Source organism: Elaeis guineensis, chromosome 13 (assembly GCF_000442705.2).
Source record: "Elaeis guineensis isolate ETL-2024a chromosome 13, EG11, whole genome shotgun sequence".
NCBI classification, from domain to species: domain Eukaryota; kingdom Viridiplantae; phylum Streptophyta; class Magnoliopsida; order Arecales; family Arecaceae; genus Elaeis; species Elaeis guineensis.
This window is the reverse complement of record NC_026005.2, coordinates 49,369,684-49,513,862: the sequence shown is the minus strand read 5'-3', so window position 1 is coordinate 49,513,862 and position 144,179 is coordinate 49,369,684. Positions and strand designations below refer to the sequence as shown.

The 144,179-nt window shown below is 36.6% G+C and overlaps 2 protein-coding genes and 1 pseudogene across 2 annotated transcripts in view; 2 read left to right on the top strand and 1 right to left on the bottom strand.

The window, feature by feature from the left end:
* The window catches only part of LOC105033113 (uncharacterized), an 8,621-nt gene extending 6,077 nt beyond the window's left edge, over nt 1-2,544 (top strand). Inside the window, exon 3 of the mRNA XM_010907768.4 lies at nt 1,981-2,544. Coding sequence (XP_010906070.1) covers nt 1,981-2,280 — 300 coding nt within the window. The 3' untranslated portion in view covers nt 2,281-2,544. The remainder of the gene's footprint in view (nt 1-1,980) is intronic.
* An 8,521-nt stretch (nt 2,545-11,065) lies between these two features.
* Nucleotides 11,066-13,200, bottom strand: LOC105033112 (putative pentatricopeptide repeat-containing protein At5g52630). The gene has a single exon (XM_010907767.4). The coding sequence runs from the start codon at nt 13,174-13,176 to the stop codon at nt 11,383-11,385; it is 1,794 nt and encodes a 597-aa protein (XP_010906069.1). The 5' UTR covers nt 13,177-13,200; the 3' UTR covers nt 11,066-11,382.
* Nucleotides 13,201-22,850: 9,650 nt separating this feature from the next.
* LOC105033121 (cycloartenol synthase-like) lies at nt 22,851-138,298 on the top strand (annotated as a pseudogene).
* Nucleotides 138,299-144,179: the final 5,881 nt, after the last annotated feature.

Here is a 144,179-nt window from a genome sequence, read left to right as displayed (position 1 = left end):
TATTAATCTTACTGGATATATAAATCACTCCCCTCACTTTCTCACCCATGTTAACCACCATATTTCACATGCCTCTTTTAGATGGGACCTCTCCACGAGACTCTCTCACAGATTGGACTTTATCTTTTTTTTTTAATCTATTTTCGATTAGATTCTAGTTCAACTCCTGAACAAATTGGGCTTTATCACTCGCTCTCTTTTTTTTTTCTTTTAGGTGTGAATTTGCTAATATCATATAAAAAAATATAAGTTTTAAAATTTAAAAATATTTAAAAATATTATATATATTATATATATATATTTTTTCTTTTTAAAATGCCCTTAAAATTTTTTGCAACTATTACTCGCTCTCTAATTTCAAGCCAATTGAGCCATTCAAGACTAGTTAACATTCAATTTGAATTTTCGACAACTAAATAATTCTATTTAAACCTTATATCATTATATTCCTCTTTCGAATCTACTCTCATAACAATCTATTTGATAAAACATTATTTTTGTTCAAGTAATGGCAATTTCAATCAAATCTAATACAATTAAAGGAAATTACCGGACCAACTTTACCAAACATAAGAAATCCATTTGCCTAAATATGTCATCCATAATTTCTAGCAAGGTGTTAGGCCTACATTGTATACAAGATATTGTATATAAGAAATGGACAGATCCAATGCGAACATGCATATGCGTTTGAAAGTAATGTTTTCCGTTTCTTTAGACGGGAAAATTGGATTTTCCTGAAAGAAAAATTTGTGAGCGGTAACCAGACCTTAGCCTTGCCCGGGCCGGGACGGGACGGGATGGCTTCAGGTTGGGCCCAAACCCAGACCCGAGCTTGGCTCGGCCTGGTCTTGGGCCTAGAATACTACGCTAGAGCTCAGCACATCCAGGAAATCTGGGCCTTGGATTGACCCCTAAAATTTCTAAATCATAATTTGCATATGACATCAACTATCCGTTTGGTTCACTGGAATGAATGTTATAATGAAATGGACATAAAGGACCGGATCATATTTACTGGAGGAAGAGTGGTTTGCATGAAAATGGGAACAAATGATTTTTTTTTTTTTGAAGTAATTGAGAGTATTTACAATATAAAGAGTAACAAATAACATAGTTTGATATGATTAGCTATTGATGGTTGTGATGTCAAATAAAACTAGAAAATTTAATAAATATTTAATTTAAAATATTATTTCAATAAAAAATAGTAAAAATATCAAGTACCACTTCTTGTTATATTATATTAACCAGTACTTAAAGGTTTACTATTTATTATATACTAGCACAGGCATTTTGCTATGCATATTTAAAAAAATAAAGATATAAATATTTAAATAGTATTAAATTAAAAATGAAAATATTATAAATTATTTTAAATAAAATTTAAAGAATAAAAAAAGTAAAATATATAAAAACGTAAATAATTAAGATTAAAAATTAAAAACTAAAATATTAAATTTGAGATTAAAACATAATTAAAATAAAAACCAATTAATGAAAAAAGGTAATAAAATTAATGATATATTTATATATTAATTAAAATTGATTGCATTTCAATATATAACTAGTTAAATTAGACATCAGAATTCAACTACTATTATTTTTTTTTCCATGTATTCTTCTATTTCACGTTCAAATAATGGAATGGGAATTGTGATTTTAATACCCTATCTTCCATTTCCATTCCATTCTGATACCCATTCCAATTCCTTTTCATTCCTAAAAATTAAAATAGTGCAAGGGAAATGGCAGAGGTATGGTTTTTATTCTGTTTCTAATGCCAATCTTTTTCTAGAAATCTCAATATCTTGAACTCTTCGATGAAGGCTTCTTTCTTCTTCATTAGAGTTGTAAGTGATCAAGTTCAGTTTTGCATATTGGTTATTTAATTTTAGCTCCCATCAGTAACTCATAGTAATATCTGGAGGGCTTACTTCAAATATTTCTTTATTTTGTCCTTTCTTTTTTATGTTGTAGGGTGAGGAATCATATGTCGGCAGTGAAAGTTCTCTAACATCAAGGCAGTACGTAGGTGCGAAGAACAAGCCAATGTATGGAGCTGGCCGGAGCATGCAAGACTTGCTGGAGTCTGGTAGGGGCTTGCCTTTGGTGGTTAGAGTGAAGTCAAGATCTAGTTATCATGTAGTATGGAGCTTGGTTCGACCAAGGTATCATCACCATGCAGAGTGTCTCCTGATCCTCAAAGGTTCATATGATGAGAAACATCATACTCAGATATACAACAGTACTTGCATCTTCTCCACTTCTCATGCGTGAGAGGCATGACATACTCCAATTCCTTTTGTGCATAGAGGCTTTGCTTCAATTTTTTGGTTAAGTGGTTGATATATACTAAATTATCAGGTTTTGCAAGTAACAATATGTTTATCTATAATGAGGGGACTTTGTGCATTGCTTGTATCCATATGTTAGCAAAAATGAATGAGCATTGCCCCAGTGTCAGACCCCTTGCAAGTGGATGTTCCATGTTCCAGTCTTAGTGGTGCATTTGAAGGTATATGGATCTGGATACTTAAAATATTGGTTGAGTTTCCATTCTTTTGTTTTAAAGATGTGGTTAAAAATGGGCAGTATTTGGTTTGAGTTACATTGGAGCAGCATAGTTTGAATTCTGGACTTTATCCTACATTCTGGTTGTTGCTATCTCATTTCAAGGATTATGTTTTGCCATACTCGTATGTCATGCCGGCTTCTTGGCAATATTTCATTGTTGCTCCGAAAGTACGATTTGGACTATTGAGTCATCCAATGGGTCACTGTTTCTTCTCTTATTTTGTCCATCACCTTGTTTTACCAGCTGGTCGTCTGTATTTTTGAGCTTTGTTGTCATTTGTTCTCTCATGAAATGAATAAATGGAAAAACCCACCTCTCTCTCTCTCCCTCTCTGGTATGGTTAGCAATAAAGTGGAATATATATATATTTTTTTGATGAATATGGGAGGCAAGATCGCCACCTGGCTTTTATTAAAGATGGAAGATATTTACAGTAAAGAACAAGAAGTTGATAAACCAACCACTTCCCATTCGGAAAATCAGTAGAGATTATAGAGCCTAATAGATCGTAAGGCTATTGCCAATCTTGATGGCATATAAGGCAGAGTTAGAAGAGGAAAATGGAGCCCACACCATCTGAAGGTGAGGAAAAGAGTAAGCTCAAACATCCTCAAGTAGAGATGGTGCCATTTTGAATTTAAACCAGATTTTTGCATGCTCAGTTAGAGAACAACTGTCACAGAGACTGGATCATAGGTTGAGAGGAAAAGCAAGATCGCCTCCCTCCTTGGCATAATGCAGCTTCTTGCCGAAGTCAATCTTGGCACCTTCAAAGCTGAATAACAGATCAACCAGTAGCGACTGAGTAGGTTGGTGAAACCTCCACACTGCCAACAAACTCCAAGAAACATCCTGATTCTCATTCCTTTACCTCCATATGTCACAGCAAATGGCAGCCTACAGATCCTTACCAAGTCAACTTAACCCAAGGAAGGAGCTAAGCTTCCCAATTTGTTCTACAGCAATACATGATTGTCAAGCATCTTTGAAGAAAGGCATTTTCAGCTCCGAAAGTTGATAAGGATCCTTAGAAGAGTGGAGTGAATAGAGGATGATCTGTTTAAAAGTATTCTAAAATTTTGCTCTCTCCAAATTTCATTATAGACGGCTGCTAACAATGGATCCCCCATCAAATGCATCAGATGTTGTTTGTTTCTGAGCCTCCATTTTAACCAAAGTTCCACAAACTAGATAGCCATTGCTTCAGTCTAAGTTGAGTTTTAATTGAAAACTAGGTATTTTGTGATAATGGGCATTAATGAACAGGTGATTGGCAGTTTCCTAGGAGCTACCATATAGTGCACACCTCACATTTCCTTGCCAACCTTTCTTAGCTAGCACATCCTTAGTATGGAGCTTGTTGCGAAGTACTGACTACAAAAAGAAACGAGTCTTCTTCGGAATAGTAGCTCTCTAAATAATTTTATAGAAAAGACATCGAGTACCGTCATTTTTTAAGAAAGAGTAGAAAAAATCCACTAAAAGGAACCATAAAGATTGCAACTTCCAAATGGCATGTCACCCTGATCATATGGCTTAGTCAGAGATAGTATATAGATCACAAAGGTGAGCTATCTCATCCCTAGTCAAAGGATGTCTCAGAATAGGAATTCAGTTGTGGAAGAGAAGATCTTAGGAATCTTGAACAACTCTCTCATAGTGATGCTCGATGGCGGCAAGAAGAGAGGTTCATCGAAGTTTTGATAGCTCTACTAAGAGTTGAGGGAATCTATCTGGTCTGTCTCCTATGTTCACTGGTATTAATGCCGTGCCATGGGGTTCAAAGTAGCGAGCTCTAGCAAGAGTCTGCTCGACAAGGATCCTATATAGACAGCTTCCTCTGCCTCCTGTCAGCCTGCTCCTACTAAACGTTGGAGCAATCTTTTCAAGAGTGTTACTCCATCCAACCATCAGGGAGGAAGTCTTAACTCTTAGCATTTCTCTGTATTTAACTCCTTCACTGACCCTCCCATCTTTAAACAGCTAGCGAATCGATCTCATTTGAATCTAGGGTCACTCAAGGGCCTTCAGAGCTTCAAAGCCAATATATGCTTTCAGTGCGGGGATGATGGTAACTTCAAAAGAGATTGCCATAACCCTCTAACTTGTCTCGGATGTAGAGGGTTGGCCACCCGACGAAGAGATGTAGAGCAGACAGATCTAAGATGGATTGCTTTGCTATTTTATCCATCACCGATAGAGCCAAGTTTGTTGCGATCTTTATCCCTGTCAGTGATGGCCACCGTTAGCATTATGAGAACCTGGCTTGTGTTGGGGTGGTCTAAGTGGTATCCATCTGTGATGATTTTCGATCTCTCGGCCCACCTCAGATTGCCTAAGCTCTTCGTAGATTCATCTCTAGATTCGAATAGATCCTATCATCTTGGGCTCTAACCTCTTTTTGGTTTCATTCCCTTCTTGTTCTTATTTGCTACAAGCCTCCAGAAGAGGAACAAAGAGACACTTCTCCTTTACTTTTTCAGTCAAGCCTTTGTCTTATCGAAATCATGCTTCTCCCTCTTTGCTTTGGCACAGGGAAGAGATCGACCTTCATGGCATCCTCTGCATGTTTGGGACCCTAAGACCACTTAACGATTAATCTCTGATTTTGTCCATTTGGAGAAGATGTCTACTAGAACTTTGGTGGGCAGAGATCTCTCTATTTTTGAGATATTTGCTTTCTGTGAGAGCATTAAAGCTATTCCTTCCTTCATCCATGCAACCTTGGGCGGTGCCTCCTACCACACATTCAAGTGTCTATCCAAAGTGCCACCTTTGACCACTCTCAGATATTTATCTAAGATCATATTAGGAGGATGATTGGTCTTCCCCTGATGCTCTTGCTTCTCATGGACCATCCCACCTTGTTCTTCGATCAGGTGCCCTAGGGTAGGGCTCTGACTTCTATCACCAAGTTGGTGGTGAGAGCTCTGTTCCTAGAAGTTCAAGGGATGCTGAGGGCTCCAGCCTTGACAGAGAAGATGGCAATGAGCCTTCTTATTCTCCATTCCTTAAAGCCCATGTTACTCTCCCCCCTCTAGTTGCTGGATTGTTGATTGGTAAAGAGGCTTCTAGAGCATTGGGCTTAGGCGGCGGCCTGATACCATCGATGGCTCTTTAGCTGCTAAGATGTGGTATGTCGACCACCTTGTGTGCCATTGAATCAAATGAACCACATTCAATCCAAGGCAGGCCGATCGATTCATTTTCAAATTTGCTCTTTGAAAAGATTGCTACCATTATATCGAGTGTTGGGCTTGTGGTTCCTGCCAGTCTTTCTTCTTCGAGAGATCTCCTTAACTAGTATTTTTCTCTCTCAGTTGATCCTCCTAAAGATCCTTCCATTGTGTCTCCTCCCCTCTGAGAAAGGTGCTGGCCTATTAAATACTATCAATGATCTCTATTGCATTTATAAGGAGGAGGCTACTAGCCAAGTCTTTATTTCTTTACTGACCAAGGCTCCACCCACCTTGATATGGAGAACTCTGAGAAAGTAGTGGTTTCGATGGCATTTTTGACAAATTCCACTCCCTCTTTGGATATGCCATTAGGCATTCTTGTGGATCTCTTCTCTTCTTTGAATACTGCTATTGCTTATGGCCCAGTGGACATGGCTCTTTAAGATTCAGAATTCAAACACTCCATACTTCTGATCGAGTCCTCTCTCCCTCCTTCTGCTTTGTCTCGAAAATCTTCAAGATCAAAGGCTGTCGATATCAAGAAGGAAGCTACTACTAAGTTGATCCCTTTGAGAAGGAAAAAGAGACTCTAAGGTGGTTGAAGCAAACTTGGACCCTCATCTCCCTCTCTCTTCCCTTTCTCAGCATTTGCTTCTAGTTTAGGGTAGGGTATGTGGATTTACTTTTTCTGAAGAGATTGCAAAGGACATCGTTGACACTCTTTGGAGTTGGAGAAAGGGAAAGCAATTGCGATGTCTTCAGTTTAGTGATGATCCCTTCTTTTGTTGATTTTCTATTGGGTTGAAGTTTTCTCTATTTTTTCTGTGTTCACACTCTTTTATCTATTTGGAATCTTTCTTTTGGTTTCTATTTTCTTTGGATCTATAGTTTGTTTGATGCTTGTGGTTTGGTTTGTCTCATAGTTGCCAGGCTCTGGCTATTGAATAGATTTTAATTGATTCCTTATTTTTTTAATAAAAGGCTTTGATTTCAATTCTGCTTATTGGTATGTTATAAGTGGACTTGTTGCTCTGCTCATTATCTCATGAAATGTTAGAGGCACAGGGGATGCAATGAAGCGAAGAGCAATCAAGGACCTCATCTTTTCTTCTTCTTGTGACATCATTCTTATTCAAGAATATAAGGTGGCCAATCCTTCCTGTGGTTTTTTCTCTTCCTTAGGTGGGAATAACCTGGATTGTTGGACCAATTTGGATGCGTTGGGCTCAATTAGAGAGATTCTCATAGGGTAAAATTTTCATTTATTTGATCTCAAGTCTACTATTAAAAAAGAGTTCTCATTGTCTGTTTCACTGCACTATTACTCTTTAAACAAATTCATCTCTCTTACTTCTGTTTATGGTCCGAATGATTGGGCCTGTAGAGGAGATTTTTTCAATGAAATTGCTACTGTCCACTCTAATTTACCTTATCCTTGGCTACTAGGTGATGAGTTCAATATTGCTAAGTGTGATTTTGATAGAAGAGGCAATCCTCAAAGTTGGAAAGAATGCATTGAGTTCATGAACTTCAATTTCCTCTCTTAATCTTATTAACTTGGAGTTAAAGGAGGGAAGCTACACTTGGAGTGACCAGCGAGATCACCCCTCAATGATAAGGCTGGACAGGATTTTGCTTTCTTTGGAATAGGATGATTTATTTCCATCCTCCATTCAAAAAGGCCTTTCAAATTTCTTTTTGGATCATGCTCCTATTTTCTTGGAGAGTGAGGTCAATTTCAAAGTGCCAAGGTCATTTCATTTCAAGAGCTGGTGGAGGAAGATTATTTGGATATGGTCATTAGTAACTAGAGACCCATTAGAGCTTGTGCCAATCCTACTGCTGCTTGAGTAGATAATCTGAGAAGACTTAGGGTAGCTTTTAGAAGATGGTCCTTTGTTAAGAGTTTTTTTAACAAGGAGTTAAAGAGCAAAGTACTATGTGATTTGGAGATCCTGGATAAGGAGGAAAATTGTGATCTCTCATTTTTGGAGTTAGAAACAAAGAGGCTTCTATGGATTATGATATTATGTTAGAATTCTTATAATATAATAAAATGATATTATTATTTTAATATATTATGATAATATTATATTATAAATTTTATAATATAATAATATTATTTATACTACATCCAAATAACTAAGGATTATTGTACGTATAGCAATTCCAGAACAAGGTCTAAATAGGAATAACAAGTCAAGGGAGGTCTCAAACTAATTAAAACTAAAAGCTTCAATATTGTTTAGTCTTATCAAGGAGCTACTGAGAGAGACAAAGTACCTCATAGGCCAAGTTAGATGACCATCCGATCAAGCAACTGTTAGGAAGGCCAAATAAGGAATAAAGTTAAATTGGCCCGATCGTCCAGTTGAACAAAAGTCATTATTCATTGACCTAAAGGGATGATGATATAGCACGAAAGTTATGGAACTTGGTGGTTAATAAGGTATGGCGAGTGGAAAAGTAGTAATCTCGATAGTTAAAATTATCACAAGAAATGAGAGGTGGACGTGGACTATGATCACTGCAAATGAGCAGTTACTGCATCTTTTGTTATGTTCTATAAACAGAAACATGTAATATGAAAAGAGGACCTTTCTACCAATCAAACAACTTGTTGTGATGTTATAGCCCAAGCCCATCTAGCAAGACCCAAGCCCAGAAAAAAAAAATGAAAACAGGAGAAAAATCGGGAAGAAGACTCCCGATGGGAGTCTTCTTCTCCGACGAGACCTAGGGCTCTCTATAAAAAGACCCCCCTTCTTTAGAAATCGATCATCGGCCCTCTTCCCCTCTCCTTCTCCCTGACTTTTCGATTTGGAGCCGCGGACATCCGTTTTATTCTCGCCGTGATTGCTCACCGGTGGGGTTACCGGAGGCCGAAGTGAGTTCTTCTTCTCTTCCTCTCCTCCTTCCCCTTCTTCCCGTGCCTTTGTGCGTGACTGTCGGCGACGGGTGTCGCCGATTCTTGGTCGGAAAAGAGACCCCTGTTTTGACCTCTTTTTCCTTGGATTTTCCGACGCCGGCGATTGCAATCGACCGCCGGCCATGCCTCTCCGTAACCGGAGGAGTGGCCCAACTCTGCCGCCGGCCTCCACCGTGGCGGCCGCGGCCTGAACGGCCCGGCCAAGGAAGGGCCTTGCCGTCTCCTGTTCTGGCCTGGAAGGAGTCCGAGAAGAAAAAGAAGAAAAAGAAGAAAAAGAAGAAAAAGAAGAAAAGAAAAAAAAAAGAAGAAAAAGAAGAAAAAGAAGAAAAAAAAGAGAGAGAAAAAGAAAAGGGAGAGAGAAACTTTCTCTCTCTGCTTTCTCTCTCTTAGATTTTTTTAGGATTTATGAAATTAAAAAAAAAATAAATAATAATAATATAATAATAATAATAATTAAAAGAAATATAAGTAGGGTTTCCATGGATTAGTCCGAAAATCCTGGATGCTGTCGTCAAGTTGATCCATGTGGAGACATTAGATTTTAACAAATTTTAATCATTTTTAATTCGATAAAATTTTGATTAAAAATATGATATTTGACGTATCAGGTTCAGAGAAGGATTTTCGAGATTTCTAGAATTCTTAGTTTGAATTTTCTTTTGAGATAAGTAGTATTTATTTTTATTGAATTTATCTGGTAAATTATAAATTCTGAATTAAATAAATTTATGCATGCTTGTGATTGAAATTATTTATTGAAATAATTGTTGAAATTATTTATGATTAAAGTTAATTATAGAAATTATTTATGATTGAAGTTATTTGTTGAACAATTATTATGATGATGTATGATCACAAAGAATGATATGATTGATTTGACTCGAATATCATTTATTTATATTATTTTTAAAAATAATATATGAATTGGAAGACAATATGAAATTGACAACCTGACTGTATTAAGGACCCCGCCAATGGGGGCATATATGTTGGCAATTGACTGTCCTGAGGGTTTATGTCACCAGCGAGACTAGCGACATGTCGCCAGAGAGACCAGTGACAAACCGCCAGCGAGACCAGCAGTTCCAAAGGACTTGGCTGCCAGATGATTCGCAGCCCACCGCAAGCAGATACGCGGTATTATGATCCTGCCACAGGGATAATGTGGTCATAGTCATGGTTGGTAAGAAGAACTTAAGAAATTGATGAATTTAAGATGGAAAGCAAAATTTGAAATCATGATGAATTGAATTTTATATATGATTGGTAGTATGAATATGATTTCATGAAATTACATATTGATTTTGTTATTATTAGTAAATCGATATGCATAGTATTATTTGCCTGATTTATTCAGTTAAAGGTATACACTGTTTACTGGGCTATTTAGCTCATGATGAGTTTTATATTTTTCTTACAGATCCAGAAAATTAGCGTGATGCAGAATTTCGGTTGGGAGAACGATTAGAGATGGAGTTAGCTCATTGATTTAGGATTTTCTCAGAATTGATTCAAGACTTTTATTTTCTTTAGTGTTGATTTTGTCAGACAATCGTTTTTCTTTTGGACACTGAATTTTGATTTGTTATTTGAACTAAAGTTTGATTTGTTAAAAATTTAAAAAATGATTTAACTTTATGTGTAAGATATCATGATGAGATGCCTTGCATGCTTATGGAAAAAATTTTCTATGAGTATGCGGCGGTTGCCATGACCCTCGATTCAAATCTCGGATCGGAGGCATAACATGTGATTTTTATCTTTATCTTTAATTAATTATTGCATTTATCCTTTAAATTCTTTATGTTTAGTCATGTAATTCAACTCTAGTTTATCAATAACTGTAGCATAGAGTCATAGTCTTAACTATACTCTACATCCTCTTTTTTCAAACAAACGGTATTATGGTAGCGAAAGTTCATAAAGATCAAAACATCAAGATTTGCAATACTATTTTTTATTTTTTTTTTCGAGTATCTAATGCCGACAGCACACCCTTGCACATGTAGAAATTTGTTAGGGGAATAACCACACCGTCCATGTCCCCTCAACGGAGAAATTGTCGTTCAACAAATATTATCTGTTATGATATGATTATTATAATAGAATAATAATGATAATAATTATATCACACTATAATACTATATTATATAATATTATATCATATTATATTATACCATTAAAACCTGTTATTATAAAGCATAGCATTATTATCTTATAAATTATTTTAATCAATCTGAAAAAAAAAAAATTATTGCCAGGACACCAACTTAGTCTCTCAAGAAAAACAAATTACCAACACATCTCAATTTTGACGATGTATAACTTCGACAATGAGAAGCATCTCAGAGAATGAGTAATGAATACCAAAACGGATGGTTGGCAGTACAAATGAATCATGTATGTCATTTTCCAAAATCTTCTTAGAAATTCATAAAGAAGAAAGTACCGTGACATTCTCATCGGTGAAGCTCTAATAAATAAAATAAATAAGGAAGAAACAAAATGAGTAATGAACAATAAATAATAGGAGAATTAGGAGAAATTATACCCTACACAAAAGGTGCCCCACGTCATCCATACACCACACCAATCATATTTTCCGTTCCCATGACCCGATCGCAGAGGACTTCGGACTATTTGCCGTATGATTTCTAGATGGTCAGGGGTCAACAGCTAAAACGACCCCTTATATTTTACCAATAGTCCCCACAGGAGCACACCCCATCCTGAAACCGGTGAAACCGATTATTGTCCCTCAGCACCACCGTCCGTCCGGTGCACCTCGTCAGATACTTGATCGCCGTGTGACAATCCACGCACACCCTCAGATTCTTCATCACCCTGATCGGCCTCCCTTCCGGCACCATCAGCAACCCCAGCCCGATCGCCAGCCGCTCGCTGTGGTACCTGATCGCCCGCCGCTTCTCCTCCCCTCCCACGTCCCTCAGCACCTGGCTCGTGTCCGCCTCGTACCCCATCCTCTCCATCCTCTCCTCCACCTCCTCCAAAACCCCGTAGATCTCCTCGCTCCTCGGGTGCGACCGGTCGCCCGACACGAACGTGTGCACCCGCCCCCCCGCCTCCATCCAGCTCAGCCCCGTCTCCTTGCGCACTCCGCGGTCGCGCATCGCCTTCCGCGCTTGCGCCGCCTCCGCGTACCGCCCCGCCGCCGCGTACGCGTTGGAGAGCAGCATGTGAGCGCCCGAGCTCAAGGAGCCCGTCTCGAAGAGCTTTCCGGCCGCGTAGGCTGCCGTCTCCGTGTCCCCGTGGATGCGGCACCCTGTGATCAGTGCGCCCCACACCGACTCCGTCGGATCCAGCGGCATGGACTCGATGAACGATACCGCCTCTGGGATTCGTCCCGCCCGGCCGAGCATGTCCACCATGGCAGCGTAGTGCTGCGGCCCGGGCTGGACACCGCGCTCCGACATCAGTGCGAAGTACCGCTCGCCGTCGTCGACCAGCCCGGCGTGGCTGCACGCGGTGAGGAGGCAGAGGAAGGTGATGAAGTTGGGCTGGAAGCCGGCGGCTTCCATCTGTTTGAAGCGGTCGAAGGCGGCGCGGGTGTGGCCGTGCTGGGCGGAAGCGATGAGGATGGCATTCCAGGCGCCGAGGTTTCTCTCGCGCATTTCGTCGAACACCTGATATGCATTGTCGACGAGGCCGCATTTGGAATACAGAGATACGAGGGAGCTGCCGACGAAGGGGGAGGCGTCGAAGCTGGACTTGACGCAGCTGGCGTGGATCTGGCAGCCGAGGTCAAGAAGGGTGGCGGTGCTGCAGACGCGGACGACGCAAGAGTAGGTGAAGTCGTTGGGGTCGATGCCGGGTTCAGCAAGGGTGGCCTTGAAGAGGTTTAAGGCGTCGGCGTCGAGGCCAGCCTGGGCGTGGCCAAAGATGAGGGCGCTCCAGGAGACGACGTTGCGTTGGGGCATCTCGTCGAAGAGCTGGCGGGCGTCGGGGAGGAGCGCGCACTTGGAGTACATGTCAACGACGGCGGAGTTGACGAAGACGTCGGTATGGAAGGGGGTTTTGAGGGCGACGGCGTGGAGGGAGCGGGCGAGGGAGGGGAGTGCGACGGCGGCGCAGGCTTTGGCGGCGGAAGGGAGGGTACGGTCGGAGGGGGGGACGCCGGCGAGGAGCATGGAGCGGAAGGCGGTGAGGGCGTCGGTGGGGAGATCATTCTGGGCGAGAGCAGAGATGAGGGCGGACCAGGCAGGGGCGGAAGGACGGGGGGAGGCGGTGAGGTCGAGGAAGGCGCGGCGGGAGAGGAGGGGGAGGCCGCAGCGAGCGTAGAAGGTGATGAGGTGGTTGGAGAGGGGGGCGGCGGCGGAGGGGACCGCGCCGGACTTGAGGAGGTAGGCGTGAAGCTGCTGGCCCTGCGCGAGGGCGCGGGCGGCGGAAAGGGAGAGGAGGAGGTCGCACAGAGCGCTCGGGGTGGTCGGTGGTGGGATCGGCGTGGGTCTTCCGGAGAGGGGGAGGGGCATTTTGGGAATCCTCTAGGCCTTCGATTTTTAGGTACGTGAAGGGTCCAGGCCTTTATCCGACCGGTTTGCCCAACCAAGTCATAGCAGATGGTTTGCAGAAAAAGTTTTAATCTTGTAATATTAATGAGAAAATTATCTATTACTAGTATTTGGCACATCATCCCAATGGGAAAAAAAAAAAACAGACACGAGATAGATTTTTTATGACGTCTGCATACATGGATTGGTAGATTACACTGACAACACAATGAGGGGAGGAGAGAAAAAAGTACAAGTCTTTTATGGTTTAAAGGAGCTTCTTCTAATAAAAAGAAATGACACAAGATAGTAGATTAGTTAAAACTGATAAGCTGAGCAATTTGTTCTACTTGGCAAATGGAAGATATGTGACTGGAGGGTTTCAGCATTTCCATATTAAATAGATTATTGAGTTATTGTGTTGATAAGGTTTTTCTGATATATCTCATTCGAAATACTTCACAATTTTTATGTGCTTCTCTCGGCATTCCTTGGAGAAAAATGCACGAAGATGCCCGTTCAACATCTTCAGAAATAAAATGAAAATGTTTGAAAATGAGTAGAAGTCAACAAAAAATACATCAAAAGGTACTGTAACATGAGATTGAAAAATACAATTTAAATTGACTTGCATTCCTATTCTAGACTGTTGAATTGCCTATTTCAAGTTTCATGCATTTCTCTCCTCGATTTATAGATCTTGATGAACTATGGGTTTATTAGATAAACTGTATTCCTTATTGCTTATGTGCAAGTTTTGGAATTCCCCCATTATAATTTCACCCTTATTCACTATTATATATAATTCAGAATAACATGCAAAATACCATGCAATTAAACTAGGCTATCATACATATATTTCCGTATGGATGCCATTCCATCACCATAGCCCCATACTAGTAAACATAGACCAAAATACCATAACATCAAACATGCTGCTCTAGTTATGGTTATTTTGGGAGGCCTGATGGTTTTAAAAATTATTTTCTAACTATTTATTATATTTCTAATGACATATTGTTTGTTCTCCTTACTTTCTACTTACCATTTCACATATTAATGAAAACATTTGTCCCCTTTGCTCAAAGGAGTTATATTATATTTTAACTGTACTTTGACAATGCACATGATTAGAAGATCAATATGAATTATTTATATTACTTAAAAAAGAAGATACAAGTCAAGTGATGCTATAATTATGTCAAATTGAGTGTATGGCTGAAAATTTCTACCACAAATTAATGAATTTCTTCATCATGATAGCCAGAGATGGTCAGAATTTGGACTATGTTGGTCGACAAAATGAAAATGTGCATATTTTAGCCCTAAATAATCCTTTTTATAGTACAAACAATTTAAAAAGCCTGATGGTATGATTGTAACATATTACCAAATACAGAATAATATGGAAATAAAATTAGTCACGAATTTATAAGGGCAAAGCCAATGTTTTGTTAGAATAACTAAAAGTCAAAGTTATGCAATCAAACAATGAAAACTCAAAAGTGCATTAGATTTCATAGACTTGACCCAATAAAAATAACAAATATCACATTCTTAAATTGGATCAACAAAAAATAATTAAAAAAAAAGAGAGTCTATAAATACAATAAGAACAAAAAAAAGGATAAGAGAGAGATCACTTACCCACACATGAAGATATCTTCTATTAAAGAGTGCAAATATTAAAAGAAAGGGAGATATAGACTAAACAATTTTACATAAGAAGCACCTATGAATGATAGATATGTAATGATGTAGACAGTAAATTAATAGGTGGAGATGTGAGAATATTATAATTGCAGCAAATGGGATACCCAATCAGAATGTAGATTTTCATTGTCTAGATGGCCATGGTGGTAACAACTTTCCTCAAGGACAGAGATCATGAAATCAACTCTCTATGAGTTTTCTTTGGCACACTCATTGGTAATATAGCCTTTGACAATTCAAACAATCTAATATGATCTAGTTCAAAATATACATGGATTAACATAGTTTCATGTGGCCAATGCAATAGCCTATCAAGATTTGATGCACCATATAAGTGATTTGGCATAATTTCGAAAAAGATCATGACATGCTTCTATTACTTGACAAGTCTTAAGCAATTTCAGAGTACTAGCTATAACAAATTGAAGACAGCCATACTTACAAAGATGCACTTCTATATATTATTGTACTCATCCTAAATATTAGAAACTTGATGTGGCCCACTTGTAACTTAATTATTAAAGATAATTAAAGATAATTAAGATGATAATAAATAATTAAATTTTTTTGAGATAAAAATAGATTCAGATCAAAATAAGGACTTCACCACAGTTGTGCTTTCTTAATAGATGGAAGCAGTTATGTTAATCTAAAAGAGCTCCTAGTCTGGTCTATAAATATAGTCTGTGACTTTCCATCAAGTATTGGTATCGAGATCCTCTGGCATAGACTATAGAACTCTTTTATAACATTCTTTTACAGATAGAAGTAAGACAAATTCATCTATAAGCTTCATCTTCTGATATTATCGTAACTTTCTTCATCTCTGATTTATTTTGGACTTGAATAATAATAGCTGGAGGCATGCTTATTTCTGCATTCAAATTAAATTTCCTACATGCAATAGTATCAGAGCCCCCTCTATACTATTTTATTCAATCCATTGATTTTGTTGCTATATAAATTTTAATATATCATGTTTCTGTTTATTTTTGACATATTAGAGATTGTTTTACTAATTATTAATGAATAAAATGAAGAAGAAAATGATCTCTATTTTTCTTCTGACATCCAAGGGGAGGGGGCTGATGGTGAGTCCTAAAGCCACAACATTGCTTGAGATTGCAATTATCACGACTAGATCTGTTCCTAGATTCCATAAATAATTTATAATTTTTATTTATTTATTTTTTAAAAGATCTTGATCATATTTTTTATCGATGCTATGGTTGATAAAAATAAATAAATAAAAAGATAGAAAGGGAATAGGTGAGAGGGGAAGACCAGAGGTCCCTTTCCCAACCATCTTGCTGGAACAATAAAAAAAAATGAAAAGAAAGGTCAAAGGAGAGGCAGAATAGTGCAAACCATGGACACCATGGTGCCCTTCTCCTCTCATCTCCTTGATCGGACTCCGGTTGAACTCCGACTATCATTGGACGGGCCGACGACAAGTCCTATAGAGTCACAGCATCAGAGACCTCTCCTCCATTAAAGAAATAAAAAAAAAAGGATGGTGAGAAGGAGAATGGACTCATTGGATCATTTATCGATGGTCCTCCCTTGCTTGACAGGGGGAAAACCTTGCCAGACCCTTACGGAGATAGCGACATCCACCGATCCGATATTTTTTGATGGCCATCGATCGAAATTTTTGGGAATCCATGATTTTTTAGTCCCCTCCCATCGATCTCTCATCTAGAAAAATCACTTATCACTGGCATACTGGCGGTTGGAATGGCGGTCTCAAGCTGTCCGCCGGTGGTTGAAGATGGCCTATGGCTCACTGGCGATGTTAGGAAAAGAGGATTGCTGACAAAAGAAGGTTTTCAGGATTTTGATCGAAAAAAAATAAGAGAAAAAGTTAAGAGCCTAACAAATTTGGGTTTTGGGTTTCGATCCAAAATCCAAAACCTAATTACCATCTTCTTAAATAGGAAATTTTGCAATTTAACTCTTGATAAAGTATATATTCAGTAAAGGTCCTTTTTCAATAATTAACTGAACCAAACCAAATTAAACTGGTTTAATTTGGTTTAGGGATATTTTGCAATTAAGCCCCTAATAAAGTATATAAAGGTTCATTTACTTAGAAAGAGACTTTGCAATTTAGTCCCTAATAAAGTATTTATTATGTAAAGGTTCTTCTAAATTGTATTTTTTTTTGGATTATTGTTTATTTGCTGGAAACTTGTGATCATGATGAAGATGAAAAACTATAATAAGGTTTGATATGGTTATTCAGGATTATTCAATGCTATATTAAAGTAGTAAGATTATTATATTCAAGAGTAGCCACAGCATCCTAGATACAGTAAAAATCACATAAAGGCTATAAATTAAAGTACAATGGTACGTGAATAAAATTATAATTAAGTCATAGAAATAATTAACTTTACCCACAAAGAGTGGTTATTTTTGTTATTTAATTGGAATAAGATGATAATTTAGGTATTAAGAATAGAATTTTTTCTAGATCCACAAATATAAAAATTCACTATCTTTTGATATCTATGTTGCTGGCCTTATTAATAAAATATTAATGAATTCTATGCATGATGCAACTCTATGCACAAAAATATTAGAATTTACTACTGAAATTAATTATTTCAGATTACAGTTTATGTTTCATAACACTAAAGCTTTTTATGTTTATTGATTATTATGGCTAATCCTACTGCATATATTTATAATACTACTCTTCTTCCAATGTTAAGTGATGATAATTTTTTTAACTGAAAAGATAGTATTCTTCACACTCTTGGATATAAGAATTTTGACCAAATGCTTTGTGTGGATGAACTATCTATTTTCATAGATTGAACTATACCACAACAGATATCGGCATATGAGAATTAGGAGCGATCTAATCGCTTGAGTTTGATGCTCATCAAGTTTCAAATACCTAAAAGTATTAAAAGGTCAATCCCTTAAAGTGATAAAGTCAAGAATTTTATGAAGACTATTGAAGAATAGTTAGAAAGTTCTGATAAGACATTGGCTAGTACCCTAATGAAGAGGCTTTCAAGCATGAGGTTTGACAATACTAAAGGTGTATGTGATCATATTATGAAAATAAGAGATATTACTACTCAACTCAAGTCTTTCAAAGTTGAGATTTCTGATTCTTTTCTAGTTTATTTTATTTTGAATTCTCTACCTATAGAATATGATCCTTTCAAGATTTTTTATAATACACATAAGAAAAAATAGTCTCTTAATAAATTTTTGACCATGTGCATTCAAGAGGAAAAAAGATTGGAACAAGAGAAGCAAGATATAAAGCATGAAAATGCTAATCTTGCTACTCATGGCAAAGAAAAAAAGAAAAAAGATGTTTTCAAGAAAAAGAAGGATGCTGCAATGCCAATGAAGCGCTATGGCAATAAAAATGCATGCTTCTTTTGTGAAAAAAGAGGGGCACATGAAGAGGATTGCATAAAGTATAAGAAATGGCTTGAAAAGAAGGGTACTTTTATATCTCTAGTATGTCATAAATTTTTTTCTATTGATGCTCCTAATAATACTTGGTAGATTGATTCTGATACTATAATTCGTATTGTCAATACGATGTAGGGCTTTCTCAATCTAAGAGACTCGAAAGAAAGTGAACTAGGTATCTATTCAGATAATTAGATACATTCACATGTGAAAGCTATGGATACTTTTAGATTAATTTTAAATTTTGATTTTATTTTAGATTTTAAAAATACTTTTTATGTCCTTAGTTTCTCTAGGAATTTAATTTCTATTTTCAAGTTGACAAATATTGGTTTTGTTTTCATTTTGAGAATTCTATAGCTAACCTCTTTTAGAATAAAAGTATTATTGGCATTGATTTTTTGAAGGATGGTTTATATAAATTAGATTTGAATCTGAATTTTGAATGTAATCAATCATCTATGCATGGTGATAATATTGGCATAAAAAATAATATTATTAAAAAAAACTCTTCAAATTTATGGTATAAAAGATTGACACATATCTCTTTAGAGAGAATAAAAAGATTGATAAATGATGGTATTTTAAAAAAAGTTAATTTTATTGACTTTGGTACTTATTTGGATTGTATAAAGGAAAAGCAAACTAACAACTCTGCTAAAGGTGCCAAAAGGAGTTTTAATATTTTAAAAATCATACACACTGATATCTATAGACCATTTTCTACTTCTCATTTTAATGGTTAGCGATATTTTATCTCATTCATTAATGACCATACCTGGTACATGTATCTCTATCTTTTCTTTGAAAAGAATGAGGTACTAGATGTTTTTAAGATTTGTAAAGCAGAACTAGAGAAACAAATAAACAACAAAATAAAGATCATAAGATCTGACAGAGATAGGGAGTGCTATGGAAGGTACATTGAAAGAGATCAATTGATGGGCCCATTTGATAAGTTCCTCAAAGAAGAGGATATTATTACCTAATATACAATATATCAAACACCATAATAAAATAATGTGGGAGAAAGAAGGAACCATACACTGATGGATATAGTAAGGAGTATGATTAGTAATTCTGATCTTTCTTTATCTCTTTAGAGTGAAGTATTAAAAACTGCAGTATATATCTTAAATAGGGTTCTATCCAAAGCTATACCTAAAACTCTTAATGAATTGTAAAAAGGATGGAAACCAAGTTTAAGTCACTTGTACATTTGGAGATGTCCAGTTGAGGTATGGATTTATAATCCACACTTAAAGAAATTGGACTTTAGAATAGTTAGGAGCTATTTTACTGGTTATGCAGTAAATTCTAAGAGATATAGATTTTATTATCTAACTATGCACCCAAAATAGTTGAAGCTATAAATGCTAAGTTTCTTGAGGATTATGAACTTAATGGGAGTGATTTTTCTCATAATAATGAATTTGAGAAAATAAAAGATCAAAATGACCAACTCACAAAAGATATAGAATTGATTGTTATTTAAAGAGATCTATAAGATTGTGAACAACCAATTCAAGAACAACCACTCCTTGAAGAACAAGTTCATATGGAGCCTACTACTAAAAATACTTAAAATACAGATATAGTAGGATTAAGAAGATCCTTAAGAGAAAGAAGACTTATAATTTTTAGTGATTACATTGTCTATTTATAGGAATCCGACTTTGATGTTGGGCCTGATAATGATTCTAAATCATTTTTACAAGCCATGAGTGAAAACAAATCCATATACTAATATGATGCTATGAAGGATGAGATGAAATCCATAGCTAAAAATTAAGTCTGAAATCTCATTGAATTACCTAAAGATACTTCAATCATTGGCTGTAAATCGATCTATAAGACCAAAAGAGACTCCTCAGATAAAATTGAACGATATAAGATCAGACTTATAGCTAAGAGTTTCCCTAAAAAAAAGTATTGACTATCATGAAACCTTCTCTCTATTTTCAAAAACAAAATTATTAAGATTAATTATGGCTTTAATAGCTTATTTTGATTTAGAGTTACATTAAATAGGTGTGAAAATAATATTTTTGAATGAGAATATAGAAAAGATAGCGTACATGACTCAGTCTGAAGATTTTTATATAGATAAAGATAGTTACCTTATTTGCAAGTTAAAAAAGTCCATATATGGACTTAAACAAACCTCCCTCAAATGATATATGAAATTCTATGATATTCTTAGCTCTTTTGACTTTACAAAAAATATTATGGATTAATATATATACCTTAAGGTTAATAGGAGTAGGTACATATATCTGATCCTATATGTAGATGATATATTACTTGCAAATAGTGAACTTCAGTAGCAACCTTCCCGATCTTTTTTTTATACTACCTTGAAAGGCTGCTAAACCCTCATCGCAATCCTATCCATGGTGATTCCTACGAGTATAGATGGCTACTCTATGCAGTAACCTTCTTAAAAACTTCACCATCAATGATGATCAACAATGTTGATCACCATAATAGTAAAAACAGGAACCCTTTCTCTTAAGAAAGGCTATCATTTCCTAGACAGTAAACCCCCATTGCTCTGATAATAAAAAATATAAGAAAACAAACCTTAGATGTATCGAAATTATTTCTTTCTTAAATGATGCAACAAGGAGAATGGATGGCCACAGAACCTATAGCAACCACCCCAAATAGCCTTATGAGTTCAAAACAAAATGAGGATATAGAATACTATAGGTAAAGAAAAAAAATCTCATTAGAAAATTTTTTCTTCGACATACGATTGCTATCTACTATCTAAAGAAGGATATATATAAATCCTCTCTTAAAAGAAATCTAGTCTTCCTTTGCTTGACTAGTCCCCTTCATCAAATGGAACACAATCACTAGCATGCATGGCTCCTTGTTCAAATCATACTCTCTCAGACTGCCAAATCCATTAAAGATCTCTCCAATGACCTATTACCCAGCAGTCTAAATGTATGACTCAGAAAGAATTATCAAATACATCCAGGAATCACCACATCTAAAGCAATCTCATCTGAGAATCACTATATTTAAAGCAAGATCCTATCTCCTCTCCTCTTAAATGATGGTCTCTGTTATCCAACAAGTAGATTATGTCATCCAGCAAGTGGACTTAAAACACATGGATTTGATATTTTTTTATTCTTAAATGTAATGCATCTACATCTTAAATGTAAATATATCAGCTATTGGATGGATGATACATAGCAACTTAACTAAAGGACATGTGGGATGTTGGATGTATGACACTTATTGCATTGAAAGATCACTGACTTTCCCTTTAACTTAATTGTATAAATATACATTTTTAAAGTATATTTTTTCCTGATGTCCACATGATGGGGGTGGGATTGCATTGAATAAGTTTGATGAGTGGGGCATACTACCATCACATCAAGCTAGTCCATCAGTTTGGGCTTATCCACATGTCTTCTCAATGAGGTCTGAAAAGTTGGTTTGCCCACATCGCATCATGAATTATTCATGATGCGGTCGAGACAATGATTATCAAATCTCTCAATTCAGTCAGATCATTCGGATGCACAGATTGATGTTTCTTCGATGCCTCTATTTTTTGGTCCACCTCCGACCCTTAAATCAATCCTACGAATTCACCCTCTTCTTTGATGACTTTGCCTCCCTAGCCTCGCTCTGCTCCGTTTGTAGCAAAAGCTTGGCCCCTCTGCCACTGCAAGTGCCACCTTGCGATCATGTCTGCTATCTGAGTGCCACCTATTTTTTCTCTTTCCTCCTACATGCAGGCAGTTGAGCCAAGCCGATGGGTTTGGAGCTCCCATCGCGACACATCATGTTGGAAGAGGCCATAGCCATGCTAGAGTTGATCGCATCGTGATGTAAGATAAATCGCTTCTGGGTCCTCACTAGTCCCTTTTTAGTTTATCTTTTCATGAAAAAAATACAGTCCTTTTTAGATTTTGAAAATAAATACCCTACAGACCCAAGAGTCTCCTATTCACTCCCCCCCTTTAGTTGATGGTAATAGAGATTAGAGGAGAAGATAGAAGAGAGCACTTCACTATCACCACCTTTGCGTGTCATAGGAAGCTTCCAGATACATTAAAGAATGAAAAAACCCTAATCTGTACTTCTCTTTTTTTTTCAATCTTTCTATCTCGTCACCATCAAAATATCTTAATCTTGAAGGTACTACTATCTTCGTACATATCTTTTTCTTGATTTTCTCCTGCAAATCAAACTAGAAATATTTTACTTGGCCCCCTTCTTATTCTTATTACATTGCTCTCTATTTCTTGATTTTGCTTGATTATTGAAAGAATGGATGTTATGCGGTTTATATGTTTGTCGGCATTCTTTTCTTTTTCCTTATAGCATGATAGATTTATATATGGTTTTTGCCCTAATCTTGAACCTTTTTTCCTCACCGGATTTTATGTTAATCATTTTAATGGATAGATTCTTATAGTTCTACCTCTTGATTTGATAACATGGAGGCTTAAGATTGCATAGGGCAGTAGCCTATGGCTGAGGACCATGAACAACCATGTAGAAAATCGAATCTAGGCATAGCTGAGGAGATCGATGCAGTCGAGAAGGCCCGTGAGCTATTTCAAAAGCATCATTTTGAGATGAAGCACAGCACTGATCTTCTCATGTAGTTGCAAGTTTATTTCTTTCTTTTTTTTAAAAATATTTGTCTTATTAGGACAGATAGTAATATGTGCTAGTTGTCTCTGATTGTTGATAAAAGTAACTAGGAGACCCAAATATACTGTTATTCTTATTCAATATAGATAAACTTAGAATTCATCATTCAATGACTTGAGAATATTCATCACAAGCTAGTTAAAATTCATGGATTGAAGGTAGAAAATTATTTGGTCATGTGTGATGACATTTATAACTACATAGGAAAGCATCTGGCATGTCTAGTACCGTTATTTTAGAATTTAAATTGTTTCTAAAACTTTCAAAATTTATTTGAGATTTATGGATTTTCTCCTACTAAAATATTTAAATGATGTTGAGATCATGATGTCAGAATTAGCTTTGGGACTTAAAGGTTGATGATAGACAATATTGCTTTGATTATTACACAAATTACTATGCTGTAACTCGTTATGATGATAGAATTTGCTAACACTTACCTTCAAAAAAAAAAAAAATTTGCTAACACTCACTTCAAGTCATCTATACATGCTAGTTTTGTAGCTAAGACTCTCTAATTGCTCGGATGTCTTCCATAATTAAAAATGTCAAATGATAGTACATTAGCGTATGAGTTTGCTTGCTTTTGAATAGATAAAAATGGCTCTGGAACTCTATAGTTTGGACAGCAAAGTATGTTCTGATGGAAAATAGACCCCCCTTCCTTTTCCTATCATCTCTTTTATTTAAAGGTGGTGATATGATTCTTTTTTAACTTTGTTAATGCAGTTTGCAAAGGAGAATCCACTTGAAATAAACTTTCCCCACATCAAGCTAGAAGACCATGAAGATGTTATAAAAGTAGTTGTCTTGACCTCTTTAAGAAGGGCTATTAGCTGTTGTTTTGCTCTTCAAGCACATGATGGACACTAGCCTGGGAACTATGGTAGCTTGATGTTTCTTATGCCTGGCTTGGTACTTACTCCCATCTAGTACATATTCAATCTTTGTACTGATTTATGCTAAATTAGTATTGTATAGTTGGTGATAGTATTGATACTTAATACTGCAGAATGATGATTTTTGGATCATTTTTATCTCTAATGTGAACATATTGGTTTGACATTATTCCTAAGTTAAGGGCTCATGCCTCTCTATCAACTTGTCTAAAAAAATATAAGAATATGCATTTCATTCATTGATGGGGGCGGGGGGGTAAAGGCATCGTATCGCTACCTTTTTGTTGTACGATGATAATTATTTTATGTGTTTGATTCATTATATAATACAAATTATAGCTTTATCTATTATTGGAGTATTAAATACTATTTTATCATCAAAGCACAAGCAGGAGATTCACCATTACCTCTACAATCATCAGGTATCCATAATTAAAAACCTTCTCAATTTCATATAGCAGTTCTTTGTTACATAGAGGATCCAAAGCTTCATGTTGGCTGAAACTCGATTGATGTGTATGGTAAAACTCAAATATTTATGTAATATTGTGAGAGAAATCAGGTTAGAATATTTTTGAAGAAAACTAAATATTTTGAATAACTTTTTTTGACTCTCAAATCTGAATTTTTTTCACACAAACTCCAGATACATCTGAACTCTTTTATAGATAAGTTCTACATCTATTTTCAGCATACACCTTATCACTTATCTAAAGCTCTTTATTTAATACAACTTTGATTGACTTGACACATACACCAACAAGATTATAAAGACTAAAATAACTCAACACAAATTCCAACCATACAAATTTCAAACAATAGTTAATTTTCTAGCATATTAATCTCTACATGCTCCTCCTTAATGTGGTGGCTTTGAACTCCCACAGCTTTCCTTAATTTTTGAAACTTGATCTTTGATAACACCTCTATGAAAATATCAGCAAGTTGCTCCTCAGACCTACAAAACTTCAGCTCCATATATCCTTGTTGAATTGCTTCATGAATAAAATGATGCTTGATGGTAATGTGCTTTGTTTGGCTATGATAAATTAGATTCTTTACAGTTACAATGGCTGACTTATTGTCACAGAAAATTATTATGGCTTTTTCTTGCTTCTCTCCAATATCTTTCATGATTCTTCTTAGCCAAATAGTTTGTAGAGTTGACAAACCAACGGAAAAGTATATAGCTTTAGTAGAAAATTGAGCCACTATTTATTGCTTCTTCGAACACCATGCAAATATGCCTGAACCAAGAGAGAAAGCATAGCCTGAAGTACTTTTCATATCACCAATACATCCATCCTAATCACTATCACAAAAATCAATCAACCTCATTCCAACACTTTTTTCAAATTTGATTATGTAATCCATTGTCTTGGACGTACCTCAGCACCCTCTTTGCTACCCTAAAGTGAAAATGATTTAAAAAATATATAAATCTTGAAAGAATACTTGTAGCGTATATGATATCAAGTCTAGTAGCAATCAAATAAAGCAAATTATCTATCAAATTTTTATAGAAAGTCCCATCCACCTTATGCCCTCCATCATCCTTCATTATAAGCTTTTCATTCACAACCAAAAGAGTGTCAACCATCTTACAACCAAGCATTCTGAATTTCTTTAATACATTTTTAGCAAATTTTTTTTGATAAATAAACACACCAGCATCATCTTGATAAATTTCAATATCAAGAAAATGATGTAATAGCTCCATATCATTCATCTTATACCTCCTCATCATCCTACCCTTAAATCTTTTAATCAATTTTACATTACTTTCCGTAATTATCAAATCATCAACGTAAAAGAGCAACAACCAGAAAATCATCCTTACCTTCATTCTCCACATATAAAATAGGCTCACTTTTGCTTCTTCTAAAGCCTTGCTCAATAAAGTAGCTGTTAATTTGGCTATACCAAGCTTTTGGAGCTTACTTCAACCCATACAACATCTTCTTTAACAAATACACCTTATCTTCTTATCCTTCGACAACAAATTCTTTCGATTGCTCAACATAAACCTCTTCCTTCAACTCTTTATTTAAGAAGACCGACTTAATATTAAGTTGATACAACATCCATCCTTTTTGAGCAACAAGCGAAATGATGCTCTAACTATGTCCAAACATATAATAAGAGCAAAAATTTTATTAAAATTAACTCCAGACTACTGAGAATAGCCTTTAGCAACTAGTCTTATCTTGTTCTTGTTCATCAATCCATCTGGATTGTGCTTCACCCTGTAAATCTACTTCACCGATCATATCCTTCTCTTTTGGCCTCTTAACTAGCTGCCATATCTTGTTCTTCTTAATCATTTCAATTTTCTCTTGCATAGCTTCTTTTATGCTTCTTCTTTGATTGCATCATCAAAATTTTTTGCTTCAATAATACAAAAATTGTAGTTAGTATAAATATCACTCACGCTCATTTTTTTTGAAAAAAACTGTGAGCTTGATGATGCACCTTCTCTTGGATCTGGATAATCATCTTCATCCTTACTTTCAGCTACTACAACTGATTTTTGCTTTAAATCAACTTCTGGAATAGCTACACCTTCAATCTAGCCTTCCTTCCAATTTTATTTTGCCTTCTCATCAAAGATAATGTCTCTGCTTACAATGACTTTGATGGTTTTTAGATAGTACAATCTGTAACCTTTTGACATTATACTATAGACAAGAAAAATACAATTCTCCCTTGTTTCCTCCAACTTGTGCCTCTTCTCCCTTGGAACCTATGCATAACATAGACAACCAAACACTCTAAGATGTTTAACAACAGGCTTCCATCCGCTCCATGCTTCAAATGGTGTTTGATTCTTCAAGGCAGAAGTAGGACTCCTATTTATCAAATATATTGCTGTATAAATAGCCTCCACCTAAAAATTTGTTGGAATTTTCTTCATGAACAACATAGATTTGGCCATCTCCATCACGATTTGATTCTTCATCTCGAACACTCCATTTTGTTGTGGCGTGTAACCCATAGTTAACTGTCTTTCTACATCTTCTTCTTCACAAAATTTTAAAAATTCATTAGAAGTATACTCCTTTCTTTGATCACTCCTTAAGACTTTGATACTATGACCACTTTGCTTCTTCACAAATACTTTAAATTTTTTGAATATGTTGAAAACTTTAGATCTTTGCCTCATGAAATACACCCATATCATTCGACGATAATCCTCAATGAAAAGAATGAAATATAAATTTTGTGATGGTGTCTTCATGAATCCTCATACGTCCGTATGCACCAACTCAAGCATTTCCTTGGATCTCCATGCAACTCTTTTAGAAAATGGTTAATAATGATGCTTCTCAAGTGCACATCCTTCATAAACACCTCCTTTCTCTTGAAAACCTGATATTCCATATACCAAATTTTGCTATTGAAGTAATTTCAAAATTTGAAAATTCAAGTGCTCATACTTTTGATGCCATAACCAGCTCTTATCAACCAAATCAACTCTAAAACCAATCTCCTTTGCATATTAAAAGTCAATGGAAAGCTCCTTTGCTGGCCCATCTTGATCTCTGTCACTTTCTTGCTTGTTTTATCATAGATAGCACATCCATGACCTTAAAAAATGAGTGAATATCTATGCTTCAAAAGTTGTTCAAGACTCAGTAGGTTTTGATCCAATTCTGGCACGAACAAAAACATTATGAATCACGAACAAAACATTATGAATCACTTTTCTTTTCTTCCTCATTTGAACTCTAATGCTACCTTTTCTTTTCACTTCAACTACTACTCTATTGCCCATCTTCACCTTCAAAATGAAAGATTTGTCCATGTCCAGAAAGATCTTCTTCTCTAGTGTCATATGGTTGCTACAACCGCTGTCCAAGTACCACACATCATTCTTCACTTAATACTTTGGCAAGCAAAAACTAATTTTTTTGTACTTTCTTTCTCCTCTGTGAAGTTTACTTGCTGTTTTGTATTTACCTCATAATCTTTTTGCACATACCCAAACTTTTGCACTTAAAATATTGAAGTCTTCCTTTATTCTAGCAATCCTTCATAGCATGGTTTGGCTTGTCACAATAAAAGTACTTTGGTGAAAAGTTCTCTACACTTGGCTTGTTGTCGTTGCTTTCTCTTCCTCTATAGCTTCCTCTTCCTCTTTCTCTGAAGTTTTGACCTTTTCCTCTACCATGTCCACCAATATAGAAGTTCTACCTTAGCCACTCATAGATCCTTTTACTTCATTCATTGATGACAATGTAAGCTTGGATTAAAATGCACTCTCAATGGATTTTTTTGAGTGCTGATTCAACCTTTTCTTATGTGTTTTCAACAATCCTATCAACTCTTGGATACTCAACTTTGAGATGTCCTTAGTCTCTTCTATAATAACCACCATTTGATTGAATCTCTCCAGCAAACTATCCAAAATCTTCTCTACAATCTTCTTGTTGGAAATTTTTTCACCAAAACTCTTCATTTGATTCACCTTTTCAATAAATCTTCCAAAGTACTCATCAATAGTTTCAATCTCCTTCATCTTCATGTTTCAAACTCTCTTCTAAAATGCATACTTTTGACAAATCTTATCTTCTCATCTTTTTAATACTCTACTTGCAAAATCGCTAGTATTTCTTTTATTGTTTTTGCTCTCATAATCCTTGGAAAGATTGAGTCAGTTACTCTTCTCTGTATCAATCCAAGGGCTGCAGCATCCATACTCTTCTTCTCTTTGTAATCTTTTATCGGTGCTGCAGTCATGTTGTCATCTTCTTGCTCTTCAAACTTTGTCACCATCTTCCACAAATGAAATGAAGTAAATAAAATTTACATCTTAATAAACCAAGTCATAATTTTCTCCTTCAAATATTGGTAGCTAGATACTACTCCAATTGACAATTTGTCCTCCTCCCTTAGCCATCTCTTTCCTTGCACCAAATCAAGCTCCTTCCAATCGGAAACTTTGATACCACTTCTATTGATTGAAACTCAGCTGATATATATGGTAAAACTCAAGTGTTTGTTGAATTTAGTGAGAGAAATCATGTCAGAATATTTCTGAAGGAAACTAAGTATTTTGAACAACTTTTTTTGACTCTCAAATCTGAATTTTTTTTTCACATAGGCTCCATTACAACTGAACTCTTTTATAAATGAGTTCTATATTAATTTTTGACATACACCTTATCACTTCTCTAAAATTATTTATTTAAGACAACTTTGACTGATTTGACACATACACCAATAAGATAACAAAGACTAAAATAACTCAACATAAATTTCAACAATATAAATTCTAAACAATAGTTAATTTTTTAGCACATTAATCTCAACACTTCAATATATTAAACACTTAATGAATTATATTGCAAAACAAAGATGATGGCTTGGGTTTGCATACAGAAGACCATTGCACCATGTTTGGTTCAGCCTTGACATATATTACATTGAGGTTGCTGGGTGAAGAAACTGATGATGGAGATGAGACAATGCAAAAAGCATGAACTTGGATTCTAGACCATGGTGCAACAACCACAATATCATGAGAAAATTTTTGGCTCTCTGTAATAAATCTGATCCTTTCATCCATTTAAATGATAGCTTGTGGTTGTCAATTATAAGGAGTAATCTTTGATGTCCTTGTGCTGAAATAATTACAGATACTTGGAGTATTTCAATGGTCTGTCAACAACCCACTACCTCCAGAGATGTGGTTACTTTTATATTTTCTTCCTATCCATCCAGTAGTCTTTCTCTGTAATTTTCCTCCATCTATTGTTGGTAGTTTTTTCATCTTTTTTTTTTAAGTTTTGTTTGTGCTTTAATATTCATGCTGGGTATTACATCATTGCCACTAAATGTGTGTGATCGTCGGCGATCTGGGTTGCTACCAGAGCCATCGAGGTGGTGAAAGATGGTGAAGGAGATGCGAGACCATCTGAAGGGTGGTGATCGATCGGAGATGAGCCAGAAGGGGGCTGTACAGGGGCGAACAATATGGGTTTCATTGAACCGATCACTGGAGGTGGTGAAGGAGCTCATCTAGTGGTTTTCGAAGGTTGTGGAGGTTTCGAAGGCTGCCCTTCATGAGTGTTTGGTGTGGTGGGAGGCGACTACAGTGGTTGGCAGGAGTCTTGGGTGGCCTGGTGTTGCCGAAATTGATGGCCAGGGAGTTCCATCTCTACGGTGCGGTTAAAGACGATATCACAGCATATGGATTGGAGAGGGGGCTGCTCCTCTTCCAGTTTGGGAGGTAGCAGAGTGAGACCTGGTGCTCCGACAGCCATGGACAGTGGCATGGCAGGCCCTTACCCTCAAGCCATGGAGGTCGGGCTTCTTTCTGATGGAAGGGGTGATTTCAATGACTTTGGTGTGGGTGCACCTCCCTCATCTTTTACTGAAGTATTGGGATGTGGAAGCTATCCGAGAGATGTTGTGGCTCACCGACAAGCTGGTTTTCCTTGATGAGTGCACAATGGACATGCGATGGCTGGGGTTTGCCTGTGCATTCCTTTTGCAACCATTGCGATTGGGGGTTCTGGTTCTGGGACCGATCGGCCCTTTCTGACAATGGTTTGTCTTCGAGTGTCTTGACGGAGTTTGTCTCCATTATGGACATTTTCACTTATCGGAGGAGAGTTGCTGATCGAGAGATGGCGCAACTGTTGGATTGCGATCATACAATAGAATATAAATTTTTAAAATTTTTAATATGCATATCAAAAGCTTTAACAATTAAAATTAGCCAATTAAAACTCAAACCCTAGAATCACCTTATAGAAGTCGAACAAACCAAAACCAAGCATGCAAAGAGTTAGAAACTTATACTTTTTAAAATAAGCAATATGATAAAATAGTGATCTTCATGAGACTCCAAAGTAGTTCTCCAATGATGATCCATATGGAAGATGATCAAGATCCTCCCCAACCGGTGCAGCACTGCAACCTTTTCTTCACAAGTGAGCTACTGGCTTTCTTCTCGAAGAATAATCATACCAACATCTGTTTGCCTTTGATTCCTCTACTAGGACCACATCAAGAGAGTTCTCTCTAGAAATATCACAATCTAAGATTTGATTTTGTACTCCAACACATGAAAAAATCAAACCCTAAGACAAGTATACTACACTTGCCTTTCTTCTCACCTCTCTTCTTTCTATTTTTTTCCACTCAATTTTCTTATCTTTTTGCTCTAATTTTTTTGCTAAATTTTTCCTCTCTCATCACACACCTAAGAACTGATTTTTCTAAGATTTTAACCCATGTGGGACATCCCATATAAATATGGGATGAAGGAACGGCAGGGAGTCCCAAGAGGCGCCAACTCTTGGCGCTCCACCTTCCTACATGGAGAATTAAATCTTTGGTAAATTAATTGGTATAGAAGAGCCTTCATACAGAAGGACTCCTCTTCTTCTATGCCTCATAAATTCTCTAGATTAATTTAGCATGTGATAATTAAAGAGTGAGTGGATAAATAGGAGGTGATTATGTGCCTTAATGCAGAAGGACTCTTCCTTAGCTTAGGTGCCAAGAAATATGGGGCGGCAATAAATAAATGGCATGGACCTGGGGGCATGAGGACTCTTTTTTCATCTAAAACACTTTCAAGATAAGAAAATAAATCAAATAAATTAGACCTAATCTAATTAGATCAAAAGCAATTGTTAAGACTAGCTCAAATTCATTTGAACTAACCTAATTGGGAACTTGGACTAGTACAATATGCTAGCATATCAAATTAACCCCTAAAATTTATATTAAATCCTAGTTAAATTAGATCAAGATCAAATTTTAAAGTGTGTGACCCATTGGATTCCAAATCTAGCCAGCAGTGGACTCAGACTCTTGATCTAACCCTAATCTGATTAGACTAGGTCAGCCCAATTGCACCAATTAATTAGGACTCTTTCTAATTAATTTTTGAATTAAATTTTTTTAATTCTTGCTAGTCCACAAGTCAAGATTGACATCTAGCAATGTGTCATAACTATCTAGAAGAGATAAAATTTGATAAAAATATCAAAAATATCCTTCAATGGCAAGTTACCTTGCAATTCAATCCTTCAGTCATACAACACTCCAGATAAACTATGGACATGAAATCATGTCAAGCCCAATTACTTATCTAAATGTATCTCAATCAGAAGATGATGATTAAGTTGATGATATATTACAAATCTCTTTCTAATTATCATCCTACTTTGGTCAAAGACTTCCAGAATCATTAACCTATGAGATCACATAAGATGTTCGCTCCTCTTATTAAGAGTGACCGATCTCTTATTGACCACTCATGACCTTCATGCATACTTCACCATATCCAGAATACCCCACACAAAGATCAGAGAATCAAGTTAGGAAGTGAACCAAAATATGAATTTATGTACACAAGATACCATGGTGATCTCAGGTCAAAGGATCACTTGCACAACTCCTGCTAGAGAACAACCAACTGATATATAAATAAGACTCTATCAGATATTTTCTTATAGGTCAATTTAGTGAACTCATTCTCTAATGAGTATCTACATCCTTATATTAATATCGTCACATAAGTAGTTACGAGATCAACCACCCTCACCACTGAGCATACATAGGATGTGCCGGCCTTACTGGTATCATTGATCTCTGATTCAATGAACCAATGATTGAGAATATTTTAGATCAAGGCTATCAAGGATTGAGGTCTCACTAGCATGATCTCATCACTACCTTAAAATCATTACTCAAACCTATGAGGTTTATTATAATATTAAAATAATAATAAGATGAAGTATATAATGAATCAAAATATCTAATTTATTAATTAATAATGTCAGGTACATGAGTTTGAAAGATAAAATACAGAAAAATATCTCATCGCATCCCATATGTGATTGGCTTGTAGGACATAATTCTTTCAATCTCTCACTTGCACTAAAGCCAATCGCCCCTATACTTAATGCCCATGATATCTAGGTGGCGGTCAAACTGCTGTAATAATAAGACCTTAGTAAACGTATCCACTATATTATTCTTGGTGTTAACTCACTCTACAATCATATCGCATCTTTTGACTATCTCTCGAATGAGGTGGAACTGTCTTAGGATATGTTTGGATTTATGATAAGACCTCGATTTCTTAGCTTGAGCAATTGCCCCAATATTGTCACAATAAAGAGGCACTGATTATTCAATTTTTAAAATCACACCCAATTTTGAGATAAACTTCTTTATCCAGACGGTCTCCTTAGCAGCCTCACTAGCAGCAATGTACTAACCTCAGTGATTGAGTCAGCAATGGTTTGCTGTTTGAAACTCTTTCAATCTACTACTCCACCATACCGATTGAGCACATATCCAAATATGGATTTGCTATCATCAAGATCAGATTGAAAACTAAAATTAGTATAATCTTTCGATTTTCAATCAGATCCTCCATATATAAAAAAAAATATCTCTAGTCCTTCTCAAGTATTTGAGTATATTTTTCATTGCTTTTCAATAATCCTCTCTCGGATCTGCCTAAAATTTGCTTATAATGCCCAAGGCATAAACCACATCAGATTTGGCATACAGCATAGCATACATAATCGGTTCTACAGCCGAAGCATAAGGAATAGAACTCATTCTATTTCTCTCTTCAGGTGTCTTAGGAGATATCTTCTTAGAGAATTGTATGCCATGACTCATAGGCAAGTGATCTCTTTTACTTCCCTCGATATTGAACTTCTTCAACACAAGGTCTATATACCTTGATTGGGATAAACCAAGCATCCTTTTCGATCTATCTTTATAATTTTTTATACCAAGTATATAGGATGCTTCACCCAAGTCTTTCATAAAATTTTTTTGTGATAGCCATGTTTTGACCGATTGCAACATATGGATGTCATTCCCAATGAGTAGTATGTCATCCACATACAAGATTAAGAAGACAATAGCACTCCCACTAGTCTTCTTATACACATAAGGTTCATTCATATTTTTGATAAAGCCAAATGATTTAACTGTCTCAACAAATGGATATTCCAACTTCTCGATGCTTTCTTTAATCCATAAATAAATTTTTTTATCTTGCATACTTGATTTGTTCTCCCACTAGAGACAAATTTCTCTAGCTGAGTTATATAGACTTCTTCTTCAAGATTTTTATTGAGGAAGGTAGTCTTGACATCCATCTGTCAGATCTCATAATCATGGTATGCAGCAATAGTAAGCATGATCTAAATATATTTGAATATGGCTATGGGTGAAAAGGTTTCTTCATAATCAACACCTTGCCTTTGTTTGAAATCTTTTATCACCAGTCTAGCCTTATAGGTCTGTACCTGACCATCTACTCAAATCTTTTTCTTGAGGACCCATTTACAGTCTATTAGGGTCACACCCTCGAGCGCATCAACCAAAGTCCAAACTTGATTGATATACATAGAGTCCATTTCAGATTTCATGACTTCAAACCATTTATCAGAGTCACTACTCATGACAGCTTCTAAATAGATTGTTGGATCATCATTCTCAATGATGTGTGATGTGTTGCTATTCTCAGTGACAAACCCATACCTGAGTGGTACATTATGTACTCTACTTGACCTTTGGAGAGGAAGTGTGTATAGTGACTGTGCCTCAATAATGAGCACTTCTGGTTGAGCTTCAACTTATGAATTCTCCATATGCTAATTCTGGATAGACTGTAGGTCTAGAACTTTTTGAAGTTCAACTATCCTCCCACTGCCCCTTCTTGGATGAGCTCTTTCTTCGAGAAAATAGCATGCCTACCAACAAACACCTTTTATTGAGTAAGATGGTAGAAATAGTATCCTATACTCTCCTTGGGATAACCTACAAACTTATATTTTTTTGATCTAGTACTAAGTTTATATCCATCAATATTTTTTACATAAGCAGGGCAACTCTAAATCTTAAGATGTTTAAGACTGGACCTCTTCTCTTTCCATATCTCATATGGAGTGCTAGAGACAGACTTTGATGGTACTTTGTTCAAAACATATACTGCGCTCTTGAAAGCAAATTTCAAAATGAGATCAGAAGATCTGTGAAGCACATCATAGACCGCACCATATCTAATAAGGTGCAATTTCTCCTTTCTGCAATACCATTTAATTATGGAGTGTAAGGAGGCATCCATTGAGAGAGAATACTATTTTTTTTAAATGATCAAGAAACTCATTAGTTAAGTATTCTCCTCCTCGATTAGATCGAAGAGCTTTAATACTTTTACCAGTTTGTCTCTCAACCATTCTTTGATATTCTTTAAACTTATCAAAAGTTTCAAATTTATATTTCATTAAGTACACATATCCAAACCTTTACTTATCATCAGTAAATGTGATGAAATAAGAGTATCCTCCTCTGGCCTGAGTCGACATTGAATTACAAACATTAATATGTACGAAGTCCAAAATGTTACTCGCTCTTTCTCTATGTCCAGTAAATGAAGTCTTAATCATCTTACCCATGAGACAAGATTCACAAGTTCCATATGATTCAAAATCATAAGAATCAAAGAATTTATCTTTGTATAATTTGTTAATCTTGACTCATTTATATGATCAAGTCGATAGTGCCAGAGGTATGTGATATTTACATCTTCTCTCTTTCTTTTCTTTATATTATCAATATAAAGTACATTATCATTAAGTGATAAGAATAAAAGATCATTATCAATATAAGTATTTTCATAAAATTCATTAGAAAGATAAATAGAACAACCATTGCTTTTAACTTTTATTTCAAAATTTTTTTTGATAACAGAGGTATAAAAATAATATTTTTAATAATTTTAAGAATGTAATAACAGATCTTCAGTTTCAAAATTTGTTCAAAGGCAACTTCAACATCTTGATTCCTACGACTTCGACCTAGATAGACCCTCCACTAACGTCGAATAGTATGAAGTTATCTTTATTCAGACTCTTCATTTTCTACAGCTCTGCAACAATTTGCAAAGGTATGAGCCACAGACAGTATCCAATATCCATGAATCTGAAGTTGAAGTATTTAATGATAAGTTTGTTTGTATCATATACAAATCTTTAGCAATATTTGCTTCCTTATGCTTCAAAGTTGCAAGGTATTCTTTGCAATTCCTCTTCCAGTGCCCGTCCTTGCCTTATGATAGCAAGTACCCTTGGCGGAGACCTTCTTCACCTTCTTCTTTAAGATGCTAGTCTTAGAGTTTATTTTTTTCTTAGAACCCTTCTTGTCTTTTTTCTTGGCGATCTTATCTACAAGAAGAGCTGGAGCCTTTTTATTCTTGAAATGGCTCTCTATTGTTTTAAGCATATTCAGTAGTTCAGGCAGGCTAATATTCAGTTTGTTCATATGAAAGTTAATGACAAACTATAAGAAGAAATCGAGAAGTGACTGCAGGATCAAATTCTGATTGAGCTCACCATCCATGAAGAAACCCAATTATCCCAAATAAGTGATCAGATCAATCATCTTAAAGATATGAGTTTGCATGGACGTGCTTTCACTCATCCTGATACGGAACAACTGTTTAGATATCTCATATCTAGCAGTTCGGCTTTATTCTCTATATAACTCCTTTAAATTAAAGAGTATGGAAGGAACATCCATGCCTTCATACTGTCTCTGAAGCTCATTGTTCATAGAGACAAGGATGATACATTTGATAGTTACACTGTCATCCTGTTACATTTTATATGTGGCACTTCCCTCCTCGGATGCTCTTCTCCGATCGTATCGGGTGTAGGGGTATCCAGTATATAGGAAACTTTCTTCTGTGTGAAAACTATTATCAAATTTCTTAATCAGTCCACATAATTTAGTCTGATCAATTTGTTTACATCTAGTATGCCACATAATGATAGTGAGGATGCCATTATGTAGTTAGTCTACAATAATAAGAACACTGTATAAGCAGACAACTCATGATGACAGGAACAACTGGATTAGGTCTTTTATCTAATTGTTACTCTCACTATTTTATCAAATATCATAGCCCTCTAATATGATAAATGAAAAACTTCTTATCAATTTTCTAAGTGGGATTGAGATCTCTATTCCTCACAAACACTTTGTGGATAACACAACAAGTATTCATGAGTTCAAGAGTAGGTAACTCTTTATCAATTGTACTCCATACAATTTTTAATATTTTTTTTGCCTCTAGATCACTCATAATCTTATGGATAACACAACAAATTATAGTGTTCTAGTGAAGTTAACCCTTCATTCCTATATGGTCATACTCAAACAATGCTATTCTTGTAGATAGCACAATAAGGCAATACTATTCAAATATACCATAAGCATTAGTATGAACTTAGTCAGCATCATATCAATTTCTATAGTAAACCTTGTGGATAGCATAACAAGCTCACTAAGATCTTGACATACTCTATTGACTAAGCATGAAAGAAGGCCTTTGTAGTGTCTACATCACTAATCAATCTAAGTTTGAAACTCAATTAGACCAAATTGGCTAGGTAAGTAGGTGGGAGGCTCCCTGTAGCTTTTCTTAGACACCAACATAGTTGATCAAGTCAGCATATGGACCTAATTAGAGAACCACCTTTAGCACTTATCTAGATACCAATTGATTAAATAAATTCAATATTTGATTTGCAAGTGAATTCTGACACTACAACTTAATTTAATTTTTATAGAGGGTCTTAGACTGGTCTTAGTACATCCTAACATCTACATAATATATAACATACATATAATAATTCATGCTATACAACATGCTTTTTAAGTTATAATATCATTCATATTATCATGCCAAAAATGATTGCTAGAATCACAAAAGGTGTACAAATAATTTTGACTTAACATATAATAAGTTTAGTCAACTTACTAAACCCTAATCGAATTAGGCATGTATATACAATACACCCTTAATCAAAATGATTTAAGCATCAAACTATCATGAACTATACAATTTTAGATTATAACAAATTCTAAATTTAATAACTAAAAATTAAATTCATGCTTCAAATAAGGTCAAAAATATTTTTTAATTTTAAGATCGATGCTAGAAATCAACACAGCATATTGGCATTATATGATCAGATCAAATCTATATTACAACTTTGGTACTTGTTTGATCAAATCTAACAAGGATGGCTCTGATACCACTGTTGAGTTCTGATCACACAGTAGAATATGAATTTTTAAAAATTTTAACATGCATATCAGAAGCTTTAATAATTAAAACTAGCCAATCGAAACTCAAACCCTAGAATCACCTTGTAGATGTCGAACAAACCAAAACCAAGCATGCAAAGAGTTGGAAACTTATGCTTTCTAAAATAAGTAATATGATAAAATGATGATCTCTATAAGGCTCTAAAATAGAAGTCCTCCAATGGTGATCCACATGAAAGATGATCAAGATCCTTCCCAACCGGTGCAGTATTGTAGCCTTTTCTTCACAAGTGAGCTGCCGACTTCCTTTTCAAAGAACAATCGCACCAACATCCATTTGCCTTCGATTCCTCTACTAGGACCATGCCAAGAGAGATCTCTCTAGAAATCTCAAATCTAAGATTTGATTTTATACTCCAACACATGAAAAAAATCAAACCCTAGGATAAGCATACCACACTTGCCTTTTTTCTCACCTCTATTCTTTTTATTTTTTCCACTCAGTTTTCTTGTCTTCTTGCTTTGGTTTTTTTCTAACTTTTTTCTCTTTTATCACATGCCTAAGAACTGATTTTTTTAGGATTTTAACCCATGTGGGATGTCCCATATAAATATGGGATGAAGGAATTGCAGAAAGTTTCAAGGGGTGCCAACTCTTGGCGCTCCACCTTCCTGTGCAGAGAATTAATTTTTTAATAAATTAATTGGTGTAGAAGAGCCTTCATATAGAAGGACTCCTCCTCTTCTATGCTTCATAAATTTTTTGAATTAATTTAGCATGTGACAATTAAGGAATCAGTGGATAAATAGGAGGTGGTTATGTGCCTTAATGCAGAAGGACTCTTCCTTCTCTTAGGCACCAACAAATATGGGGCTGAAATAAATAAATGGTGTGGACCTGGTGGCATGGAGGACTCCTTTTCCATCTAAAACACTTCCAAGATAAAGAAATAAATCAAATAAATTGGATCTAATCTAATTAGATCAAAGGCAATAGGTTAAGACTAACTCAAATTTATTTGAACTAATCTAATTAGAAACTTGGGTTAATACAATGTGTTAGCATATCAAATTAACCCCTAAAATTTATATTAAATTCTAATTAAATTTGATCAAGATCAAATCTCAAAGTGTATGACTCATTGGATTTCAAATCTAGCCAGCAGTGGACTCAGACTCTTGACCTAGCCCTAATCTAATTAGACTAGGTCAGCCCAATTGCACCAATTAACTAAGACTCTTTCTAATTAATTCTCGAATTAAATTTTTTTAATTTTTATAAGTCTATAAGTCAATATTGACATCTATCAATGTGTCATGACTATCCGAAAGAGATGAAATTTGATAAAAATATCAAAAATATTCTTCAGTGGTAAGTTATCGTGCAATTCAATCCTTCAATCATACAACACCCCAGATGAGCTATGGGCATGGAATCATATCAAGCCCAATTACTTATCTAAATATATCTCAATCAGAAGGTAATGATTTAATTGATGATATATTAAAAATTCTTTCTAATTATCATCATGCTTTGACCAAAGACTTTCAGAATTATCAATCTATGAGATCACATAGGATGTTCGCTCTCCTTATTAGGAGTGATCGATCTCTTATTGACCACTCACAATCTCCATGCATATTTTACCATATTCAAAATACCCCACACAAGGATCAGAGAATCAGGTTAGAAAGTGAACCAAAATATGAATTTATGTACACAAGGTACCATAGTAATCTCAGATCAAAAGATCCCTTGCATAACTCCCATTGAAGAACAACCAGCTGACATGTAAATAAGACTCTATCAGATATTCTCTCATAGGTCAATTTAGTGAACTCATTCTCTAATGAGCACCCACATTCTTATATTAGTGTCACCACATAAATGGTTATGAGATCAACTACCCTCACCACTGAGCATATATAGGATGTGCCAGTCTTATCGGTATCATTGATCTCTAACTTAATGAATCAATGAGTGAGAATATTTTAGATCAGAGCTATCAAGGATTTAGATCTCACTGGCATGATCTCATCACGTCCCTAAAATTATTATCTAAACCTATGGAGTTCATTATAATCTTAAAATAATAATAAGATACAGTATATAATGAATCAAAATATCTATTTTATTAATTAACAATGTCAAGTACATGAGTTTGAAAGATAAAATACAGAAAAATATCCCATCGCATCCCATATGTGATTGGCTTGTATGGTATAATTCTTTCAGCTACGACTGTGAGGCTAGCTCTGGACAACCTTTTTCAATCGGAGGAGGTGGATGGTAACCAGAGGATGATAGGCCCCTTTTTGGACCTTGGTTGCTAGCCATCCACTGGTGGGAGCTGAGGTAAGGGGATAGGATGGATGGGAGAAGGATGATGAGTAGGTTGACTAGGCTCGAGTCGCTGGTGAGTCAACCCGAGCTAGAATGTGCGAAGACTCGCTCGAACAAGGCAAAGGTGATGGCTGGAGATGATGGTTAGGGTCAGTCGGTGAAGGTCGTGTGATAGAGATCACTCAGTTGGGAGCGTTCGGATCTAATGGTCGGACAATCGACGAGGGGCATGGCATTGTCAGTGGAAGGCCGGGGGTGGGTTTCAGGCCCAAATCTGTTCGCCCCATTGATCAATCAGGGGTCTGCAGGCGGGGTCGGGCGTGCATCTGCGAGGAGTGCCACAATGGATGGCCCAACCCAGCCAAAAATGGGCCAGGCAAGTGAGGAGATGTGGGCACAGGTGGTGGGCCAGCTCAAGCGAGCTTGGCCCCATGAACCAAATGTGGGGCCGGGCTCTAGTGAAGCCCATTAGCCATGATCTGGGTCTGGAGGGGCCCAAAAAGGTGGATCAAAGAAAAATAAAGGGAAAGGAAAGGCTGTGGCCCAGTCACCTATAGACTTAGAGGAGTTAGTGGGCTACTGGGGCCCTGGAGTCTTCATCTTTGCTGCCAGGGATATGATGGAGGTAGAGGTGGCCCCACTAGAGCATGGAGGAGTGAGTCGAGAGCCTGGTGGCCCAGTGGAGGCAAGGGTGTTGAAGCGGAGGGCTGAGCTTGTGATGGCAGGCACCCCACCTGAGGGGACGGCAACTGAGGACCTGGAGCACATGCATGCATCAGATACCAACCAGAGCCTCACTCATGAGGCTGCAATGGCTAGGCTTAAGCTGGCTATCTGTGATGAGGGGATGGCCATTGAGATGGAGGAGCCTTCGGATGTTGTGACTGTAGTGGACTCTCTTAGTGAGGGGGATACGAGTATAGACCCCCTTCCTGATGAGTCTTCTCCATGAGGATCCTACTTTGAAATTGTCAGAGGATGGAGAAGCTCTCCTTTCAGTCGACTTTTGATTAGTTGATCTAACAACATGGTCCTGATATTTGTGTGCTAAGCAAGACCCATCTCTCCAAAACTAGGCTGGCCTGGACCAGACAGAAGATCCATATAGCCTAGAGTTCTTATGCTGTGGAGTCTCAAGGACTATCGAGAGGCATTCTGATGATGTGGCATCGAGGCTTGATTCGAGTTGATGTATTTCATAGGTGTGAGCAGCAGGTGGTCCTTGTCATCACGGACCAGTCTGGGCAGTCCTGACTCCTCTTTGGTGTCTATGCGAGGACTAAGCACAGGAATCAGAGGGTGCTCTGGGTGGAGAACCCTAGACTCCTGATGTAGAACTTGCCTTCTCTGGTGGCTAGTGACTTCAATTACATTGTCGGCTCCTACGAGAAGCAAGGAGGTAGGTAGGAGAGGGACAGTGTGGAGTCTCAAAAGTTTAGAGAGTTCATCAGTAGTACTGGATTGATCGATCTCAAATTTATAGGTCTGAGGTTCACTTGGTGTAACAACCGACATAGGTCTGCTCGGATCTACGAGAGGATTGATCGGGCACTGGCTTCTGCTGATTGGATCCAGTGCTATTCGAGATACTCTATTCAGCATCTATCGAGAATTGTCTTGGATCATTATCCCATTCTTGTTTCGATTGATAAAAGTTCTAGATCTTTTATTCGAGATCTTGGGACTTGGTTCGGGAGGTGTAGAGGATGCCGATCCACAGGGATGCAAGGTACAAGGTGACTTGCAGGCTAGAGCTGGCTAGATGCAAACTCCTCACTTGGAACCTCTTGGTGGTGGATGATATCTTTCGATGGATTGAGCAGGTCGAGACTGATATTGAGGAGCTATAGTTAAGGGAGGATTAGGAAGGTTGCTTACCCGAGCCTGAGTTGGGGGCGCTGCGCAGTAAGCTTTCTGAGTACTACTCTCTTCTGAGATTGTAGGAGATCTTATGGAGGCAGAAGTCTAGGGTTCAGTGAATTCAGGAGAGGGATCGAAGCACCAGATTCTTCCATCAGTCCATCATGATTCAAAGATCTGTCAACTGCATCAGGCAGCTACGGAGGAGTGATGGTAGTGTCATGGATGATAGTGGAGCGATCCATGTGGAGATCCTTCATTTCTTCAAAGATCAATGGATGAGGTTGCTGGGTGAGGACTATAATATTCTGAATGCTCAGTCGGTTGTCCGTATCTCCATATAAGAGAATGAGATTTTGACTAGATCAGTATCTTCTAAGGAGGTGCGTGGGGTCTTTTGGTCTCTTGGAGAGGATAAGGCCTCCGAGCCTGATGGCTTTTCTCTGTTCTTCTTCCGATGATACTAGTTGATCATCTGGGAGGAGGTAGTGGAGGCGAAAAGGTGGCCTTTGAGTCTAGAGATATTCTGGTGGCGTGGAAGCGGACCCTTATTATCCTCATTTCGAAGCAGCCAGATGCTTCGATTCCCGAGCACTTCAAACCCATCAGCTTCTGCACAATCCTCTACAAGGTGTGTGCGAGGGTTCTAATTGGACGGCTGAAGGTGCTGATGCTTTATCTGATTAGTCCGAAGCAGGATGCTTTTGTTGGAGGTTAGTCTATCACCGATAATGTTTTACTTACCTAAGAGTTCATGCATGACCTCTAGAGAGCTCTATGTCTCCACAATCTTATGGCCGTCAAGCTAGATATAGAGCAGACGTATGATCGAATGAGTTGGGCTTTCCTCCGATGGATGCTTTAGGAACTGGTTTTCGAGGAGGGATGGATTTTTTGGATCATGGAGTGAACAAATGAGTTGGGCTTTCCTCCGATGGATGCTTTAGGAACTAGTTTTTGAAGAGGGATGGATTTTTTGGATCATGGACTGCATCGAGCGCTTGAGCTTCACCATTCTCATCAACGGCATCCCGACAGGATTCTTTCTCTCTTCTGTGGGCCTTCGCTAAGATTGTCCTCTCTCTCCCTACCCATTCATTTTATGTGCTGATGCCTTATCTAGGGTATTGAGAGCAATGATTCAGGGACAGGCCCTAGAGCCGTATTGGCCTATCCATGGTATGCTGCCACTCTCGCACCTTCTCTTTGTAAATGATTGCTTCCTCATCAGACATGCCTCCATCCGAAATATGGAGCATTGTCTCCATTGTCAAGGCCTACTATCGGACATCAGCGTAGTTGGTCAATATTCAAAAGTCTGTAGTCATCTTTAGCCCAAGGGCGAAAGCCTAGGTCAGACCAGCGATCAAGGAGATCCTAGGGATTTGGGAGTAGTTAGAGACACTGACCTATCTTGGGATTTTGATTACAGATCATTGTTTACAGTGGGATGAGTGCAGACCCTTGGAGCATGGATTCAAGAGTAGATTTAGGGCTGGCAGGCCAACACCTCTCTTTCATGGGCAGGACCACTCTGGTGAGATTAGTGCTAAGTTCTGTTCTAGTTTACCACTTGACCCATATGATTGTCCCCATTGCTTGTATCAGAGGGATGGAACAGTAGTTTCACAACTTCTTGTGGGGATTTGGCCATGATCATCATTGAGTCCATCTGCTCTCTTGGGAGGTGGTGTGTCAGCCTATACGGGATGATGGCTTGAAGATTCATTCCTTATTGACATGAAGGGAGGCTTTGATTGCCAGGCATGTGGTCAAATTTTTGATCCAACCAGACTACTTGTGGAGTAAGATGATGAGAGCTCGCTATGGTGGGTGGAGCTATAGGACTCCTATCCAGATTGCCCGAGGCTACTCTTTCATCTAAAGAAAGATTTGTGCTTGGAGGTCCGATGTGATGGACCAGATCAGGTGTTTGATCGATGATGGTCATTCGATGGAGGTGATCCAGAATGCTTGGGTTTTGAACACTCCTTTATCTCGCTGGTCGACCCTTGTTAGCAACAAGGTAGAGGATTACATGAGGGTGTCTAACCTCATCACTATTGATGCTTCTCACTGGAGAGTACAGGAGATCACCCAGCTCTTTAGGCAGCCACTTGTGGAGTGGATCCTTGCCATCCCGATTCTGGTGCACCCCACTCAGGATGCAAGGGTCTGGGGATGTTCCTACTGCCTGAGAGTTTTCTTGAGGAATCTCTCCCATTTGTACAAACCGATGCCTTCTAGATGGATTAAGACCGTCTGGATTTGGAGAGTTGTCGCTCATCCTAGGATGCTGATTTTTCTTTAAAAACTTACCTGAAACCGTCTTCCTACTCAAACACTTCTCAGGAAGAGAGGCATGGAGGTTCTAACTTTGTGTTCAGTCTATGGTATGGAGAACAAGTCTGCGGAGCATGCAGTCCTACAATTTTCTAAGGCGAGAATCATTTGGAGATAGACAGACGGTTACCCATGGGAGACGAGCACTGATCCATGGTTGGTGTCTTTCCTTGGCTTCATCTGTCAGAATGTGACTGACAGGACGACTATGGCTGGTGGGTGGATGGCTTAAATTGCTTACCAAATTTGGTTGTCAAGGAACAGCCTTATCTTCGATGATGAGGTGATTCCTAGTCGTCGGATATTAGAGAAAGTGGTTTGTTTAGCTCAGGAGTACTACCAGTTTGACACTATCATTTCATCCCTTGATATCATCGATCTCTAGAGCTCTCAGGCTACCCCAGCAGTGACCCATAGGGTTCTACCCATTTCTTGAGAGCCCCCACCATCGGGGTTTGTCAAGATTAACTTTGATGGCAGCATCAGGGATGGGAGGGATGGAGCGGGGTTTGTCATCTATGGCTCGAATGGGAGACTTTTGGTGGCTAGTAGGTCTCACCTTTTTAAGCCTTCGGTTCTGGTGATGGAGCTTCACACTGCTTGGATAGGTGTCACCTTTGCCAGACAACAGCTTCATGCAGGGAAGATTTTTCTAAAAGGTGACTCTGCTACTAATATTTCTTCGATTCAAGGAGATGCCGGGCAGTTCGAGGGTCATCCACTTATTTGGGATGTCTGGACCTCTCTTCATCAAGCTATTGCAATGCAAGTCTGGCATGTCTATCAGGAGGCAAACACTGCAGCAGATTGGGTAGCTGCTTTTGTTGCTGAGTATTTTAGTGATTGACTGTGGAGACAAGGTGATGATTGCCCACTAGCCTTGAGAGATTTTATGTACCTTGACTTTTTGGGTTGCTCTCGCACCAAATTGGTGTGACCGCCCATTTTTACCAAAAAAAAAAGAAAACTCCCATAGGGAGTCTTCTCCTTTTTTTCGATCGACTCTCAATCAAAGTCGAAATCCATCCTGGGAAAGAGTGAAACTCCTCCCCACCAGCCCTATTTAAAGAGAAGAAGCCTTCCCTCTCTTTCCTCATGAAAGAATCGAGAGCAATTGACAGGGATCGCTAGATTTTTTCATGAAAGCCTTTCGCTGTGTCTGCCTTAATTTCTCATCGCAGCCATTACTAGAGCTTGAGGTAAGCCCTAGATCCTCTTCCTTTCTTCCTCCCCTTCCTTCCTTTGCTTGTGTGCACGACGACCAGCAGTCGACTTCATCGAAATATCGAGATCAAAGAAACTCTTGTTCCGCCCCTTCTCTTTTAGCTATTTCTGATGCCAGAGGTCATCACCGATCGTTAGTTTGGCTTCCTCCAGGCTGCACCATTGCAACCCATATTGCCGTTGGCCATCGACCGACAGTCATGGCCCCTAGTCCGAGAAACAAGAAGGGACCTCACGATCTCCTATTCCGTCAAAGAAAACCCATAAAAAGAAGAAAAAAAAGAAAAAGAGAAAAGAAAAAGAAAAAGAGAGTTTCTCTCTCTTTCCTCTCTCTCCTTTGAGTTGAGTTTGAATCTCCACTTTCTCTTTCTAGAAGCTTCACTTTCTCTCTCTATTTTTTCTCTATAAAATTTTCTCTCTCTAAACTATTTCTCTCTTTCTGTAATTCTCTCTCCATGATTGATCTAATAAAGATATTTTTAATGATTCTAATCTGATCCTAGTAAAAAAAGTCCTAATCCACAGTCGTCGGGCAGTATGCTTGCACCCATCTTGACTAGATCCAGACACTGATTGATTTGATTACCTTTGATCTCAATTGGACTATCTATTTTCTATTCTAATCATGATCTGATAAAGTATCTTGATTCAATCGACCGACTTGGACTATAGAATGTGACTACCATTTATCATGTCTCACTTGATTATTCATATTCTTGCTGATTATTAGATTTAATTATATTTAGGAGTATAGTTGCTCGATAAGAAGATGCCTAGCAATGGATACTATAAATCTGATTTATAAATTGAAAATTTTGAAAAGAAATTTATGGAGTTATGTGGATTTGTTGAAATACATATGAGGTAAGTAATGAAACTCTTTGTCTAGATTTATTAGCAAATTATATCATATTTATAATTATTAAATTTTGAATCATACTATTTGTGATTTGTGAATATGAAGCATGATATTTATTGATTAAATCTATTATAGATACTATTGATGCGTTATCGAAAGCATAAATTTCATTATAGAGTTGTGATTGATTCATTTTAATTTTGGATGGTTTTATATATTGTTCGATTGAAATACAAAATTAAATTTATCGAAAAAAAATATTTACATCAAGATGGATTTTGACTCACAGCCTGACTATATATCGAAATCCTGCCAATGGAGGTTATATATTGACATATTGATACCCTGTCAGTGGGCGTCATGTGCCGGTATCGATATACCAGTAGGAGTTGTGTACTGGTATATCGATATCCTATTAGTGGAGGTTATGTATTGGTATATCAACACCCTGTCAGTAAAAATTATGCGGTAGTATATCGACATCCTATCAGTGGGTGTTATATGCTGGCATATCATCACCCTATCAATGGAGGTTATATGCTGGTACTGTGACTAGTTCATGACTGCCAAGATGAATAGGATATTTTGAAAGGAATCAATTTATGAATTTAAAAATAAATTTTAAAAAGATTGAATTTGTATGAATTTATTAGTGTTGTGTGTTTTGAATTGATGCACCTTCCATGCTTATTTTTAATATATTATTATTGCTGAATTTATTTTGCTAAAGTGTATATTGCTTATTGGGCTGTCTAACTCATCACTCTATATTTTACTATTTTTAGAGGATTAGCTTGATTCAAAGATTTGATATAGGAGAATGAATTAGAGGTAGATTTTGATATTTTATTTTAAATTAAGATTTATTGAAAGTTGATAAAAAATTATGAAATTTTATTTTGTAAGATATTGATTTAGTTATTTGAAATAAAATTGAATATTAATTATTTAAATTTTATTCCGTGATTGCTTTATGATATCATGATAAAATACCTTATATGTTTGTAGGGATAGTTCTTCATATGTATGCGGTGGTTGTCATGACCCTTGGCTCACGATCTCAGATCAGGGGCGTGACAAATGAACTCATTGATTTTACTTACTTTTGAACTTTGGGTGTTAAGGAAATTGCTAACCAACGTAGTAATATTTTAAGAGTTCTGACGCATTCCTAGAGAGAATGGGCACCTCTTCAAGTGTTCATTGTCTCAATGAAGTATAATTAAATTCATAAGTTTATTTCCTTTCTGCACAATAAAGCTTGCTATGATACTATGTCATCTTTTACTACTGGTAATCTTAAGATCATTCATCTTGTTTCAATATTTGCGAGGCAGCTTATTCATTATTGAATTCACAAATATTCCTCCTTATAAATTGAGCACCAAAGATGTTGATATTTACAAAATGTTCCCTTGTTTTTTTGTCTACTTATATCTTCTATTATTCCTCTGATGCACTATAGATCAAGATGAACTTTTTCTTAAGCATGATCCATAGGCTACAGGCCATGGATCTAACAAAGTGGTTGATGTGATAGCTGATATCTTATGTCAAAGAATAAGTAAATTAATTAATGTTTTCCCTACTATGATACTTAACAGATGTTGAAATAATTATACGATAGTTAGCTTTGGGATTTAACGATTGATGATAGGCAATGTTGCTATGATGATTAGACAAATTGTTGTGTTGTGGCTCATTATGATGATAAAATTTGCTAATAGTACTTTATTCAAAAAAAAGAATTTGCTAACACTCACTTCAAGTCATCTATATATGCTAGTTCGTAGCTAAGACTCTCTAAATACTAAGATGTTTTCCGTAATTAAAAATGCCAAATGATAGTGCACTAGCATGAGTTTGCTCACTTTTGAATAGATAAGAATGACTCTGAAACTCCATTGTTTGCATAGCAATTTATGTAATTTGGATGCCCTCAGCCTGAACCCAATACCCAAAGCCAACTCTATTTGCAATTTTGCATAATACAATGGGATCGGGGGGCTACTGAACTTCAGCAACAACCTTTTCAATCTTTTTTTTTACACCACCATGGAAGGTTGCCAAACCCTTGCAGCAACCCTATCCACAGTGATTTTTGAGAATATGGATGGCTGCTCTATGTAGCAACCTTCCCAAAAACTTCACCATCAATGATGATCAATAGTGCTGATCACCATAACAGTGACAACAGCAACCCTTTCTTTTGAGGTAGGCTGTCATTTCCTAGACAATAACCCCCATTGCTCTGATGATAAAAAATAAAAGAATACAAACCTTAGATACACTGAAATCCTTTCTCAAATGATGCAACAAGGGGAATGGATGGCCGCAGCACACCTGTAGCAACCACCCCAAATAGCCTTATGAGTTCAAAACAAAGGGAGGATATAGAATACTATAGGTAAAAAAAATTTATTAGAGAATTCCTTCTTTGAAACGCTGTTACTACCCACTATCTGGAGAAGGATATAGATAAATCCTCTCTTAGAAGAAATCTAGTCTTTCTTTGCTTGACCAATCTCTTCCATCAAATGGAACACATTCACCAGCATGCATGACTCCCTATTCAGACCATACTCTCTCAGGCCGCCAAATCCATTAAAGATCTCTCCAACGACCTATTATCTAGTAATCTAAACATATGACTCAAAAGGAACCATCATATACATCCAAGAATCACAGCATCTAAAGCAATCTCATATGAGAATCACTGCATTTAAACCATGACCCTATCTCCCCTCCTCTTAAATGATGGTCTCTGTCATCCAGCAAGTGATTTAAAACATAAGGATTTGATGATTTTTTTTATTCTTAAATGTAATGTATTTGCATCTTAAATATAAATATATCAACGGTTGGATAGAGGATACATGGCAACTCAACTAAACGACATGTGGGATGTTGGACGTGCGACACTTGTCGCATTGAAAGACCACTAGCTTTTCCTTTATTGTAATTGTATAGATATAGATTTTTTAAAGTATATTTTCCCCTAATGTCCACATGATGGGGGTGGGATCATGTTGAACAAGTCCGATGAGTGGGGCATACTACCATCACATCGAGCTAGCCCATCAATTTGGGCTAATCCACATGCCTTCCCATGAGGCCCAAAAAGCTGGTTTGCCCACATTGCATCATGAATTATTCATGATGCGGTCGGGGCGATGATTATCAAACCTCCTAATTCAGTCGGATTATTCGGGTGCATAGATCGATACTTTTTCGATGCCTCCACCCTTCGATCCACCCTCAGCCCTTTGGCAAATCAATCCTACGACTCTACCCTCCTCTTTGATGACTCCACCTCCCTGCCCTCACTCCTCTGCTCTGTCTACACCAAGGGCTTGGCCCCTCTGCTACTACAAGCACCATCTTGCGATCACATCTACTGCATGGGTGCCACCCATTTTTACTTTCCCTCCCATAAGTGGTTGAGCCAAGTCGATGGGTTTGGAGCTCCAACCATGATGCATTGCAAGGGGCCACAGCCACTATGGAGATGATCGCATCGTGATGCAGAGAAGCCACTTCTAGGTCCTCACCAGTCCATTTTTAGTTTACTTTTTTATGAAAAAAAATCACTATAGTCCTTTCTGCAGATTTTGAAAATAAATATCCCTACGAATTCAAGAGTCTCCCATTCACTCCTCTCCTTTAGTCGATGATAATAGAGATCGAAGAAGAAGATGCAAAAAAGAGCTCTTTACCATCACCACTTCTGCGTGGCATAAGGAGCTTCCAGATACATTCAAGAAAAGAAAAATCCTAATCTGCACTCCTCTCTTTTCCAATTTTTCATCTCATCGCCATCAAAATATCGCAATCTTGAAGGTACTATTATCTTCGTGCATATCTTTTTCTTGATTTTTTCTTGCAAATCGAACTGAAAATATTTAACTTGGCTCCCTTCTTATTCTTATTTCATTGCTCTATATTTCTTGATTTTACTTATTTATTAAAAGAATGGATGTTATGTGGTTTATATTCTTGCCAGTGTTCTTTTTTTTTCTTGCAATGCAATAGATTTATATACGATTTTTGCCCTAATCTTGGAACTTTTTTTCTCACTGAATTTTATTTTGATCATTTAAATGAATGGATTCCTGTAGTTCTTCTTCCTGATTCGGTAATGTGGAGGCTTAAGATTGCATAGGGTGGGAGCCCATTGATGAGGACCATGAACAACCATGTAGGGAGGCAGCTGTGGGAATTGGAACCGAATCTAGGCATGGTGAGGAGATCGCTGTGGTCGACAAGGCCCATGAGTTGTTTTAGGAGCATCATTTTGAGATAAAGCACAGTGCTAATCTCCTCATACTGTTGCAAGTATATTTCTTTCATTTTTTAAAAAATATTTATCTTACTAGGACAGATTAGTAATATGTGCTAGTTGCCTATGATTGTTGACAGAAGTAATTAGAGATCCCAATATGCTATTATTCTTATTCAATATAGGTAAACTTAGAATTCATCAATCAATGACTTGAGAATATCCGTCACAAGCTAGTTATAATTCATGGATTGAAGAAGGAAAATTGTTTGGTCATGTGTGCTAACACTTGTAATTATATGACCAGATTTGATTATCTTGCATAATTCATGTTTAGGCCATTAAAAATCATTGCATAGAAAAGCAACTAGCATGTCTGGTATAGTTTTGGGATTTAAATTTGTTGCTCCTAGATTGATTTTGATGATTACAAAGCAGATTGAAGGGATACAAATAATTTTAAATTGAAAAAGTCTTTATACTCTTCAAGGGCAAAATTGTAATTTTACTAAAATACTGATTTGATAGTATCAATTGATAGAACAAATGATTTGTAAACTATTGGTGAAAATTTTATTATTTTTGGACTTATATTTTTGAAGTTATGAAGGTTTGAAGTGCATGAGTCGACTCATGAGTCAACTCATGGCACTATGAGCTGACTGGCATGCAAAAAATTCCCATGGCATGCTGGATTTTTGGCTTGGCACGACCTGTGAGTCGACTCATGAGTCGACCCACAAGGCATGAGTCGACTCATGAGTCGACCTCTGCTGATTTGGGCCAAAAAAAATCCAGAAATCCATGTTTCTGATCTTTGCAACAGAAGTCGACTCATGAGTCGACTCCTGAAGCATGAGTCGACTCATGAGTCGACCCCTGCGACGGAAAATGTCAGCAACGGCTATTTTTTTGCCCATTTTAATTGCCTTTTATGCTTTTTAAAAATGCTCTAACGGCTCTTTTTCTGCCTAATATGTTTTCTCTTGCTTCTAATGCTATAAAATATTTCAAATAGTGAAAGAAATTGCAGAGGAAAGAAGATCAATCGGCAGATCAAACGAGAGATCAAATTCATTGAGAGGATCCAAAAATATACGAAAAAGTGATCAACGAGATATTTGAGAGAAAAAGAAAAGAGGATCCAAAATCCACACGAGAGATTGTGAAAGAGATTCAAGAGCATTCAAAGAGAGGATTTGTCACGCCTATTGTTTCAACCTTGATCTAGAGATCTTTCAAAGCCTTCAAGAGATCTTCAATCAACGATCATCCTCTTCTCAAGCATTCATTCAAGCGTTCATCCACCTTGAGAAAATTCAAAAAGGGTTTCTTCATTTGAGTAAAGTATTTTTATTGTTATATTCGCTCATTTAAGGAGCTGTTATTGTATTAATTTGTGCTCTAAATTTTTTTACTCTTGTAAGTAATTGTTCTTGTTTTTGAAGGATTTTTAAAACAAGGAAAGGTTGATCCGAACCTGAAATCGGAGTGTTTTGGGTTTACTTGTACCCGGGAAACAAGTAGACTAGCTTGGGATAGCTAGTGTCGGAGTTTCCAACGTTTTGTATTCGGGTTGAATACAAGTATAGTGGATTGAAATTCTCAAGTAGGAGCTTGAGGAGTGGATGTAGGTGCAAGGTTGGCACCGAACCACTATAAATCCTTGTGTTTGTGGTGTGCTTTATCGCTTCACTTTATTTCTTTATTATATTCTTGCATTCCTGCTTTAGGTAATTAATATTGAATTAAAATCTTTGTCTTGTTCATCATAAGTAATTAATTAAGTCTAAAATTTTTAGAAACCTAATTCACCCCCTCTCTTGGGTTGCACAGCTGGGCAACAAGTGGTATCAGAGCCCGGTGCTCTAGCCCTTCTTTGATCTAACAATCAAAGAGCCAAAGATCTATGGCAACCCATATCGGTACTTCTCTAGCCGAGGGGCAATCTACAAACCGACCTTCACTTTTCAATGGGTCTAATTACACCTATTGGAAAGCTCGGATGAAGATATTCATACAAGCACTCGACTATGATATGTGGAGTATCATAGTGAACGGTCCTCACACACCCATCAAGATTATAGATGGTGAGGAATCAACCAAATCCGAGAAAGAATGGGATGAGGTTGATAAGAAGTTGGCACAATTAAATGCCAAAGCTATGAATGTTCTTTATTGTGCACTAGATGCAAATGAATTTAATCGCATTTTTACTTGTGCATCTGCTAAAGAAATATGGGATAGGTTAGAAGTAACCCATGAGGGAACAAATCAAGTAAAAGAGACTAAAATAAACATGCTAGTGCATAAATATGAATTGTTCAAGATAGAACATGATGAGTCCATAACTGCTATGTTTACTCGTTTTACTGATATAATTAATGGTTTGAAGAGTCTTGGCAAATCTTATACTAACAGTGAACTTGTAAGGAAGATTCTCAGGTCACTGCCAAGAACTTGGGAAGCCAAGGTGACTGCCATCCAAGAAGCAAAGGACTTGAACACTCTACCTCTAGAAGAGCTTCTTGGATCCTTGATGACTCATGAACTTAGCATGAAGCAACATCAAGAGGATGAAGTCAAAAAGAAAAGAACCATTGTCCTCAAATCCATAACTTCGCCTGATTATGAAATGGATGACACTGAAGATGAAGAACAGGATGAAGAGATGGCACTCATCACCCAAAAATTTAAGAAGTTTCTAAGAAAAAGGAAACAGGGGATGAGAAAGAAGTTCACAAAAGGGGAACAAAGCAAAGAAAAAGAGAAAGATCAACCCCTTATATGCTACGAGTGCAAGAAGCCGGGACATTTCAGATCCGAATGTCCACAACTGAAGAAAGGTCCCAAAAAGTTCAAAAAGAAAGCAATGATGGCGACTTGGAGTGCGAGTGATGACTCAAGTTCCGACGAGGAAACCTCAACAGAACAAGCCAACCTGTGCCTGATGGCACACGAAAATGAGGTAACTTCTGAATCCACTAGTGAATTTACTTTTGAAAAATTGCATGAAGCATTCTATGATTCAATTGATGAATTAAAGAAACTAGGAAAGAAAAACAAAGAACTGAAATTAGAAAATCAGTCCTTAGTGAAACAAGCTGAAAACTTTTCAGTTGAAAAATCCACCTTAATTCAAGAGAATCAAAACCTAAAGAATGAAATTAACAAGCTGAAACCTATAGTAGATAAGTTCACCTTAAGTTCAAACAAATTAAATATGATCCTTGATAATCAGAAAGCTATATATGATAAGGCTGGACTTGGCTATAAACCTCTGAAGAAACAAAAATTTCTGAAGGATATGTATGTAAATTATTCAAGTAACAAGTCTACAAATATTACTTGTTTCAAATGTGGAAGAATAGGACATAAATCATACACATGTCTTATTAACAAATATGCAAACACAAAGAAAATATGGGTTCCAAAAGGAACCATTTTGACTAACCTAAAAGGATCCAAGAAAGCTTGGGTACCTAAGACAGAAACTTGACCTTTGCTTGCAGGTGTGTCTAGCATCCCAAGAAGGAAACAGGAAATGGTATCTTGACAGTAGATGCTCGAGACACATGACTGGTGATGAATCATAATTCATCACGCTTGATGCTAAGGATGGAGGGATGGTCACCTTTGGAGATAATGGCAAAGGAAAGATCATCGGGTTAGGTAACATTGGTATCACTCCCTCCAAATACATTGAGAATGTTTTATTAGTTAAAGGTTTAAAGCATAACTTACTTAGCATTAGTCAATTCTGTGATAAAGGGTATAAAGTAGTTTTTGAATCATCTGTTTGCATTGTGACTAGTCCTATTAACGATGGCATTAAAGTTATAGGACATAGGCATGGCAATGTTTATATGGTAGATTTGAATGACTTAGCCAAATTAGACATGCAATGCCTAGTATCCTTGAATGCTAAAATTAATGAGACTAGTTGGCTGTGGCATCGTAGACTTGCACATATTAGCATGCATTCTCTTTCAAAATTAATTAAAAAGGAATTAGTTCTCGGTTTGCCAAAATTAAATTTTGAAAAGGATAGAATTTGTAATGCATGCCAATTAGGTAAACAAACTAGAGTTTTATTTAAATCCAAAAATACTGTTTCAACTTTTAGACCTTTAGAGCTCTTACATATGGACTTATTTGGATCAACTAGAACCACTAGTCTAGGAGGAAAATGATATGGCTTTATAATTATAGATGATTACTCTCGTTTTACTTGGGTTTTCTTTTTGGCACACAAAAATGAAATTTTTCATATTTTTACTAAATTTCATCGAAAAGTCACTAATGAAAAAGAGTTTTCAATTCAAAATATTAGAAGTGATCATGGAACTGAATTTGAAAATCAAGATTTTGAAAATTTTTGTGATGAAAATGGAATTGGCCATAACTTCTCTGCTCCTAGAACACCCCAACAGAATGGGGTAGTTGAAAGGAAAAACAGAATCTTAGAAGAAATGGCCCGTACCATGCTTTGTGAAAGCAACCTTCCAAGATATTTTTGGGCGGAAGCAATTAACACAGCATGTTACATTTTAAATCGTGCTTTAATTAGACAATTTTTAAAGAAAACCCCCTATGAACTTTGGAATGGAAGAAAACCAAATATTGCATATTTTCATGTCTTTGGTTGCCGATGTTTTGTATTAAATAATGGCAAAGAAAAACTTGATAAATTTGATGCAAAATCAGATGAAGCAATCTTTCTAAGTTACTCCTCCACTAGTAAAACATTTAGAGTTTTCAACAAAAGAACTTTAATAGTTGAGGAGTCCATACATGTTGTCTTTGATGAATCTAACGATCTTCCTTCAAGGAAGAATGAGGGTGTTGATGATGCAGATCCACTAATAGAAGGTTTGAAGGAGATCACTCTGAAAGATTCAGCAACTCCAGAAGACAAGGATCAAGAAGACGAACAAAATAAGAGAGGTGAAGAAATTCAAGAACAACCTCAAGGTACAAATGACCTACCCAAGGAATGGAGGTATGTTCACAACCACCCTAAGGAGTTAATAATTGGTGATCCTAAGTATGGGGTAAAAACCCATTCTTCACTTAGAGATATAGTTAATCATTGTGCTTTTGTATCTCATCTTGAACCTAAAACTTTTGAAGAAGCTGAAAATGATCATAATTGGATTAATGCTATGCAAGAGGAACTTAATCAATTTGAAAGAAATAATGTTTGGACCTTAGTATCAAGACCTAAAGATTATTCAATAATTGACACAAAATGGGTCTTTAGAAACAAATTAGATGAGCATGAAAATATAATTAGAAATAAAGTAAGACTAGTTGCTAAGGGATATAATCAAGAAGAAGGAATTGATTTTGATGAAACCTTTGCACCTGTTGCTAGATTAGAAGCTATTAGACTTCTACTTGCATATGCTTGCTTTATGAAATTCAAATTATTTCAAATGGATGTTAAAAGTGTATTTTTAAATGGATATATCTCTGAAGAAGTATATGTAGACAACCCCCTGGATTTGAAAATCATGCTTTTCCTAATCATGTCTTTAGATTAAATAAAGCTTTATATGGATTAAAACAAGCACCTAGAGCATGGTATGAATGGCTAAGCAAATTTCTACTAAATAATGGTTTTACAAGAGGAAATGTAGATACAACCCTATTTATTAAAAGAAATCAAAATGATATGCTAATTATACAAATTTATGTTGATGACATAATTTTTGGGTCTACTAATGAATCCCTTTGTCAAGACTTTGCTGAGCTTATGCAGGGAAAGTTCGAGATGAGCATGATGGGAGAACTCACCTTCTTCCTCGGACTACAAATCAAACAATCAAAAGAGAGAATCTCTATCACCCAAAGCAAGTACACCAAGGAACTACTCAAAAGATTTGGAATGGAGAACTGCAAACCAATTGGCACACCAATAAGTCCCTCATGTAAGCTTGACAAGGATGATGAAGGTAAATGTGTAGACTTAAAATACTATAGAGGTATGATCGGCTCATTATTATATTTAACTGCAAGTAGGCCTGATATCATGTTCAGTGTTTGTTTATGTGCTAGATATCAATCTAATCCTAAAGAATCTCATTTGAATGCTGTTAAAAGAATCCTTAGATACTTAAATGGTACTCAAACTCTAGGGTTATGGTACTCTAAGGACTCACAAATTGATTTATTAGGATATTCAGATGCTGATTTTGCTGGATGTAAATTAGATAGAAAAAGCACAAGTGAAACTTGCCAATTTCTTAGAGTTAACCTAATCTCATGGTTTAGCAAGAAATAAAATTTGGTAGCACTGTCTACGGCTGAGGCCGAATACATTGCAGTCGAAAGTTGTTGTGCTCAAATCTTATGGATTAAGCAACAACTCAAAGACTTTGGAATCAAACTTAATGAAACACCAATAAGATGTGACAACACAAGTACCATAAATCTATCTAAAAATCCAATTCAACATTCAAGATCCAAACATATTGAAATAAGACATCATTTTATAAGAGAACATGTTCAAAACAAAAATGTAATTCTTGAATATGTTTGCACTGAAAATTAATTAGCTGATATCTTTACAAAGGCCCTTAGTGAGGATAGATTCTGTGAAATTAGGAGAAATCTAGGAATTCTAGATCCATATGCCTAAATTTCTCAATTTCCAAAGAATTGATGTCAAAAAATCTTAGAGCTCAATTTCTAACATCTATCCTGGTCCCAAAAGCTCAAATTTATCATTCTAAAAACTTATCATTGAGCAAAATTCCTTCTCCCAAAATTTCGAATTTTTTTGAAATTTATTCGCATTTTTTCTGAATTTCTGAACTTCATGAGTCGACCCCCATGAGTCGACTCAATGGCAAACTTGTAAATCCCACCAACTTCCATCGGGTTCATTGTTTTTATAAGGGACCCTGTTTGTGAGACGACTCATCTTCTCATCGTCTTCCTTCCAAAAGCCGTCTTCTCCAATTCTTTTTGTTCCAAATCCAAGGATCCAATTCGAAGCAATTCTCCCTCCTCCTCTCCACCAAAAATCACCACCTTAGAAAGGGATTTTTTGTGCTTTCTCGCATTGCTTGGCGCGGTTGGAACGTGCCCTAGCACTTTACCGAACTTCCAAAATCCACTTCTTCTCTCCTCCAAAATCCCTCTTTACTCTCTTGTGATCCCTCCTCCACTCAATTCAAGTCTTCTTGTCTGCTACTTTATTGAATATGGCTCCGAAGATGAAACTTCCCCAAAGAAGAAAGTCAATCCGTGAGCCTGAAGAAATTGTCCGAAAGAAAAGGCATGCTCAGTCTTCAACTGCTCCCACTCCAATTTTAGTACCTGCTCAAGATCCCTCTCAATCCCTCCAAAGCCCCAGTAAGAATCCTCTTTCCGATAGAAAAGTCGAAACCGGGAAAAATATAGATTTTTGGTTCTTTGAGAAAGAGGGCTTTACTTTTGCAAGTAAGATTAAAAATCAAGGATGGAAACTCTACTGCTCCCTTAAGGAAGTCACCTATGTTGACCTAGTCAGAGAATTCTACCAGAATCTACTTTATGGAAGTGGGTCAGTGACTTCAACAGTCAAGGGAATTGATATCTGCTTGGATTCTAGGATATTGGGAGAAATACTTCAGTTGCCTAGTGAAGGTTACTCTTATATGGAACTCCCAGTTAAAGAAGAGGGGATCAGAATTATTTTAGGAGAAACTTATTCAGGAAGTTTAAATAAATTGGAAGCAAATATTTTGTCTATTGAGATGAGGATCCTACATCAGATGGTAACGAAGCTCTTCTTTCCTAGGAGTGGTAGGCATGACTTACTTTCCAGCAGAGATATATGTATCATGTTTCATGTCATCACTCAGACCCCCCTGAACCTCCTGCACTTATGATAGAGGCCATGAGAGAAACTTTGAACATATCCAAGGCACACTTGCCTTATGGTATGGCCCTTACTAGAGTATTTAGGAGGTTTGGAGTTAGCTGTGAGGGGGAGGCTGCTACTAAGCTCTCTCATGTGGACACTTTCAACCAACACACCCTGCACCGAATGGGATTTATAAAGACTGATGGTGGTTGGATCAAGGGATCTGAGAAGAGAACTGAAGAGAGAACTGAAGAGAGAACTGAAGATAGAGCTGAAGTCAGAACTGAAGAGAGAGTAGAAGAAGAAGGTCCATCATCTCCTGTCCATGACTTCAGGGCAGCATCACCACATATCCAGTTCATTCCTGATACAGAGGCTGGCCCTTCAGAGTTTACTAGGATGTCCACACCAGTGTATCAGCCAGAGAGCAGAGCACCTCATTCAGAGTTCAGACTGGCTGACGATCAGATCGAGCTTATATCACAGCGTGTGGCTTCTTTGCTCTCTAGCCAGTGGAGTAGTACTTCTTTTGCACCTGGAGCCACCTCTTCTGATCAGACCATTACTCCCCACATCTCCACTGTATTTCAGATGATATCAGATCAGTCCATCCGGATCCAGCAGCTTGAGGACACAGTCTGGAGACTGACTGGCAGAGTTCTTGACTTGCAAGGGCAAGTCCTTACTTTGGCCCATCCTAAGCCACAGGAGTCAACTATTGAGGTCACAGACCTCACTGCAGAGGCTGGCAGGCTCAGAGGAGCTCTAGAAGGTGGATATGAATTACTGAGGAAAGAGATCCGAGGATCGAGTGAGCATGCTACCACTCAGTTCACTGCTCTACTTCAATCTGTTTCTAGAGCACTGAACGTACTTGATTCTATCAGACTCACCCTTTCTGTTCAGTCCTTAGCATCTCAGCATACTCAGCCTCCCAGTTCATCTCGTTCTCCTGCTCGTGCCAGAGGCAGACGGGGTAGAGGACGCACTTCTAATCCATCAGCTTCTCATACCATATCTGATGACTCCGATCCATGATTTGTCTTGATCATTACTAGGTCCTAGGAGTTAGTGTCTTGTTCTAGGATCTGAATTTTGGGGTCATGTATTGACAATTAGATAGTTGACTTTTATTTTAAGAACTATGTAATGAAACAATTATGGTATTAATGGAATTATCTTTTACTTATATTTCTACCTTTTGTAATGATGTTGATCATATTTTGGTTATATATATTCTCCTTGTTGAAATATTATCTTCTCTTTGTTGTTGTTTGCTGTTGATAATTGCTATATTAAGGGGGAGCAAACATCTGTGATAAACTCTAAAAGGGGAGAAATTAAAGAATGTTTCAGAAAAAGAAAGAGTTAACCATGTTTGATGATGTCAAAAAGGGGGAGAAATTAAACAAAAATTTGAGAAATTAAACAAAAATTGGAGAAATTAAACAAAAATTGGAGAAATTAAACAAAAATTTGAGAAATTAAACAAAAATTGGAGAAATTAAACAAAAATTGGAGAAATTAAACAAAAATTGGAGAAATTAAACAAAAATTTGAGAAATTAAACAAAAATTTGAGAAATTTGGTATCAGACAGAAATTAAACAAAAAGCCATCCAAAGCAAAACCATAAATTATGAGAAATTAAAGAAAAATTATGAGCAATTAAAGAAAAAGCAATCAAAACTATAAATTATGAAAAATTAATGAATGAATTGAAAATTTAAAGAACAATATCAAAAATACAATGCTAAGTACAATGCTTTACATATGCTCACCTTGATACATCTTTTGAAATTTTATTTACCTTGATACATCTTAAGAAATTTAACTTACTCTGATACATCCTAAATTTTTTTTTAACTTGCTCTGATACATTATAAAATTTGCTCTGATACAGTGTGAAATTTTCTCTGATACATTGTAAAATCTTTACTGATAACATTGTAAAAATTATTTTTCTTGCTCTGATACATTGCAAAATTTATTTCTTTTCTCTTGCTCTGATATATCTTAAACTCAAAATGAGCTAATACACTTTCAAAATCAACTCGTAAACATACTTTGGCACACATATTTTTTTAGCACATAAGTATTTTTTTTTTTTGCTCTGATGCTAAAACTAAAATCAAATGAGAATGGAATTTTCAAAATACAGCTCAATCTGATAACAAAAACAAGTTTTCCGCTCTAACACCAAAATCACATAATCAAATGAGCATATCTTCAAATTCTTAAGCAAATGGATAAATTATTTTTGTATATGACCATTTATATTACATGCCAAAAGAATCATACTCTTTTCAAGAATATACACCTATAATGCATTCTTTTGAAATTAGTGATTCACATAAATATTTTTGTTCAAATGTTTTATCATCATCAAAAAGGGGGAGATTGTTGCTCCTAGATTGATTTTGATGATTACAAAGCAGATTGAAGGGATACAAATAATTTTAAATTGAAAAAGTCTTTATGCTCTTCAAGGGCAAAATCATAATTTTACTAAAATACTGATTTGATAGTATCAATTGATAGAACAAATGATTTATAAACTATTGGTGAAAATTTCATTATTTTTAGACTTATATTTTTGAAGTTATGAAGGTTTGAAGTGCATGAGTCGACTCATGAGTCAACTCATAGCACTATGAGCTGACTGGCATGCAAAAAATTCCCATGGCACGCTGGATTTTTGGCTTGGCACGACCTGTGAGTCGACTCATGAGTCGACTCACAAGGCATGAGTCGACTCATGAGTCGACCTCTGCTGATTTGGGCCAAAAAAAATCCAGAAATCCATGTTTCTGGTCTTTGCAACAGAAGTCGACTCATGAGTCGACTCCTGAAGCATGAGTCGACTCATGAGTCGACCCCTGCGACGAAAAATATCAGCAATGACTATTTTTTTGCCCGTTTTAATTGCCTTTTATGCTTCCTAAAAATGCTCTAACGGCTCTTTTTCTGCCTAATATGTTTTCTCTTGCTTCTAATGCTATAAAATGTTTCAAATGGTGAAAGAAATTGCAGAGGAAAGCAGATCAAACGAGAGATCAAATTCATTGAGAGGATCCAAAAATATACGAAAAAGTGATCAACGAGATATTTGAGAGAAAAAGAAAAGAGGATCCAAAATCCACACGAGAGATTGTGAAAGAGATTCAAGAGCATTCAAAGAGAGGATTTGTCACGCCTATTGTTTCAACCTTGATCTAGAGATCTTTCAAAGCCTTCAAGAGATCTTCAATCAACGATCATCCTCTTCTCAAGCATTCATTCAAGCGTTCATCCATCTTGAGAAAATTCAAAAAGGATTTCTTCATTTGAGTAAAGTATTTTTATTGTTATATTCGCTCATTTAAGGAGCTGTTATTGTATTAATTTGTGCTCTAAATTTTCTTACTCTTGTAAGTAATTGTTCTTGTTTTTGGAGGATTTCCAAAACAAGGAAAGGTTGATCCGAACCTGAAATCGGAGTGTTTTGGGTTTACTTGTATCCGGGAAACAAGTAGACTAGCTTGGGATAGCTAGTGTCGGAGTTTCTGACATTTTGTATTCGGGTTGAATACAAGTATAGTGGATTGAAATTCTCAAGTAGGAGCTTGGGGAGTGGATGTAGGTGCAAGGTTGGCACCGAACCACTATAAATCCTTGTGTTTGTGGTGTGCTTTATCGCTTCACTTTATTTCTTTATTATATTCTTGCATTCCTGCTTTAGGTAATTAATATTGAATTAAAATCTTTGTCTTGTTCATCATAAGTAATTAATTAAGTCTAAAATTTTTAAAAACCCAATTCACCCCCCCTCTTGGGTTGCATAGCTGGGCAACAAAATTGTTTCTGAAACTTTAGAAATTAATTTGAGATTTATGGGTTTTCTTCTACTATGATATTTAACTGATATTGAGATCATTATGTCAGAGTTAGCTTTGAGGCTTAAGGGTTGATGATAGGCAATGTTGCTATGATGATTACACAAATTACTATATTGTGACTCATTATGATGATAGAATTTGCTAACACTTACCTTCAAAAAAAAAATTACTAACACTCACTTCAAGTCATCTATATATGCTAGTTTTGTAGTTAAGACTCTCAAACTACTAAGATATCTTCCATAATTAAAAATACCAAATGATAGTGCATTAGCATATGAGTTTGCTCGCTTTTGAATAGATAAAAATGACTCTAAAACTCCACAGTTTGGATAACAAAGTGTGTTCTGATGGAAAATGGAACCCCCCTTGTTTTTCTATCATCTCCCTTATTTGAAGATGGTGATATGATTCTTTTTTATCTTTCTTAAAGCAATTTGCAAAGAAGAATCCACTTGAAATAAACTTCCCCAACATCAAGCTAGAAGACCATGAAGATGTTATATAAGAAGTTGTCTTGACCTCTTTGGCAGAATCTGATGCAGCGACATACTCCGCCTCGCAAACTGAATCAGCCACTGTGTGCTGCTTGGAACTTTTTCAGTAGATAGCCCCACCATTAAGGGTAAAAATAAATCCCGACACACTTTTGCTGTCATCGTGATCAGACTGAAAACTAGAGTCTGTAAACCCTATAAGTCTCAAGTCTGATTCACCATAAACAAGCCACTGGTCCTTAGTATTTCTTAAATACTTCAGGATGGTTTTAACAACCTTCCAGTGATTCTCTCCTGGATCAGATTGGCATCCATTCATTATCCCTAGTGAGTATGCCACATCGGGTCGTGTACATATCATGGCGTACATGATAGATCCCACTACCGAAGCATATGGAATCCTACCCATACGCTCTCTCTCTTGAGGTGTTGTCGGACAATCCCTCTTCGAGAGAGAAATTCCATGACCTATCGGAAGATAGCCTTTCTTGAAATTCTTCATGCTGAACTTCTTCAGCATAGTATCAATGTACGTGGACTGAGATAAATCAAGCAACCTTTTAGATCTATCCCTATAGATCCTCATCCCTAGGATGTAGGAAGCTTCTCCCAGATCCTTCATGGAGAACTGTGACGACAGCCAAATCTTTATTCCCTGTAATGCAGGAACATCATTCCCGATTAAGAGAATGTCATCCACATACAATACAAGAAATACTACTACTAGACCATTAGCCCACTTATAAATGCAGGGCTCTTCTCCGTTCTTAACGAAGCCATATATCTTGATCGTCTTATCAAAACATATGTTCCAACTCCTTGATGCCTGCTTAAGTCCATAAATGGATCTATGTAGTCTGCACACCTTAGACTCATCTATAGATGTGAATCCTTCAGGTTGTATCATATACACCTCTTCATCCAGCTCTCCATTTAGGAAAGCTGTCTTCACATCCATCTGTCAGATTTTATAGTCCAGATGGACAGCTATCGCAAGCATAATCTGAATAGATTTGAGCATTGTCATAGGAGAAAATATCTCGTCATAGTCTATACCATAACGTTGACGATATCCCTTGGCAACCAGACGGGCTTTATAGGTTTCCACCTTTCCGTCTGTGCCTCTCTTCCTCTTGAAGACCCACTTACACCCTATGGGTTTTACTCCTTCGGGTGGGTCAACCAATGTTCACACATCGTTGACCTTCATGGATGCCATTTCGAATTTCATGACCTCCAGCCATTTCTCAGAGTCGGATCTCTGCATTGCATCCATGTAGGTGATCGGATCCTCATCATTTTCATCAAGTTCGATAGGATCGCCGTCCCGGATCAAGAAACCATAGTATCTTTTCGGTTGACGTGGTACTCTACCGGATCGCCTTAAGGGTGCTTGAACAATGGGCTCCGGATCTGATCTAACCAAATCTGGTTCAGGTTCAGCAACTTGTGTCGGTTTTTTCACCTGCCGAACTTCGTCAAGTTCGACCTTAGAGGCAACAGTCCCTTCACCAAGTAACTCCTTTTCCAAAAAGATTGTCTTAAGGCTGACAAACACTTTTTGCTCATCAGCTAGATCGAAATAATACCCTTTGGTCTCTTTTGGGTACCCTATAAAATTACACTTGTCAGACCTAGGTCCAAGCTTGTCCATAATTAAACGTTTAACATAAGCCGGATACCCTCAAACTCTAAGGTGCGAGAGTACTGGCTTACGTCCTATCCATATCTCATATGGTATTTTTTTTACAGACTTACTCGGAACTCTATTTAGAAGGTAACAAGCCGATTCGAGCGCATATCCCCAAAGAAAGATCGGCAGACCAGCAAACCCCATCATGGATCGAATCATGTCCAACAAAGTCCGATTTCTCCTTTCAGACACACCATTATGCTGTGGTATTTCAGGAGGTGTCCACTGAGAGAGAATCCCATTCTCTCCAAGATATGTCAGAAAATTATTGGAAAGGTATTCATCTCCTCGATCAGATCGAAGAGTTTTAATATATTTTTCAGTTTGTTTTTCTACCTCATTTCGGAATAGTTTGAACATTTCAAATGACTCCGACTTATGCTTCATTAAATAGACATACCCATACCTCGATAGGTCGTCTGTGAAGGTTATGAAGTAGAAATATCCACCTCTTGCACTTGAGCTCATGGGTCCACATACATTAGAATGTACCAAACCCAAGAGTTCACTGACTCGCTCATCTTTTTCAGTAAAAGATGATTTGGTCATTTTACCAAGAAGACAGGACTCACAGGTTGGAAGTGATTCACAATCACCTACTTCAAGAATTTCTTCTTGAGCGAACCTGTTTATCCTGTTCTTATTGATATGACCTAGCCTACAGTGTCAAAGGTAAACCTCTGACACATTATCTATTCTAGGACGTTTACCGAAGGTTTGAACCACATTAACAGGTTGTGATAGAAAATAAATTCCATTATTAAGTTGTCCAACAAATATTGTAACACCATTCAAAATGATATTGCAAACGTTTCCTTTTATTAAAAATTGATAACCGTTCATGGCCAAAAGGCCTACAAAAATAATATTTAATAAAAGCTTGGACAATAGTGGCATTCACTCAGAATTACGTTTCGAGAATTGATTACAAGGTTCATAATTTCTAATGCTAGAACTGAAACTTTGCTTCCATCTCCAACGTTCAGGAATCTCTCGCCTTCATCAAATCTCCTACTGACCTACAAACCCTGCATCGAATTGCAAATATGATAAGAGCTTTCGGTATCCAATACCCAGGCAGTAGTATCACAAATTGAAAAGTTGCAAGGTATTATCATATAAGTACTTGCTTCTTCTTCGGCCTGTTCGGATCCAGGGAGGCAATGTATAGAGGACAGTTCCTCTTTCAGTGCCCCTGCTTCTTGCAAAAGAAGCACTCCGTCTGGCTCTGGTCGGGCTTGCGCTTCTTGGTCTGACCCTGTGCAGACGTTCCAGCATGCAGCTGCACCTTCTTATTTTTCTTCTTCTTGTTCTTCTTCTTCCCTTTCTTAAAGGGTCGACGATCAGAAGAAGACCCTCCCACAACATTCACCGACTCCTTATGGAGCTGGTGATCTTTCTCAAAGTTCTGCAGCAACCCCTACAAGCCATGGTAGTTCACTGCAGGCTTTGTCATCCGAAAATGAGTAAGGAAGGGGAGGAAGGACTTGGGCAATGAATTAAGGATCGCATCCTTACCGAGCTGCTCATGCAAGGGAAAGCCTAGTTTACTAAGGCGCTCAATCATTTCGATCATGTACAGTACATGATCAGTGACTGAGGCTCCATCCCTCATCCAAGCATTGAAAATGGCACAACTAGTTTTGTGCCTTTCAACGTCATCAGGCATGCCAAAAGAGTCGTTCTACATTTGAAGCATCTCCTGTGGCTAGGCATTCTCGAACCTACGGCTGAACTCATCATTCATTATTGCCAGCATAATGCATCGAATGGTGGTGCAGTCATTGAGCCACTTTTGATAAGTGTCTCGGACCGTCCCTCTAACGTTCGAGGCTGGCTCCTCAGGTGCCAGATCCATTACTACATAAAGGATCCGCTCATGCTCAAGGATGATTTTTAATTTTTGATACCAGCTATCGAAATTAGGTCCCATGAGCTTGTCATTATCTAATAATGATCGGAGGGATAGGGTAGTGGCCATAGCTGCATAAAAGAAAACCAGACCTCTATTAGTACATAAATTATAAATACTAAAGACTTGAACTTTAGTCTAAAATTTCTTCCAGTATTTTTACGAACTGGTAGCCTCAACCTCCAATTTGAGAAATTACTTTAATTTCTTAGTGGGTACTAGAATCCACACAGACTACACACGAGCCCAACTTTGGTTGGTAAACCCATGTGCATCTATGGGTAGGTTCATAATCAGTTGTTTCTCTAAACAACTTCTAGTAATTGATTTTACCCCAAAACCTAATCAGTAGGCTTTGGCCTCCACTGAAAAGATCTGGTTAGGTCCAACCATTAACATGATTTGATTTGGTGAATCAGACCAATAAATGATCAAGCCCGACTTTGGCCGGCCAACCTGACCACCATCAGAAAGACTCAAACCAAATTATCATATTATGAATGATAATTCCATTAGTCAATAAGCATCAGGCCTTTGGGCCTCCAATGATTATTAAACTAATTGACTCATTATCACTCACTTAATAGGAGGCAATAACTTAGTTATCAATATAACTTAATCATTTTTAGAATCTAATAATTTTTGAGAATTTTATTAAAGGATAGATGAGAAGAAAATATCCAGCCAATTTCAATCCTCCCACTGACTTCACCAAGTCAGATTAAAAAAGATTTAATTAAAGCTAGCATTAGGAGCACCTAAATCAGTCAAGCTGATTTACCTAATGACATGGGTGAGCCCTAATCACCAAGTGATCTAATCAAAACCTAATTCACCAGGTTAGCCAGGTAAGTAAGATCAATGGTGGGGATAAGCCATTAACTCGTCAGAGATCGAATCACTGCGAGTAGCTCCCGCTTAAAAACCACTGGTCAAAATGCCAAACTTACCTTAGACACCAACCGGTTCATTAGTTTTAATTTGATCAACTTATTAAATAGGGTTCCACCGCATAGCCATGAATTAAGTCCATCTTGGTCTAGTTAAAGACATGGACCCATTCAACTACAACTATTGGAGTTGAGTCCAGAGTATCCTTGACCTAATCTAATTCAACTTTTGATTAGATTTGATCAATTACTCTAATTTAGTCTATTTCTTTAAGCTAACCTTAGGTCTAACCCAATTATGGACCTAATCTATCTAACCCATTGACCCACAAGTTTATGCAATTGTCTTAGGTCTTAATTCACAATTCTAGATCTACTAGACAACACTTAATTCTTTTAATTAAGTATTTGGGCTGATAGGTCAGGATTTGGCATTTCAAAAATAATTTTCAAATTTGAAAGATTTTATTTTCTATTCACCAAATATGTTGACTCATTTCATAAATAGATCAGCATATTTCATAAATAGCAATCCTATTGCTAATTACATAACAGAAAATAACTCAATCAAAATAAATCATGAATATTTCTTTAGATCTAATCTAATACATTCATGATAAATTTCATAATTGTATCTTTACAATTAATTTCTTTCGCTGCTTCATCTACATGGGATATAATTGCAGCGGCACCCCTACCGCCATAGGAGACCCCATCGAATGGGAGGAGAGGGCCTTTAAACCCTGCTATTCTCTTATGACCGGACGGCCATGGCAACCAACCCAATTTAATTACTTACTACTTGGATCAAGTATATCTAAATATACCAATTTCAAAATTTAAATTTCAAATTTTAAATTTTAAATTTTAAATTTTAAATTTTAAATTTCAAATTTCAAATAAATTTCAAATTTCAAATTTTTGAATTTCAAATTTTGAATTTCAAATTTTGAATTTCAAATTTTGAATTTTAAATTTTGAATTTTAAATTTAAAATTTTCACCAAATTTCAAATTTTAAATTTTGAATTTTAATTTTTTAAATTTTGAATTTTGAATTTCAAAATTTAAAATTTAAATTTTAAATTTTGAATTTCAAACTTTTGAATTTTGAACAACTTTCAAAATTCAAAATTTAAATTTTAAATTTAAACTTTTAGATTACAACTTAATCTACGCATGCAAATATATATATCATATCTAAGAACCCGCTCTGATACCATTTGTGGGAAAATTCAATGCAGGGGTAAAATGAAAATTTTAAAACTTTTTCAAGATCATAATTTTATAGTGAAAAAATATTAATTAATCTAATTAATTAACATAAATTTATCCTACACTAAGATCTAAATATGATATATAGCATGCATACATTTAAATTTGAAATTCAAATTTGAACAATAAACACTTTATTGTATGTGTTCAAAACACAATACCTTTGTGCGGGTAGTAGATCGCTGCAATCTGATCACCATCGAAAGAGTCTGATCATCGTGATGCAGCCACACAGCGTGTCTAGCCTCTGTAGATCATCCACACGAAGCTTCCGGTCTGATCGACTCCTCACGAGTGCTAGCTCGTTGTAGAGCCCTTTTGACGGCCGATGCTGATCGAACTCCTTCGATCGATGTCTATCGATTCTTCAAATACTCCAGATCGTCAACAGACATGCTTGAGAAGATGTTGAAGATCTCTCTAAGATTTTGTGGGCTCACGACACTCGTAGCTCACTTTCTCACTTTTCGAACCCCAGGCTAAAACTCTAGGGAACTCATCGAAAACCTTGCACCCACTTTTCTTTCTTTTCTTTCTTTTTCTCTTGGAAGGATATGGACTTTCTTCTCACGCACAAGACTTCCTCACGCCCCAGAATTTTTTTCCAAAAATCTTCTTCTTGCACGCCCCACTCTTATCCTCCTTTTATAACAACGTCAAATGTCTTATCCAAAAAAAAGGATAAAGATGAGTAATTGCACATTTGAATTCAAATCAAATTTTGAATTCAAATGGACACCAACTCATCCCTTATCCACTAAAGGCGTGAGGCGTGGCTTAAATTGTGTATGGAGTAATTTTATGAGAAACTTTTTCTTATATAATAAATAGGACGTAAAAAAAGGGATAAGGTGCAAAGATTGATTGCCCATTCAAATTCAAACTTTATTTTGAATTTGAATGGCCAACCAATCATCCTTATCCATTCATTTGGCACATTAAAGTGGGGCGTGGAGAAGGATTTGGCGTGAGAAAAAATTCATGAGAAGTTCCTTCTCATGAATTCAAATGGGTGCAATGGAAGTGAGGTGGCGCATGGAGATTGGGTCAAGGTGGTTTAATTATTTAAACCAACCTAATTGAACCAAATAAGTTAGGTCCAATTAGACTAATTTAAACTCAACTTAATTAGACTTAATTAGGCTCAATAAAATTTTAGTCAAATCAAAAATTGATTAAGTCCAACCTCTGATCAAATCAGGAACCAAACCATCTCGATGATTAGGTCAACTCTCAACCTAATCGGGTCAAACCCAACTGAATCCAATTCAATTGGACTTGATCCAAAAATAATTACTCAATCAAATTGAGTTAATTAGCGATCAAATCACTAATTAAATCTCTTATAAATATTGAGTCCAAATTTGATGGGCAATCGGGCATCAGAATTCATCGATATGTAACCCTGATCGAAAAGTCCCAACCAGTGGGACTCTTGACCCCGGTATCCATAATGTATGGAACTCATGATCAGAGAATCCTGATTCTCGATCACTGAGTTTCAAACATTTAGGATTCTACATCAGCCATCAAATCAGATAGGAACCTCTAATATGTGTGACCCCGCAGGTTCGAACTTAAGCCGGTAGCACAGGAACCAATTCCTGTACTAATCGAAGTGACCATCTAGCAATGGTACCCAACATCAGGATAGGTCGAAGAGTCACAATCACAACACTCAGAACCTACATGAATATGGTTACTGTATAATTCATCCTTTTGACCCCTGTGTTTAGGACGACTCAGGGTTAAACTGTCAATCCTGATCAGATCATCCGAATCGTGCTCAACTCAAATAGTCCTGTGATTCCTCACAAGGACTACCCTGGCCAAGGTTTTGCTAAATTGAAACATGACTGTACACAGCTCCTAAACTAGAGTGGTCAATCCTATCTTGACACACGCACCGACAAGTCAAGTACTTGACTACACCCAGCAGCCTTCCGTCACTGAATTAAAAATTCAAGTAGTCCAGTGCCTAAGTGCAGTGAGTTGCTTGCAAGTCATCGTGGTGGTCTCAGGTCGGAGGGATATTTATATCCATATTCCATCGGAGCAAATTTTGACAGCAGAAATAGCTCCAGAGTCGGTCACGTTCAGTGCAGATGTACCCTTACATCTCACCTGTATGCCATACCAGTGTCTCCACACTCATTGGTTAAGAGGACAACCAACCTATATGGCACACAATGACCTATGCTTGATAAACGTTGTCGTCTTTGGTAACAACGTATCATTTGGTCACGAACAGATTTAAGGACTAAATGACAAATCTTTTTTTGTCGAGTCTAAATAGTCCTAAAGACTTCATCACAACATAGGAGTTCATTAGAAGATGAAATATTTTATGATGAAAAATATCAAAATAATTTTTATTAATTCATAATTCATGTACATATATAAAAATGAGCACAACCGTCAACAAGCTGACGATTGGCTTTGGGACACTATTCCCAATAATCTCCCACTTGGCCTAAAACCAATCGGTGCAATATCTAATACCCATCTTCGACTTGTAGTCGTCGAACTCTTTCACCGCAATGGCTTTAGTGAATGGGTCGGCCAGGTTCTCCTTTCCGTCGATCTTCTGAAGATCGACGTCACCTCGATCCATAATTTTTCGAATGAGATGGTAGCAGTGCAGAATATGCTTCGTCCGTTGGTGTGCCTTTGATTCCTTCACCTGAGCAATGGCTCCAGAGATGTCACAGTAGAGAAGAACTGGACCAACAAGGGAGGGTGCTACTTCGAGCTCGGTGATGAATTTCCTCAGCCACACAGCTTCTTTGGCAGAATCTGATGCGACGACATACTCCACCTCACAAACTGAATCAGCCACTGTGTGCTGCTTGAAATTTTTCCAGCAGATAGCCCCACCATTAAGGGTAAAAATAAATCCCGACACACTTTGGCTGTCATCGTGATCAGACAGAAAACTAGAGTCTGTAAACCCTATAAGTCTCAAGTCCGATTCACCATAAACAAGCCACTGGTCTTTAGTATTTCTTAAATACTTCAGGATGGTTTTAACAACCTTTCAGTGATTCTCCCTTGGATCAGATTGGTATCTACTCACTACCCCTAGTGAGTATGCCACATCTGGTCGTGTACATGTCATGGCGTATATGATAGATTTCATTGCCGAAGCATATGGAATCCTACCCATACGCTCTCTCTCTTGAGGTGTTGTCGGACAATCCCTCTTCGAGAGAGAAATTTCATGACCTATCGAAGATAGTCTTTCTTGAAATTCTTCATGCTGAACCTCTTCAGCATAGTATCAATGTACGTGGACTGAGATAAACCAAGCAACTTTTTAGATCTATCCCTATAGATCTTCATCCCTAGGATTTAGAAAGCTTCCCCCAGATCCTTCATGGAGAACTGTGATGACAGTCAAATCTTTATTCTCTGTAATACAGGGACATCATTTTCGATTAAGAGAATGTCATCCACATACAATACCAAAAATACTACTACTAGACCATTAGCCCACTTATAAATGCAGAGCTCTTCTCCATTCTTAACGAAGCCATACATCTTGATCGTCTTATCAAAACATATGTTCCAACTCCTTGATGCCTGCTTAAGTCCATAAATGGACCTTTGTAGTTTGCACACCTTAGACTCATCTGTGGATGTGAATCCTTCAGGTTGTATCATATACACCTCTTCATCCAGCTCTCCATTTAGGAAAGTTGTCTTCACATCCATCTGCTAGATTTCATAGTCCAGATGGGCAGCTATCGCAAGCATAATCCGAATGGATTTGAGCATTGCCACAGGAGAAAACATCTCGTCATAGTCTATACCATAACGTTGATGATATCCCTTGGCAACCAGACGGGCTTTATAGGTGTTCACCTTTCCGTCTGTGCCTCTCTTCCTTTTGAAGACCCACTTACACCCTATGGATTTTACTCCTTCGGGTGGGTCAACCAATGTCCACACATCGTTGACCTTCATAGACTCCATTTCGGATTTCATGGCCTCCAGCCATTTCTCAGAGTCGGATCTCTGCATTGCATCCATGTAGGTGATCGGATCCTCATCGTTTTCATCAAGTTCGATAGGATCGCCGTCCCGGATCAAGAAATCATAGTATCTGTCTGGTTGATGTGGTACTCTACCAGATCACCTTAAGGGTGCTTGAACAATGGGCTCCGGATCTGATCTAACCAAATCCGGTTCAGGTTCAGCAACTTGTGTCGATTTTTTCACCTGTCGAACTTCGTCAAGTTTGACCTTAGAGGCAACAGTCCTTTCACCAAGAAACTCTTTTTTCAAAAAGATTGCCTTAAGGCTGACAAACACTTTTTGCTCATCAGCTAGATTGAAATAATATCCTTTGGTCTCTTTTGGGTACCCTATAAAATTATACTTGTCAGACCTAGGTCCAAGCTCGTCCGTAATTAAACATTTAACATAAGCCGGACACCCTCAAACTCTAAGGTGCGAGAGTACTGGCTTACGTCCTATCCATATCTTATATGACGTTTTGGTTACAGACTTACTCGAAACTCTATTTAGAAGGTAACAAGCCGATTCGAGTGCATATCCCCAAAGGGAGATCGACAGACCAGCAAACCCCATCATAGATTGAACCATATCCAACAAAGTCCGATTTCTCCTTTCAGACACACCATTATGCTGTGGTGTTCCAGGAGGTGTCCACTGAGAGAGAATCCCATTCTCCCCAAGATATGTCAGAAAATTATTGGAAAGGTATTCACCTCCTCGATCAGATCGAAGAGTTTTAATACACTTTTCAGTTTATTTTTCTACCTCATTTCGAAATAGTTTGAACATTTCAAATGACTCCGACTTATGCTTCATTAAATAGACATACCCATACCTCGATAGGTTGTTTGTGAAGGTTATGAAGTAAAAATATCCATCTCTTGCACTTGAGCTCATGGGTCCACATACATCAGAATGTACCAAACCCAAGAGTTCACTGGCTCGCTCACCTTTTTCAGTAAAAGGTGATTTGGTCATTTTACCAAGAAGATAGGACTCACAGGTTGAAAGTGATTCACAATCACCTACTTCAAGAATTCCTTCTTGAGCCAACCTGTTTATCCTGTTCTTATTGATATGACCTAGCCTACAGTGCCAAAGGTAGACCTCTGACACATTATCTATTCTAGGGCGTTTACCGAAGATTTGAACCACATTAACAGGTTGTGATAGAAAGTAAATTCTATTATTAAGTTATCTAACAAATATTGTAACACCATTCAAAATGATATTGCAAATATTTTTTTTTATTAAAAATTGATAACCGTTCATGGCCAAAAGGCCTACAGAAATAATATTTAATAAAAAGCTTGGACAATAGTGACATTCACTCAGAATTACGTTTCGAGAAATGATTACAAGGTTCATGATTCCTAATGCTAGAACTGGAACTTTGCTTCCATCTCCAACGTTCAGGAATCTCTCGCCTTCATTAAATCTCTTACTAACCTGTAGACCCTACATCGAATTACAAATATGATAAGGGCTTCCAGTATCTAATACCCAGGCAGTAGTATCACAAATTGAAAAGTTACAAGGTGTTATCATATAAGTACCTTGCTTCTTCTTCGGCCTGTTCGGGTCCAGGGAGGCAATGTATAGAGGACAGTTCCTCTTCCAGTGCCCCTGCTTCTTGCAAAAGAAGCACTTCGCCTGGCTCTGATCGGGCTTGCGCTTCTTGGTCTGACCCTATGCAGACATCCCAGCATGTAGCTGCACCTTCTTATTCTTCTTCTTCTTGTTCTTTTTCTTCCCTTTCTTAAAAGGTCGACGACTAGAAGAAGATCCTCCCACAACATTCACCAACTCCTTATGGAGCTGGTGATTCTTCTCAAAGTTCTGCAGCAACCCCAACAAGCCGTGGTAGTTCACTGCAGGCTTTGTCATCCGAAAATGAGTAAGGAAGGGGAGGAAGGACTTGGGCAATGAATTAAGGATCGCATCCAGCCAATTTTAATCCTCCCACTGACTTCACCAAGTCAGATTAAAAAAGATTTAATTAAAGCTGGCATTAGGAGTACCTAAATCAGTCAAACTGATTTACCTAATGACATGGGTGAGCTCTAATCACCAAGTGATCTAATCAAAACCTAATTCACCAGGTTGGCCAGGTAAGTGAGATCAGTGGTGGGGATAAGCCATTAACTCGTCAGAGATCGAATCACTGCGAGTAGCTCCCGCTTAAAAACCACTGATCAAAATGCCAAACTTACCTTAGACACCAATCGGTTCATTAGTTTTAATTTGATCAACTTATTAAATAAGGTTCCACTGCGTAGCCATGAATTAAGTCCATCTTGATCTAGTTAAAGACATGGACCCATTCAACTACAACTATTGGAGTTGAGTCTAAAGTATCCTTGACCTAATCTAATTCAACTTTTGATTAGATTTGACCAATTACTCTAATTTAGTCTATTTCTTTAAGCTAACCTTAGGTCTAACCCAATTATGGACCTAATCCATCGAACCCATTGACCCACAAGTTTATGCAATTTTCTTAGATCTTAATTCGCAATTCTAGACCTACTAGACAACACTTAATTCTTTTAATTAAGTATTTGGGCTGATGGGTCAGGGTTTGACATTTCAAAAATAATTTTCAAATTTGAAAGGTTTTATTTTCTGTTCACCAAATATGTTGACTCATTTCACAAATATATCAGCATATTTCATAAATAGCAATCCTATTGCTAATTACATAACAGAAAATAACTCAATCAAAATAAATCATGAATATTCTTTTAGATCTAATCTAATACATTCTGATAAATTTCACAATTGTACCTTTACAATTAATTTTTTTCGCTGCTTCATCTGTATGGGATATAATTACAGCGGCACCCCTACAGCCATAGGAGACCCCATCGAATGGGAGGAGAGGGCCTTTAAACCCTGCTTTTCTCCTATGGCCGGATGGTCATGGCAACCAACCCAATTCGATTACTTGCTACTTGGATCAAGTATATCTAAATATATCAATTTTAAAATTTAAATTTTAAATTTCAAATTTTAAATTTTAAATTTTGAATTTCAAATTTCAAACAAATTTCAAACAAATTTCAAATTTCAAATTTTTGAATTTCAAATTTTGAATTTTAAATTTTGAATTTTAAATTTTGAATTTTAAATTTTGAATTTTAAATTTTGAATTTTAAAATTGAAATTTTAACCAAATTTTAAATTTTAAATTTTGAATTTCAAATTTTTAAATTTTTAATTTCGAATTTCAAATTTCAAAATTCAAATTTCAAATTTTTAAATTTTAAATTTCGAACAACTTTCAAAATTCAAATTTTAAATTTTAAATTTTAAATTTAAACTTTTAGTTTACAACTTAATCTACGCATGCAAATATATATATCATATCTAAGAACCCACTCTGATACCATTTGTGGAGAAATTCAGTGTAGGAGTAAAATAGTAATTTTAAAACTTTTTCAAGATCATGATTTTACAGTGAAAAAATATTAATTAATCTAATTAATTAATATAAATTTATTCTACTCTAGGATCTAAATATGATATATAGCATGCTTGCATTTAAATTTGAAATTCGAATTTGAACGATAAACACTTTATTGTAATGTGTTCAGAACATAATACCTTTGTGCGGATAGTAGATCGCCGCAATCTGATCACCGTCAGGAGATTCTGATCATCGCAATACAGCCACACAGTGTGTCTGGTCTCTGCAGATCGTCCACACAAAGCTCCCGATCTGATCGTCTCCTCACGAGTGCTAGCTCGTTGTAGAGCCCTTTTGATGACCGATGCTGATCGAACTCCTTCGATCGATGTCTGTCGATTCTTTGGATGCTCTGGATTGTCAACAGACATACTTGAGAGGATGTTGAAGATCTTCTTAAGATTTTATGGACTCACAACACTCGTAGTTCACTTTCTCACTTCCTGAACCCCAGGCTAAAACTCTAGGAAACTCACCGGAAACCTTGCACCCACTTTTCTTTCTTTTCTTTCTTTTTCTCTTGGAAGGATATGGACTTCCTTCTCACGCACAAGGCTTCCTCACGTCCCAAAATTTTTCTCCTAAAATATTCTTCTTGCACGCCCCCTTCTTATCCTCCTTTTATAACAACGTCAAACATCTTATCCAAAAGAAAGGATAAAGATGAGTATTTGCACATTTGAATTCAATTCAAATTTTGAATTCAAATGGACACCAACTCATCCCTTATCCACTAAAGGTGAGAGGCATGGCTTAAATTGTGCATGGAGTGATTTCATGAGAAACCTTTTCTCTTGTAATAAATAGGGCGTAAAAAAAGGGATAAGGTGCAAAGATTGATTGCCCATTCAAATTCAAACTTTATTTTGAATTTGAATGGCCAACCAATCATCCTTATCCATTCATTTGGCACATTAAAGTGGGGCGTGGAGAAGAACTTGGCGTGAGAAAAAAATTTATGAGAAGTTCCTTCTCATGAATTCAAATAGGTGCAATGGAAGTGAGGTGGCGCATGGAGATTGGGTCAAGGTGGTTTAATTATTTAAACCAACCTAATTGAACCAAATAAGTTAGGTCTAATTAGACTAATTGAAATCTAACTTAATTAGGCTTAATTAGGCTCAATAAAATCCTAATCAAATCAGAAATTGACTAAGCCCAACCTCTGATCAAATCAGGAACCAAACCATCTCGACGATTAGGTCAACTCTCAACCTAATCGGGTCAAACCCAACTGAATCCAATTCAATTGGACTTGATCCAAAAATAATTACTCAATCAAATTAAGTTAATTAGTGATCAAATCACTAATTAAATCTCTCATAAATACTGAGTCCAAATCCGATGGGCAATCGGGCATCAGAATTCATCGATATGTAACCCTGATCGAAAAGTCCCAACCAGTGGGACTCTTGACCCCGGTACCCATAATGTGTGAAACTCATGATCAGAGAATCCTGATTCTCGATCACTGAGTTTCAAACATAAAGAATTCTATATCAGCCATCAGATCTAATAGGAACCTCTAATGTGTGTGACCTCGCAGGTTCGAACCTAAGTCGGTAGCACAGGAACCAATTCCTGTACTAATCGAAGTGACCATCTAGCAATGGTACCTGATGTCTGGATAGGTCGAAGAGTCGCAATCATAACACTCAGAATCTACATGAATATGGTTACTGTATAATTCATCCTTTTGACCCCTGTGTTTAGGATGACTCTGGGTTAAACTGTCAACCCTAATCAGATCATCCGAATCGTGCTCAACTCAAACAGTCCTGTGACTCCTCACAAGGACTATCCTGGCCAAGGTTTTACTAAATTGAAATATGGTTGTACACAGCTCCTAAACTGGAGTGGTCAATCCCATCTTGACACACGCACCGACAAGTCAAGTACTTGACTACACCCAACAGCCTTCCGTCACTGAATTAAAAATTCTGGTAGTCCAGTGCCTAAGTGCAGTGAGTTGCTTGCAAGTCACCATGGTAGTCTCAGGTCGGAGGGATATTTATATCCATATTCCATCGGAGCAAATCTTGACAGCAGAAATAGCTCCGGAGTCGGTCACGTTCAGTGCAGATGTACCCTTACATCTCACCTGTATGCCATACCAGTATCTCCACACTCATTGGTTAAGAGGACAACCAACTTATATGGCACACAATGACCTATGCTTGATAAACGTTGTCGTCCTTGGTAACAACGTATCATTTGGTCGCGAACAGATTTAAGGACTAAACGACAAATCCTCCTTTGTCGAGTCTAAATAGTCTTAAGGACTTCACCACAACATAGAAGTTCATTAGAAGATGAAAAATTTTATGATAAAAAATACTAAAATAATTTTTATTAATTCATAATTCATGTACATATACAAAAATGAGCACAACCGTCAACAGGCTGACGATTGACTTTAGGACACTATTCCCAACACTAAATGCTCTCGATCATAGTATCATTATGAGGATGGTGATTGATTCCAATAGATCGATACATAAATCGCTTCTTTCAGGATAGATGAATCTCTGATCTACAGTATAGAGATACTGAACGATGTGTGCGAATAGTTGTAAGGGAATAACTAGTACTAAGTGTGACCATACGAGAGATCACTTGAATTTCTATTCGATCATCAGTGATTGTCTCGATACTATAGTTGTGTGAAAAATCTTTTGACCTGAGATGGTATGACTGCTCACAGTGAGGCTACTGGAGTTTGACTGACACATAAATATGGGTCTCAATGAGCCCTTGTAGTGGATGTTGGTGATAGTTGGTCCACTGTAGGAGTAGGATATGTATCAAGATAGAATCTATCGATCTTGATAGAAAGGAGTAGTCCTATAAAATTTGACAGACTAAGTCCGAGAGTCTGTGGCCACAGCAGTGTGATTGATGAAAAAGAGTTTTCATAAAAATCACAATTGGACTTGAGCTGATCGAATCTATCATATAACTGATGTTGAGGTTTGACGATTTATCTATAACCTGCCATCTAGTCGGGACTCACGATAGAGGGACTGAATCACACATTAACTACACCTTGAGGTTCATTTTTGATTCTACTGGATTGCCACTACATGCTGCTAGGTGTCATTGGTGGATTGTGAAAGCTCACTAGGGTTGTTCTGGATTGACAATCCTTGATGAGTTAGAGTAAAAATTATTTCAATCTATTGAAAAGAGTTTCAATGATACTTTGATAGAGATTATTGTATGTTTTACTATCAGATAGAATTGAATCTATGGGATCACACAACAAAGAGATTAGATCTGAAATAAGCAATTAAACTCATGAAGTATCAATTGAGTTTAGAAAAACCCTATTGGGTTCAGGATAACCGTGCTAGCACATGGTTGGATCCAATTTTTTCTTTATGTTTGATTTTTTTATTTGATAATATAGTTCAAACTAAATTATCTGTTAATAATCTAAATAAATTAAATTCATTGGTCTCTAATTATTGGGTGCCTAAGATTTTAGATTAAATAAATTAAGGATGCAGGTCCTTAATTTATTTCCTTGATAGTTTTGATGGGGCGCCATTTGATTTGATCAAGTTGGATGTGTCCCATCTTAAGAGGGCGTGTGGATCCTTTATGGGAAGTCCCTTGGGTGCAAAAGGGGATATGATTTTGTGGGTACAAAGGTTCTAAGAGTTGGTGCCTATTAGGTTTCCTAAAGGAAGTTGAATAACTTAAGTTATTAGAAAACCTAATGTAAGTAGGACTTGTATTAAGAGCTTGTTTGGTTTTGAATAAGACTCAAATTTTATGTCTATTTAAAGAGACCTCCCCTAAGGTCTCTAGGCAATCAAACCATCAACCCCCACGCCCCTTTAGAGTGCCCCACGCCCTCTCTTCCTCTCTCCTTCTCTTCTCCCTTGGATGTCCACACGCCCCCTCCCTTTGGGCGTCCCTCCTTCTTCCACATCCAAGGCTGTTGGGCGTCACCTTTTGTATTGGTTTCTACTCTATAGTAGTAGTATAATCTAAGGAAGAAAAGTAAGAGAAGAAGAAGATCAAGAAAAGGATTAAAGAGTTTATCGTGATCCAAACTTTGTTCAGATTCGCAAGTTGATTTTTCTTAGAGAAGAAAAATTAATTTTAAGAGGACTATTCTAGGCTAATCCTGAGTGGATACCCATAGAGGTTGAATACTTGCACGGCTAAGAAAGAGACTCTTCTCTTTCAGATCCAGATTTGAAGAAAAAAATTACGAAATATGTATGTGATTCGATCACATATTAAATTTCAGTATATGTACAATTTCAGCATATAAAGTAGGTCCTTGTGGTTTATATTTTATGCATGCATGATATAGATTAAAAGTATTTTAATTTACTATTTTACTATAATATTTAGAAAATAAAATTTTTAAAACATACATGCATGCCCCGACATGAAAATTACAACAGTAGTATCAGAGCCATAGATTTCATATGCATGAAATTGACATACATATTTTGAAAAAAAATTTAAAATCTGATTTTTTTTTGATACATAAGATGTATAGATTAATATTTTGAATCTAAATTTTATTTTAGATTTGATTTTAAAATATATAGTTAATATATCTAAGCATGCATAGATCTAAATTTTGATCTAGAATGATTTCTAGTTCATGTGATATGTAAATGCATGTATAAATCTAAAATTTTATTTAACTTAATTCATGATTCATATATGAGATATATGATTGCATGTTTAGATTATAAAATTTATTTTTGATATAATTTATGATTTGTATATGAGATATATGATATCATGTATTAATCTGAATTTTATTTAAATCTAAAATTTACATGCATATATGAGATATATGTTTGTATATTAAATTTAAAAATTATTTCAAGATTTAAAGCTTATCTTTAATGTGAAGAATTTAGATCTAAAATTTAGTTTTAGAATTTGAAATTTGTGTTTGTGCATGAGGATTTTGGTATTGAAAAAATCAAAAATTAGATCATGTAATTAGATTACATCTAAAATTTTTGATTTGAACGTTATGGGTCTAATTTGATTAAGTAATTAATCAAATCGAGTCAAGTATTGATTAAGATTAGATCAATTAAGTTAAATGATCATACAATTATTGTTGATCAAATCGATTGAATCTCATATGTAGAATCGATTAACCTAAAGACATAGTTTGGCTTAATGGCTTGAGTCTAATTCACTTGAGTTAACCTATTTAGATCAATTGACCTATTGGTGTCTAAGGCAAGTAATTGAGATGTGATTATTTAATTAATTCTGTTTACTGATCTGATCAATTTATTGGTGTCTAAAAAAAGTAACAGGGGGACCCCCACTGATCTCGACTTACCTAGCCAATTTGAAAGATTGAGTCTTCAATAAGGTTGCTTGGCATTTTGATTTAGCCCATACCAATTAAATCAATCATATGATAACTGATTAGATGAGAGCTAAATCTAAATATCTTCACAAATATTAAGTCCATAGGTCTTCCATCATTGTAGATGTGCAGGCGTTCTACTGGTATTGATTGTTCTCGACTGGTTACAGTGGTTTAATTACATCGAAAACACGCAACTACTCTATTAGTAGAGTATTGCTATAGGATAAGGATGGGATTAGGCTCAATAACTGTTAGATGAGAGATCCAATAACGGTCTTGCACCTGCTTGTGAACGGTGGGTCGAGATTAACTAGGGAGTGTGGTCAATAACTGTTAGGTGAGTCCACATGACTTAGAGATCAAGTCGCTGCAACATGCTTAGAAAAGTATCTGGGCAAAGAGTTATCCATGCATCGGTGTGTATGTTATCAATAACTGTTAGAAGAGGTGCATGACATCAGTGGGACCATAGCACCAATTAGGAATCTTTTTATCGCATTAGGGTTTTTATTTTTCACTCAAAGAGTGGAGGAATCCGAAAAATTAGTGAGAGTCATTGTTTGTATCTTAAAGTCTCTAGAAGCAAATATAACATTAAAGTATAAAAGTCTAACTTGAATCTCTACTCTCACAGTTAAACAATATCAGTCTCAAATTCTGTAGCCCGCATCCTTGAAACCAATCGTTTAATCAGAACTAATTACAAAGACAGGCTCAAAAATCTCAGGATCATCCTGACCTCAGAAAATTTAGGTCATATACTCGATCAAAAACTCATAGTATTATCAAACCATCCTACTGCTGAGCAAAGAGCTACTTTTGAAAAGTGGACAGATGAAGACAGTCGGGTCAAGTGCTATGTGCTAGCATCTATGTCAAATGAATTGCAAAGCCAATATGAGCATATGCCCACTATCAGGGCTATGATAACTCATCTGCAAGAGTTGTATGGCGAATAGAGCCGTACTGCGTACTTCAAAGTATCCAAGAGATTTTTCAATTTGAAGATGTGCAAAGGGCAGTCAGTCCATGAGCATTGTATGACAGTGATCAAGGATATTGAGAAGCTTGAAAAGCTCGAGCTTGATATACAAAAAGAATTACAGATAGATTTGATCCTTCAATCTCTTACGAGTTCATATAGTCAATTTATTATAAATTTTTATATGAACAATCTCTATTGCACTATACCTAAATTGGTCAATATGTTGGTCACTACGAAAAAAATCTTGAAGAGTTCAAGGGGCATTGTTCTTGCTGTGGAGCGAACTTCTTTCGAGAGAAAGTCTACTAAGAAGAAGAAGACTAAATTCACTAAGAAGCAGAAAAAAAAGAACAAGCCAAAGAAGGATGTTCCAAAGAAGACCGAAGCAAAGGGAAAGTATTTCCATGGTGATGCTGAAGGCCACTGGAGGCAAAACTGTCCACTCTATCTGGAGAGCCTAAAGACCGAAAAAGATGATAAACCTTCAGAAGATATGCTCGTAATTGAATCCAACCTTACAGTTTCTTCTACTTCTAATTGGGTATTAGACTCTGGTTCGAGTGCTCATATATGTACCTCAATGTAGAATCTAATAGAAAGTAAGAGGTTGAGAAAAAGTGACATGATCTTTCAGGTCGGCAATAGAGTAAAAATTGCTGCAGAAGTCGTTGGTACTTATCCTCTTCGATTACCATCTGATTTTAGATTAGATTTAAAGAATTATTATTTTATTTCTGTAGCAAGTCAGAATTTGATTTTCATGTCTGTGCTAGCACAAGAAGGTTTTGAAATTAATTTCAATAAAGACTTTTGTTCCATTTATTTATGAAATAAATTGATTGCATGAGATCTTTTAATTGATAGTCTGTATCACCTGCATGTTGATGCAAATGTAAATTTAAACGAGTAAATAGTGAGTGCCGTATATCAAAAGAGATCCAGAGATGAAATTAACCAGAAGTACTTGTGGCATCATAGATTAGGCCATATTAGAGAGGACAGGATAAATAAATTAGAAAGGGATGGGATCCTTGACTCTCTTAATCCAGAGTCGTATCCAGCTTACGAATCTTGTCTTCGAGAAAAAATGGCCAAGTTACCCTTTGTAGGACATGGAGAAAGGGCCACTGAGTTACTTGCTCTGGTACACATCGATGTGTGTGGGTCATTTAATGTGCAGGTCAGGGATAGTTATAGCTACTTCATTACCTTTATCGATGATCTGTTTAGGTATGGGTATGTATATCATATGAAACACAAGTCTGAAGCCTTTAAAAGGTTCAAGAAATTCAGAAATAAAGTAGAAAAACAAACAGGCAAACCCATTAAGATTCTTCAATCTGATCAAGGAGGTGAATACCTTAGTTAAAAATTTTTGAGATATTTTAAGGACAACGACATAGTCTCTCAATGGACTCCTCTTGGAATACCTCAGCTCAACAGGATATCCGAAAGAAGGAATAGGACCCTATTAGATATTGTCAGGTCCATGATGAGCTTCACTAATTTATCCTTATATCTTTAGGGACATACCTCATTAACTACCATTCACCTGTTGAATAGGTTCCATCAAAGTCTGTTCCTACCACACCATATGAGATATGGTATGGTAAGAAGCCGAGTCTAGGTTATCTTAAGATTTAGAAATATCCGACCTATGTCAAGAGACAGATGGCTGATAAATTGAAGGATTGATCTATAATAACCTATTTTATAGGGTATCCAAAAAAATCTATGGGATACTACTTCTACTTTCCACAAGATCACAATGTGATTGTGAGTCAGAATATCATATTCTTAAAAAAATAGTTTATCCAGAATAATGGCAGTGGGAGGTTACTTAAGCTCGAAGAGAAGATCTCTGAAGAGCAAAGAGCTATAGATCCTCAGGAACTCATTATTCATGAGTCAGTAGTTGATGTTCCTTTACTACCTTATAGATCTAGCAGGGTCTCCCGACCTCCTGAAAGATATATGGGTATGCTTACGAAGAAAGTAAAGAAAATATTCCTTATGGGAGATAAGGGTTATGGTGATGATCCTAATATCTTTGATGAGGCGATGTCTGACATCAATTTCGAGAAATAGTTAGATGCAATAAAATCAGAAATTGACTCGATGTACTTGAACCAAGTATGAATTTTAGTGGATCCACCTAAGGGTATAGTACCCATTAGGTATAAATGGATCTACAAAAGAAAAATAGGTGTCGATAGTAAAGTAGAGATCTATAAAACTAGGCTTGTGGCAAAAGATTATAGTCAGCATGAGGATATTGACTATGAAGAAATCTTCTCGTCCGTAGCCACGTTGAAATCTATCTGCACTCTGCTTGTTGTTGCAGCTTATTATGATTATGAAATCTGATAGATGAATGTGAAAACTGCTTTTCTAAATAGATATCTTGAGTAAGATATCTATATGAAGTAGCCTTTGAATTTCACATCTGGTGATGGTGATCACAGAGTCTGTAAGCTGCAAAGATCTATATATAGATTAAAGCAAGCTTCTTAGAGTTTGAATCATCATTTTGATGATGCGATCAAATTGTTTGATTTTATTAAAAATAAAGAGGAACTATGTGTATACAAAAAAGTCAGTGGGAGTGCAATAACATTCCTCGTACTGTACGTGGATGATATTCTCCTCATTGGAAATGATATTCCCATGCTGACCATGGTCAAAAGATGGTTGTCCAAAGAATTCTCCATGAAAGATCAAAGGAAAGCATCCTATATTCTTAGAATAAAAGTCTATAAGAATAGATCTAAAAGGATGCTAGGCCTGTCACAAAAGCTGTACATAGAGAAGGTGTACATAGAGAAGGTGCTGAAGAGATTCAGCATGAAAAACTCAAAAAGAAGACTTTTACCTCTTAGGCATGGTATTAATCTTTTCAAGATGATGTGTCCGACCACATCTAAGAAAATTTAGCGCATGAGTAGGATTCTTTATGCCTTAGCCATAGGGAGCCTCATGTATGCCATGCTATGTACTTGACCTAATATTGCTCTTACTGTGAGTGTCACGAGTAGGTATCAGTCGAATCCAGATGAGGAGCACTGGATAGCTGTGAAAAATATCCTTAAGTACTTGAGAAGGACTAAAGATTTGTGCTTGATCTTTGGAGGAGGTTTTGAGTTGCGAGTCGAAGGGTATACTGATTCAGACTTCATGTTTGATCCTGATGATAGAAAGTCTACGTCAGGATATGTGTTCGTTTGCAATGGTGGTGCAGTCAGCTAGAAGAGTTTCAAGCAACCCATCATAGCAGATTCGGTCACAAAGACTGAATATGTCACTGCTTCAGATGCTGCAAAAGAAAACTTCTGGTTCAAAAAATTTATCGCAAAACTTGGGGTTATGACATCGGATGCCATACCACTTTACTACGATAATAATGGAGCCATAGCACTTACTAAGGAGCCGAGATCTCATCAGAAATCAAACCACATTAAGCAGTGGTATCATATCATATGTGACTACCTCGAAAAAAAATATGTGGAGGTGCGAAGAGCAGACTCCACAGACAACATGACAGACCCACTAACAAAGTAATTGAGCCAACTGAAAATGAAAGTCCACCTTGAGAAGATGGGACTTAGATTAGTGGTCAATTGGCTTTAGTCCAAGTGGGAGGTTGTTAGATGTATGTCTTAGAAGTCAATATGGCTGACACATTGTAATAAAGTTGGAACATAATTTTATATTTTATACATTGATTTGATCAATAAAAGGTCAAGTTTATTTTTTATTCAAGTGTGATGTATCCATAAATCATCCATAAAATTAATTTTTCGATACATATTCTTAATGTGTTAAGAATTATAGACATATTTTTAATTCCTAAATGCTCCCGATCATAGTATCATCATGAGGACGGTGATTAATCCAGATAAATCGATGCACAGATTACTTTCTTCGAGGTAGATGAGTCTCTGATTTATAGTATAGAGATACTGAGCGACGAGTACGGATAGTTGTTAGAAAATAACTAGTACAGAGCATAATCATATGAGAAATCACTTGAATTTCTATTTGATCGTCAGTAATTATCTCGATACTATAGTTGTGTGAATGGTTCTTGACCTGAGATGGTACGATTGCTCGTAGTGAGGCTACTAGAGTTTAACTGACACATAAACATGAGTCTCAATGAGCCCTTATAGTGGATGTTGGTGACAGTTAATCCACTATAGGAGTAGAGTATGCATCAAGATGGATCTGTCGATTTTGATAGAAAGGAGTAGTCCTATGAAATTTGAGAGACTAAGTCCGAGAGTCTGTGGGCACAACAGTGTGATTGATGGAAAAAAAAATTTATAAGAATCATAATTGGACTTGAGCTGATCAAATCTATTATATGACTGATGTTGAGATTTGATGATTTATCCATGACCTGCCATCTAGTCAGAACTCACGAAAGAGGGACTGAATCGCACGTTAACTACACCTTGAGGTTCATTTTTAATTCTACTGGATTGCCACTACATACTGCTAGATGTCACTGATGGATTGTGAGAGCTCAGTAGGATTGTTCTGAATCAACAATCCTTGATGAGTTAGAGTAAAAATTATTTCGATCTATTGAAAAAAGTTTCAATGATAATTTGATAGAGATCATTGTATATCTCACTACCAGATAGAATTGAACCTATAGAGTCACACAACAAAGAAATTAGACCTGGAATAAGCAATTGGACTTATGAAGTGTCAATTGGATTTAGAGAAACCCTATTGGGTTCAAGATAATCTTGCTACTGTATAGTTCACCCAATTTTCTTTTTATGTTTGATTTTTTTATTTGATAAGATAATTCAAATAAAATTATCTGCTAATAACCTAAATGAATTAGATTCATTGGGATCCAATTATTGGATGCCTAAGATTTTGAATCAAATGAATGAAGGGTGCAAGTCCTTAATTTATTTTCTTGATAGTTTTGATCGGGCGCCACTTGATTTGATCAAGTTGGGCATGTGCCACCTTAAGAGGGCATGTGGATCCTTTATGGGGCATCCCTTAGGTTCAAAAGGGGGTATGATTTTATGGGTGCAAGGGCTCCAAGAGTTGGCACCTAATAAGTTTCCTAAAGGAAATTGAATAACTTAAGTTATTAGAAAATCTAATGCAAGTAGAACTTGTATTAAGAGCTTGTTCAATTTTGAATAGGATTCAAACCTTATGTCTATTTAAAGGAACCTCCTCTAAGGTCCTTAGGCAATCAAACCAGCAACCCTCATGCCCCTTTAAAGTACCCCACGCCCTCTCTTCCTCTCCCCTTCTCTTCTCCCTTGGACGTCCACATGCCCCCTCCCTTTGGGCATCCCTCCTTCTTCCACGTCCAAGGTTGTTGGGCATCACCTCTCGTGCTGGTTTCTACTCCGTAGTAGCAGCATAATCTAAGGAAGAAAAGCAAGAGAAGAAGAGAAGAAGAAGATCAAGAAAAAGATCAAAGAGTTGATCGTGATCCAGGCTTCGTTCAAATTCACAGATTGATTTTTCTTGGAGAAGAAAAATTAATTTTAAGAGGATAATTCTAGGCTGATCCTGAGTGGATACTCATAGAGATCGGATACTTGCATGGCTAAGAGAGAGCTTCTTTTCTTTCAGATCCAGATTTGAAGAAAGAAATTACGAAACAGGTATGTGATTCGATCACATATTAAATTTCAGTATATGTACAATTTCAGCATATGAAGTAGATCCTTGTGGTTTATGTTTTATGCATGCATGATATAGATTAAAAGTGTTTTAATTTACTATTCCACTGTGATGTTTAGAAAATAAAATTTTTGAAACATACATGTATGTCCCGATATAGAAATTCCAACACTCTGATGATCTTAATCATGGTTGCCTCTTCTGAAGGATATGAAGATTCTCTCTCTATTTTCTCTCTCTACTTTCTCTCTCATGATCGACTTTTTTTTTAAGAAGATCTATGAATTTTATACTGAGTCATGCCTTCATCTTCTAGGGACTCAGGTTTGCTCCAATAAGATGATCCGAAGCCGCATTGATATCCGTGCTGTATGTCAACCTCATTTGACCATATCAAGTATCTTTCAAATCCATTATTAATGAATTCTATTGATTGATCTTGACCTTGATCCAATCTGTGCTTCATGATTTCTTGATCAAGTTGCTTAAATCTGACCCTCAGCTCGAAGACCCTGAATTGCCCTGGTGTCTGGATGGTCCGACACATCTGGTCAACAATCTTCTTTCCTTATGATTTAATCTTATTATATTCATCGAATAAAAATTGATAATGATTTGATATTTTAAATAGGATTAATCGATTCTTCTAACGAAGTCTGAAAATCTAAAACGAATGAGATAAGTGGATCTTACGCTCCTTATATAATTTTAAATAACCATATTTTCTATGCAAAGAATTATTGTTGATGAAATCATATTTTTCATAAAATAAGAATCAATATATGTGATATAAAAAAATATATTTTATTATGAGCATTAATTTCATGAATATATTTTATGAAAATAGCATGATTATGAAGTATGAATTTTATGATTTTTCCACCTATGTATATGTATGTTTTAAGAAAAAGATGTAAAGATTTCAAAGGCTCTCAGATAGCTATGAATAAATTTTTTCAGAAAGGTCGACATCCGAAACTAGCATCCACACAAAATATAGCTCCATCAATAGGTATAAAGTTGGCACACAAAATAAGAAATCTGTCGATTAAGAAACATGACCCTATTGCAGATATAATAGTGGTCTTAACACGAATATCTGTGAGCAATATTTTAAAATATGATATGAATATCTGACAAGAATGATTTATGATTCATGTTTACAAAATAATCATGATTTATGCAAGCATGATTTGGTTTATAATTTATTTTATTTTATGCTCTATAAAATATTTTTTTAAATATTACATTATCATGAAAAAAACTTATGCTTGATCCGATAAGAAAGCATCGGTTCTACTTACTGGACTAATTTAGCTCATATTTTTTTTATTTTTTTAATAAAAAAAATATTAGGATCGATGAAAGATTTAAACTTATAGATCTGCATAGCAAACTTGAAAATTTGATAATGAAAGTTTAGCGTATTTTATGATCATGGATTTATAGTTATTTATTTATGAATATTGAGATTTGGGTTGGTACTTGCTTTTAGATTTAGATACTCTGAACTAATTTTGGATTAATTATTTGATGAATAATATAATTGAATCTTTTATTTGATGAATTTTAGCTGATTATGATTGATTGACTTCATGTTATTGTGTGTCCCATTTCTCGATAGCATGACCGTATTATATCCTAGATTTGGGATGTGACATTTTATGATATCAGAGCCTGGGTTATGATTACTTGAGACTATAAATTAAGTGACTAGGACATGATATAAGTAATATCAGAGCTTAGGTTATGATCAATAGGGACTATGACTTAAGTGGGATTTAAGTATAAAGGTTATGATCACAAGAAACATGATACAAGTAACAAAAAGAATTCAAGGTCTAGATTTCAGATAATAGGCATTATAATAAATTTTTTTGGCAAAAAGTGGTATATGGTGTGTATTAAAGAATTGGTTGAATTATATCTTGGATTTCAATAAATAAGTCTTGACTTAAGTATGAGAAATGTTGACTCTAAAATAAAATAGGATATATTGATATGTTATATTAAGTATACTTGTTTAATTGTTATTTAGATAATTTTGAAGTTCTAAACTTGATATGGGTGAACATCATGATGGCTTTTCAAATTTTGATATTAATTATTTTATCATTATAATTTTTGATTTATTAGAATAAATTTGTTTAGGATATTACTTAACAAAGAATTAGATCATACAAGAAATAAATATTTTTCAAGTATTGAACCTATAAAAGGATCATGTATAAAATTTGTAGGTAAATGAAAAAAAAAAATATATATATATATATATATATATATATATATATATATATATATTATTTGTGGATTGGATAACATGCGCATATTAGTAGAATCTTTAATAATTTGTATTGCCATCTTTTATATTAGATTACTTGATCTTTCTTAAGTTTGTTGAAGATAATGGAGTACATTGATTATTTCAAGTCAAAATTTAAGTTTTGGAGCTTATCTAAGGTATCTTATTATTATCAAATTTTTGAAAGACTTATTGAGTTTTTAATAAATAAGCGATAAGATTTCATGTTGATTTATTTATTGATATAAGAGTCACGATGAAAGAAGCTGTCCATAAGAGATAACCAAACTATTTTTACTTATAATGGTATTGACTCGAGACCTTCTAATTTGTTGGAGGTTTGGGTTAATCATTTTATAAAGAAATGTTAGTTTGGAATTGTCTCAATTGTTAGAAAATCTAGAGTTAACTTACTCCAAATTAATTCTAGATAGATTGAATTCTAGATGAGCGGTGAAAGCTTATGCAATGATTTCAAATACAGAAAATAGATCAAAATTTAATTTTAATGTGGCATGCTTGAGAAATAGTAAAGATAAAGAAAATTAAAACATTGTTCTAGTTCTATCTAAAAAAAAAATTGGAAGGTTGGATCTTTTGCTAGAATTCATCTGATAGTCTTGGAGAATTCGAGGGGTTCATATCAAGGTGCATAATAGAAGTATGGTCGTTGAATTATACTAAAACTAGTTAAGAATAATAATGCAGTAAGTGATATGAACGGAGATTTGATTTTTGTAAAAGAGACCACCATTAATAAATGAAAGGATAAGATTATTGATTCTTGGGCTTGTTTAGATATTGCAATACTATTTTCGATAATTGGTTCTTTTATTATAGCAATGGTTAGAAAAATTTTGAGCATTTAATGCTCTAGATTTTTCTATGTTTATGAAGAATAGATAAGGTTGATTATGATTCTCATGTAAAATTAATCAAAAACAAATAATTTCATAGATAAAGAATTATAAAATTTTAATCTAAGATTAAAAGATCAAATAAATTCATTATCTTGCAAATAGAAATAATCTAGTTTCGAAATACTGTATAATTATTTATGTTGAAAACTCATAAAACAAGCACTTTGAGATGTAAATAATTTGGAAGCTTAAGGACAATAGGAGGATTATGTATTTTAATATTTGAAACCTCAAGTATGTCAAGTTTCGAAGACGAAATTTTTTTTAAGGAGGGTAGAATTGTTGGGAATAGTATCCCAAAGCCACTCGTTAGCCTGTTGACAGTTGTGCTCATTTTTGTATATATACATGAATTATGAATTAATAAAAATTATTTTGATATTTTTTATCACAAAATATTTCATCTTCTAATGAACTCCTATGTTGTGGTGAAGTCCTTAGGACTATTTAGACTCGACAAAGGAGGATTTGTCGTTGAGTCCTTAAATTTGTTTGCGACCAAATGATACGTTGTTACCAAGGATGACAACGTTTATCAAGCATAGGTCGTTGTGTGCCATATAGGTTGGTTGTCCACTTAACCAATGAGTGTGGAGATACTGGTATGGCATACAGGTGATATGTAAGGGTACATCTGCACTGAACGTGACCGACTCCGGAGCTATTTCTACTGTCAAGATTTGCTCCGATGGAATATAGATATAAATATCCCTCCGATCTGAGACCGCCACGGTGACTTGTAAGCAACTCACTGCACTTAGGCACTGGACTACCTGAATTTTTAATTCAGTGACGGAAGGTTGCTGGGTGTAGTCAAGTACTTGACTTGTCGGTGCGTGTGTCAAGATGGGATTGATCACTTCAGTTTAGGAGCTATGTATAGTCGTGTTTCAATTTAGCAAAACCTTGACCAGGGTAGTCCTTGTGAGGAGTCACAGGACTGTTTGAGTTGAGCACGATTCGGATGATCTGATCAGGGTTGACAGTTTAACCCTGAGCCGTCCTAAACACAAGGGTCAAAAGGATGAATTATACAGTAACCATATTCATGTAGGTTCTGAGTGTTGCGATTGTGACTCTTCGACCTATCCGAACATCGGATACCATTGCTAGATGGTCACTTCGATTAGTACAGGAATTGGTTCCTGTGCTACCGGCTTAGGTTCGAACCTGCGGGGTCACACACATTAGAGGTTCCTATCTGATCTGATGGTTGATGTAGAATCCTACATGTTTGAGACTCAGTGATCAAGAATCAAGATTCTCTGATCATGAGCTCCACACATTATGGGTACCGGGGTCAAGAGTCTCACTGGTTGGGACTTTTCGATCAGGGTTACATATTAATGAATTCTGATGCCCGATTGCCCATCGGATTTGGACTCAGTATTTATGAGAGATTTAATTAATAATTTGATCACTAATTAACTCAATTTGATGGAGTAATTATTTTTGGATCAAGTCTAATTGAATTGGATTCAGTTGGGTTTGATCCGATTAGGTTGAGAGTTGACCTAATCGTCGAGATGGTTTGGTCCCTGATTTGATCAGGAGTTGGGCTTAGTCAATTTTTGATTTGATTAGAATTTTATTGAGCCTAATTAAGCCTAATTAAGTTGAGTTTAAATTAGTCTAATTGGACCTAACTTATTTGGTTCAATTAGGTTGGTTTAAATAATGAAACCACCTTGACCCAATCTCCATGCGCCACCTCACTTCCATTGCACCCATTTGAATTCATGAGAAAGAACTTCTCATGAATTATTTTCTCACGCCAAGCCCTCTCCACGTCCCACTTTAATGTGCCAAATGAATGGATAAGGATGATTGGTTGGCTATTCAAATTCAAAATAAAGTTTGAATTTGAATGGGCAATCAATCTTTGTACCTTATCCCTTTTTTTACGTCTCATTTATTATATGAGAAAAGGTTTCTCATGAAATCACTCCATACACAATTTAAGCCATGCCTGACACCTTTAGTGGATAAGAGATGAGTTGGTGTCTATTTGAATTCAAAATTTGATTTGAATTCAAATGTGCAATTACTCATCTTTATCCTTTTTTTTGGATAAGATGTTTGACGTTGTTATAAAAGGAGGAGAAGAGTGGGGCGTGCAAGAAGAAGATTTTTGAAGAAAAATTATGGGGCGTGAGAAGTCTTGTGCGTGAGAAGGAAGTCCATATCTTTTCAAGAGAAAAAGAAAGAAAAGAAAGAAAAGTGGGTGCAAGATTTTCGGTGAGTTCCCTAGAGTTTTAGCCTGGAGTTCGAGAAGTGAGAAAGTGAGCTACGAGTATCGTGAGCCCACAAAATCTTAGGAAGATCTTCAACATTCTCTCAAGCATGTCTGTTGACGATCTAGAGCATCTCAAGAATCGACAGATATCGATCGAAGGAGTTCGATCAGCATCGACCGTCAAAAGGGCTCTACAATGAGCTAGACTCATGAGGAGTCGATCAGACCGGAAGCTTCATGTGGACGATCCGCAGAGGCCAGACACACTGTGTGGCTATATCGTGATGATCAGACTCTCCCAACGGTGATCAGATTGCGGCGATCTACTACCTGTACAAAGGTATTGTGTTCTGAATACATTACAGTAAAGTGTTTACTGTTCGAATTTGAATTTCAAATTTAAATGCATGCATGCTATATATCATATTTAGATTCTAGTGTAGAAAAAATTTATGTTAATTAATTAAATTAATTAATATTTTTTTACTGTAAAATTATAATTTTGAAAAAGTTTTAAAATTACCATTTTACCCCTGCACTGAATTTCTCACAAGTCGTATCAGAGCGGGTTCTTAGATATGATATATATATTTGCATGCATAGATTAAGTTGTAATCTAAAAGTTTAAATTTAAAATTTAAAATTCAAAATTTAAAATTTAAATTTTGAAAATTATTCAAAATTTAAAATTCAAAAATTTAAAATTCAAAATTCAAAATTTGAAATTTGAATTTTGAAATTTAAAATTCAAAATTCAAAATTCAAAATTTTGAATTCAAAATTTGAAATTTAAAATTTGATTGAAATTTTAAATTTAAAATTCAAAATTTAAAATTCAAAATTTGAAATTCAAAAATTTGAAATTTGTTTGAAATTTGAAATTCAAAATTTAAAATTTAAAATTTGAAATTTAAATTTTGAAATTGATATATTTAGATATACTTGATCCAAGTAGCAAGTAATCGAATTAGGTTGGTTGCCATGGCCGTCCGATCATAGGAGAAAAGCAGGGTTTAAAGGCCCTCTCCTCCTATTCGATGGGGTCTCCTATGGCGGTAGGGGTGCCGCTGCAATTATATCCCATGCAGATGAAGCAGCGAAAGAAATTAATTGTAAAGGTTCAATTATGAAATTTATCATGAATGTGTTAGATTAAATCTAAAGGAATATTCATGATTTATTTTGATTGAGTTATTTTCTGTTATGTAATTAGCAATAGGATTGCTATTTATGAAATATGCTGATCTATTTGTAAAATGAGTCAACATATTTGGTGAATAGAAAATAAAATCTTTCAAATTTAAAAATTATTTTCGAAATATCAAATCCTGATCCATCAGCCCAAGTACTTAATTAAAAGAATTAAGTGTTGTCTAGTAGGTCTAGAATTGTGAATTAAGACCTAAGATAATTGCATAAACTTGTGGGTCAATGGGTTAGATGGATTAGGTCCATAATTGGGTTAGACCTAAGGTTAGCTTAAAGAAATGGACTAAATTAGAGTAATTGGTCAAATCTAATCAAAAGTTGAATTAGATTAGGTCAAGGATACTCTAGACTCAACTCCAATAGTTGTATTTGAATGGGTCCATGTCTTTAACTAGATCAAGATGGACTTAATTCATGGCTACGTGGTGGAACCCAATTTACTAAGTTGATCAAATTAAAACTAATAAACCGGTGGGTGTCTAAGGTAAGTTTGGCATTTTGACCAGTGATTTTTAAGCGGGAGCTACTCGCAGTGATTCGATCTCTGACGAGTTAATGGCTTATCCCCACCACTGATCTTACTTACCTGGCCAACCTGATGAATTAGGTTTTGATTAGATCACTTGGTGATTAGGGCTCACCCATGTCATTAGGTAAATCAGTTTGACTGATTTAGGTGCTCCTAATGCCAGCTTTTATTAAATCCTTTTTTAATCTGACTTGGTGAAGTCAGTGGGAGGATTGAAATTGGCTGGATATTTTCTTCTCATTTATCCTTTAATAAAATCTTCAAAAATTATTAGGTCTCTAAAAATGATTAAGTTATATTGATAACTAAGTCATTGCCTCCCATTAAGTGAGTGATAATGAGTCCATTAGTTTAATAATCATTTGAGGCCCAAAGGCCTGGTGCTTATTGACTAATAGAATTATCATTCATAATATGATAATTTAGTTTGAGTCTTTCTGATGGTGGTCAGGTTGGCCAGCCAAAGTTGGACCTGATCATTTATTTGTCCGATTCACCAAATCAAATCATGTTAATGGTTGGACCTAACCAGATCTTTTCAGTGGAGGCCAAAGCCTACTGATTAGGTTTTGGGGCAAAATCAATTACTAAAAGTTGTTTAGAGAAACAACTGATTATGAACCTACCCATAGATGCACATAGGTTGACTAACCAAAGTTGGGCTCGTGTGTAGTCTATGTGGATTCTAGTACCCACTAAGGAATTAAAGTAATTCCTCGAATTGGAGGTTGAGGCTACCAGTTCGTAAAAATACTGAGAGAACTTTAGACTAAAGTCCAAGTCTTTAGTATTTATAATTTATGTACTAATAGAAGTCTGATTTTTCTTTATGCAGCTATGGCCACTACCCTGTCCCTTCGATCATTATTAGATAATGACAAGCTCATGGGACCTAATTTCGATAGCTGGTATCAAAAATTAAAAATTATCCTTGAGCATGAGCAGATCCTTTATGTAGTAACGGATCTGACACCTGAGGAACCAGCCCCGAACGTTAGAGGGACGGTCCGAGACACTTATCAGAAGTGGCTCAACGACCGCACCATCGTTCGGTGCATTATGCTGGCGGCAATGAATGATGAGTTCAGCCGCAGGTTCGAGAACACCCAGCCACAGGAGATGCTTCAAATGTTGAACGACTCCTTTGGCATGCCTGATGATGTTGAAAGGCACAAAACCAGTTGTGCCATTTTCAATGGTCGGATGAGGGATGGAGCATCAGTCACTGATCATGTACTGTACATGATCGAAATGATTGAGCACCTAACTAAACTGGGCTTTCCCCTACACGAGCAGCTCAGTAAGGATGCGATCCTTAATTCATTGCCCAAGTCCTTCCTCCCCTTTCTTACTCATTTTCGAATGACAAAGCCTGTAGTGAACTACCACGGTTTGTTGGGGTTGCTGCAGAACTTTGAGAAGGATCACCAGCTCCATAAGGAGTTGGTGAATGTTGTGGGAGGGTCTTTTTCTGATCGTCGACCCTTTAAGAAAGGAAAGAAGAAGAACAAGAAGAAGAAGAATAAGAAGGTGCAGCTGCATGCTGGGACGTCTGCACAGGGTCAGACCAAGAAGCGCAAGCCCGACCAGAGTCAGGTGGAGTGCTTCTTTTGCAAGAAGCAGGGGCACTGGAAGAGGAACTGTCCTCTATACATTGCTTCCTTGGACCCGAACAGGTCGAAGAAAAAGCAAGGTACTTATATGATAACACTTTGCAACTTTTCTGTTTGTGATACTACTGCCTGGGTATTGGATACCGAAAGCCCTTATCATATTTGCAATTCGATGCAGGGTCTGCAGGTCAGTAGGAGATTTGATGAAGGCGAGAGATTCCTGAATGTTGGAGATGGAAGTAAAGTTTCAGTTCTAGCATTAGGAATCATGAACCTTGTAATCAATTCTCAAAATGTAATTCTGAGTGAATGTCACTATTGTCCAAGCTTTTTATTAAATATTATTTCTGTAGGCCTTTTGGCCATGAACGGTTATCAATTTTTAATAAAAGAAAGCGTTTGCAATATCATTTTGAATGGTGTTACAATGTTTGTTGGACAACTTAATAATAGAATTTACTTTCTATCACAACCTGTTAATATGGTTCAAACCTCCGGTAAACACCCTAGAATAGATAATGTGTCAGAAGTCTACCTTTGGCGCTGTAGGCTAGGTCATATCAATAAGAACAAGATAAACAGGTTGGCTCAAGAAGAAATTCTTGAAGTAGGTGATTGTGAATCACTTCCAACCTGTGAGTCCTATCTTCTTGATAAAATGATCAAATCATCTTTTACTGAAAAAGGTGAGTGAGCCAGTGAACTCTTGGGTTTGGTACATTCTGATGTATGTGGACCCATGAGCTCAAGTGCAAGAGATGGATATTTCTACTCCATAACCTTCACAGACAACCTATCGAGGTATGGGTATGTCTATTTAATGAAGCATAAGTCGGAGTCATTTGAAATATTCAACCTATTCCGAAATGAGGTAGAAAAATAAACTGGAAAGTATATTAAAACTCTTCGATCTGATCGAGGAGGTGAATACCTTTCCAATGATTTTTTGACATATCTTGGGGAGAATGGAATTCTCTCTCAGTGGACACCTCCTGGAACACCACAGCATAATGGTGTGTCTGAAAGAAGGAATCGGACCTTGTTGGACATGGTTCGATCCATGATGGGGTTTGCTGGTCTGCCGATCTTCTTTTGGGGATATGCGCTCGAATCGACTTGTTACCTTCTAAATAGAGTTCCGAGTAAGTCTGTAACCAAAATGCCATATGAGATATGGATAGGACGTAAGCCAGTACTCTTGCACCTTAGGATTTGGGGGTGTCCGGCTTATGTTAAACGTTTAATTACGGACAAGCTTGGACCTAGGTCTGACAAGTGTAATTTTATAGGGTACCCAAAAGAGATCAAAGGGTATTACTTCTACCTAGCTGATGAGCAAAAAGTGTTGCCTCTAAGGTCAAACTTGACGAAGTTCGGTAGGTAGAAAAATCGACACAAGTTGCTGAACCTGAACCGGATTTGGTTAGATCAGATCCGGAGCTCATTGTTCAAGCACCCTTAAGGCGATCTGGTAGAGTACCACGTCAACCGGACAGATACTATGGTTTCTTGGTCCGGGACGGCGATCCTATCAAACTTGATGAAAATGATGAAGATTCGATCACCTACATGGATGCAATGCAGAGACCCGACTCCGAGAAATGGCTGGAGGCCATGAAATCCAAAATGAAGTCCATGAAGGTCAACGATGTGTGGACATTGGTTGACCCACCTGAAGGAGTAAAATCCATAGGGTGTAAGTGGGTCTTCAAGAGGAAGAGAGGCATAGACAGAAAGGTAGAAATCTATAAAGTCCGTCTGGTTGCTAAGGAATATCATCAATGTTATGGTATAGACTATGATGAGATGTTTTCTCCTGTGGCAATGCTCAAATCCATTCGGATTATGCTTGCGATAGCTGCCCATCTGGACTATGAAATCTGGCAGATGAATGTGAAGACAGCTTTCCTAAATGGAGAGCTAGATGAAGAGGTGTATATGATACAACCTGAAGGATTCACATCCACAGATGAGTCTAAGGTGTGCAGACTACAGAGGTCCATTTATGGACTTAAGCAGGCATCACGGAGTTGGAACATACATTTTGATAAGATGATCAAGACATATGGCTTCGTTAAGAACGGAGAAGAGCCATGCATTTATAAGTGGGCTAATGATCCAGTAGTAGTATTTTTTGTATTGTATGTGGATGACATTCTCTTAATCGGGAATGATGTCCCTGCATTACAGGGAATAAAGATTTGGCTGTCGTCACAGTTCTCCATGAAAGATCTGGGAGAAGCTTCCTACATCCTAGGGATGAGGATCTATAGGGATAGATCTAAAAGGTTGCTTGGTTTATCTCAGTCCACGTACATTGATACTATGCTGAAGAGGTTCAGCATGGAGAATTCCAAGAAAAGCTATCTTCCGATAGGCCATAGAATTTCTCTCTCGAAGAGGGATTATCCGACAACATCTCAAGAGAGAGAATGTATGGGTAGGATTCCATATGCTTCGGTAGTGGGATCTATTATGTACGCCATGACATGTACACGACCAGATATGGCATACACACTAGGGGTAGTGAGTAGATACCAATCTGATCCAGGGAAGAATCACTGGAAGGTTGTTAAAACCATCCTGAAGTATTATGAAATACTAAGGACTAGTGGCTTGTTTATGGTGAATCGAACTTGAGACTTATAGGGTTTACAGACTCTAGTTTCTAATCTGATCACGATGACAGCAAAAGTGTGTCAGGATTTATTTTTACCCTTAATGGTGGAGCTATCTACTGGAAAAATTTCAAGCAGCACACAGTGGCTGATTCAGTTTGCGAGACGGAGTATGTCGCTGCATCAGATGCTGCCAAAGAAGCGGTGTGGCTGAGAAAATTCATCACCGAGCTCGAAGTAGCACCCTCCCTTGTTGGTCCAGTTTTGCTCTACTGTGACAGCTCTAGAGCCATTGCTCAAGCGAAGGAACCAAAGGCACACCAGCAGACGAAGCATATTCTGCGCCGCTACCATCTCATCTGAAAAATTATGGATCGAGGTGACGTCGATCTTCAGAAGATCGACGGAAAGGAGAACCTGACCGACCCATTCACTAAAGCCATTGCGGTGAAGGAGTTCGATGACTACAAGTCGAAGATGGGTATTAGATACTGCACTGATTGGCTTTAGGCCAAGTGGGAGATTGTTGGGAATAGTGTCCCAAAGTCAATCGTCAGCCTGTTGATGGTTGTGCTTATTTTTCTATATGTATATGAATTATGAATTAATAAAAATTATTTTGATATTTTTCATCACAAAATATTTAGACTCGACAAAGGAGGATTTATCGTTTAGTCCTTAAATTTGTTTGCGACCAAATGATACATTGTTACCAAGGACGATAATATTTATCAAGCATAGGTCGTTGTGTGCCATATAAGTTGGTTGTCCTCTTAACCAATGAGTGTGGAGACACTAGTATGGCATATAGGTGAGATGTAAAGGTACATCTGCACTGAATGTGACCGACTTCGGAGCTATTTCTGCAGTCAAAATTTACTCTGATGGAATATGAGTATAAATATCCCTCCGACCTGAGACCGCCACGGTGACTTGCAAGCAACTCACTGCACTTAGGCACTGGACTACCTGAATTTTTAATTCAGTGATGGAAGGCTGCTGGGTGTAGTCAAGTACTTGACTTGTCGGTGTGTGTGTCAAGATGGGATTAACCACTCCAGTTTAGGAGCTATGTACAGTCATATTTCAATTTAGCAAAATCTTGACCAGGGTAGTCCTTGTGAGGAGTCACAAGATTGTTTGAGTTGAGCACGATTTGGATGATCTGATCAGGGTTGACAGTTTAACCCTGAGTCATCCTAAGCACAGGGGTCAAAAGGATGAATTATACAGTAACCATATTCATGTAGGTTCTGAGTGTTGCGATTGCGACTCTTCGACCTATCTGAATATCGGGTACCATTGCTAGATGGTCACTTCGATTAGTACAGGAATTGGTTCCTGTGCTACCAGCTTAGGTTCGAACCTACGGGGTCACACACATTAGAGGTTCCTATCTGATCTAATGGCTGATGTAGAATCCTACATGTTTGGGACTCAGTGATCGAGAATCAAGATTCTCTGATCATGAGTTCCACACATTATGGATACCGAGGTCAAGAGTCCCACTGGTTGCGACTTTTCGATCAAGGTTACATATCGATGAATTCTGATGCCCGATTGCCCATCAAATTTGGACTCAGTATTTATGAGAGATTTAATTAGTGATTTGATCGCTAATTAACTCAATTTGATTGAGTAATTATTTTTGGATCAAGTCCAATTGAATTGAATTCAGTTGGGTTTGACCCGATTAGGTTGAGAGTTGACCTAATCGTCGAGATGGTTTGGTCTCTGATTTGATCAGAGGTTGGGCTTAGTCAATTTTTGATTTGATTAGGATTTTATTGAGCCTAATTAAGCCTAATTAAGTTGGATTTAAATTAGTCTAATTGGACCTAACTTATTTGGTTCAATTAGGTTGGTTTAAATAATGAAACCACCTTGACCCAATCTCCATGCGCCACCTCACTTCCATTGCACCCATTTGAATTCATGAGAAGGAACTTCTCATGAATTATTTCTTCATACCAAGCCATCTCCATGCCCCACTTTAATGTGCCAAATGAATGGATAAGGATGATTGGTTGGCTATTCAAATTCAAAATAAAGTTTGAATTTGAATGGGCAATCAATCTTTGCACCTTATCCTTTTTTTTACGCCTCATTTATTACATAAGAAAAGGTTTCTCATGAAATTACTCCATGCACAATTTAAGCCACGCCTCACACCTTTAGTGGATAAGGGATGAGTTGGTGTCCATTTAAATTCAAAATTTAATTTGAATTCAAATGTGCAATTACTCATCTTTATCCTTTCTTTTGGATAAGACGTTTGACGTTGTTATAAAAGGAGGAGAAGAGTGGGGCGTGCAAGAAGAAGATTTTTGAAGAAAAATTCTAGGACGTGAAAAGTCTTGTGCATGAGAAGGAAGTCCATATCTTTCCAAGAGAAAAAAAAAGAAAAGAAAGAAAAGTGGATGCAAGGTTTTCGGTGAGTTCCCTAGAGTTTTAGCCTGAAGTTCGGAAAGTGAGAAAGTGAGCTACGAGTGTCGTGAGCCCACAAAATCTCAGAAAGATCTTCAACATCCTCTCAAGCATGTCTGTTGATGATCCAGAGTATCCGAAGAATCGACAGATATCGATTGAAGGAGTTTGATTAGCATCGACCATCAAAAGGGCTCTACAACGAGCTAGCACTCGTAAGGAGTCGATCAGATCGAAAGCTTCGTGTGGATGATCTGCAGAGGTCAGACACGCTGTGTGGCTATGTCGCGATGATCAGACTCTCCCAACGGTGATCAAATTACGACGATCTACTATCCGCACAAAGGTATTGTGTTCTGAACACATTACAGTAAAGTATTTACTGTTCGAATTTGAATTTCAAATTTAAATGCATGCATGCTATATATCATATTTAGATCCTAGTGTAGGAAAAATTTATGTTAATTAATTAGATTAATTAATATTTTTTCACTGTAAAATCATAATTTTGAAAAAGTTTTAAAATTATCATTTTACCCCTGCACTGAATTTCTCACGAGAATGTGATATCCTGCTCTAAATAAAATAAAATAAAAAGAAAAAAAATGTTGAAGACTCCTGCTGGAAGTCTTCTTTCGTGCGACCTCATCGGAGACAAAGTCGAATCCAAGAAGGATTCGACCTCCCCTCCACTCTGTAAAATCTCCCCTCCCTCCTCCAAAGCCACCTACGATGACCACTGGCCTTCCTACCTCTCCTTTCTCCTTGATTTCTCCCGTTGACACCATGGCCTCCTATACACATGCTCGTCGGAAATTAGAGCCGACAAGCTACTGAAGCCCAAGGTAAATACCGACCCTTCTTCCTCTTCTTCTTCCCCTTCTTCCCGTGGCCTTGGGTGCCGCCATCAGCCATCAGATTTTTCAAAAATCAACCATAAAGAAAAACCCCTATTTTCATACATTCTTTAATAGAGTTTTTTCAAACTTTCGAGCCATCTCTACCACCGACATCCCTTGTCAAGGGTTTCAGCCTCCCCTTTGTACCTATCCATGGCCAACGCTGGGGCTCCAACCACCGATGAGTAGGTTAGGACCCAAGAATAACCAAGAAAAGGGCCACGGCTTGGTCCTATTTTTCTGGTGATTTTGCCTGGTCGGTCTTTGCCGTCGGTCATCCCTTGCTTTGCTGCTGTCGGCCTCCTACTACCATGCTCTGTCGTCGGTCTTTCGATCCCCAGCCACCACGAACAACCAGCCCCAATGCCCTCCCCTGTTCAGCCAAGAAAAGAATAAAAGAAAAAACAAAGAGGAAGAAGAAGAAAAAGAAAAAAAAAGAAAGAAAGAGAGAGAAGGATTTTCTCTCTCCTATTTCTCTCTTGTGTCTCTCTTCTCTCTCTCTTTCTCTCTCTAAGATCTTTCTACTCTCTCTTTTTCTCTCTCTAACTGCATCATGGATCCTAAGACAAACTTGAGATGAAAATAAGATGATCTGAAATTGCTTCAAAATTCGTACAGTAGGTTGGATCCCAATCCAACCTTTATTCGAAATTTATAGTATCTGATCATAGTTAATCCATATTGAGTTATCTTGATATGATCTCTGATGATCTCAATCATGATTGTCTCTTCTGAAGGATACAAAGATTCTCTCTCCACTTTCTTTCTCTACTTTCTCTCTCATGACTGACTTTCTCTCTTTAAGAAGATCTATGAATCCTGTACTGAGTCATGCCTTCATCTTCTAGGGACTCATGTTGACTCCAACAAGATGACCTAAAGTTGCTTTGATATTTGTGCTGTATGTCAATCTTATTTGGCCATATCAAGTATCTTTCAAATCTATTATTAATGAATCCTATTGATTGATCTTGATCTTGATCCGATCTATGCTTCATAATTCCTTAGTCAAGTCGCTTAAATCTAACCCTCAGCTCGGGGACCCTAAATTATCCTGGTGTCTGGATGGTCCGACACGTCCGATCAACAATCTTCTTTTCTTATGATTTAATCTTATTATATTTATCGAATAAAAATTGATGATGATTTGATATTTTAAATAGGATTAGTTGATTCTTTTAAAAAAATCTGAAAATCTAAGATGAACGAGATAAGTGGATCTTATGCTCTTTATATATTTCTAAATAATCATATTTTCTATGTCAAAAATTATTGTTGATGAAATCATATTTTTTATAAAATAAGGATCAACATATGTAATATGAAAAGTATATTTTATTATGAGCATTGATTCTATGAATATGTTTTATAAAAATAGCATGGTTATGAAGTATAAATTTTATGATTTTTTCATCTATGTATATGTTTGTTTTTAAAAAAAAGATGTAAAGATTTCAAAGGCTCTCAGATAGCTATGAACGAATCTCTTCAGAAAGATCGATATCTAGAGCTAGCATCCACATGAAATATGACCCCACCAATAGGTATAAAGTTGGCACATGAAATAAGAACTCTGTCGATTAAGAAATATAACCCTATCATGGGTATAATAATGACCTTAGCATTAATATCTGTGAGTAATATTTTGAAACATGATACGAATATCTGATAAGAATAATTTATAATTCATGTTTACGAAATAATCATGATTTATACAAGCATGATTTGATTTATAACTTATTTTATTATATGCTCTATGAAATATTTATTTTTATAATATCTGTTACTTTCTAAATATTATATTATCATAAAAAAAAATTATGCCTGATTCGATAAGAAAGCATCGGTTCTACTTACTGGACTAGTTTAGCTCATATTTTTTTTATAGAGAAAAAAAATTAGGACCGTTGAAGGATTTAAACTTATGGATCTGTATAATAAGCTTGAAAATTTGGTAGCAAAAGTTTAGTTTATTTTATGATCATGGATTTATAGTTATTTATTTATGAATATTGAGATTTGGGTTGGTACTTGCCTTTGGATTTAGATAATTTGAACCAATTTTGGATTAATTATTTGATGAATAATGAAATTGAATCTTTTATTTGATGAATTTTAGCTGATTATGATTGATTCACTTTGTGTTATTGTGTGCCCCATCCTTCGGTAGCATGGTCGTGTTATATCCTAGATTTGGGCCGTGACATGGAGAATGCATAAATCTTGAAAGAATACTTGTAGCATATATGATATCAAGTTTACTAGCAGTCAAATAAAGCAAATTATTCGCCAAACTTTTATAGAAAGTTTTATCCACCTTAGTTTCTCCATCATCCTTTATAAGCTTCTCATTCCAATCAAAGGAGTGTCAACTACCATACAACTAAGCATTCTGAATTTCTTCAATATATTTTCAGCAAGCTTCTTTTGATAAATAAACATACCAGTATCATCTTGATAAATTTTAATACTAAAAAAATAGTGTAATAACCCCATATCATTTATCTCATATCTCCTTATCATCTCATCCTTAAATCTTTCAATCAACTTCACATTACTTTCTGTAATCACCAAATCATTAATATAAAGAGCAACAACAAGAAAATCACCCTTTTCTTCATTCTTCACATACAAAATAGGCTCACTTTTGCTTTTTTCAAAATCTTACTCAACGAAGTAGCTATCAATTTGGCTATACCTAGCTCTTAGAGCTTGCTTCAGCCCATATAATATCTTCTTCAACAAATACACCTTGTCTTCTTGCCCTTCAATAATAAATCTCTATGATTGCTCAACATAACCCTCTTTTTTCAACTCTTCATTTAGGAAGGTTGACTTAACATCAAGTTGATACAACATTCATCTTTTTTTAGCTACAAGTGAAATGAGTGCTCTAACTATGTCCAAGCATACAACAAGAGCAAAAGTTTTATTAAAATCAACTCTGGACTGCTGAAAATAGCCTTTAGTAACCAGCCTTGCTTTGTTCTTGTTCACCGATCCATCTAGATGGTGCTTCATCTTGTAAATCTATTTCACACTTATTACATTCTTCTCTTTTGGCCTCTTAACCAGCTGCCATATCTTGTTCTTTTCAATCATTTTAATTTCCTCTTGTATAGCTCTCTTCCATGCTTCTTCTTCGATTGCTTTATCAAAATTTTTAGATTCAATAATATAAAAATTGCAACTAGTATAAATATTACTCACACTCCTCATTTTCTTTGAAGAAGATAGTGGGCTTGATGATGCACCTTCTCTTGGATCTGGATAATCATCTTCATCATCACTCTCAACTACTATAATTGATTTTTACTTCAAATCAACTATTGGAATAGTTGTACCTTAAATCTTGACTTCCTCCCAGTTTCATTTCGCCTTCTCATCAAAGATAACATCTTTGCTCATAATGACTTTGCTGATTTTCAAATTATACAGCCTTTAGCCTTTTGATACTATGCTATAACCAAGAAAAATATACTTCTTGCTTGTTTCCTCCTGTAGAAACCAGATCTAGGGTTTCAGGATTAGATCTTGAAACTTTTTCAAGATCATACAGCGGAAGACTAAAATAAATCAAAATTTATTTTCTAAAATCAGAGAATCTCTAGATCTAAGATTCTATTACATGATTATTACATAGTATTAAATTAAAAATTAAAATATATAAATATAGCATAAACTACATGTTGATCATATCAACATGTTTCTATACCACATCTAATGTATGTATTAAACAATAGATCAGATCTATTACCTTGCAAGTTAGACGTCTAACCTCGCTGATCTGGGCTTAAGGATGATGTTGCAAGCCGCACACGCATCCGGCCTCTAGGAGTCATCCACACGAGCTCACGAATCTCGATCAGAATCCTGCTTCAGGAAATCAGCACAGTATGCTAGTACTGCGCTGATCCTTCTTTGATGGTTGATCAGGTGCCTCCTTCTTCTTGATTTGGACTCTTTCAAAGATGGAAAGTAAAAGAAGGAGATTCAAATCTGAGATGCTCTCAGGAAACTCAAGATGGAGGGAGAAAAGATATGAAAACAAAAAATTCTAGAAGAAGACCCTCTTCTTCTTCACGTTTTTCTCTCTAGACACCCTAACTTTCATCTTTTATATCTCTACGACCCAAAAGTATTTCTCTCTAATTTTTGGATGGCATAAAGGTCTCTCAAATATCTATCTTCTCTTAAAATTTTAATTTGAAACTCATTTTATACAGAGAGATATGATAGAGTCCTTGTCTAGATCAAATACCTAGTCAAGGCTTATCCAAACATGGCAAGTTAAGGGGCGCCCAACTCTTGAGCACCTCCTCCATATTTTCATGCATAGATCACCAGAAAAGGGTACATAATGTGTATCCTAAAATCCATAAAAATTCCAAAAAAAAATTGGATAAATTCGGTGCAAAATTCAAAGAGTTTTGGATTTCTAAAACTCTATCTCATAGAATTCGAAATCCAAACTTATTCCTTTTTGATTTGATCCAAACCACCTTCCATGTAAGAAAGAAGAGAGGAAACCTTTTGTGAACATGGGAGAGACCTGGGAGAGGGCTTTTGTCGCACAAAATAAGTGGAGATTGGCGTTGAATAAGAGAGAGGGCGTGGGGAAGGCTTATGTGGCGCAAGGTGGAATCCTAGTCTTACTAGGATTCTATCTTATGACTTGTTTTAATTTGGTTTCCCAAACCAAATCAAACCAAAATTAGATCAACCTAATTAAAATAGGTCTTAACCCAATTAAAAATCTAATTTAATCAGATTAAACTAGATTTAAATCTGATTTAATTTTCTAATCAAATTAAAAATTAGATTGACCCAAGTCCTAGTTGAACTAGGACTAGTTTTTCCTTGCACTTGGCTTATCCAATAAACCAATTGGACTTGATCCAATCAAGTCCAAAATAAATTTAATTAAATCATATTTAATTAGACTTAATCTCAGCCCATTGGCTTAATCAAATTAAGCTAATTAGCAATCGAATTGCTAATCGATCCTCCTACAATACTTGCACTGGGTTAAATGTCAATCGTATTGATCATTTAACCCTAGAACGATTCTTAATCGTTGATCAACCATCCGATCGGATCATGAACTCTAATGTGTGTGACCTCATAGGTTCGAACCTAAGCCGGTAGCACAGAAATAAATTTCTGTACCAATCGAAGTGACCATCTAGCAATGGTACCCGATGATCGGATAGGTCGAATATGTAGAACAACATCCTTAGAACCCATGTGGATATAGTTTTCATATAATTCATCCCCTTGACCAAAATGATCATAGGACACCCCAGAGTTCAACTGTCAACTTTGATCAGGTTGTCCATATTGTATTTCAAAATATCAAATCCATCTGATGGATTATCCTGGCCAAGATTTTGCTAAATTGAAATACAGTGACTCATTCTTCTCCAACTCTTGGAGTGGTCAATCCCATCTCGATCACACTCTGACTTCGTAAGTACATGACTGTGTCCAGAAGCCTTTCGTCCCTAAATTAGAAATTCAGTTAGTCCAGTACCAAAGCACAGTGAGTTGCTTGCAAGTCACTGAGGCGATCTCAAGTCTAAGGGACACTTATACCTATATCCCATCAGAGACATTCTCAACAGCAGAATACTCTGGAGTTGGTCACGTTCAATGATGATATATCCTTACATCTCACCTGTATGCCATACCAGTGTCTCCACACTCTTTGGTTAAGAGGACAACCAACCCATATGGCCTATAGCGACCTATGCTCGATAGAAGCTGTCGTCCTTATTAACAGCTTATCATTTGGTCGTGAACAGTTTTAAGGACTAATCGATAAATCCTCTCTTTATCGAACTTAAATAGTCCTAAGGACTTCATCATAACAACAGAGTTCATTAGAAGATGAAAGCTTATGATGAAGATGCCAAATATATTTTATTTATTAACAAATCAATTACAATACTTGGTTGCTCAACCGTCAATAGCTTGACGATTAGCTTTTTGGGACACATTTGCCAACAACTCCCACTTGTCCTAAAGCCACTCGGCACAGTATCTAATACCCATCTTCGACTTGTGGTTGTCGAACTCCTTTATCGCCAGGGCTTTAGTGAAGGGGTCGGCTAGGTTCTCCTTTTCGTCGATCTTCTGAAGGTCGACGTCACCTCGATCCACGATCTTTCGGACCAGGTGGAAGCGGCACAAGATGTGCTTCGTCCGTTGATGTGCTTTGGGTTCCTTCGCCTGAGCTATGGCACCAATGCTGTCGCAGTAGAGCAGGACCAGACCAACGAGGGAGGGTGCTACTCCGAGCTCGTTGATGAATTTTCTCAGCCACACAGCTTCCTTCGCGGCATCCGATGCTGCGATGTACTCCACTTCACAAACAGAGTCTGCCACAGTATGCTGCTTGGAACTCTTCCAGCAGATGGCTCCACCATTCAGAGTAAAGATATAACCCGACACGCTCCTGCTGTCATCATGGTCAGATTGGAAGCTGGAGTCTGTGAACCCTTCAAGTTTCAGATCTGACTCGCCATAAACCAACCATTTGTCCTTAGTATTTCTCAAATACTTAAGGATGGCTTTAACCACTTTTCAGTGATTTTCTTCAGGATTAGATTGATATCTACTCACTACTCCTAGTGAGTATGCCACATCTGGTCTTGTACATGTCATGACGTACATGATAGATCCCACGGCTGAAGCATATGGGACTCTACTCATACGCTCTCTCTCTTCAAGAGTTGTCGGACAATCTTTTTTAGAGAGAGAAATTCCATGGCCTATCGGTAGATAGCCCTTCTTGGAATTCTCCATGCTGAACCTCTTCAGCACAGTGTCTATGTACATGGACTGGGATAACCCAAGCATTCTTTTATATCTATCCCTATAGATCTTCATCCCTAGGATGTAGGATGCTTCACCCAAGTCCTTCATGGAGAACTATGATGACAACCAAACTTTTATTCCCTGTAGTATGGGGATGTCAATCCCGATTAAGAGAATGTCATCCACGTATAAGATAAGGAATACCACAACTGGACCATTTGCCTATTTACAGATGCAGGGCTCTTCTCCATTCTTAATGAAGCCATACGTTTTGATCACCTTATCAAAACGTATGTTCCAACTCCGAGAAGCTTGCTTCAGTCCATAAATGGATCTCTGAAGCTTGCACATCTTGGACTCATCTGTGGATGTAAACCCCTCAGGTTGTATCATATACACCTCTTCAGTCAGCTCTCCATTCAGAAAAAATATCTTTACATCCATCTGCCAGATCTCATAATCCAGATGGGCAGCTATTGCAAGTATTATCCGAATGGATTTGAGTATTGCCACAGGAGAAAATGTCTCATCATAGTCAATACCATAACGTTGACGATACCCCTTGACGACCAGACGGGCTTTATAGGTCTCCACCTTTCTGTCTGCGCCCCTCTTCCTTTTGAAGACCTATTTACACCCAATGGGTTTAACCCCTTCAGGTGGGTCAACCAATGTCCATACATCGTTGATCTTCATGGACTCCATTTCGGATTTCATGGCTTCAAGCCATTTCTCGAAATTAGGTCTCTGCATTGCATCCATATAGGTGATCGGATCCTCATTATTCTCATCAAATTCGATGGGATCACCGTCCCGGATCAAGAAACCATAGTATCTGTCCGGCTGACGCGGTACTCTACCGGATCGCCTTAATGGTGCAGGTATATTGGGCTCCGGATCTGATCTAATCATATCCAACTCAGGTTCAGCTATTGGTGTCGGTCCTTCTACCTGTTGAACTTCATCAAGTTCAACCTTAGAGGCAACGGTTCCTTCACCAAGGAACTCTTTTTCTAAAAAGATTGCCTTAAGGCTGACGAACACCTTTTGTTCATCAGCATGGAAGAAAAAATATTCTTTTGTCTCTTTGGGGTACCCTATGAATGAGCATTTGTCAGACCTAGGTCCAAGTTTGTCTGTGACTAATCGTTTGACATAGGTCGGGCACCCCCAGACCCTAAGGTGTGAAAGTGCTGGCTTACGTTCCGTCCATATCTCATATGGAGTCTTAATTACAGACTTACTTAGAACCTTATTTAACAGATAACTGGTCGATTCAAGTGTATATCCCCAGAAGGATATCGGCAAGCTAGCAAAACCCATCATGGATCGGACCATGTCTAACAGAGTCTGATTCCTCCTTTCAAACACACCATTATGCTGTGGTGTTTCTGGAGGAATCCATTGGGAGAGAATCCCATTCTCTCCTAGATATGTGAGAAATTCACTAGAAAGGTATTCTCCTCCTCGATCAGATTGAAGAGTTTTAATACTCTTCCCAGTTTATTTTTCTACTTCACTTCGGAATCGTTTGAACATTTCAAATGAATCCGACTTATGTTTCATCAGATAGATATATCCATATCGGGATAGATCATCCGTGAAAGTTATGAAGTAGAAATATCCACCTCTAGCACTGGTGCTCATGGGCCTGCAAACATCAGTATGTACTAGGCCCAAGAGCTCAGTAGCTCTCTCACCTTTTTCAGTAAAAGGTGACTTAGTCATTTTACCAAGAAGACAGGACTCACAGGTTAGAAGTGATTCACAATCACTGACTTCGAAGATTCTCTCTTGAGTCAACCTGTTTATTCTGTTCTTGTTTATATGACCTAGCCTACAGTGCCAAAAGTAGATATCTGACACACTATCTAATCTAGGGTGCTTGCCAGTAGAATAGACTCTTATCAGGCTTGATCTATTTGGTCTGGCTCTGCACAGATGTCCCAGCCTAAACTTGCACCTTCTTGACTTTCTTCTTCTTGTTCTTCTTCCCTTTCTCAAAAGGTCGAGAACCAGAAGACGAACCTCCCACTAAGTTCATCGACTCCTTGAGGAGTTGGTGATCCTTCTCAAAGTTCTGAAGCAACCCCAGTAACCCATGGTAGTTCTCTTCAAGCTTTGTGTTCTCTTCAGGCTTTGTCATTGTATAATGAGTGAGGAATGGGAGATAAGACTTGGGCAACGAGTTCAGTATTGCATCTTTCCCAAGCTGCTCATGCAAGGGAAAGCCGAGCTTGCTCAATCGTTCCATCAACTCGATCATGTATAATACATGATCAGTGACTGAGGCACCATCCCGTATTTTGGCGTTGAAGATGGCATAACTAGTCTTGTGCCTCTCTACGTCATCGGGTGTGCCAAAGGCATCCTCCAACACTTGAAGCATGTCCTTTGGCTGAGCCGTCTCGAATCTGCGACTGAACTCGTCGCTCATGACAGCCAGCATGATACAGCGCACCATGGTCCGGTCACTGAGCCACTTCTGGTAAGTGTCTCTGACTGTTCCACGTGCATTGGCAGCTGGCTCCTCAGGTGCAGGATCCATTATCACATATAGGATCCATTCATGCTCCAGGACTATCTTCAACTTTCAGTACCAGCTACCGAAGTTGGGTCCCACCAACTTATCATTGTCTAACAATGATCGGAGCGATAGGGAAGTGGCCATATTTACACAAAGGAGAACCATAACCTAATTAGTAATTGATTCATTAAACCTAAAGATTTGGACTTTAATCAAAAAGTTTCTCCCACTATTTTATTCGAATTGGTAGCCTCTACCTCCAATTCGAGGAATTACCCTAATTCCTTAGTGGGTACTAGAATCCACTTAGATTGCACACAAGCTCAACTTTGGTTGGCCAACCCATGTACATCTAAGGGTAGGTTCATAACCAATTATTTTTCTAAATAATTTCTAGTAATTTTAATTTTGCCCTAGAAACCTAATCAGTAGGCTTTGGCCTCCACTGTAAGGATCCAGTTAGGTCCAACCATTAACATGATTATACTTGGTGTATCTAACCAACGAATGATTAAGCCCAACTTTGGTTGGCTCACCTAACCACCATTAGAGAGACACTTTCAAGTCGTCATATGATGAGTGATAATTCCATTAGTCAACAAGCACCAGGCCTTTGGGTCTGCAATGATTATTGAGTTAATGGACTCATTATCAAACACCTTAATGGGAGGCTATGACTCAGTTATCTCCATAACTTTATCATTTTAAGGACCTAATAATTTTAGAAGATTTAAATAATATAGAGGATGAGGTCAGATGAACCAGCTTATCATGATCCTCCACTGGCTTCACCAAGTCAGCTTAAGGGAGACCATTAAAAGGGCTGGTCTAGGAGCACCTAAATCAGTCACACTGATTTACCTAGCTGACATGGGTTAGCTCGAATAGTCAAGTGATCCGATCAAAACATAATTTCATCAAGAGGCCAGGTAAGTTCGATCGGTGAGAGGGTCTGCCAAAGCTTGCCTTAGACACCATCAGAAATGGCCAGGTAAGCGGGCTCCCAATTAAAAACCACCGGTCTGATTTACCTTAGACACCAACTGGTTTAATTAGTTTTGATTAGATCAACCTAACAGTTCATGCTAGACTACTTAGCCAAGAATCAAGTCCATTTGGTTCTCGTTAAAGACATGGACTTGACCAACTACAACTATTGTAATTGATCTAGAGAATCTTTGACCTAATCTAAGACAACAATTGATTAGATTTAGTCAATTCTCTAATTAAGTCCATCTTTAATCTTACCATTGGTCTAACCCAATTAATGGACCTAATTCTCACTAACCCATTAACCCAATATGTTATGATTTGTGTCTTAGGTTCTTCAATTCACAATCCTAGAACCTAATCAAACAACTTCTTAATTCTTAATTAAGTTTTGGGCTGAGGGTTGGGTTCGGCTTTTCAAAAAATAATTTTCATATTTGTAAAATAATTTTACAATATGATTCTACCAACCATATTGTATGTTTGATTCATAATCAAGATACAAGTGAAATAAACATGAAACTACTTTAGATCTAATCTAAACAGGTTCATGTAATTGAAATAATTTCAACTTTAAACAATTTCTTTGCATAAAAATTATTAACAAAGAGATTTTATTTCAGATTTAAAATTTTTTTAAATCTAATAAATCATAAATTTAATCTAGATCATATCTAACAAATTTATGATTAAAGTAGATCTACACAAACTAGGACAACCTTTGCACTATAAAGGGTAAACCTTACAGCAGGACAACCTTGCAGTTTGTGATTGATCTAAAATTTTAATTTCAGATTTAATAATCAGATTATAAATTAAATCTAATCTAAAAAATAATCTAAGCATGTATAAATAATCATGTAATAAAGAACCTAGGCTCTGATACCAATTGTAGGAACCAGATCTAAGGTTTCAGGGTTAGATCTTGAAACTTTTTCAAGATCATACAGCGGAAGACTAAAATAAATCAAAATTTATTTTTTAAAATCAGAGAATCTCTAGATCTAAGATCCTATTATATGATTATTATATAGTATTAAATCAAAAATTAAAATATATAAATATAGCATGAACTACATGTTGATCATATCAACATGTTTCTATACCACATCTAATGTATGTATTAAACAATAGATCAGATCTATCACCTTGCAAGTTAGACGCTCTAACCTCGCTGATCCGGGCTTAAGGATGATGTTGCAAGCCGCACACACATCCGGCCTCTAGGAGTCGTCCACACGAGCCCACGAATCTCGATCAGAAGTCCTGCTTCAGGAAATCAGCACAGTATGCTAGTACTGCGCTGATCCTTCTTTGATGGTTGATCAGATGCCTCCTTCTTCTTGATTTAGATTCTTCTAAAGATGAAAAGTAAAAGAAGGAGTTTCAAATCTGAGATGCTCTCAGAAAACTCAAGATGGAGGGAGGAAAGATATGAAAATAAAAAACCCGAGAAGAAGACCCTCTTCTTCTTCACGTTTTTCTCTCTAGACACCCTAACTTGCATCTTTTATATCTCCACGACCCAAAGGTCTTTATCTCTGATTTTTGTATGGAACAAAGGTCTCTCAAATCTATATCTTCTCCTAAAATTTTAATAAGAAACTCATTTTATACAGAGAGATATGATAGAGCCCTTGTCTAGATCAAATACCTAGTCAAGGCTTATCCAAACATGGCAAGTTAAGGGGTGCCCAACTCTTGAGCATCTCCTCCATATTTTCGTACATAGATCACCAGAAAAGGGTGTACAATGTGTACCCTAAAAGCCACAAAAATTCCAAAAAAAATTTAGATAAATTCGATGCAAATTTGAAAGAGTTTTGGATTTTTAAAACTCTATCTCATAGAATTCGAAATCCAAACTTATTCCTTTTTGATTTGATCCAAACCACCTTCCATGTAAGAAAGAAGAGAGAAAACCTTTTATGAACGTGGGAGAGACCTGGGAGAGGGCTTTTGTCGCATAAAATAAGTAGAGATTGGCGTTGAATAAGAGATAGGGCGTGGGGAAGGCTTATGTGGCGCAAGGTGGAATCCTAGTCTTACTAGGATTCTATCTTATGACTTGTTTTAATTTGGTTTTCCAAATCAAATCAAACCAAAATTAGATCAACCTAATTAAAATAGGTCTTAACTCAATTAAAAACCTAATTTAATCAGATTAAATTAGATTTAAATCTGATTTAATTTTCTAATCAAATTAGAAATTAGATTGACCCAAGTCCTAGTTGAACTAGGACTAGTTTTTCCTTGCACTTGGCTTATCCAATAAATCAATTGGACTTGATCCAATCAAGCTCAAAATAAATCTAATTAAATCATATTTAATTAGACTTAATCTCAGCCCATTGGCTTAATCAAATTAAGCCAATTAGCAATCGAATTGCTAATCGATCCTCCTGCAATACTTGCACTGGGTTAAATGTCAATCGTATTGATCATTTAACCCTAGAATGATTCTTAATCATTGATCAACCATCCGATCGGATCATGAACTCTAATGTGTGTGACCTCATAGGTTCAAACCTAAGCCGGTAGCACAGAAATAAATTCCTGTACCAATCGAAGTGACCATCTAGCAATGATACCCGACGATCGGATAGGTCGAATGTGTAGAACAACATCCTTAGAACCCATACGGATATAGTTTTCATATAATTCATCCCCTTGACCAAAATGATCATAGAACACCCCAGAGTTCAACTGTCAACTTTGATCAGGTTGTCCATATTGTATTTCAAAATATCAAATCCATCTGATGGATTACCCTGGCCAAGATTTTGCTAAATTGAAATACAGTGACTCATTCTTCTCCAACTCTTGGAGTGGTCAATCCCATCTCGATCACACTCTGACTTCGCAAGTACTTGACTATGCCCAGAAGTCTTTCGTCCCTAAATTAGAAATTCAATTAGTCCAGTACCAAAGCACAGTGAGTTGCTTGCAAGTCACTGAGGCGATCTCAAATCTAAGGGACACTTATACCTATATCCCATCAAAGATATTCTCGACAGCAGAATACTCTGGAGTTGGTCACGTTCAATGATGATGTACCCTTACATCTCACTTGTATGCCATACCAATGTCTCCACACTCTTTGGTTAATAGGACAACCAACCCATATGGCCTATAGTGACCTATGCTCGATAGAAGCTGTCGTCCTTATTAACAGCTTATCATTTGGTCGTGAACAGTTTTAAGGACTAATCGATAAATCCTCTCTTTATCGAACTTAAATAGTCCTAAGGACTTCATCATAACAACGGAGTTCATTAGAAGATGAAAGCTTATGATGAAGATGCCAAATATATTTTATTTATTAACAAATCAATTACAATACTTGGTTGCTCAACCGTCAACAGCTTGACGATTGGCTTTTTGGGACACATTTCCCAACACCTCCAACTTGTGCCTCTTCTCCTTTAGAATATACGCATAACACAAACAATCAAACACTCTAAGATGTTTAACAATAGGCTTCCATCCACTCCATACTTCACATAGTATTTGATTCTTCAAAGCTGAAGTAGGACTCCTATTTATCAAATACATAGCTGTATAAACAGCCTCCACCTAAAAATTTGTTGGAATTTCTTTCACGAACAACATAGACTTGACCATTTCCATCACGGTTTGATTCTTCCTCTGAAATACACCATTTTATTATGGTGTATAACCCACGGTGAGCTGCCTTTCAACACCTTCTTCACAAAATTTTAGAAATTTATTGGAAGTATGCTCCTTCCCTTGATCACTCCTCAAGACTTTGATGCTACAACCACATTGCTTCTCCATAAGTGCCTTAAATTTTCTAAATATGCTGAAAACTTCAGACATTTGCCTCATGAAGTACACCCATGTCATTTGGCTATAATCATTAATGAAAAGAATGAAATACAAATTTTATGAGTTCGATGGTGTCTTCATGGGTCCACACACATCCGTATGCACCAACTCAAGCACTTCCTTAGAACTCCATGCAACTCCTTCAAAAAATGGTTGATGATGATGCTTTCTATGTGTACATCCTTCACAAACACCTTTTTTCTCTTAGAAACCTAGCATTGCATACATCTAATTTTGCTATTGAAGTAATTTCAAATTCTGAAAATTCAAATGCCCATACCTTTGATGCCATAACTTGCTCTCATCAACCAAATCAGCTCTAATAGCAATTTCGTTTGCATATTGAAAAGTCAATAGAAAGCTCTTTTGCTGTCCCATCTTGATCTCCATCACTTTCTTGTTTGTTTTATCATAGATAGCACATCCATGACCTTCAAAAATGAGTGAATATTAGTGCTCCAAAAGCTATCCAAGACTTAGTAGGTTCTGACCCAATTCGAACATGAACAAAACATCATGAATCATCTTTCTTTCCTTCCTCATTTGAACTCCAATACTACCTTTCCCTTTAACTTCAACTACTACTCCATTGTCCATCTTCACCTTCGAAATGAAGTTGTCCATGTCAAGAAAGATCTCCTTCTCTAGTGTCATGTGGTTGCTACAACCGCTGTCCAAGTACCACACATCATTCTTTTTTTCTCTACTTTCTTTTTCTTTCATAAAGTTTGCTTGCTGTTTTATGTTCGTCTTACAATCTTTTTGCATATGTCCAAACTTCTTATACTTAAAATATTGAAGTTTTTCTTTATTCCAGCAATCCTTCACAGCATAGTCTGATTTGTCACAATAAAAATACTTCCGTAAAGAGTTCTCTTCACTTGGTTTGTTATTGTTGCTTCCTCTTCCTCGATAGCTGACTCTTCCTCCTCTAAAGTTTTGACCTCTTCCTCTGCCATGTCCACCACCATTGAAATTCTGCCTTAGACCACTCATAGATCCTTTATCTTCATTCATTGATGATGACATGAGCTTGGACTAAAATGCACTCTTAACAAATTTTTTCGAGTGCCAGTTCAACCTCTTCTCATATATTTTCAACAATCCTATCAACTCTTAGACACTCAACATTGAAATGTCCTTAATCTCTTCTATAATAGCCACCATCAGATTGAATCTCTCTGACAAGCTATCCAAAATTTTCTCTACAATCTTCTTGTTGGGGACTTCTTTACCAAAACTCTTCATTTGATTCACCTTTTCAATGAATCTTCCAAAATGCTCGTCAATTGTTTTACTCACCTTCATCTTCATATTTTCAAACTCTCTTCTAAGATGCATACTTTCGACAAACCTCATCTTTCATCTCCTTGATACTCTACTTGCAAAATTGCCTGTATTTCTTTTGCAATTTTTGTTCTCATAATTCTTGAAAAGATGGAGTCAGTTAATCTTCTTTGTATCAACCCAAGGGCTGCATCATCCATACTTTTCTTCTTTTTGCAATCTTTTATCTATGCTACAGTTATATTGTCATCTTCTTGCTCTTCAAACTCTGTCACCATCTTCCATAAATATAATGAAGTCAACAAAGTTTGCATCTTAATACACCAAAAGTCATAATTTTCTCCTTCAAATATTAGTGACTGGACACTACTCCAATTAACAATTTATCCTCCACCTTTAGCCATCTCTTTTCTTGTACCAAATCAGGCCCCTTCCAGTTAGAAGCTCTGATAGTACTCCTATTGGCTGAAACTCAGCTGATGTATGTGATAAAACTCAAGTATTTGTACGATTTTGTGAGCAGAATTAGGTCAAAATATTTTTAAAAAAATTAAGTATTTTGAATAATTTTTTTTAACTCTTAAATCTGAATTTTTTTTCACACAGACTCTAGATACATTTGAACTCTTTTGTAGATGAGTTCTACATCTATTTTTGGCATACACCTTATCACTTATCTAAAACTCTTCGTTTAATATAACTTTGACTGATTTGACACATATACTAACAAGATAACAAAAACTAAAATAACTCAACATAAATTCTAGCAATACAAATTCGAAACAACGGTTAATTTTCCAGCACATTAATCTCAACACTTTAATATATTGAGCACTTAATGAATTATATTATAGAATAAAAATGGTGGCTGGAGTTTGCATATAGAAGGCCACGGCATCATGTTTGGTTCAGCCTTGATATATGTTACATTGAGATTGCAAGGTGAAGAAATTGATGATGGAGATAGGGCAATGCAAAAAGCATGAACTTGGATTCTAGACCATGGTGGTGCGATAACCATAACATCATGGAGAAAATTTTGGCTCTCTATAATAAATCTGATTCTTTTATCCATCTAAATAGTAGCTTGTGGTTGTCAGTTATAAGGAGTAATCTCTGACGTCCTTGCGCTGAAATAATTGTCGGTATTTAAAGTGTGGTCCTAAATAGAGCGGAATGATGGATAAGGATTCATAAAGCCGATCCCAGCTTGTTTGGGTTTAGGGCTTAGTTGAGTTTGCATTCATAATATTCTCTTTCCTAGTTAATTAAAAAAAATGAGGTATATTACCTTAGATAATAAAGGCAAGAGTATTCATAATGGACAACATGCATCTTGTTATTACTGGTCAAGAGTATTCATATTGGATGGCATGCCTCTTATTATTACTGTCCAAGAATTTAATTATAATCCTTGTATTAGAACCATGATCTGCTATACTATCCCATACCATCCACTACGGGACGTACCATATCATATCGATAGAATATCTCAAATCGTACTAACACTGGGCACATTATCTTGTACCATACCAAATCATATACTGATACTATAATATGATGGTACTGGTACGAGATCTAGTATCGAGATGGCAAATCTGGATTGGAACTATTCTTTAGTGCGATATTAAATGCTAATTTGTTTAATTTTTGAATGCTTCAAGGTTTGCCATGTTAATTTTTCTTGCTTCACGGGATGAATATGGTGTCACTATCAGATGGTTTATTTGCCCATGTCTTATATATATAGAAAGTGGTTTGTGGGTTCAATTACACCTCTCGGTTTTATCACTGAGGAAGGAGCTATGTGATTGTCCCTATCAACAAATAAATTGGAATCAGGCTTGAAATGAGTGTGCAAAGTTTGGTAAAATATGTATTTGATAATATATTTCTTTGTGAAGTTAGATTTGTTATATGTAGGCCTTGCCTTATAGAATTTTGAATAGACTGAAGTATTTTAGTTGTATATGTGAAGGTAAAATTTTAAAACATTTGGCAGTTACATGTTTGTTTGTGGGCATTCCTCTTTCATCTATTTCAATATATTCTAGTAGAAAATTAAGAAAAGTGTGAGACTTTTAGAAAGTCTACTTGAAAAAAGATAAGGAGATATAAGGAAATTCTGAAAAAAATTAAGAAGCGTTGTGTTAAGATTTGGAAACATGCCCATTGCAATGATCTTTTACTTTCATATAAGTCAATTCCCTTTGCTTAGTTTGTCATCATAGGATAAATGAACCTGCCACATTTATATATATTACTCACTAAATGTGATAGATGTACAGAGATCAGACACTACTTCATTCACAACATAATACTTAAACTTGATATAAGTGTTGAGTAATTGCTCAAACAGCTTCATGCCCATACGAAATATAGGAGCTCTATCGTATTCATCATCATCTTTTTAGCCACCAAAGCTTTTGTTTATATTTCAGTCAATTGATGTCCTCATTTGTCAGATAAGTTTGAAGGGGCATTCAAGAAAGACCTTATGCTCATGACTATGTCTGTTCTCTTACAATACTAATGAAAATTAAAATTTAACTCAAATATCATAAATTTATAAGATTAACTTAATGAGATAAAAGAAAAGAGAGAATAACTTGAATGTTTGGTGGAGACACCAAACTTGTGAAAATGGGCCATCATGGTGAGTGCAAAAACTAAATTATTTATTAGCCCAATATAATTTGAAAGGCAGCCCACAACCTCATAGCAGGGTAACCTCTAATAGAAGATCATGGAGGTGCGAAAGGATCTCACTTCCATCTCTGAAAAATATTGGAGAAATATACAATTAAAATATCTTTTTTGAGATGTGGGAGGCAACGTTCCCCATCCTCTATGCTATAACTACACCATCCCCATCTAGATCGAAGTCCAACTCCCAGGCAAATCAAGCCACTACTTTTTGAACAATGAATTTATATTTTTGGGGTTCAAAGCAAGGGCTGTTACTCTTCAAAATTGAACCCTACTTCTCCGCACAAGTGGCAGGGTATGTGCTATCCAAAGGAAGGCTTGGTGGTATATGCCATGAAGATATCATCAACACAAGCTTCCCACATAGCACAAATTATAGCTTTTGCCAAATAGTGATAGATGATCTCCTACTATTGAAGTTACATGCATTATGCTTCTTCTAAATAGTACAGCATACAAGTAAGTCCCATTTTTCCAAATAAAATAATCTCTTTTTCAGAAGGGTGCATGTAAATAACCTACAAGATGAGGTGACCGTTGAAAATTGTGCCCATGTAGGTCAGTCTTGACATATCGTACTAACACTCAATATCAAAGATATAACATGCTATGTATATTAGCTCACAATTTTACTTACATGCAAGATATTTTTAGATATTTTTTAATAAAAAATTGACAAGTTACGAGCACTCAATTTGTTTTTATATCTCAACCTTCAATAATCTAGCATCATAAATTAATCTAAAGGTGTGAGTTGTTGCTTATAAAAGGTCTTCAATATTTTCATAACACTATCGAATGAAATCCTGCTCACAAGCTAATAGAAAAAAACATGACATCAGATCAAATAAAAAACAAGAAAGAAAAAGCTCATTAGAACAATACTTCAAGAAACCATGTTGTTACTTAAGGACATTAAAATGCAATATGTAAGAATAATCCATATAGATGAACAATACGATGAAGGATTTGAATTAACCCCATCTACAAGTTTTAGACTCCTAGTTCATATGCACAAATACTTTGATATGAGTAGTTCAGGTAGTTTTATGCCATCTATGATGAATGTCTTGGCTGGGGATCTAGAGTTACATGTGTTGCCAAGATGTTTTCATTCGGTTTTAGTGTTTAAAACTAATAGTCACTATAAAAAATATATTCATTTATGACCAAAATATAGTAAGAGAGCACTAACACCCTTACAAAAAATTTTATTTATGACGATAAAACTCAGTCATCATTATTAGTCGTCAAGGTCTTAATATATTAGTGACTATCTTGAAATATCATCATAAATATTAAATTTTTCCATCATAAATATTATTTTTTTGAATGAAAGTATTAGTGCCAATTTTATACCAATATGCTAGTGATGAATGAATCTATGTTCTCATAAAAAATATATTATTTATAATCAGATGTCACTAAAAATATAAAATTTATTCTGAAAGTATCCTATTTATGAGGGCCAAAGTTAGTCGTTATTGTTAATTGTTAAAAACTCAATATATTACTAACTACATTAAGATTTTCTCATAAATAACATATTCATGTATGGCCAAAATATAGTGAGGAAGCACTAACACTCACAAAAATCTTGATTTATAATGGTAAAACTCAATCATCATTATTAGTTATCAAGATCTTGACATATTAGTAACTCTCTTGAAATGCCACTTGATTTTAATTGGAAACTTGATAATACCACATGATTTTGATAAAAAATGTGATAGATTTTTTAAATATATTAAATTATTGAAATTCATATGCCCAATCGAGATTCAATTCTAATAAAATTGATTACATATTTTATATTTAGCTAGAATTTTTTTATGGATCAAATATTTATTTTTAACTTAATTTAATCCAATCTATTTAACGAATAAGTTATATGAGTTAAAATAGTTTAACAATTTGAGAGAAAATTAATTTTTACTACAAAATGTACTATCAATATTGAAAGTAATGTATAAAAATCAGGTAATAGTTTATAACGTAATTACTAAAAACTTTCATAGAGATCGATTTAACTAAAGATTTAGATCATCAATCTAACTTAAATAAAATATATAATATAAAGTATTAAAAAATATTGTATATTAAATATTATTACTTATTAATTATAGCATAAATAAAATTAGTTATAAATTATCTATTTTTAAAGGGCTTTAGAAAAAGAAGATGATTAAATTGTTACAAAAAATTAATTAGTAAAAAAAATCTGTCATAATGTATTTGAAATGAAAATATTTTATAACATTGAAAGTTTTAAATAAATATAATAAACTATGATTTTATTTTAGAAGTTAATATTATCATAGTGGTTAAGTAGTAGGCAAATATCTAATAAGTCTTAGGTTCGAGACTTGCATATTAGAAAAATATAAATCTTGAATTCATAAGATCTTTGTTTGAATCTAGCCAGAATAAATATAGATCAAAATGGCACAGCCCTTATTTGTAATAAAAAAAATTATTTATGATAATTTTTAAATTTTTTGCCTTTTTAATGATCATTTTTATTCCATCACTAAGTGTATCATCTTGTTGTGGCCAATGATTTATCACAAAAAAGATTTTCGCAATGACTATCTTATTGTCACAAAAAAAAAATTTGATCCATTTTTCTCATTTGCTAATGCATTAATAACGATAATTAATCTCATTTTTGAAGACTATAAATGGTTGGAAATGCATCATAATCGAAGGTCCTTCACTAATAATTTTTTTTGTGAAAGAGGTATTTGTGACGACCTGTGACAGCAATATACCATCAAAAATATTTTTTTATGATGGACATTAGCTTTAAGTGAGAGAAAAGTATTCTCTAAAAAAGTAATATTTTTAGTAGCTAGTGAGTGTGCTTTTAGTCGATGTTGTTTAAATAGAACACAGTTATCTTTATATTGCAATTTGTATTTCCATGCATAGGCCTACGTAGCACTTGTGGTTTGGCCTTGTTGGGTCACTTTACCAAGGAGGCTTTGTCTGAAACACTTCACCAATCCATACACTTTGCATCAGATTGAGAGTTGGTTGGCAAAATTCTTAAAGTTGATGAAACATATCTTGACCTTTGAAGGCTCCTAAACATGGGCTAATGCTTATTAGTTGAGGTATTTACTATTTTCTTATTTCAGAAAGATCTGTACTATCTCCACCCACCCACTGATACAAGATATAATTTGGGCTTCACTTCATAAAGTTATTAAACCTATTCTAATGCACTCGCCACATAGCCAGTTGAGAGAGAAGGCTTTGCATGCTGCAATGCAGCATATTCATTATGAAGATGAGAATACTCGATATATTTATATTGGTCTTGTTAATAAGATAAGCGTGAAAGTCTCAACTTGCATCTTTATCCTATAGATTGTTGTTTTTTGTTGATATGTGGTAGTGTATGAGACTTGAAATTCATTATCGAAATTTATATAAAAATAATTATTTACTAATTTTTTCATCATATATGAAATGATTCTTTTATGTATGCTGATAAATTTAGGATTTAACACAAACGCATTCCTCACCAGAACTTGATATATATCTGAGCAACCTTAGTGTGGGGGGCATTCTATCACGAGTACCTTTATACTGTAGGCTTGATTCAACTATTTTTGTGGATTTAAAGTTGAACTATCTTATTCTTCTACTATTCTATGATCTCAAACTCTTTCTTGTTGATGTTTTTTTCATAAATATATTACAATAAATTCTTTTCCAACAATTTGAAAATAACTTATTATTAACTCATTAGTCGAGGTATTGGAAGACAATCAACTTTTGCATTCTTAATGACAAGAACTCATTCAACTATGCTAATTTATACTTGTTTTACATTCCATACTTGTTAATTTAAACTATTGTAAGTTGTAACCATGGGACTCATAATATTCTCTTGGATCTTAGATGTTTTCTTATAAACTTTAAATTTTCTATACTCCCAATATATTCATTACTCATTCTTTTTATGGTAGTTGAGCCCAAGGAGGTCTAGATATTAGGCCTTCAGGCTATTACTCCATCCATCAAATGCATAAATTGACCATCCATGAGATTAGGCCATGTTAGCCGGACATTACAAGTCTTTGAACTAGCACTTGACACTATATTTATCAATGATATGTCATATAGCACTAACCATGAAATTGTTCCACCACCAACTTCTCATGCTTCATTATGCCATCCTTTGCTATCGTTCTATGCCTATCCTGCACCAATATTTTACCCCATTGTCATCTGAGACCATCCCACATGCATCACAAAATTATCTTGTGCTTTATCTTGCCAATCTTGTGCCCATCATCTTTCTTTTTATATTGGCATCCTAAGTTTCCAAAATCATCTTTAATGTTCAACTTCATAAACATGTCAAAAGAGTTGCACCTGCCTCTAGCCTCTCTAAGTTCTTTCAAATGCAAGTATATTCATCAATATAATCTAAAATTTTGTCAAAGGAAAAATCTAAAATATGGTTGTATGATTTTTATGCCTTTTTGGCATTTGATAGTAAATTTTACAATCAACTCGTAAACTTTGAGTTGAATTCACAGCCCATAGCATAGTTCAGTTATAGGGTTGCCTGCAACCTAATGGCGATGGAGTAGATGCCGGCTAATCCATCATGATGAAAAGTTAATTTAATTCTTATAGATGCAAAATAACTTGAGTATGCCCGAGTTATACTTGCTGTTGACTTGACATGTGGTTAAACTCTGAAGTTTAGACTTACATCCTAATAAATTATTATTCGCTCTGAAAATTTTGGAGCTGTGTGCTTCACATTCTAGAAATAGTTACTAGTTGCATGTTGATGTTGTTGGGTGCAAGAAGAAATATAGATAATAAGATGCTAGATAAAGAACTTTTTAATCATGAGAGGTAAGGAAGATTTTCATTAGAGTAATGGAGTGGTACAAGAGGCTTTCAAATCACTTGCTTTGCCAAAGGTTTAAGTCTCCTATTTATAGATACATAGATGACTCTGAGGCTATGCCTTATGAATACAAAAGTGACTCTTTAATCTCAATGACTCTTAGTTTACTTAATATAACTCTTTAATCTTCATAATATATTAAATACTAGAGTTACATAGCTCTTTGATCTCCACAACACATTAACTACAAGAGTTACATGACTCTTGAACTTGGTTATCTTAATAACAAGCTTAATTACAAATTAACTTATAACACCCCCTCTTAATTTGAAATTCTCATGATATCCCTTGCTTGCTAAAATTTTTTCATTGCAACTGGTTAGTGAAGACATCAGCAAGCTACTCATTGGTGTTGACAAACTCTAGCTACATATATCTTTTCTCGACCAAGTCTCGGATGAAATGATAGTGGATGTCGATGTATTTTGTCCTGTTATGAAATATTGAAATTTTTGACATGACAATGGCAAACATATTATCACATCGGATAATTATTGGATTTTGTTCATTATGTTGTAAATTAAAAAAAAAATCTCTTGAGCCAAACTGCTTCATATGCTGCATCAGTTGCTGAAATATACTCTACCTTTATAGATGAAAGTGCTATGATCTTTTACTTCTTTAATGACCATGAAATGGCTTTTATTTTCGAACAAAATATATAATCTGAAGTACTTTTATGGTTATCAAGAAAGCTTGCCCAATCACTGTCAGAATATCCAACAAGCTAGTTAAAATCTTTCTTTTTATATATCAAGCCCAGTCTTTTATTGTCTTGTGAGTAGCGAAGAATCCTCTAAGCCACTGTATAATGAAGCTTGCTTGGTAGACTCATGAACCTGGATAAGAGACTAATAAAAAAAATAATATCCAGCTTTGTATTTGTTAGATAAATAAGTGAGCCAACTAGACTTCTATATGCTGTGGCATCAACCTTTTGAGCACCATCATATAGCTGAAAATTTTCATTCTTGAACATTAGAGTTGCTACAAGCTTGCAGTTAGATATATAAAATTTTTTCAACAAGTCTTCAATATATTTTTCTTATGACATAGATATTTGTCCTCTTAGTTGCTTAACTTAAATGCTCAGAAAATACCTCATATGATCAAGATTAGTCATTTCATGCTCCATCATTGCCTTTTTAAATTCTTCTACCATGATGGTATTAGTGCTGTGTAAATAAGATCAATATATAAACAAACTATCAAGAAACCTTATGTACCTTTCTTTCTTTTGACATATAATGATGGCTCACTTGGACTTCTTTTAAAACCATGTGGTGAAAATATGTATCAATCTTGTTGTTCCTTGCACAAGGGGTTTGCTTTAAGCTATATAGTGCCTTTCGAAGTCGATAAACTTTGTTCTTCTTTTTTTTCTAATATAACTTTCTTGTTGTTTTACATAGACTTTTTCTTCAAGCTCACTATTTAACAATGCTGATTTTATATTAAGCTAATAAACCAATGAGTCCATTTGAGCTGCTAACGCAAGACAGTCTTGACTATCTCCATATGAATCATTGATGCAAATGTCTCAGTGAAATTTATTCCTAGTTGCTGGATATATCCTTTTGTGACCAAGCAAAGCTTTATGCTTCTTAATGGAACCATCTTCTTTGGATTTTATTTTGTAAATCCATTTGAGTTTGATGATCTTTTTCTCTTCAGAAGATCCATCAGCTGCTAAGTATTGTTCCTTTCAATAGAAGCTATTTCTATATCCATTGCTTTAAGCCATACATCATCCTTGCTTGCTTCTTGAAAATTTTGTAGCTCACATGCAAGGAAGGCAACATAACAAGATTCATAAATATCAATTAAGGAGTACACCTTTCTTAGGGGTGAATCAGAATCAGTGACAACAATTGACTTGAAGTTCCTTCACCTGATGATCTTGGACTTGTATATTGTTGCAAATCTTCTTGGCTTAGCCCCATTAGCTCAAGTATTCTCGAACCATGAGAAAAATTTTTCTCCCGCTTCCATGTTGCCAACTCATCAAAAAGAACATCTCAAGAAATAACTAGTTCATTTTTCTTTGGATTAAGGTGGCGGTAGGCCTTAGATTCTTTATCATATTTTATGAAGATGTATTTTTCTCCTTTCTTATCAAACTTTTCTCTATTTTGAGAAGGAATAAGTGCATAAACAATACATCCAAAAACTTTCAAATTTTTTACCTAAAGCTTTTATCCATACCAAGCTTCATAAGAAATTTTATTTTGTACTGCCTTTGTAGGAGATTGATTAAGAATAAAAATAGTTGTATTGATAGAGAAATTATTTGGCAAGTCTTTTTCTTTCAACATGCTTCGTACCATCTCTACTATAGTTCGATTCTTGCATTCTGCTACTCCATCTTGCTTGGGTGTACGACGTACCGTAAGTTGCCTCTTAATACCTTTCTCCTTATAAAAATTAGTAAATTATATAGAGATGAATTTACCCCCTCGATTTATTTTTAGAGTCTTTATTTGATGACCACTCTACCTTTCAACATAAGCTTTGAATTGGAGAAAGATGGAGAAGGCTTCTGACTTTTGCTCAAAAAAATAAATCCATATCATCCTGATATAATCATCAACAAAAAGAAAAAAATATGTTTTTTGATTAAAAGAATGAGTCTTTGTAGGACCACATATATCTGCATGCACAAGCTCAAGAGGAGCCCGTGCTCTCCATGCTATTTTTGAAAAAGGAAGGCGATATAATTTACCATAGATACAAACTTCGCATATTTGCTGTCTTTTATCAATTAGTAGAAATCTAAAAATCATGTTCTTTTTTTTTAACAAGTTGAGCCTTCTATAATTTAAATGACCATATCTCAAGTGTCATAAATATGGCTCATCAATCCTTTCACCTTTTAAAGCAAGATTTTGCTTGATTAGCATGTTAAGAGCAAAAACTTTATTATGGGTTATCTTAACCTTTGTAACAAGAGTATTCTTGTTTTTATCCAAAATTTTACATTCACCATTATCAAAGATTATCATATACCCATTTTGCAACAATTGTCCAATATTTATTAAATTTTGAGTTAATCCAAGCATATATAAAGCATCATGGATCAGTTTCTTCATACTTCCTTTTGTGTAGACTGCTATGATCCTTCTGCCTTCAACTTATTGTAATTTGCTATCTCCAAGCTTGACTTAGGAGAAAGTCTTTTGATTTAGTTGGAGAAAGAACTTCTGATTTTCTGTCATGTGATTGCTATATCCACTATCCAAATATCGAATATCTTATGATTCTTCTTGTAAATTCATGCATGAATAAAATAGTTATTCACTATCAAATTTGTTTCATTCTTTTTCTTTTTATTGTTGAACCAACAATGTCTTTCAGAATAATTTGGAACTTTGCATCGTTTGCATCTATAACAACAAGATTTAGATTCATGTTCAAATTTTTTGTAAGTAAAGCATTAGAAATTGGTATTACCATTTCTTTGATTGGATTGAACCCATCTATGTTTTCCTTTACCTCGGACTTCCATAGAAGATTGCTTCCATTTTTCTTGATCTTTTCTTTGATATGTGCCTCTTAGTTTTCCTTTTTGCTCCATACTTGAAGGTTTCTTTTCTCCAACAGTAAGCTTGGATTGAAATGCTTGCTCTAATGATTGAACTGAAAATTTGTTCATTCTTTGTTCATGTGCCTCAAGCGGCCCCATTAATTCATGCATGCAAGGTAAGAATAGATAAATACTTTGAGTCTTCAATTATAGCAGGAATATGATCAAATTTAGTAGTCAAGCTTCTCAAAATTTTCTCAATAATCTTCTTATCTTGAATAGTATCACTATAGCTTTTAATCCGATTAATGATTCCAACAACTCTAGAGAATAAATTTTTGATTGTTTCATATTCTTTTATTGCTAAATTATCAAAAATCTCTCCATAAAGATTGAAGCTTAATAGAGGCAACTTTATTAGAATCTTGAAACTTATTTTTTAGAATTTTTCATGCATCTTTAGATTTATTTGCACCCATAATTCTAGGAAAGATAGTTTTGCTTACCCCTTATTGAATAAGAAGTAAAGCTGTTGCATCTCTTTTTTTGTTCTCTTTGTACTCCCGAGTCCATGCTGCAAATATTTCTTGATTTGCTGGTTCTTCATAACCACCCTCAATTAAGTCTCACAAATCTTGTGAGGCGAATAGAGTCCTCATTTAAATACTCCAAAAATCATAGTTCTTGCCATCGAAGACTGGCACTAGGCTTTGCATGTAGTTGAAAATTGTATTGTTTGCACTTGCATTAGAACTTGTTGCCATGGTGGAATTGAATGCAAAAATAGGGCTTAGATGATATAAGGTGAAGTTCAAGGGCTTTGGATGGAATTAGAAACAAGAAAGAACCTCGCTCTAATACCATTTTTGTTGGGTGCAAAAAAAAAATACTGGTAATAAGATACAACATAAAGAACTTTTTAATCACGAAAAGCAAGAGGGATTTTTATTAGAGTAGTGGAGTGAGATAAGAGGCTTTCAAATGGCTTATTTTGCCAAAGGTTCAAATCTCCTATTTATAAATACAAAGATGACTCTTAGGCTATCCCTAGTGAATGCGAAAGTAACCCTTTAATCTCCATGATTCTTAGTTTACTTAATCTCCATAATATATTAAATACTAGAATTACATAACTCTTTGATCTCCACAACATTTTAACTACAAGAGTTACATGACTCTTGAACTTGCTAATCTTAATGACAAGCTTAATTACAAATTAACTTCTAATAGATGCTTCATTATCTGGCTTTTCATCATATGGCATCCTAGAATTGTTCCCAAGTTTGCTAAAGATTCTTTGTTTAATATAAATCATTAGCCATACCAGTGGGAAATCACCATCTATTTAGTGTTTTTCATGTTGTATTTTCTTCGATATCATGTAGTCATTGCAGCACCAAGCACTCCTTGCTTGAATTTTAATATATGTAGAGACTAAATATGCTTTCCTGCTGGATCGAAGATCCAAATTCAAAAGCATTCAAATTGCACCTTCCAAGAATCAAAGATTATTTGTGGCTTGCAGAAGATGGCATAAAAATACAGGTTTTAAGATACTATCAAGTTCATTCTCCTCCTATTTGTGCTCATTGGCATCCTTCTTGATGTCTGCAAGTTTTGACTGAACATTGCATCTCCAACAGCATTGTCCAAGTAGTCAATACTCATTTACAAAATGCAGGGTTATAATGGCAGCCAATTGTGGGATTCAGCTTTCACCGTTCAAGTAATTATCTTGACTGACCTTTCTGAAGAATATGGTCCAACTCTTAAGCGGGCACACGGCTACACATAAAAAATTCACAGGTTTATATTCTTTAGCAGAATGCCTCTTTTTGATGTGCCTGTTGCACTTTCACTAATAATTTTGTATTTGTATTATTCCACATGTTTTCGAAGGTCCTTGAAGACTGCCCAGATCCTAGCTTCCGATATCGCCATGGCCCTTTCTACGGCAGATCATGGATGGCCCATAGCTGACCGCACAGCAAAAGGATTGAGAGTACATCTTATATTGCTTCATTACCGTTGTCCAAGATCTCTCCGAAAATTGTTTATGTGCAGTGCAGATTTATGGTAACTTGGTCATGAATTGGATGGCGGATGGGATAATTAAGATGCTGCTCTATTTCAAAGACTGACTGAATACAGAGATAAGACTTCAGAATAAAGAAGTACATAATACTGAATCTGATGATGAAGACGAAATAAATACAACAGACAATTAGTGAGATTTTTTTTTAATTTTTAAAAATTATATATTTTTACTTTTTATTTATTGAGATGAGTCGTCTTTATTTTCTTCTCTCTCCCTCGTTGTATTTTGGAGGTCAGGCTTAGCCCTCCTCCCTCTTTTGTACAATTTTGATTTATATTAATAAACTGGTAGGGGTCTATGCCAATCCCTCCATCATGACAAGATGATTTTTATTTTTACAAAAAAATTTCAATATATCCTATCTTTTTTTTTATTTATCCTCCAACCTGTTTTATTTTATAAAAATTATTTTTTAAAATAAAAACTTTAAAAATGTGCCGTGCCAAATAAGCCGTGCTTTGGCATGACCCATATAGACTGACACGCGGGCCGTGCCATGCCTAGCCCGTCAGGTTGTGCCAGCGTAGGTCCCTAAGGGTTGTGCCGTAGGCCACCAAACCCCCGATCCAATCTGGCTCCTAAAATTAGAACGTGTCATGGCACAGCCCACTACAGTACTTGATGGGTCATGCTAAGCACAGCCCAATTCATGCTCAACTCTACTCAATAGTAGATAAACCGGGTTCTGCTTTATTAAGCATGCTTTTTTGTCCCTGGGCTGGGAATGAGCCGACGGATGCCTTATGTGAGACCCTTCTGAGCCCATTAATGCTTATTCTCATTAACATAGTTCCTTGTACTAGTATTTTCTACTCGATGTTTTTGTTAATATTTGTGTGTATCTGCAAGTCTTTTATATGTGCAACAAATCCCTGGCTTTTTATGGTATCGTTTGCTGGTTTCTTTGTAGAACAAAGATGGTGGTTTTGCCACTTATAAACTTACAAGATCCTATGCTTGGTTTTCTTGGTAAGAGGTGAGTACTTGTACATGTATATTTCCTTGCTGTGCACAGCTCCTCAGCATTTTTATCTTTACTTTTTTTTTTTTTTTAACTGAGAATATGTATTTGTGTAGAATCCTCTAATTCTTTTACAGTATCTTTACTTATTTTTGAACTGAGAAGATGTATTTGTGTATAACCCCTTAATTCCTTTTCGGCTTCTCGGAAATTTATACAGATAAAAATATTTACCATGGGCATCTGCATGGCTTCCTCTTGTATCTATGCAACTGGTGAATAAGAAAAGACCCTTAATTTTACAGTCAAGTTTGTGAGCACTTTTCCTTTTTGTCACGGAACTTTTTTTGAAGCTGGTACTTTTTGACACTTCAGATAGCATCTCTAGATAAAGGCGAACCATACTTATGAATGTTAACATTTGGAGAAAATATTAGAAAGCTTCATGTTTGTATTGAGAGAATCAAATAAATTTGTAGATTTTATAGTTAGTTCCAGTAGTGCTGCAAATCCAAGATCTCTTTGATGGTGTCTTGATATAGTAGGCACATTGATCCTCAAGCTGCATGGCAGTTCAAGATTGAGCTCAGTTCTATTGATAACAAATGCAGTTTCTTTCTGAACCCAGACTTGCTGTATGAGGTTGATTATAGTCTAGAATCATTTTCCCCATGTTGTTTTGTCCAGTTTCTTGCACACAGTTTTTTTTTTTTTTTAAATACACTCTTGGTGGCTCCGTCTGTGAATATGCTTGAGTCTTCAATTATGCTTATTTATCTACCTAGATATTGAAGGTGAACTATTGAAATTTTGTTATCCCAATGATTTCATGAATTCCCTATGAACCATAAGCTAGCGGTTTGAACAAAATCATCCCAATGATTTCATGAATTCCCTATGAACCATAAGCTTGCGGTTTGAACAAAATCACAAGAAGCCCTCCTTGCAAAATGTAAAGAGGAGGTGAGTTTGAAGAATTTATGAAAGATAGATGATATAGTTAATTATAAATGAAATTCTTTGCGCACCGGGTGGTGCATGATGCGTAGTCGTTGATAGCACCAAAAATAACTCTACTCACTACGTAGGTAGGATGAGTCGAGATCGTATCCTCAGGGACCTTGGGCTAAGTTGAAATTGCAAGGTAAAAGAAAGAAGCGTTGTTTTTTATTTAGAAAATAAATTATCGTAAAATTGAGGTAATTAAAAAATAAAGAGCTCGGGAGTTTTGAATTAATTTGCACTAGCAGAGTTGTATTTCTTTTTTAACTAAATAGATGTGATTAATCTTAGGAAAAATACCTGTCTTTCCTCGGCACGCTCCGTACCCGTAGATCACGGCGCGTCTCCGGAAAGACTAGGTACACAACTCTTCTTTCCTCGGCACGCCCCGTATCCGTAGATCACGACGCGTCTCCGGAAAGTAAAAGTTGTTCCTAATATTAATCTAACAAGAAAGCATAAATAAAAGCATATGATAGGGAGCAAATAAAGAACTCATGACAATTTAAATAAAAAGCATAATCTTTATTGCATATAAAGAAATACAGAAAAGTTTAGAACAATAAACCATCTCTGTGTCGTTACAAAATTTCTTCTCCACTCCCGAGACTGCTAGCCTAGCTGCTCATGAAGTAGTCCCTTTCTATTCCTCTATGCAAGGCTCTAGAAGAATTTCTGGGCTCCTTCCTCCAATGAGAGTACAAAAGTCTTTTTATAGGTGTTAGGAGGGAGGAGTTTTATATGATTTTTCGATGTGGGACTAAAAAAATACAAATCTTTCAAAATATTTCTAAATATTTTTTTTTTCCTTATTTTGAACTTGTCTGCAGTGCGCCCACACCCGCGAGATGCTGCACCCGTGCCCGCATCAGCGCCCGTCCTGCGCGTCCACGCCCGTCCCCGCGCGTCCACGTCGCGTCCCGCGCGTCCACGCCGCGTCCCGCGCGCGGGTGTTCACGCGCCAAAGAATTTACGCGCGCCAAAGCATTTGAATCACGTGAAACCGCCCAGATCAAATTCACGTGAATCCTTTTTCTTATATTCCAAAAAGAAACAAAAGTTTCATCATAATGACATCTATATCCTTTTTGGATTCCTTGCATAGTATCTTCATTTTCTATAATACCGGATGCATCTTTCTTTTATTTTAATTTTATTTTAAATCCAATTTTCTTCAAACTTGAGTCTTTTTGATCTATGAATCGGACTCTTTGTATCGGCGATCACCTTTCCTGTAAAACATAGAAAGAAACATCAAATTCTTAATAAATAAGATAAATTAAATATAATTTTTTAATTTAAAATACTTAAATTAAGTGTTTATCAGTGCAAAACCACACGCGCCGCCCGCGGTGATTGCTTTTTGCGTGGGGTGGCGAAAAAAAAAATTTTTTTTTACACGTTGCATTCCGACCCCGTGTATAAACCAATCACCACGGATAGTGCGTATATTTCTACACTACCTGCGGTGCGCAATAAATTCCTTTAATTATAAAAGCATAGAGATGCCAAAGGTAGTGGTACATCCAACAAGCGGGCTAGGCGATATTTATCCAAATGAGATGGTGCAAACCAAGGACACACTTACTAAAAATGAATTTTGAAACTGATTTGAAGAACCATAAATTAGTGATGAGAGTGACGTTTTTGGGTAAGCAGTGTTATATGTTATCAATTAAGGTAGAGATTGTTGATTGCTCGTACATGGTGCTTTCTACAACAAGATTGCATTATTATTGGCCTAACTAATAGGATGGTGAACATTTGGTTGCGTAAGATCAGAGTATTTTACTAGTTTACAAATTATTATAAAAATACAATATAGAAGTGTAACAAATTATATTTAAAACATAATGTAAGTTGGTCAAAGCCATCGTGGTACCATTATGATATTGTAATAGCTGCTGAAAAAATATATTATTTTAAGAAATAAAAAATCATTTTAAATAAGAGGTTATTTATAAGTTGAGCCTCATTGAGTTATCAATATAGTTTGTTATCAATGTGCCAATAATGAGTATATATTAAGCTTAATTGAGTATATCGCAAAAGCTATATGATAATATAGATAGGACTATGACAATTTAATATAGTTTTTTCTTGCATTTTAGTAAGTATTTTTTACCAATAATATTAATTCTAATATTATCAATATCGTTGCTATGCTTTGATCTTGTTTCATGCTATCTACAATAATTTTTTGATATTAATATTCTGATTAAGATTTTACGTCCCGACGAGATAGGAGGTGTCTCGGCCATCTCATTCCATTCCTATGAGAAAATTGGATCAGGACAAGTTCGGGACTCCAAAATCTATCTGAGGAGAGAAGAAAAAAGAGAAAAAAAAGAAAGGAAGAAAAGATGAAGAAAAAGAAAGAAGAAAAATGAAAAAAAAGCAAAGGAAGGAAGAAAAAAGTCCTCACTGGGGTGTTCTCCGGTGAAGATGCTTCGATGCTCAAGAGATGGAGAATAATGAAAGGAGAGAGTGGGAGTCGAGAACTTACTTTCAGGATCTTAGTGCCCCTTTATTTATAGGAAAGATTTTGGAGTCGTTCATATTTCGGAGTCTCGATAACCTTCCAGATTTTGCATGTAGATTGATTCAGAGAGATTATTTTTCTTGATAGTCAAAGACTCAATCGCGGGAGAATCTTTTTTTGTCTAGACTTTTTCAGTTGAGCAAAGAGATGAATTCTATCAATAGAGGTTGGAAGACCATAGCTCAGTCGTAAAAGACCTTGAATAGCTCGTTTGGAGCCGAGGTGAGGCCTTGGTATGAACCAAGGACTGAGGCAGCCGCTACTTTCAGTTCGATATGGTGTGTCCAGCAATCTTTGGATCCATTGCAGATACGTTGTCTGATCATATTCATCTTTCACAGCTCGGGCGGTGCCAAGGACGTATCTGACCAAAGTCGAGGTGGAGATCCACAACAGATGCCCCCCACTCTCAAGTCCAAGCTTAAATAGGGCCGGTCAAAGAGAGTATCAATCGGAGGTAGAGGTTAATTTTGTCGATCTATTGTCAGTCAACACATGTCGAAGATCGACATCTATGGCGAACCATCTTCGTATCTGGGCCGTTGGATCTCTGGATCCATAAGAGCTTTGTTCTAACCAATCATGGGTTGCCACTTGGCGTACATCGATGGGGGGAGGTAATTCGTCAGTAGATCAGAGCCATCTGAGCTCCTATAAATAGGTACTATTTTACTTTTTTACTTTTACTACTACTATTTTGGGAGAAGGAACTCTGCCACTTGACTCCCAATGATTCTCCTTGATCAATGCCAAGCTCCACTTGTTGATCTCGATTTGCGCCCCTAGTTTGTTCGACCGCATCTCCTTTTAGGTTAGTCCTTTGTCCTCTTTGGTTTTTTAGAATAAGTGCATCGAGTTCGTCTTCGTCCACTTGGACTTGGGGTGAAGATTTGGGAGGCGCAGACCCAGCATCTGATGTAAGATGTTCTTTGGATGAACCTAAAGTGAGTGCAATGCCCAACTTTGGTCTCTTTCGGATAAATTTTGTCCTCACCCCAGAGGACTTAGAAGTCTTCCACCTTAAGTATCAGATCCTGACCGAATTTCGATTGGAGGTCGTCGTCTCCAGGGAGCGCTAGCTCTTCCACATCAAGGTCGAATCGGCCTTTATGAGGAATCTCTGAAGGCCAATCTTAGGTTACCTTTCCACTATTTAGTTGTAAAATTACTTAACACATATCGAATAAGCCCTTGCAGTCTAGCGTCAAACTCATTACATCAGATTTTAGCTTTCTTAGTCCATTATCTTCTCCTCAGGGTCGAACTAACCTTCTGCCTCTTCAGGGCTTGCTTCATGTTGAAGGAGCACTCTAAGGAGGTCGGATGGTGGTATGCCTTTCCTTGGAAGGGATGACATCTTTTCTATTAAAATTTTGGTACCTCAAATTTGATCCACTAGAGAAAAACCCAAGACGAAGAAGCCCAACATGCAGAGCACGTAATGAGAAGCCCAAAGACATGGTTTTTTCATAGGGCTTGCAGCGTGCGGCCAAGCGGGACCCGTTGGCGGGCCCATGAGCATGCAGACCTGCGAGATGCGCGACCCAGGCGCATGCTGGCATAGCATGGGCATGTGAAAGAGCGTAGCCAAGTGCAGGCATGCGCACATTTTTGGTTTGAATCTGGCATGGTCCATAGTGTACCGCATGGAATTTTACAGTCCACACAGTCACCATGGACCAACCCAGTCCACATTCCAATATAGGGAGTGTTTGCATGATCCAATGACCCAGGAAGCTCCAGGACATGATCCAACGATTTTAGGGGTGATCAAACTTGTTCTGGTGGGCAGAAGCACGATCGGGCAGCCAGAAAAGCGAGCAGAGAAGATCCAACGGCCAGGGATGGGTGTTTGAGTCTTTTTGAATATTGGACTCAGATCTGGAGTGGATTTTTAGCTCTATAAAGAAGGACTGATGGCCTGAGGAGATCAGAGCGCATCTCAAAACGTCTCGATGGGTTTGAGAGAGACTGTGAGCAATTGAGTGCATAGGACATCAATAGCAGTGGTTAAGGTAGTAGCTTGGCATGAGCAGCTATGGTAGGGCATCAACAGCAATGGTTGAGGAGCAGTTTGGCATCAACAGTAGATAGATCAGCTAAGAGTATCCCAAAACAGCACCAAAAGTGGTTGTAAGTATAGGGGCAGAGGCTATGGTATGATGTAGTAGCTTGCATCACAAGAAGTGACTAGGGACGTCGAGGATCCTGGCATGATAGACCTGTAAGAGGATCTCGTTGGAAGATTTTGTGAGAGCTTGTGTGAGGGTGAGTACTTCTTATTAAGAGAGAGGTTTGTGTATGAGAGTTGAGAGTGGGTGTTCTCCTCTTTTACTTATTTTTTCTTTCATAGTGAAGCTTGCATGCCTCATAGAGGTAAATCTTGATCTAATCTACGTACTTGATTGTATCCTATTTTTATTCTTTTTCTTATTGCGATATCGACATCGGCACCTATGTTAGTGACATGGGTGGGGGATCCATATTCCACACTTCTGAGGGATCTTTTTTCAATAATTGGTATCAGAGATAGGTGGTACCAGAGTGAGCAGTTGGCCAAGTTGTGGCAGTGGTGATCAAGATTGAAGATGGAGAAGTCAGATGCAATGAAGATAGAGATCAATCGCGAAGGGTTGATCAATGCTCTCTTATGCAAGGAGAAGCCATTTACCCTAGAAGATGCCAGCGAAATGTAGGAGCAAATTCCTCACAGGACCGACATGGGAACCTAGTAGTTAGCCGGCAACAGAAGTAAAAATGCCTAGAAGCTTAAGTGAAATCATGGATTTAAGGATCAAGAATGATGCCCTAGCTTCGAGGAAGAAAAGGGAGATGAGAGTTCTTGGGAGAAAAGAGCTTTATTGATCTGTATTTAGCATCATACAATCTTTGACCTATTTTTCGTATAATTACCTATATAATTGGGTCAAGCTCAAAGCTCAACAAAAATTTCTAAATCACTAACCTAATGTGCTGCACTCTCCGAGCCCATGTACACCTATGTCTCACCATGCACATATTCTTTGGACTTAATCCTAGTCCAAATCTTTAGACTAGTCTCTTAAGACCTTATCAACTAAGGCCTTAAGTCACCTAGAATCAAACCCAATCTTAGATTAGAATAGATCTTTCGTATAGCTCTATTCGCAATTCGAGTCAACTCCAGGTGAAGTCGAGTCGACTTGCCTGGATTCGAGTCAACTCGAGATGGCTCCGAGTCGACTCATGCTGTGCGTCTGCTTTTGTCTTTCGAAATCTATTCTCTATGCACTATTCCCAAGTCGCCTCATCTTGTATCTGAGTCGACTCACTTAGACTCGAGTCAACTTGCTTCATATTCAAGTTGACTTGATCATAGATCTTCAAAATCATGCTTTTTGTTAGCAACCTGTTAGAGACAGAGTCGACTTGGGCATGAACCGAGTCGACTACAATTGAGCAGGAGTCGACTCCCTTGTAGCTCTGGCTAAATCTTGCTGATGGCTGGCACTCTTCATCTCTTGGCTGCTTTCCACCTGATTCCAAGACTTGGGAGCACCACACCTGAGCTCACATTCTCCACCTTGGTGCTCTCAAGTCCTTGTGAACTCAACTACATCCTTTATATCCATCCATACCATATATATGCCAAAGCTATCTCAGGGAAGAACTTTTGTCAGTGCATCTGTTGAATTCTCCTTAGTATAAACCTTCACCAGCTCCACTTCACCTTCCTCCACTAGCTCTCTAATCCTGTAGTATCAGACATCTATATACTTTGTTCTAGCATGATAGACTGGATTTTGTGCCAGCTGCAGAGCACTCTGACTATCACTATAAAGTGCAACTGTGCTCTACTCCACCCCCATCTCAGCAATCAATCTCCTCAGTCAAAGCCTTTCTTTACAGTCTCTGTAATCCCAATATACTCGGCCTCTGTAGTAGACAAAGCCATTATTGGTTGAAGGATAGATCTCCATGAAACTGGCCCATCATTCATGTGGAAAAGATATCCTGTGGTAGACCTCCTTGTGTCCCGATCACCTACGTAGTCAGCATCTACAAATCCTTCAAAAGGACCTAAACTACCATAAGTCTCCTTGGACCATGCTACCCACCAAATATCAAACCATAACCCCGAGTTCCTTGTAAATATCTGAATATCCACTTCAATGCTCTCCACTGCTCCTTCCCAGGATTCACTATATATCTGCTCATCTGGCTTACTACATGTTCTATGTCAGGTATGCAACACATCATAGTATACATTACACTGTCCACTGCACTGTCAGATAGAACTCTCTTTATATACTCTTTCTCTTCATCTATCTGGGGGCTCTACTGCTTTGAAAGAGACATGTGACTTGATAATGGTGTTTTCACTGATTTGGACTTCTCCATTCCAAACCTCTCTAACATCTTGCTGATGTAACCTCCCTGTGACAAATGGAGAATACCTTTACTCCTATCCCAGCAAATCTCCATGCCAAGAATCTTTTTGGCTGGACTCAAGTCCTTCATCTCAAATTTCGAAGATAATGCTCCTTTCAACTCATCTACTACTTCTAAACTTCTATTGATAATTAGCATATCATCCACATATAAACGTAAATACAAAGCATTATTTTTATCCACATCTCTGACATACACACAATTATCATGCTCACATCTAACAAATCTAAAGCTCAAGACAAAAGCATCAAACTTTTTGTACCACTAGCGGGGTGACTGTTTCAAACCATACAGTGACTCTTGAGCGGACATACTTTCTCCTCCTGTCCCATCTCCATGAAACCATCAGGCTGTCTCACGTAGATCTTCTCTTCCAAGTTTTCATGCAAGAAAGCTATCTTCACATCCATCTGCTCCAACTCTATATCATGTTGAGCAACTAGTGACAGTAATACCCAAATTGAAGTATGACAGACTACTAGAGAGAATACTTTAATATAGTCCATTCTCTCTCTCTGCGAATACCCCTTGTTATAAGTCTTGCCTTGAATCTAACTCTACCTTACTCTGAAGGTGCTTCCTTCCGTATGAACACCCATTTGGAGCCAATGGCTCGAGCACCATCTGGTAGATCCACCAAGTGCCACATTCGGTTCTTCTTAAGAGACTCCATCTCCTCTATTATGGTCTGCATCCATGACTCCCTATCCAGACTCTCCATGGCTTCCACAAAGGTATCTGGATCTCCATTGGCAGTGATGAGAGCATATGAAATCATTTCATCAATGCCATACCTGACTGGTCTTCTAATAATGCACTATGGCTTGTGTAGTGCCACTCCCACTGGTGTATCTCTCCCACCTGATATTTATGGCTCCTCATATACCTCTATCTGAACAACTGGCTCTCCATACTGATCCTCCACCTAAGTAAGATTTCTCCTACTCAACTCCACCTCAATAGGTACACTCCTGTAAGAGGAAGTAGACTGCATGATATCTAATTGTAACTGAGCATCATTGTCCATCTTAACTTCTCTGGCTCCACCTGTACTCCTCAATCTCTCCAAGATGCTCCTTTCATCAAAGATGATGTCTCTACTGATCACTGACTTCTTTGCTTCAGAATCCCACAGTAGGTACCCTTTGACTCCCCGTGGATATCTGATGAATGTCATCTTCTTTGATTTTGGATCCAGCTCACTTCTTTCAGTTACCTCCACATGTGCATAGACTAGGCAACCAAAAATCCTCAGGTGGCCAAGCTGCACCTTCTTTCCACTCCAGACCTCTTCTAGAACGCCACCATTCAGCTTACAATGCAAGGACCTATTCATAAGAAAACATGAAAATGTTATACCATCACCCCAAAAAGACTTTAGGAGTGACGTTTGCAGCCTTAGACTCTGTGCCTTCTCTGTCAGTATTTGGTTCATCCTCTCTATGACACCGTTCTGTTAGGGGGTCATCCTTAATGTGCAATAGCATTTAATGCCATTTTCCTCACAGTACCTCCTGAACTCCAGACTTGGTACTTCCCTCCATTATCCGACCTTAGGCACTCACCTGTCTCCCTGACTACTTCTCTACCTCAGCTCTCCAGACTCTAAATCAGGCAAATACCTTTGATTTTTTTTAATCAAATAAATATCTTCTTTGAGTGGTCATCAATGAAGGTGACAAAATATCTTGCCCCACCTCATATAGGAGCCGATCCCCATACATCAAAGTGCACTAAATTTTGCACTCCTTCACTATGCTTAGTACTCCTAGCAAATGTCACCCTATGCTGCTTGCCAAGAATGTATGGCTTACACAAATCATCACCCTCCTTCTTTAAGACTAGTATCATTCCTCTTCTACTTAACTCTGTGAGCCCTCGATCATTCAAGTAACCCATCTAATAGTGCCACAGCCTATATGCAAGCTACTCCTCCTATGCCATTGCAAGCACCTCTACATTATCACAAACCACTAAGCCTTCCATCCTGTAAAGGTTATTGCTCAGTCTTCTTCCCCTCATCACCACTAGTGCTCCCTTGGTAATCTTCAAGCAACCACTCCCAGGCTGACTACTAAAAGCATATCCTTGCTTCTCCAAGTAGCCCAAAGAAATCAAATTCATTTTCAACTTTGGCACATGCTTGACATTCAACAATATATGAATGATCTCATCGTACATCCTCACCCTAATGGTGCCAACCCCGACCACCTTACAAGGGTGATCATCACCAAGGCTTACTGTCCCTCCATCTGATCTATCATAGGTGGCAAACCACTCTCGATGCAAGGTATAGTAGTGCAAGCATTATGAATCTAATGTCCACATAGTATCACCCTCAGTGGACCCATCTGAAACCACTAGCAGATCTTTCCCACTACTAACAGATGCAGTATCATCATTTTTGCTGGCCTTCTCCTTTTTTGATTTCAAAAGAGGACAGTATTTCTTTATATGCCTAAGCTGACTACACTTATAATACTTCACGATCTTTCTTTGATTCTGAGACTTCGATTTGCCCTTGGATTTACTCCTACTCCTCTCTTTTGATCTTCCCAGCCTTTCATTCACATCTAAGACCTCAAAGTTAGGATCTCCTTTGTAGATCTTCTTCCTTTGCTCATTTGACCTAAGCACACCAACAACCTCTTCATAGTTCAGTATCTCCTTCCCATAAACTAAAGTTGTTATCAAACTGTCATAAGAACCTGGGAGAGAACATAGTAGCAATAATGCCCTATCCACCTCATCAATTTTCATATCTAGACTCATCACCTCAGAACAAACCTGATTGAACCTCTGAATGTGTGCAACGAGATCTCCTCTTTCGGACATCCTCAGACTGTAAAGCTGCTTCTTCAACCATAGCTTATTGGTCACTATCTTTCCCATATAAGTTTTCTCCAGCTTCATCCAGAGACCTTTTGCTGTAGTCTCTGTAGATACCTCGGACAATACCTGATCAGCTAAACATATCCTGATGGTATTGAAAGCTATTTCTTCTAACTCTTCCCAATCCTCAGCACTGACCTTTTTCAGCCTTTTTCTTATCAAGACATTGTAGATCCTCTGCTGAACCAATAAATCCTTTACCCATTGCTACCATAGGGTAAAATTCTTCTTGTCGTCAAACTTTTCGAAGTCAACCTTGAATCCACTTGATGTCATCACTGCAATCACTTCACTCAACAATAGCACCCAAACACCTTCTGTAATCATACACCAGCAATATCCCTCTACCTCAGACTTATCTGACCTAAATCTATCTTTCAACCTCCTCTTTTCACCTCTTCCTTGAGTGAAATC

What these genes read in the sequence shown, in the direction of transcription:
- LOC105033112 (XM_010907767.4), bottom strand. Translation starts at nt 13,176, where the DNA reads ATGCCCCTCCCCCTCTCCGGAAGACCCACGCCGATCCCACCACCGACC.